A 115,358-nucleotide genomic window follows, 5' to 3' on the forward strand; every position below is an offset into this window, starting at 1 on the left:
CCAACTTTTCTGTAAATTAACATTATTCCCAAAGAAAAGGGCGTTAAGAATTTACATATATATGTATGAAAGTGACAGTCACTCAGTCATGTCCGACTCTCGTGAGTCACATGGACTATACAGTCCATGGAATTCTCCAGGCCAGAATACTGGAGTGGGTAGCCTTTCCCTTCTCCAGAGGATCTTTCTGGTCCGGTAATAAAAGATCGTAGGGACAGTTTAAAAATTTTTCACAAGTTCATTGAGCTATGATCAGAAATTATCTATAGGTTAACATAAGTGATCTCGACATGACATAAGATAAAATTTAACTATGTAATTTGTTATATCTCTGTTTAGTCTGTATTTTGCAAAAATGAGTTTGATTTTCTAATTTTTCTTTAAAAACAGGTAATACAGAAAAGAAAATGCAGAAAAGCACAAAGAAGAAACTAGAAAACATTTGTAATCCTACCATCTAGAGGCAACTTTAGTACGAGAAACAGAGGGAAAGAGATTCATACTATAATACTGATTTATGTTTGCTTTACTCATTTAATATTTTGTAAACATCTTCCCATATTATTCTTTTTCTACAACACTATTTTTAATGGCAGGATATATATCATGTTTTATCTAGTAAATCCCTAGTGTTAGACAATGAAGTTATTTATTGGTATTACAAATAACATTTTCAGAACATCCAGGTCTGTGAGTCTTTGTACAGGTTTCAGTGAATTCCTAGAGCCTGAATTGTTTTGATAGATATCTCTCCTCTGTTCATGGGATTCTCCAGGCAAGAATACTGGAGTGGGTTGCCAAGCCTTCCTCCAGGGATCTTCCTGACCCAGGGATTGAACCTTTCTCCAGGGGATCTTCCTGACCCAGGGATTGAACCTGTGTCTCCTATGTCTCCTGCATTGGTAGCTGAGTTCTTTACCACTAGCGCCACCTGGGAGGCCCCGAGATATCACTAGATTTTCCCAAACAAAACACATGCCTCGGGAGCCAGGTGTGACAGTGGCAAGCACACACCCTCACCAATGCTGGATTTTAAAAAGTCATCGCCAAGTTGAACCTCACATTTGTAAAAGCCACGAATGCTGTGTGGAACACCTGAGGTTGAGTGCCTGCCCAGGGTGATGGGGACTGGAGTGTGGCTTCCCTGTGCCAGCACGGGGCACCCGGTTGTCCTCTCTACGCGAGGCAGCCTGCTGCAAGTCACAGCCAGACACCGCAGGAACAGTGTCAGCAAGAGGGGCCTTTGATTACTGCCTGCTCTGGCCAAACCCTTTAGACAGCTTCTACTTGCGGTGGAACCCTTGCAAGGTGGATATTGGAGTCCCATCCTACAGATAAAGAAACTGAGTTCTCAGAGAAGCCAGGGAGCAGGATGGAGAGTCAAACTCTGGACTGTCTGATTCCACTGGACCAGGCTGCTTGTCGGCTCCGGGCAGAGCAAGAAGGAAGGTTTGCTTTCAGGGACGCGTGCTCACTGTTACAGGAAAGACTTCCCCTCATTCACACAGCGAGGGGTGTGAATGGAGGAAAACTTTGGGAATGAAGTAGGGGGAGGGGCACCCAGGTTTCTGGCACCATCCATTCCCAAGGATGGCTCCCAGGGGCTGTGAGCGCCTTAAAGAGAGGAGTGATGTCTTACTAGTTATTTTTGGGCCTGGCCGAGTTGCTCGAGGGATCTTAGTTCCTCTACCGGCGATCAAACCCATGCTCCCTGCAGTGGAAGCACGGAGTTCTAAGCACTGGACTACCAGGGTAGTCCCAGGATGTCTTATTGATGACTCTCGCCCCTGCCCACAGCACAGTATGGGCACAGAACCAGCACTCAAATAATCTGGGAAGGATGAAGGAAGGGGTGAGTAATATTCTTTGAGCACCTACTGTGTGCCAGGCACTGTTCTGGGTGCTAGAATATAACAATGAGCAGAAGAGGTAAACCCCTGCTCTCATGGAACTTGCGTTTGGGGTCTGGGGAGTTGACAAAAGCAAACACAATATGGGAATAGAATCTAAAAAAGAGTGGGCATATGTATATGTATAACTGATACACTTTGCTGTACAGCAGGTCATTACAGAGTATTGAGTAGAGTTCCCTGCGCAAGGTAATTCCACTAAAGTATGATGTCAGCAGGCAATTTCTGACCTGTTTAGATTATTTAACTTATCTGCTGTTCCTGTTTAGTCACTAAGTCATCTCCAGCTCTTTTGCGACTGTAGCCTGCCAGGCTCCTCTGTCCATGCAATTTCCCAGGCAAGAACACTGGAGTGGTTTGCCATCTCCTTCTGCAGGGGATCTTCCCAACCCAGGGATCAAATCCATGTCTCCTTGTCTGAAAGATATCAATTAAAGATCTAGGGAAGGGCTGAAAGTTTTGATCCTGTATAGTTTCATAATATTTAACAAATCCCTAAAGCTTTATGTATTAGATACATTGAATGCTGAGCTCCTTCCTACGACCCTTGCTATGACCATTGTCACATCATGGTAAACTGGCCCCTCGTTACTGAGTAACAAAAATTTAATTTTAAAAAAGCAAGAACACAATAGATAAGTAAACTATATGGTGTGTTAGAAGGTAATAAGTGCCACAGAGAAAAATAAAATGGGAAGTGGAAGAGAGAAGGCTGGGAGTGTAATATGCACACAGTGGCCAGGGAAGGGCACACTGAGGGCGGGAGGGAGAAGGAAGGGAGGGACAAAAGGAAGGAAGAAGATGCTTCTGCTGCCTCCAGTCCCAGCTCAGCCCTGGCCTTGGGGAACCCGGCCTCCTCAGTAGCATTTTGCTGCTGCTGCGCTTTTCTGAATGTCCCAGGGCAGCTGTCCCCTTCCCTGGCTGCCCTTGGTCTTAGTGGTGGACTGAGTTCTGGTTTTCCTTTGAGAGGCCAGCAGTTTCATTTCTGGTGCCTCTGGGCGGGGGTGGAGGTGGGTGATGGCCAGTGCTCTAAAACCCTAGAGTAAATATCTCCTCCTGGAATATCTTCTCTCGGGCTGACATAAGGCCAAGTCAACAGGCTGCCCCAGCTCCGGCGAGAGCAGACTCTGCATAGCGCCCGTCCTCCTGGGTGACGGCAGGAGGATGGGAATTCCCTCCCTGAGCCTTTCATCCACTTTCTCCTCTCCTCCATCGACAACTCATTCACTCACTCACTCATTCTTTCTTCCTAGAGCTGGCCTCACGTTATCTGCTGATTTATCTGTCTGTGATCCGTCTCTCTGCACTAAAATGTCAGTCCCCGAGGGCGAGGGCCCCTAGAAGAGATTCTAGCTCAGAGGAGTTGCTTGTTTAATGATGTTAATGATTTTTTTTGAGTGAATGAATGGATGAATAGTCTTTCATTTTATTTAGCTAATAAAATGTGCTGAGTAATGGAAGCTGGAGTCTTGCCTACAAAAACAGGGGGACAAAAAGGCCTCCATATCCAGCAGCCCCACAGGGTCGTGCCCAGCATTAATCACCCCTTTTCTTTTCTTTCTTTGTTGAACTATCACGTTTGTTTCTTTTTAAAAAAGATTGATATACGCATTTCTTTTTGGCTGCTCTGGGTCTTTGTTGCGGCGAGCGGGGGCTGCCCTCTAGTTGCGGTGTGCAGACTTCTCACTGCAGTGGCTGCTCTTGTTGCGGAGCTCGGGCTCTGGGGTGCGTGGGCTCAGCAGTGGTGGCTCATGGGCTTACTTGCCCTGCAGCCTCTGGGATCTTTCCAGACCAGGGATCCACTGCATTGGCAGAAAGATTCTTAACCACTAGACAACCAGGGAACTTTCTCCCCGCCCCCCCCCCCACTTTTCTTTGATACCCCTCAGTCTTAAGGAGCATAGGATTCTTTCCCTTTTTCTTCAAGGTGCTGCTCAGGGCATCTCTCTTTTTCACACTTTCAGCAGCACCTGGCCTCCTGCTTTGAAGGGAGGAAAGAGAGCTTCCAGGTGAGAGGGAGACCTGGTGGAACACAACCTGTTGAACATACTGTTAAATTTTACCTCCTGTGTTAGACATTTTCTCTTTATACTTTTAGGAGCTAAGTGTGCGTGCGTGGTCAGTCACTTTAGTCGTGTCCGACTTTGTGACCCCATGGACTGTAGCCTGCCAGGCTCCTCTGTCCATGGGGATTCTCCAGGCAAGAATACTGGAGTGGGTTGCCATTTCCTCCTCCAGGGGAACTTCCCCACCCAGGGATCGAACAGGGGATCCCCACCCATATCTCCTGCAGCTCCTGCATTGCAGGCAGATTCTTTACCGCTAAGCCATTGCGGAAGCTCAGGAGCTAAGCATGGTCTCCTATATATCCTTTCATAATGGCTCATTCCTAGTCCACTTCTGGGGCCACTGGTATATGCAGAGCAATTTGTAAGACTTTTTTCCATTTTAGGCTTCCCTGATAGTAATTTTAGGTGAGTTTTCCAGCATAGCTTGGTGAGAGTTTTCTTAACACTGTCCTTAAGAAGGGCTTCTGTCACTTGGGATGCTTTTTCCATTTTGGCTGAAAAGTCTTCTATTCAACCTTGATCTTTTCAAATCTTTAGCCAAAATCTTGTTGAAGAGGGTGAGGGAATTTTTAAATCTTTGTGGAGTCTGACGTATCTCAGAAAATTCAAGTTTGCAACAATACAGGAATGAATGCATCTGAAACGGCATCTACAATGGTCACCTAGTTTTACAAAACACAAAACAAAAACCCATGCACTGAAAACCTATTGCATACATGACTCAGGATTAGGCCCAAATAGCTGCACAAAGCTGCCCCCCTGCCCCGCGCCCGCCGCCAGTTAGTACTATATAAGAGAAAAGTGAAAGTGAAATTCGCCCAGTTGTGTCCAACTTTTTGCAACTCCATGGACTGTCTGGAATAGGTAGCCTTTCGCTTCTCCAGGGGATCTTCTCAACCCAGGGATTGAACCCAGGTCTCCCGCATAATGGAAGCCAAAGAATACTGGAGTGTAGCCTATCCCCTCTCCAGGGGATCTTCTCAACTCAGGAATCGAACTGGGGTCTCCTGCATTGCAGGTGGACTCTTTACCAACTGAGCTATCAGGGAAGCCCAGAAGTGAAAGTCGCTCAGTCATGTATGACTCTGGGAGTTCATGGACTATACAGTCCATGGAATTCTCCAGGCCAGAATACTGGAGTGGGTAGCCTTTCCCTTCTGAGACAGCTGAGACAAGGGAAGCCCAAGAATACTGGGGCATGTAGAGGAGACACAGGTACTTTGCCTGATTTGGTTAAAGCAGAATTAAGTACTCTCCCATATAGTTGACGGGGCTTCCCTCGTGGCTCAGATGGTAAAGAATCCATCTGCAATGCAGGAGTCCTGGGTTCAACCCCTGGGTTGGGAAGATCCTCTGGAGGATGGCATGGCAACCCACTCCAGTATTCTTGCTTGGAGAATCCCATGGACAGAGGAGCCTGGCAGGCTACAGTTCATGGGGTCTCAAAGAGTTGGACATAACTGTTTGGCTAAGCACATATAGTTGAGCAGAGCTTGCTGAGCACCAAGATGATCAAAGAGGGCTTCACGGAAGAGGTGACCCAATCTAGGATTTGTAAAGCAGTTAAGAGGTAGACCTTTTCCCTTCACCCTCTGGCTTCCCTTGTCTTACCCATGTCCCACCAGGTGATTCCAGGCCACCTCCGCATCTTGGCCCAGTATTTCCTCTTGCCTCCAGCAGGTGGGGATTCTGGGCTTCTCCTCTGAGACCAGGGTTCAAAAACCAGCTGCTCAAGTCTATCAGGCTAGGCAGGGGTTTGCCACAGGAACCAGCCATTTCTTCCTAAAACAAGGGTGCCTTGACAAGTGGATGGCTGGCATGGGATGGTTTCCTCCCAGCCAAGGAGAGGCAGGAAGAGACAGGCACATAGGCAGGCAGGAGGGGGATTGTGGCTTGGGGGCAAAAGCAGGGAAGATCCCTGCTTCACTCACGGTGGCATGCTGAGGAGGCTGCAGAGGGACACTCACTGCCATTGCCCTGCCCTCCTGCCATCCCTCTTGGCATATCACCATCAGGACCCTTAGCATCTTTGCTTTTTTGTTGTTGTTTTTAAAAAATATTTATTTGACTGGGCCGGGTCTGGGTTGCAGCAGGCAGGATCTTTCGGTTGTGGCATGCCGAGATCTATTATTATTATTATTATTTTAGTTGCAGTGTGAGAGATCTAGTTCCTCCCTGACCAGGGATGGAACCCGGGCCCCCTGCACTGGGAGCTCAGAGTAGCCACTGGACCACGAGGGAAGGCCCTCCTTGGTATCTTTGGCCTCAGTCCCAAGAGCAGCCTGAGGCTATGGCAAGGGCACCAGGCCAGGATTCCGAAGTTCTGGGGCCTACTCCCAGTTCCACAAATTTGGCCAGAACATACAACTTTTCTGCTTTTATTTCCTCCATCTGCAAACGGGTACCTGCACGTCTTCCCTGCCTGCCACTGGATCTCCTGTGAAGCTCAAAAGAGAACTCACAGCATGCTGCTTAGAACCTTGGCTAGGGGTTCAAAGGAGCCAGGGTTCGAGTCCCAGCACTGCTACTTCCTAGCTGGGTGATCTTGGGCAAGCTGCTTAACCTCTCTGTGACTCCATTCTCCCATCTATCCATCGGGGTGACGGTTATACCCACCTCTCAGGATGAGTGTGAGGAGTAGAGCACTCTGAGGCATATGAAACTTTAACACAGAACACGGTTGGTGATTGAGGAGACTGGCTCTTATTTGCACCTGGAAATGAAGCGGGAAAGTCCTTTGTAAATTGAAAAGTATCATAAACACTGGGGTTGCCTCTGTGATGATGCATAATGACTTTCTCCTCTGGTGCTCCCTGAAAAATCTATTAAGGGGCAGCAGCCAAGAGAGTGAGCCCCTGTGCTCTCCCCGAGAACCCCGGGGCTGAAGGTGGGGTTTGGGAAGGTGCGGTTTGCTTCCACTGGGAAGCAGTTCTGGCCACACTCCATTCCCTTCAGTCCCTCAAAGTCACAGAAGGTGCCACCTCCCCATGCCCATGGGGAGGTCTCCAGTGTGGGTGGCCTGAGGGGCAAGAGCAGAGGTTGCAGGTTCCCGCAAAATTCTCTCCTCTATGACAAACTGTAAGGTCAAAAATAAGGTCACAGATAGAGGGACATAAAACATCTTGTGCTGCCTGGTGGGATGTTCTAAGCGCGTCAAACTTTTCTTCTGTGCTATTAATGTGCTGTGCTTAGTTGCTCAGTCATGTCCAACTCTTTGCGACCCCATGGACTGTAGCCTGCCAATCAAGAATACTGGAGTGGGGTGCTAGGCCCTCCTCCAGGGGATCTTCCCAACTTAGGGATTGAACCCAGGTCTCCCATTGCAGGCGGATTTTTTAATGTCTGCACCACCAGGGAAGCCCCCTGTGCTGTTAATATTCCTATCCAAACCTCACACCCTGAATTTAATCATAAATAACTAGCGTGCACACGTGCTCAGTTGCTAAGCTGTGTCCAACTCTTTTTGACACCATGGACAGTAGCCAGACTATCTTGAATTGAGGGACATTTATGCAAAGCAACTAGTCTGGATTCTTTTTTTTTTAAATATAAGTATCAGGCATCCCTGGTGGCTCAGTGGTAAAGAATCATACTGCCGGTACAGGAGACATGGGTTTGATCCCTGATCCAGGAAGATCCTGAGGAGCAACTAAGCCTAAGTGTGTGCATGCTAAGTTGCTTCAGCGGTATCCAACTCTTTGCGACCCTATGAACTGTGGCCCACCAGGTTCCTCTGTCCATGGGATTCTCCAGGCAAGACTACTGACGTGGGTTGCCATGCCTCCTCCAGGAGATCTTCCCAACCCAGGGACTGAACCAGAGTCTCATGTCTCCTGCATTGGCAGGCAGATTCATTTACCCCTAGTGCCATCTGGGAAGCCCAAGTAAGCCCATGCGCCACAACAATTGAGCCAGCTCTCTAGAGCCCAGAAGCCACAAATACTGAGCCCTCGAGCCCTAGAGCCTGTGCTCCACAACAAGAGCAGCCCTCACACCACAACTAGAGAGCAGCCCCTGCTCACTCCAACTAGAGAAAAGCCCGAGCAGCGGTGAAGACCCAGCACAGCCAAAAATAAATAAATTTTAATAATCCTTTTTTTTTTAAACGTAAGTGTCCCAGATGACAAAAAAAAAAAACAAAAAAACCAAAAAAAAACGGAGAACTAGGTTAAAAAGACAGGTTGTGCAACCCCATAGACGGCAGCCCACCAGCCTCCGTTGTCCCTGGGATTTTCCAGACAAGAATTCTGGAGTGGGTTGCCATTTCCTTCTCCAATGCATGCATGCATGCTAAGTCACGTCAGTCGTGTCCGACTCTATGGCCCTATGGACAGCAGCCCACTAGGCTCCTCTGTCCACAGGATTCTCTAGGCAAGAATACTGGAGTGGGTTGACAATTACATACAGTGCTTAGAGAGGTCCTTGATCAGCTCCTGGATCAAAACAAAACAAAACAATTAAAAAAAATCACAGTTGGGACAACCGGGGAAATCTAAACAAGAACCACAGTTAGATAAGGGATTCATCAGCATCATGTGTTTTGAATATGATCACCGTGTTGCGGTTTTAAAGGAGAATGTCCTTGTTCTGAGAGGATGCCTGGGGAAACATTTTGAGATCAAGTGTCATGATGTCAGCTTTCAAATGGTTCTGAAAAAAGTGTGTGCATGTACACAGACAGGGGCTTCTCTGGAGGCCCAGTGGTAAAGAATCTGCCTGCCAACGCAGAAGACATGGGTTCAGTCCTTAGGTCCAGAAGATCCCCTGGAGGAGGAAATGGCAACCTACTCCAGTACTCTTGCCTGGAAAATCCCATGGACAGAGGAGCCTGGAGGGCTACAGTCCAAGGGGTCGCAGAGCCTGACATGACTGAGCGACCTAGTACGCACGCCTGTGTACAGACAGAGATGAACCGAAAGAGGTGGATCCAGGTGAAGGGTATATGTATGCTCATTGCACCAGACGTGCAACTTTATTGTAGGCTTGAAATTTGCAAACCAAAAGTTTGGGGAAAGTCCCTCGGGGAGCCCTGTCACTGGGAGCCTTTGACATCTGAGCGGAACAGTCAGCCTCCACAAGGCCTCGGGCAGAAGGCCCAGAATCAAAGGCTCAAGGAGAGTCCCACCCACACACTCTGCCCGATTACAGTTCAAACTCTGCAGGACCCCCGGGGCTCCCTGCGTTCCTCACAGCACAGGGAACAGCAAGCACCAGGGACTCAGCGCTTGGCACCCACCCCACGCCAGGCTCCGCTCAGCCCCTGCCCGCTTAGTGTGCACACACCCACCCCCCCGCCAGGCCCCACTCAGCCCCTGCCCGCTTAGTGTGCACACACCCACCCCCCCGCCAGGCCCCGCTCAGCCCCTGCCCGCTCAGTGTGCACACAGCCACCCCCCGCCAGGCCCCGCTCAGCCCCTGCCCGCTCAGTGTGCACACAGCCACCCCCCGCCAGGCCCCTGCTCAGCCCCTGCCCGCTCAGTGTGCACACACCCACCCCCCGCCAGGCCCCACTCAGCCCCTGCCCGCTCAGTGTGCACACACCCACCCCCCGCCAGGCCCCTGCTCAGCCCCTGCCCGCTCAGTGTGCACACACCCACCCCCCGCCAGGCCCCACTCAGCCCCTGCCCGCTCAGTGTGCACACACCCACCCCCCGCCAGGCCCCTGCTCAGCCCCTGCCCGCTCAGTGTGCACACACCCACCCCCCGCCAGGCCCCTGCTCAGCCCCTGCCCGCTCAGTGTGCACAGTTCTCATTTCTCTCTGCAGCTCGCGCCGTGGCAGAGTGTGTTCTGCCTGCTGTCCTCAGTCGTGTCCGACTCTTTGCGACCCTGTGGACTGTAGCCCACCAGGCTCCTCTGTCTCTGGGATTCTCCAGGCAAGAATCCTGGAGTGGGTTGCCATTTCCTTCTCCAGGGGATTTTCCCAACCCAGGGATTGAACCTGGGTCTCAATCTGACACATCTCCTGCATCACCTGGAGGCGAATTCCTTACCACTGAGCCATGTTCTGGGTATAGGAGTCCCCAGACCCACAGACAGCAGAGGTCTCGGGAAGAGGGAAGCAGAGATTAGCAACAACAAGCTCTGTGAACTGGGCTCTTCTGGGAGCCAAGTACAGAGCTGGGCCTTCTCTGGGCATCGTTGTGTCTCCTTCTCACAGTGGCTGGCCAGGAAGAGGGAGTTTGTTTTTTTAATTTTTTTTCTAACAAGGTGGAAACTCTGGCTCAGAGAGGTCAAATCACTTGCCTAAAGTCACACAAGGGCTTCCCTGGTAGTTCAGCTCTTAAAGAATCCATCTGCAATGCAGGAGACCCTGGTTTAATTCCTGGGTCGGGAAGACCCCCTGGAGAAGGGATAGGCTTCCTACTCCAGAATTCTTGTGCTTCCCTGGTGGTTCAGATGGTAAAGAATCTGCCTGCACTGTGGGAGACCTGGGTTCAATCCCTGGGTTGGGAAGATCTGCTGGAGGAGGGCATGGCAACCCACTCCAGTATTATTGCCTGGAGAATCCCCACAGACAGAGGAGCCTGGTGGGCTACAGTCCACGGGGTCACAAAGAGTCTGACACAACTGAGTGACTAAGCACACAGCAAAGTCACATAGCTAAAGGATGGCAGATCCGGAAAAGCAGGTGACACGATCTCAGCCTTGAAGACGTTTGACAGGCACACTTAATTTTTTGCTTGTCAGGCATGAGGTGGAGGGAGGAAGGTGTGGGCAGGGATCCTCAGCCTTGGCCCTGGTGGAATTAGGAGCCAAAGAATCCCTGTTGTGCAGCTTCCTGTTCATTGCAGGATATGGGGCAGCAGTCCTGGCCGACATAAATATTTAAAAAGCCAAACCAAAACAATGGTCGTTGTAGAGGGAGAGGCCTGTGCAGAGTCCCCTGGGGGCATTTTGGAGGTAGGGAAGGTCCACATGCGGGGGAGTCTCAGAGGACTGGGTCTTGAGGAATAAGTGGAAGATTGTAGGGAAAGACAAAGGGGGAAGGGAATTCCCAGAAGAGCGACCAGTATGTGCAAAAGAACAGAGGTCATCCATAGGATGTGGAGAGAAAACGTTAGAACTTGTATTTATGTTCATTTTTTAAAAGGTTTTTATTTATTCCTATTTCTTTATGGCTGCATCGGGGTCTTAGTTGAAGCACACAGGCTTCACTGCCTTGAGGCATGTCAGGATCTTAGTTCCCCAACCAGGGATAGGACCTCATCCCCTGCATTGGAAGGCGGATTCTTAACCACTGGACCCCCAGGGAAGTCTCTTATAATCATTGTTAGTCTCATTTTTTTCATTTCCTATTTTATAGACATGCTAACATAGTAATACATATAATTTGGAGGGATTTTTTTTTGCTGAGCTGCTCAACTTGCAGGCTAAGTCCCCCAACTGGGGACTGAACTTGGGCCACAGCAGTGAAAGCCCAGAATCTTAACTACTAAGCCACCAGGAAACTCCCCTGGTTTATTTTTTAATATATGTATTTTGAGGCACACACCCACACATTTTCTACCGACGAATGATCATAACTGTTGCCAAGAGGCTTCCCGGGTGGCACAGGGGATAAGAATCCACCTGCCACTGAGGAAGATCCCACATGCCCCAGAGCAACTAAGCCCATGCGCCTGCGCTCTAGAGCCCGGGAGCTGCAACTACTGAGCCCACATCCTGCAGTTACCAAAGTCCCTGCGCCTAGAACCGGGGCTCCCCAGCAGGAGAAGCCACTGCAGTGAGAAGCCTGTGTGCCGCAACGAAAAGCAGCTCCAGGTCCCGCAAGTAGAGAAAACCTGCACGGAAGCAGTTGAAGACCCAGTACAGTCAAAAACTAATAAACAAACTGTTGCCAAGGTTGGCTTGAGACATGTTGTGTTTGAAGGGCCTGTGAATGTCCAAGAGATGATGTCTGGGCTTGGAGCTAGATATGGGTGTGAGTCAGGGAGACAGCCTGGGGTGCCAGGAGTGAGGGAGGGAGAGGGGTTTAGGTTGTGCGAGTCCAGAGAGACAAGGCAGAAAGGAGCAAGTGGTTTTTAGCCTGGCTGTACCTAGGAAGTTTTTAAAAAGTACTCGCTCCCAGTGTCTTTGCCATAATCGGCTTGGAGTGAAGCCCAGGCATCGCCGTCTTTTAATCTCCCCAAGTGATTCCAATTGCAGCTAGACTCGAGAACCACTGCTCTAGATAAGTGTTCTTCAAATTTTCATGCTGTGTATCCCCTCAAGAATTTTGGGAAACTACATACTCTCATATTTTGAAGTTGACATCTAAATTTTTTATCATAATTTTAATAGCAGCAAAAAATATAATTTCCTGCATGTTGTGTATATTTTCTCAAGAACCTCAGAGTTGCAGATTTGGTTTATTTAATTTATGGGAAATGTCTGCCATATAAGCTAATTGGCAAAGCCAGAATTCATTGTCAAAGAGTCAGCCCAATTAGACTTACTCTCTGTCAAAAGAAAAATCTGGATTCATTTTTCAGTTCAGATAAATGTATTAATACATAGCCTCATGACAACCATCTCACTTTCATATTCTAAGCTAAATAGACAATGCACAGAGCCTTGTCACCTAGAATTTGTCCCTTAGATGGAATAAGATGCTGTCCCTTCAATATTTATAGCTGATGCTGTCTGTGCTTTGTGGAGGGGGTCTCTCCTTCAGAAGTGTGCACTCTCTAATTGCTCCTTTGTTTGGGTCTATAGTGCTTTGCACTTGTCTAGATGACAAACCATGTTCCCAGGGGAATTGAGTGAAAGGTGAGCCTTTCTTGGAAAGTTAAGTGAAGTGGGAAAGAACAATTGGCTTGACGTTTCATTGCATAGGCAAACAGATCCATTTTAGAAAAAAAAAAGACATACAGAAGTTGAGGATCTGGAAACTGATGCCTTTAAAGTTGTTCGTGGGGCTTCCCTGGTGGTCCAGTAGTTAAGAATCCACCTTGCTATTCAGGGTACCCTGGTTCAGTCCCTGGTTGGGGAAGACCCCACATGCTGCAGATCAACTAAGCCTGTTGCTCCGCAACTACCGAGGGCTGCAAGCCCTAGAGCCTGTGCTCTGCAATAAGAGAAGCCACCAAAAGGAGAAACTCATGCACCACAACTAGAGAGTAATCCACACACGACAAAGACCCAGCGCAGCCAAAAATAAATAAATAAATAAATAAATAAATAATCAATAATAAAGTTGATTGTGATAGATCCATACATATATGGTAACTTAATTTACTATAAAGACATTTATGCAATTCTGGGGGAAAACCAATTTTTTTCTATGCATACTCATAAGGGGAAAAAATATGAACTCTAACCCCTTCCTCACACCGTATAAATTAATTCAAGATGGATCATCAAAGTGACAACTAAACTACTAAAGCCCTGGGAAGAAAACACGGGAGGTCTTCATGACCAGGCAAAGATCTTTTAGTGAGTGTTAGTCTCTGAGTCAAGTCCAACTCTTTGCGATCCCATGGACTATAGCCTGCCAAGAATTTGTCCATGGAATTCTCCAGGCAAGAATACTGGAGTGGGTTGCCATTTCCTTCTCCATTAGATCTCCCTGACCCAGGGCTGGAACCCAGGTCTCCTGCCTTGCAGGCAGACTCTTTACCATCTGAGCCACCAGGGAAGCAGCATATACTAAGTACCCACAGGTGCTACGACTGTTCCATGACCAACCATCAAAGACCAAAAAGTGGGTAGTGGCTCAATTCCTGGAAATCTCCATCCCTTCCCCCAAATAGTTAGAATAAGCCTCCCACTCATTACCTTATGAAATTATCCAGCCGATAAAAGCTAACCCTACCACATTTCAAGTCTGTATTCGCCCTCTGCGATGGCCCATACTCTGTGGAATGTACATCTCTCTAAATAAATCCACTTTTGACTTATCGCTTTGTCTCTCATTGAATCCTTTCTGTAGGGTGACATCAAGAACCTGAGCTTCATTAAGTCCTGAGATTGGGTGTGTAATCTCAGTTGGAAGATCATGGGATGTGGCCAGGTTCAAGGCCTGGACATATGAGTTCAAGTCCCAGTCTGAAGCGAACGGATTCAGTATGACTCTTTTTCCTGAATATAAAGGAAAGAAAGCTCACTATTACCAATACAAATAAAGGAAATAATATAAAAATGGGCTGAAATCCCAGAGATAACTATTGTCAACATATTGCTGCATATCATTCTAGAATTTACATAAATATATTTAAATATTTGTCTATTAAAATATGTAATATATTTTTAAAGCAAACAAAAATGGAATAATACTGCACACAGCGGTTTGTAACCTCCTTTTTTCCTTAGGTAATGCCTTAAGGACACTTTTCCTGTATTGAAAGTGAAAATGAGACTTGATGAAAGGGAAAGTTGCTCAGTTGTGGCCGTCTCTTTGCAACCCCATAGACTGTACAGTCCATGGAATTCTCCAGGCCAGAATACTGGAGTGGATAGCTGTTCCCTTCTCCAGGGGATCTTCCCAGATTTTCGACCTGGGATCAAACCCAGGTCTTCTGCATTGCAGGTGGATTCTCTACCAGCTGAGCCACCAGGGAAGCCCTTTCCTGTATTAGTAAATGACTTTTCACATCACCATAGCTTTTTTTATTTAACCTTTTTGAACATTTAGAGATTTCCCCCTCTTTTTTTTTTTTTTTTTCACTGTTAAAAATAAGTTTTGGGAAAACTTAGCCCTTGCAACATCATTTGAAAAATACACATACACATAGACTATAAAAGACAGTTGATTTTGAACCACAGGTTTTAGAAATAACTTTGTAAATTCACAGCAATATCATTCATTAAGTGCAATGTTGTGGGGAAAACAAAGAATTGGGCAATATCTGAGACTGAGATGATTGATAGTAAGCCATGGAAAGGGAGAGGTTTTGTCCTGAAAGGAGCACTGAAGATTTTTTTTTCCCCAAAACTAGACCTCTCCAAATATAGTTGTCTTGAACAAGCTGTTGCAGCAGCTGGAATCAAGGAGTTCCTAGGCTCTGACTCCCTGCTACCCACTCCTTGGGAATGAGATGCTTCTCACAAACAGACCAGGATGCTGGCATCCCCTGCCTCCTCTTACAGCTCCTCCATGATAACCTGCCCCTCCCTGAACACCACAGCACAGTACACACACCTTCAGGTGCAAGGTGTCAGGGCTGTTCTTGAATCAGGCAAGTTTTAGATTTGTTTCCATTAGGCTTGAATACAGCTTAAAGGTCACCTTGGGAGGGATTGGGGGCAGGAGGAGAAGGGGCCGACAGAGGATGAGATGGCTGGATGGCATCACTGACTCAATGGACGTGAGTCTGAGTGAACTCCGGGAGTTGGTGATGGACAGGGAGGCCTGGCGTGCTGCGATTCATGGGGTCGCAAAGAGTCGGACACGACTGAGCGACTGAACTGAACTGAACTGAACTGTCTGACTGACCCGGCCCACTGAAGACTGATTCTGCTCTCTGATCCCTCTCCACCCTTTCAGAGGACACTTAAGGTGGCAAGAAGCACTTTACCTCTCAGTTCATCACCAACTCCCGGAGTCCACCCAAACTCATGTCCATTGAGTTGGTGATGCCATCCAATCATCTCATCCTCTGTCATCCCCTTCTCCTCCTGTCCCCAATCTTTCCCAGCATCAGGGTGTTTTCAAATGAGGCAGCTCTTCACATCAGGTGGCCAAAGTATTGGAGTTTCAGCTTCAGCATCAGTCCTTCCAATGAACACCCAGGACTGATCTCCTTTAGGATGGACTGGTTGAACCTCCTTGCAGTCCAAGGGACTCTCAAGAGTCTTCTCCAACACCACACTTCAGAAGTATCAATTCTTCGGAGCTCAGCTTTCTTTATAGTCCAACTCTCATATCCATACGTGACTACGGGAAAAACCATAGCCTTGACTAGATGGACCTTTGTTGGCAAAGTAATATCTCTGCTTTTCAATATGCTGTCTAGGTTGGTCATAACTTTCCTTCCAAGCAGTAGGCGTCTTTTAATTTCATGGCTGCAGTCACCATCTGCAGTGATTTTGGAGCCTCCAAAATTAAAGTCAGCCACTGTTTCCACTGTTTCCCCCTCTGTTTGCCATGAAGTGATGGGACTGGATGCCATGATCTGAGTTTTCTGAATGTTGAGCTTCAAGCCAACTTTTTCACTCTCCTCTTTCACTTTCATCAAGAGGCTCTTTAGTTCTTCTTCACTTTCTGCCATAAAGGTGGTGTCATCTGCATATCTGAGGTTATTGATATTTGTCCCGGCAATCTTGATTCCAGTTTGTGCTTCTTCCAGCCCAGTGTTTCTCATGATGTACTCTGCATAGAAGTTAAATAAGCAGGGTGACAATATACAGCCTTGATGGACTCCTTTTCCTATTTGGAACCAGTCTGTTGTTCCATGTCCAGTTCTAACTGCTGCTTCCTGACATGCATACAGATTTCTCAAGAGGCAGGTTAGGTGGTCTGGTATTCCCATCTCTTTCAGAATTTTCCACAGTTTATTGTGATCCCCACAGTCAAAGGCTTTGGCATAGTCAATAAAACAGAAATAGATGTTTTTCTGGAACTCTCTTGCTTTTTCCATGATCCAGCAGATGTTGGCAATTTGACCTCTGGTTCCTTTGCCTTTTCTAAAACAAGCTTGAACATCTGGAAGTTCATGGTTCACGTATTGCTGAGGCCTGGCTTGGAGAATTTTTGGCATTACTTTACTAGCGTGTGAGATGAGTGCAATTGTGCGGTAGTTTGATCATTCTTTGGCATTGCCTTTCTTTGGGATTGGAATGAAAACTGACCTTTTCCAGTCCTGTGGCCATTGCTGAGTTTTCCCAGTTTGCTGGCATATTGAGTGTAGCACTTTCATAGCATCATCTTTTAGGATTTGAAATAGCTCAACTGGAATTTCATCACCTCCACTAGCTTTGTTTGTGATGATGCTTCCTAAGGCCCACTTAACTTGACATTCCAGGATGTCAGGCTTGAGGTGAGTGATCACACCATTGTGATTATTTGGGTTATGAAGATCTTTTTTGTATAGTTCTGTGTATTCTTGCCACCTCTTCTTAATATCTTCTGCTTCTGTTAGATCCATACCATTTCTGTACTTTATTGAGCCCATCTTTGCATGAAATGTTCCCTTGGTATCTCTAATTTTCTTGAAGAGATCTCTAGTCTTTCCCATTCTATTGTTTTCCTCTATTTCTTTGCATTGATCACTGAGGAAGGCTTTACCAGTCGCTCATTAGATACTGCTGTTCAGTTATCTATTCGATCAAATGGTCTGTATTGAGTGCTGTGTGCTGAGCACTTACTATGCTCTAAGAAATAAATCAGTGAGTAAAACAGACAAAAGTCTCTGCTCCTATGAAGCTGTCATTCTAATGGCATGGAATGGGGAGGACAGACACTACAGAATTATCGCATGCTAGAAGGTAATAAATGCTACAGCAAAAAAAAGTAGGGGGAAGAGTGCTGAAATGGATCAGGATGACAAGGATCAGATTACAATTTTAAATAATATTAAAATGTTAATGTATGGGGAATTGCTGATCAAGAGGCATAAAGTCTCAGTTACTCAAGACAAATAAGATCTAGTAATCTGGATATCTGCTGTACAACATTGCTCTTCTAACAATAGAGTATTTTACACTTTAGATCCAAAAACACAAATAGCTTGAAAGTGAAAGGATGTAAAAAGATATTCTGCGCAAATAGTAACCAAATAAATGGGCAGGAGTGGTTATAGTAATATCAGACAAAACGGGCTTTAAATTAAAACCTGTTCTAAAAGGCAAAGAAGGAGTTATCTATCAAGAAAAGGCTTAATATAGCAAGAAGATATAATAATTATAAACACATATGTATCTAATAACAGATCATCAAAGTATGTAAAGCAATGGAATATTATTCAAGCTTACAAAGGAAGGAAATTCTACATAACATGGATGAATCTTGAAGATTCACTGAGTGAAATAAACCAGACACAGAAGAACAAACACTGTATGATTTCGCTTGTATGAGGTACCTGAAATAGGCAAATTCACAGAGACAGAAAATAGAATCTTGGTTGCCAAAGGCTTGGAGAAAGGAGGACTGAGAAGTTATTGTTTTAATGGGCACAGATTATTAGTTTGGGAAGATGAAAACCATTCTGGAGATGGATGGTGGCGATGGTTGCACAAGAATATGAATGTGCTTAACGCCGCTGAACTGCACACTTAAAACTGGTTCCAACGGTCAATTTCACGTTATGTGTATTCTACCACAGTTAAGAAAGTAAATTTTAAAAACCTAAAAGGAAATGAAAAACCTATGGCACCGTATACAAGGCGCTATTAAGATGAGTTGGAGAAGGAAATGGCAACCTGCTCCAGTATTTTTGCCTGGAAAATCATATGGACAGAGGAGTCTGGCAGGTTACAGCCCATGGTGTCACAAAGAGTCGGACATGAGCACCTAAACCTCTACTATCATTAAGATGACTGGAGTGGAGGTGGGGAATGAGCTGGAAAGTAGGCGGATAGGTAACAGGGGTGGGAGCAAGACTTTCACTATGTTCCTTTTAATAGTTTTTCAATTAATGTATTGCCTATTGAAAATATTAAAAATAGAAAAAAAATTTTTTTAAGTTCTTTTTGATATTGGGCCAAAATATATCCCCCAGCTGTGTTGAACAAATCAAATTCTCCTCTAAGCGACAGCCCCTCAAGTCCTTAAGACAATATCCTGCTCCCTCTGAGAGTCTTCTTCAGCTTTCTGTTCTTCCTTTTCAGTACTAGGGGCACCAATAACTGCAGAGGGGTGTCTGAGTCTGTGGGCTCTCTGCTGGACACTCTGGAGATCGCCAGCACCTACTTCCCCCTGTCCTATAGCACCCTACGTCTGTTTGAGAGAATCTCCCCGCTGCGTTGGAGGCTGGAGCCCCACTGTGTAGTCTTTGTGGAGAACAGCCCAACTTGTCACTAGGAAAGCAAAAGGTACCAATGAATCCTCTCTGTCTACACTGGCCCCACTCAGGAGGAAAGCATGTGACTCAGCCTGTCAACTTGACTTTCCTGGGCTTTGCCCTTTAGAGTGCTGCAAGGAAGCTGAGTGCCAAGGGACTGTATTTATCTGAGCAGTGGTGGGCCAGACTCCTTAGATAGTACAGTTCTTATGTTCCTCCTTTATGTGAGTACCTGCTGCCCAGGCCTCCAGACCTCCTTGGTTCTGGCTTATTTGACAATCCCGGCCTTCTAGCCTCCATCAATTCTATAAATCCTAAAGGAGTCCAATTTTTTGCTTAAGCTAACCAGAGCCAGCTCCTGTACTTTGTGACTTGGAACAGCCCTGATTTCCATATGAATTGGGGAGAATGTGGCAGACTGTATTTTCCCAAGATGGCCTCATCAATTTCTCCCAACCCACACACTGATCAATAATGTGTGCGTGTGTGTGTATGTCAGTTGCTCAGTCATGTCCGACCCTTTGCCACCACACAGACTGTGGCCTGCCAGGCTCCTGTGTCCATGGGATTTCCCAGGAAAGAATACTGGAGTGGGTGATGATCCCTTTTCTGGAGGATCATCCCAACCCAGGGACTGAACCCAGGTCTTCTGCCTTGCAGGCAGCTTCTCTACTGTCTGAGTCACTACAGTACTGACATCTTATACCCTGTGACAGGCGGAGACTCAGTTGCAGGTGATTTAATAGTTTGTCTAAAACATCATATGATAAGGACATGCAGGCTGAAGAAGTGTCCCCCTGGGGTAGAAAGTGGCTGACAGGCAGCAAGACCCTGCTGGCATAGAGCCCTGAGCAGAGACACAAGCCTAGTGCCCTGGGAGCAGGACCTAGAGAAAGAGTTGGCAGAATATGGGGTTCCCAGAGGCCATGGACGTGGCCATACCCTCATCAACCTATTGATGGGGCAGAACCCCCAGGGACCCATGTCTCATGTTCATTGACTCCCCAGGCTAGAAGAGGCCTGTCTCATTTAACTCCTCCAATTCAGAGGTGAGGCAGTGGCAGCCAGAGAGGACTTGCCCAAGGCCCCCCTGCGTGTCAGCAATAGGGCAGGACAAGAGCCCATATTTCTCACTCCTGGACCAGTGCTCTTTCAGGGTCACCTTCCCTTAGTTCTGGGGATCAAGCCTGGGCTCTAAGGTGACCCTAGTTATCATCCAAACCAGAGTGAGAGGGGGCATTATTAATCATTACACCAGGACGGCAGGTGTAAACAGGACTGCCCGGGGCAAGTGGGACATATGATCACCCTAGCATGACAGCTGAATGCCACCCACTTGCCCTCCAGGAAAGCGTCTTTGTAGGCTTATGGCTGAAGGAACCTGAAAACTCGTCATCACCCTCAACACCCGGGGAGGGGCCAGAAGACAAACCAGGCTTGAGGGTCTGGCCTTCCCACAGATTATCAGGGTGCCCTAGAACTGGCTGCTCCATAACAGGCCTCCTTGCCACCTGGAGCTGTGTGTGCATAAACAGGCCCCATTTGTAGTGTTCCCACCTACCAGAGATCAAGTGCCCTGCCGAGGCCAGCAGAGTTCTGGTTTCGGGTGCTTCCCTCTGGGTGATGCCCACTGGACCAAAGCCCTTCTCACGGCAGAGTCGTGATCATGGGGCCCTTCAGTGGGGCCCAGGGCAGTGGAGGAAAGGTCTCTTCTGGGCTAGTAGCTAGGTCGCAGTAGAAATTTTAGAACTGAGGAGCACATCTGAATGTCTTGGGCTAGCTGTGCTATTTCCTTCCCTCTTTCTTACACTTCTACCTTCTCTCTGATAGTCACAGCTTCTCAAAGATTATAGTGCACACGAATGCCTTGCTGAAATGCAGCTTCAGCAGGCCTAGAACACAGCCCGGGTTGCTGCTTTTCTAACAAATCCAAGGGGATGCTGATGTTGCTAGTCCAGGAACCACTTTGAGCAGCAAGACCCTAGATGTCCTCCTTTCAGTCCTTTCCCTGCATTCATGTGGCTACTCCTTTAGCGCATGCATGCTAAGTCACTTCCGTTGTGTCCAATTCTCTGTGACCCCATGGGCTTTAGCCCACCAGGCTCCTCTGTCCATGGGATTCTCCAGGCAAGAATATTGGAGTGGGTTGCCATACCCTCCTCCAGGGACTCCTTCCTTATGCATCAGTGCAAACGACCCTCCTCAGAAAGGCCTGCCCTGACTGTCACCTAAACGTGGTCCTTCCCATGATCCTCTCACAGCATCCTGATCACTTCCTTTAGAGCCGTAATCCAAACCTGTCATTGGTTTATGCATTTGCTACTGATTGTGGGAGATTATTACTGTCTGTCCCCAACTGATCATGTCTCTCCATACCCACAGTCTTGGGAAGGCTCTCATTGTAATGATTCTGGGCCTGGCCATGTGATCTGTTTGGGCCAATGGCACATTAGCATGATGACACAGTCACAGGCTTGAAAACCACATGCGCTGGACTTCCCTGGTGGCTCAGTGGTTTAAGAATCTGCCTGCCAATGCAGGGGATACAAGTTCAAACCCTCGTCCAGGAAGATTCCACTTGTCAAGGTGCAACTAAGTTGGTGTCCCACAACTACTGGGTCCGTACTCTAGCACATGTCACAACTTCTGAAGCTCATAGTCCGCAACAAAAGAAGCTATTGTAAGAAGCCTGTGCACCAAGGCTAGAGAGTAGCCCCTGCTCATGCCGCAACTAGAGAAAGCCCGCGGGCAACAGTGAAATCCCATTGCAGCCAAAACTAAATAAATACTAACTTAAAAAAAAAAAAGACAAGCACATGTGCATTAGGCTTGCCTTCTTCAAACGCTGCTGTCAAGTAAAGAAGCCCAGTCTAGCCTGCTGAAGTGCCTGGCCCAGTGAATGACAACGGCCAGACCCAGTAGGAAGGTCACCCTAGATCATCTAGCTCTAGGTGCCCCACAAGCTGGCTGAAGACATGGGGGGTGAATCCAGAAGAATCTGTCAACTGAGCCCAGCCCAAACTGCTGACCCACACAATGCTGAGCAACTAAAATGGTTGTAGTTTTCAAGTCACTGAGTTTGGGGGTGGTTTGTTACACAGCATTAAATACACTCATTTAATTTCTCCATTAGGGATGGGACTAGGTCTGTTTTGTTTGGTATTTTCTATCCATTGCTTTGATCCATGAATGAATGAACTAACCAGGATCTGATTCTAAAGCCCATGAGTTTCTTCTCCATCACTTTGTTCCTAGACAAGGCGCTCATCCAGGGACTGGTGGAGTCAAGGATAGAACGTGCAATCTAGCTTAGGTCAGTCAGTGCTTTCTAGCTCACAGTGATTGGTTAAGGGGAGTGTATATGGCCTGCTGCTGCTGCTCCTGCTAAGTCACTTCAGTTGTGTCTGACTCTGTGTGACCCCATAGATGGCAGCCCACCAGGCTCCCCCATCCCTGGGATTCTCCAGGCAAGAACATTGGAGTGGATTGCCATTTTCTTCTCCAATGCATGAAAGTGAAAAGTGAAAGTGAAGTCACTCAGTCCTACTCTTAGTCACCGCATGGACTGCAGCCTACCAGGCTCCTCCATCCATGGCATTTTCCAGGCAAGAGTACTGGAGTGGGTGTATATGGCCTAAGCGAGTGTAATCAGATTGAGACTCAGGACATTTGCTGAGGATGCTGGGGAAAACACCTTCTCTTTCCCCAGACAATACAGAGAAAGTATAGTTAGGGAGAATTTTCAAAATCTGACTAGTCAGAGCAAGCCAGTGCAGGAAGCAAGGGTTTCAAGGCTCTTGGCTACACTGGGCATTAACACTTCAGTTGCATTTTAGGGAGGCTCAGGGTGGCTACATGTATTACTCAGGGCTTTCCAGAGGAAAACAGAACCAATATGATTCATAGATATAAGAAGAGATTTATTATGAGGAATTGTCTCACATAATTAGGGAGGCTGAGATATACCATCTGCAAGCTGGAGACCAGGAAAACCAGAGGAGCCAATAGGACAAATTCCAGTCTAAGAGAGGGAAAAGACTGATGTCCCAGCTCAGACTGGCAAGCGAGAGGCAACAGGGGTGAATTCCTCCTTCTGCCATCATTTTGCTCTACTTAGTCCTTCAATGGATTGGATGATACCTACCTACATGGGGGAGTGGGGCAGGAGGAAACTGGACTTTACTGAGTCCATAATTTAAACGCTAATCTCATCCACAAACACCCTTACAGACTCACCCATAAATAATGTTTAATCTGGGCACCCCATGGTCCAGTTAAGTTGAATATAAAATTAACCACCACACAAGGGGGTGGGCTTCCTTGGTGGCTCAGCAGTAAAGAATCTGTCAATGTGGGAGGCACAAGAGACATGGGTTTGATTCCTGGGTCGGGAAGATCCCCTGGAGGAGGAAATGGCAACTCACTCCAATATTCTTGCCTGGAAATTTCCACTAACAGAGGAGCCTGGCAGGCTATGGTCCATGAGGTTGCAAAGAGTCAGACACACTGAGTGCGTGCACACACACACACACACACACACATACACACACACACACGGTGCTACTCAGATGGCTTGAGATGGTGCCTATTTGTCACTGAGTAGAGAAATGTTCTAAAATTCTGTTTGTATCAATGTAAGCGTGTGTAGTGCTGTCAGTTCTGAGAACTGTTGAATCTGTCTGAGTATGAAGCCAACACCCAGGAACTGGTCCTCAAAATGTAGAAAGAAACCAGGCCCTTTTCAGAGCTCTTAAGTCCTAGGTAAAGCCTTGTGTGTGTAGTCGCTCAATCATGTCTGGGTTGCCATTTCCTCCTCCATAGGAGCTTCCCAACCCAGGGATCAAACTGAATCTCCTGTGTGTCCTGGGTTGGCAGGTGAATTCTTCACCACTGAGCCTTCCCGGAAGCCCCAGGTAAAGCCTTGTCTGATCCTAAAACTACCACTGATCTTTTTTGGTCACAGGAACCCAGAAATGTCATTTTGTTTTAGCCAGTAGGATTAAAGTTTCGGTTGCTTGCAAGTGTTAGGATCCTAACTGACAGGTCCTTTTTCTGGTAATACAGCTCTCTTTGAAGGTCAAGCAGATAATCCAATCCAGATACTTTAAAACTAAGCCCAGCTTAAACCAGATCAAACAGGGGATGAACTCCAGGGCATATACTCCACTCCCTGCAGACTCGCCTTTATTCTGCTTCGCCAAACAGAAATGCTGTATGACACTTGGCCCTGAGTCCATTGCAAAGCTGTTATTGAAGGGGTGGTTCCTTACTTTACACAAGGTCATTCTGGTCTTTTAACTCTGCTTCTGCTAAGTAGTGGATTCATTTTTTTCCCACACGAACCCTGTGAAGTATGTAAATAACTAGATATCCTTTTTTCTCTTGCCTGTCAGGAAACCCAATACTTGCAGCAAAAATATAGAACTCCATCGTTTGTTTTTTTTTTTTTAAATGGTAGCCTTGTTCCTGGTTTAATTTTATGTTCTTATCCTTGTTTTCCCTGTCACATTCTCACTTACTTTTTATTTATACAATCCTGCTGCATTTCATGTACCCCTATATGGAAATAGGAATTATAAATCTAAAAAAACATTGCTTTGATTTAGGTTTGGTTAAAATGAAAAGAGACTCCAGGGAAGAGTACTGTTGTATCAATTACTCTGAATTTTAGTAAAGGAAAGGGAAGGGGGATGGAAGAATATTTAAATTCCAGGGATCTCAATAACATAAGGAATCAAGACGCCAGATAGGTGGGAGAAAGATCCTATTTACATTTTAACCTCTGTCTCATTTACATTCTGCCAAGAAGCAAGAAGTCTCCTGAGCAGACTAATACAGAGTTCCTCCTGAGATGGTTATTTACTGTTAAGTATAGAGTCTCCACTTGGAGTATAGACTTCCACCAGGAAGTATAGACTTCCCTGGTGGCTCAGACGGTAAAGCGTCTGTCTACAATGCAGGAGACCCAGGTTTGAGCCCTGGGTTGGGAAGATCCCCTGGAGAAGGAAATGGCAACCCACTCCAGTACTATTGCCTGGAAAATGCCTGGAAAATCCCATGGACAGAGGAGCCTGGTAGGCTACAGTCTATGGGGTCGCAAAGAGTTGGACACGACTGAGCGACTTCACTTCACTTCACTTCATAGAGTCTCCACAGAGGTTCTCCAGTGGCTCAGCAAAGAATCCACCTGTTAAGACAGGAGACGTGAGAGATGTGAGTTCTACCCCTGGGTCAGGAAGATCCCCTGGAGGAGGGCATGGCAACCCACTCCAGTATTCTTACCTGGGAAATCCCATAGACAGAGGAGCCTGGCGGGCCACAGTCCATGGGATCCCAAAGAGTTGGACATGACTGAGAGCGCTCGCACACTTTAGAGTTTATGGAAAATGAGATCCAAAGGAGTCGAAGTTGCCTTGAGAAGTGGATGTCTAGGTGCAAAAATGGGTATTGGCTGACACTGGCAACACTGGTTGCCTTGTCCTCCTCCAGGGAATCTTCCCAACCCGGGGACAGAACCTGTATCTTTTATGCCTCCTGCATCAGCAGGCAGATTCTTTGCCAGCTGAGCCACAGGGAAGCCCCTAAAATCTATTCTCAAAACACCAGCGGCACCTGGAAGCCTGTTAGAAATGTTCTATCTTAGGCCCTGTGCTATTCAGGATAATGGCCCCTCAGAGATGTCCTCATACAATCCCCAGAACCTGTGAAGAAGTTGCTTTACATGACAAAGGAGATTTTGCTGATTGACACAGGGGGATGATCCTGGATTAGCTGGATGGGCCCAATATAATCACATCATCACACAGATTCCTTCTGTTTTTAAAAAATGTTTTGTTTTGTTTTGTTTTTTTCAGGCAAGAAAAGGAAATTTATTAGAGGGAAACAGGAAGGTGATTGGCCCTTAAGGAGAACCAGTGTCTTCCCTTTCTGACAGGGTCTTTTGTATACCCCACCAATGAAAAATTCTCTGAAGGGATGGTTAACTTTTAGCCTGCAGTTGAGTCTTGGGGTCACTTGAGAACGTAGGAGCCCTCAGGAAAACAGAATGTCATTTGGGCAATTTGGTCAGTCTCAAGGGTCACTGTGATTTTATTCTTTGTTTGTGAGGTCAACATAACGAGCCATTTCTACCATGAGGCCCCATGTGGGCCTGATCAGCTCCCAGGGGCACAGTTTCCTTGTTTAGTGTTTAGATATGACTGACAGTCCATCATATATACGTGCTGAAGCTTTAATCCATCGGTGAGGATTTTGCTGTTTATGGGTGTTGCCTCTTGTAGGTTGTGCTGCAGTGCTTGTTGGGGTGCTTTTAAAAAATGTTTTGACGTGGGCCATTTTTAAAGTATTTATTGAATTTATTACAATATTGCTTCTGTTTTATGTTTTAGCTTTTTGGCCCTGAGGCATGCGTGTGGGTCTCAGCTCTTTGACCAGGTACTGAACCCCCACTCTCTGCATTGGAAGGTGAAGTATTAGCCACTGGACCACCAGGGAAGTCCTTACACATAGTTTCTTTATAAGTGAAAGAGAGAGGCAGGCAAGTCGGGGTCAGAGAAGGAGATATGATGGCGGAAGGTTAGTGTGATGCAGTTCCTGGCTTTGAAGATGGAAGAAGGAGCCTGTCTCCTCCTTTGAAGAAGGAGCCTGAAGCCAAGGAATGTAGATGGACTCTAGAAGCTGGGACAGGCAAGGGAGCAGCATTTCCCCTAAAGCCTTCACAGGGAACTCAGCCCTGTCAACACCGTGATTTCAGCCCCATGAGATTCACTTCTAACTTCTGACCTCAAGGGTCTAAGATATTAGATTTGTCTTGTTTAAATCATTGTTTGTGGTGATTTGCTAAAGCAGAAGTAGGGATCGACCACAGGCCACATCCCAGACCTACTGAGTCCAAAACTCTGAGGGTGGGGCCTGCACCTCTGTTATCCACTTCTCCTCCCACCTTCAATCTTTCCCAGCATCAGGGTCTTTTCCAAGTCGGTTCTTCGTAGCAGGTGGCCAGAGGATTGGAGCTTCAGCTTTAGCATCAGTCCTTCCAGAGAATATTCAGGGCTGATTTCATTTAGGAATGACTGGTTTGACCTCCTTGCCCTCCAAGGGACTCTCAAGAGTCTTCTCCAACACCACAGTACAAAAGCATCAATTCTTCAGCGCTCAGCCTTCCTTATGGTCCAACTCTCACATCCGTACATGACTACTGGAAAAACCATAGTTTTGACTATATGGACCACCGTCGGCAGAGTGATGTCTCTGCTTTTTAATAAGTTGTTTAGGTTTGTCATAGCTTTCTTTCCAAGTATCGGGTGTCTTTTAATTTCATGGCCGCATCACCATCTGCAGTGATTCTGGAGCCCAAGAACATAAAGACACTGTTTTCACTTTTCCCCCATCTATTTGCCACGAAGTGATAGGACCAGATGCCATGATCTTAGCTTTTCAAATGTTGAGTTTCAAGGCAGCTTTTTCACTCTCTTCTTTCATCCTCATCAAGAGGCTCTGAGTGCCCTGAGGGCTCAAGAATTCCCATTTGGAGGGCTGGAATCACTGATTATTGTGACATCCGTGTTTACAGATATGGCAGGAAATGCTCCATTTCTCACAACAAATAAGGCACAGAGCCTGAGCCTTCTGGTTGGAAGCCACTGTCCTTCACTCCCCCCTACCCCACCCCCTCCACAACCTCTTTCACTCTGACTCTGTTCCTTGGGGTGGAAAGTATCCACAGAAGATTCCAGGAGAGAATCTGGCTCTTTAAAACCATCCCCCACTTCCAGGCAGAAGGGGGCCTGTTCAGTGAGCTAGCACCAAATCCCATGTAGGTGACCTTGGGGGAGGGGAGGGTGCTGAACAGAGAGATTCTGATGGCCAGAGATAAGGGAAACCTGGGGGGGAAGGGGAGGCAGCCAGCTGAGACTCATCTGGAAAGCAGAAAGCCCAGAGCCCTGCTCCCCACCACCTACCTACCACCCTAGGTGGGTGGGGAGGGGAAGCTGGTGGGGAGGGGAGGAAGAGACACAGTTCAGGGACTAAGGTAAATAGCTCCATCCCCACTGCAGCCCCATGCCCACCCCAGAGCTGCTGGGGAGGGGAGGAAGAGACACAGTTCAAGGACATGAGATAAATAGCCCCAACCCCTCTGCAGGCTCATTAGGAAAGACTCTGCTGCTGAAAAGATTGAAGGCAGGAGGAAAAGGGGACAACAGAGGATGAGATGGTTGGATGGCATCATCGACTCAGTGGATATGAGTTTGAGCAAACTCCAGGAGATGGTGAAGGACAGGAAAGCCTGGCATGCTGCTGTCCATGGGGTCACAGAGAGTACGACACAACTTAGCGAAGGAACAAGAACCACTGGGCTGACAGAGGCCTCGTCTGTGCCTCTCTTCTGCTGCTGCTGTCACTTCAGTCATGTCCAACTCTGTGCAACCCCATAGACGGCAGCCCACCACGCTCCCCCGTCCCTGGGATTCTCCAGGCAAGAACACTGGAGTGGGTTGCCATTTCCTTCTCCAATGCATGAAAGTGAAAAGTGAAAGTGAAGTCACTGAGTCGTGTCCAACTCTCAGCAACCCCATGGACTGCAGCCTACCAGGCTCCTCCGTCCATGGGATTTTCCAGGCAAGAGTACTGGAGTGGGGTGCCATTGCCTTCTCCGGTGCCTCTCTTCACCCACCCGCTAATACCTGCAGACCCATCCCTCCCCTAAAGGATGAGTTGAGGGAGGAGGCCTGGGTGGGGAAGGGACTAGGCCTGGCTGCCAAGTGTGCAAGGTTGGGAGGAGGGCAGCAGTTTGGTGTCCTGAAAAGCACAGGCAGCATTTGGAGTCACCTAGTGAAAGTAAAAGGAAGAAAATGTTAGTTGCTTAGACGTGTCCTACTCTTTGAGACCCTGTGGACTGCAGCCCACCAGGCTCCTCTGTCCGTGGGATTCTCCAGGCAAGAATAATGGAGTGGGTTGCCGTGCCCTTCTCCAGGGAATCTTCCCGACTGAACCCAGGGATCGAACCCAGGTCTCCTGCATTGCAGGCAGATTCTTTACCATCTGAGCTACCAGGGAAGCCCTGGGAATCATGCAGACGCAGATTCAAATCCTAAATCTGCCACCTCTTTCAGCTTGGAGTGTGACCTGGGGCAAGTCTGTGAGCCAGGTTCCCTGGTAAAATAGCAGTAACAATGACTAGTCCTTGAGTGGATTCTGAGAAAATACACATGCTGTCAGGTGATTCTGCTGCTGCAAAGACCACACTTTGAGTGGCATCATCTGGGAAACTTCACACCGAGCCCCTGAGCTATGCCAGGCATTGCGCTTGCTATTCTCTATACATTTACTAATGGAATAATTTCAACAATCCTCTGAAATGGAACTTACTGCTTTTACTTTCCAGAATAGGGGGCTGAGGGTCAGAAAGATGAAAGAAAAAAAAATGGGGGCGCTACCTTGCAGCTTGCAGAATCTTTAGCTCCCTGATCAGGCCACCACAGTGGGAGTACCGTGTCTTAACCACGGGACCACCAGCAAATCCTCAGAAAGATGAAGTATTTTACAAAGTTAGTACGTAGTAGCACTGGGCTTTGAACTTGGGTCTGTCTGACTTTATAGCTCATACTGGGCCTCCCAGTCAGCAGGACTGCTGTGGACTGGACTGTGTCCCCCGCCAAATTCATATGCGGAAGCCCCAACTCCCCGTGTGGCTATATGTGGAGTAAGGAAGTAATTAAATAAAGTCATAAGGGTAGTACCCTGATCCAGAAGGATTAGTGTCCCCATGAAAGGAAACATCAGAGAGCTCATTCTCTTTCACTGCCATGTAAGGGCACAGTGAGAAAGGGCCATTTGCAAACCAGGAAGAAAGTCCACTCTAGGAACTGAATCAGCTGGCGCCTTGATCTTGGACTTCCCAGCCTCCAGAACCATGAGAAATAAATGTCTGCTGTTTAAGCCACCCAGTCTGTGGTATTTTGTTATGGCAGCCCAATTAGACTAAGACAGGAGCTCAGCTGCTGCAGAGCAGCCAAGGATGCTGATTAAAATGAACAGCTCTCCTTCTGTGGAACATTGCTCTGCTCAAAAAGAGCAGGACTGAGGGAGAATCAAAATGATGCTCATAATGATGATAATTCACACCCAAGCCGAAGCCACCTGTACCATTCACAAGTGAACACACACACGCACACACACATACACACAACAAACTCAGAACAATAAAACCACCCCAAACCTCACAAACTAAATCCAAACATTTTCCTTGAGAAGACAGGAAGTGGCATAGCAATCAGGTATTTATTACACACTAATTTGCCGCACATATTGAGATGGCTGAGTCTCAGTCTTATAGAGTGGACAGGTGAAATGAATAAACTAATCCCTGGCTCTTAAACTTTAGCAGAGCCCCCTGTGCCTGCAGGTTACTGGACAATGTGAGTGTAGCAGATTAGATATCTGAATGATTCTCCCAGTGAGAAAGTGAAAAAACTGAATGCTGAATAAAATATTAAACAAAATATCTTCTTTTTTTTTTTTTTTGGCGGTGCCGCATGGAATGCAGGATCTTAGTTCCCTGTCCAGGGGTTGAACCTGTGCCTCCTACGGTGAAAGGACAGAGTCTTAATTTACCACTGGACCACCAGGGAAGTCCTCTAAATATCTTTTAAAATGAACCACTGAACTGACACAAAAATGAGTAATCTATAGATATCAAAACTGGGGGTAAAGGAGTCCCAAGGCCAGCTGGTACTCTGAGGCTTTCTGCTGGACACTGGAGGCTTTGAGCTTGCACTTTGACAGTTGCTTCAGGTGAGAGATCAGAAGACAAATCTTAGGGTCCACCCAGTGATGTGGGAAAAAAAATGCATGCATATATATGTATGTAAATTTTACTGACATAAATTGATATATGGCTCCAATTTACAAATAATAATAAAACACAACACACCTTATTATAAATTCTATGTAGAAAATTGATTCCTACAAAACACTTGCTGATTTTTGCCAAAATGTTTCATCCATAGCCAACCTATGGTTGTAATTCACTGTAGCTCTAACATGAATGTTGGCTAACACTTCTTTATGTTAAGGAGGAAGATAAAATGAAACAGGACATATGTTGGCACTTCTTCATTAGCCAATAATGTAACCAACCTCTTTACTCCATCAGATAATAATTTTAAATACTGGAAAAGTACTTCTTCACTTTTTCTGTGCTAATCTCAATGTAATGGCTACAGACACAACATACTTCTAAGTTTAACTTAAATTATTAATATTTTATCACTTTCTTAAGGATAGACAATTAATAAAACATTAAAGCAAGTCTTCCTTCATAGGATTTGCTGATTTTCAGGTATAAATACTTTCACCATGGCTGATTTCAAGCTACCAATGTGATTTCACTGAACATGAACTTGGGAAGAGATACACAATAATATTATTAATATATAGGCTTTTCAATAGCGAATGGTTTAAATCAGAGGTTAGCAAACTTTTTCTTCAAAGTGCAAGATAACAAATATTTTAGGCTTTGTGGGCTACATAGGTCTGTCAAACAACATTATTTGGTTTTCTCCACAACACACTAAAATATTTCAAAAAAACATTCTTAACTTGAGGACTATATAAAAACAGGCTATGCACCAGATTTGGCATACACGCTATAGTTTGCCAACTTCAATTTCAAATAAAAGATTAGATATAGCATAAGAGAGAATTAGTGAACTAGAGAACTAGTGAATTAGCAACAATTGAAACCCGAAGTTGGAGAAGGCAATGGCACCTCACTCCAGTACTCTTGCCTGGCAAATCCCATGGACAGAGGAGCCTGGTGGGCTGCAATCCATGGGGTCGCTAGGAGTTGGACATGACTGAGCGACTTCACTTTCACTTTTCACTTTCATGCACTGGAGAAGGAAATGGCAACCCACTCCAGTGTTCTTGCCTGGAGAATCCCAGGGACGGGGGAGCCTGGTGGGCTGCCGTCTATGGGGTCACACAGAGTTGGACACAACTGAAGTGACTTAGCAGAAACCCAAAGAGGGTGAAATGATATCTTTAATTTGCTAACAGAAAATAACTGTTGACCTATAATAATTCTATACCTAGTGAAACTAGCTTTCAAGAAGAAAGATGAAATAAAACCATTTCAAACAAAAGCAGAGTGTGCTGCCAAAATTTTTTCAGTAAAGAAAATCTAAAGAATGTGCTTCTGATATCCTGGATAGAAGAACTAAGTTTAAAAAAAGAAGAAGAAATGGTGAGCAAAGATGTTAGCCAACATGTGTATAAAACTAAACACAAATTGTCTGTATAAAAATATTAAATACTGTGAAATTTGTGTGTGTGTGAAAAGGGAAACAGGCTAAAATACTGGGTGAGAATATCAAATAAATTAGGAGACTGTGATTGGGATGAAAAAATTCTAAGACCCTTACATATTTGGGAAGAATGCACAGATTCTGATTGGACTTTAGATTTCACTATGTTAGGTATGCTACTGGAGATCAGTGGAGAAATAACTCCAGAAAGAATGAAGGGATGGAGCCAAAGCAAAAACAATACCCAGTTGTGGATGTGACTGGTTGACAGAAGCAAGGTCCGATGCTGTAAAGAGCAATATTGCATAGGAACCTGGAATGTCAGGTCCATGAATCAAGGCAAATTGGAAGTGGTCAAACAGGAGATGGCAAGAGTGAACGTCGACAATTTAGGAATCCACGAACTAAGATGGACTGGATTGGGTGAATTTAACTCAAATGACCATTATATCTAGTACTGTGGGCAGGAATCCCTTGGAAGAAATGGAGTAGCCATCATGGTCAACAAAAGAGTCTGAAATGCAGTACTTGGATGCAATCTCAAAAATGACAGAATGATCTCTGTTTGTTTCCAAGGCAAACCATTCAATATCACAGTAATCCAAGCCTATGCCCCAACCACTAATGCTGAAGAAGCTGAAGTTGAACGGTTCTATGAAGACTTACAAGACCTTTTAGAACTAACACCCAAAACAGATGTCCTTTTCATTATAGGGGACTGGAATGCAAAAGTAGGAAGTCAAGAAACACCTGGGTTAACAGGCAAATTTGGCCTTGGAATACGGAATGAAGCAGGGCAAAGGCTAATAGAGTTTTGCCAAGAGAATGCACTGGTCATAGCAAACACCCTCTTCCAACAACATAAGAGAAGACTCTACACATGGACATCACCAGATGGTCAACACCGAAATCAGATTGATTATATTCTTTGCAGCCAAAGATGGAGAAGCTCTAAACAGTCAGCAAAAACAAGACCAGGAGCTGACTGTGGCTCAGATCATGAACTCCTTATTGCCAAATTCAGACTTAAATTGAAGAAAGTAGGGAAAACTGCTAGACCATTCAGGTATGATCTAAATCAAATCCCTTATGGTTATACACTGGAAGTGAGAAATAGATTTAAGGGACTAGATCTGATAGAGTGCCTGATGAACTATGGATGGAGGTTCGTGACATTGTACAGGAGACAGGGATCAAGACCATCCCCATGGAAAAGAAATGCAAAAAAGCAAAATGGATGTCTGAGGAGGCCTTACAGATAGCTGTGAAAAGAAGAGAAGTGAAAAGCAAAGGAGAAAAGGAAAGATATAAGCATCTGAATGCAGAGTTCCAAAGAATAGCAAGGAGAGATAAGAAAGCCTTCCTCAGTGATCAATGCAAGAAATAGAGGAAAACAACAGAATGGGAAAGACTAGAGATCTCTTCAAGAAAATTAGAGTTACCAAGGGAACATTTCATGCAAAGATGGGCTTGATAAAGGACCTAACAGATGCAGAAGATATTAAGAGGTGGCAAGAATACACAGAAGAACTGTACAAAAAAGATCTTCATGACCCAGATAATTACAATGGTGTGATCACTCACCTAGAGCCAGACATCCTGGAATGTGAAGTCAAGTGGGCCTTAGAAAGCATCACTACGAACAAAGCTAGTGGAAGTGATGGAATTCCAGTTGAGCTATTTCAAATCCTAAAAGATGATGCTATGAAAGTGCTGCATTCAATATACCAGCAAATTTGGAAAACTCACCAGTGGCCACAGGACTGGAAAATGTCAGTTTTCATTCCAATCCCAAAGAAAGGCAATGCCAAAGACTGTTCAAACTACCACACAATTGCACTCATCTCACACGCTAGTAAAGTAATGCTAAAAATTCTCCAAGCCAGGCTTCAGCAATATGTGAACCGTGAACTTCCAGATGTTCAAGTTTGTTTTAGAAAACGGAGAGGAACCAGAGATCAAATTGCCAACATCCACTGGATCATGGAAAAAGCAAGAGAGTTCCAGAAAAACATCTATTTCTGCTTTATTGACTATGCCAAAGCCTTTGACTGTGGGGATCACAATAAACTGTGGAAAATTCTGAAAGAGATGGGAATACCAGACCACCAGACTTGCCTCTTGAGAAACCTATATGCATGTCAGGAAGCAACAGTTAGAACTGGACATGGAACAACAGACTGGTTCCAAATAGGAAAAGGAGTCCATCAAGGCTGTATATTGTCACCCTGCTTATTTAACTTATATGCAGAGTACATCATGAGAAACGCTGGGCAGGAAGAAGCACAAGCTGAAATCAAGATTGCCGGGAGAAATATCAATAACCTCAGATATGCAGATGACACCACCCTTATGGCAGAAAGTGAAGAGGAACTAAAAGGCCTCTTGATGACAGTGAAAGAGGAGAGTGAAAAAGTTGGCTTAAAGCTCAACATTCAGAAAATGAAGATCATGGCATCTGGTCCCATCACTTCATGGCAAATAGATGGGGAAACAGTGGAAACAGTGTCAGACTTTATTTTGGGGGGCTCGAAAATCACTGCAGATGCCTTTTGCAGCCATGAAGTTAAAAGACGCCTACTGCTTGGAAGGAAAGTTATGACCAACCTAGATAGCATATTAAAAAGCAGAGACATTACTTTGCAAACAAAGGTCTGTCTAGGCAAGGCTATCATTTTTCCAGCGGTAATGTATGGATGTGAGTTGGACTGTGAAGAAAGCTGAGCGCCAAAGAATTGATGCTTTTGAACTGTGGTGTTGGAGAAGACTCTTGAGAGTCCCTTGAACTGCAAGGAGATCCAACCAGTCCATCCTAAAGGAGATCAGTCCTGGGTGTTCTTTGGAAGGAATGATGCTAAAGCTGAAACTCCAATACTTTGGCCACCTCATGTGAAGAGTTGACTCACTGGAAAAGACTCTGATGCTGGCAGGGATTGGGCGCAGGAGGAGAAGGGGACGACAGGGGATGAGATGACTGGATGGCATCACCGACTCGATGGACATGAGTTTGAGTGAACTCTAGGAGTTGGTGATGGACAGGGAGGCCTGGTGTGCTGCCATTCATGGGGTCGCAAAGAGTAGGACACCACTGAGCGACTGAACTGAACTGATGCTAGGTATGCATTGTTTTTCAGATGGGTGGTGAGTATATAGATATTCATTCTATTATTTTTCTTTAAAATAGTTCAATTTTTAAATAAACTTCGTACATATTAAATATTTTATAATTATAATTACAATGATAATTTTTTTTCAAGAAAGAAGGAAAAGGTAGTTGTAAAGTCAGTTTAAAAATAGACTCTGCAAAGGACCCCCAGCATGCAGGTGAGCCATGCTGAGTGCCCTGCTTCAGCATCTAGGTCTGAAACTGGAGGAGAATTTAAATGCAGCCTCGTTTGCTGTCCTGTCCACTTTGGTCTCCATAGATGGAGACAGTGTCTTCTCTACTCTCTGACCCCATAGTTCCTTATCCCATGGTCCAGGTGGGGCCATTGCATACCCACTCCCGTTTCTTACTGGCTTCTCCTTCTCTCATACTTTTCATTTGTCTTTTATGATTCCCAACAGCAGGCCAACATTCTGCAAGTGTTTGTTCAAGTTCAGTTCTGTCTGGTGACCTCTGTCTCCCTTAGTCTTTTTTTTTTTCTCCTTTAAATATTTATTTATTTGGCGGCTCCAGGTCTTAGTTGCAGCATGGTGGATCCTCACTGAGGCATGCGGGATCTAGTTCCCTGACCAGGAATTAAACGTGGGCCCCCTGCGTTGGTAGCTCAGCATCTTAGCCACTGGAACACCAAGGAAGTCCCTGCCTTCTCTCAGTTTTTGGTGGTTTCCCAGTCTTTTGTGGGAATAGGAAGAGTTAGGCAGCTCAGAGTCTCTCCACCTGTCCTGTACTCATCACACTGAATGTAACTCTGGGGTGTGGATATGGAGAATAAGGAAGACAATACATCTAATAACTACCGTGAACATTTATTTAATCTGTAAAAGCACTCTGCATGCATTATCTCATTTAATCCTCACAACAACTCCATGAGCTGAGTAGTAGTAGTAGTCGTAATTTACAGATAAGGACATGAAGGCTCAAAGAGGTTAAATGAGGCTGCACCGTTGGTCAGAAGAGAGCCACACAGTCCTACTGAGACGCCACGCTCCTTTGGCTCCTTAGGTGTTCTTGTCTGGGGAACTGACCACCCAGGGGAGCCACTGAAAACCCCTGAGGATCATGAGAAGTGATCCCTCGTATGTTCACAGAAAGCCTAGAGAGATGGCCTCATCCTCCAGACATTCTCAGCCTCTCAGCCTCAGCCTCAGAAATTAGGGCACACTTCTAGAAACTCACTTCTCACTCTGCTTCTTTCGCTTGCGAGTAAACAGTAGAGTCTGTGACAGAGATGACGCGCCTTCGGGCAAGTCACTTAACCTCTCTGTGTCCCATTTAAATGGAGAGTATAATGACACTTACCTCATGGAGTTGCGAAAATGAAATGTTAATATGTATGTGGTTCTCAGGACGGTGCTTGGCACTTAGTAAGCACTCACTGTTGGCTGTTATTACATTACTAATATCTGCAGTCCAATCATCCAGTCACTCCACCTGAGTTTCGGTGTGGCTGGCCGCCTCATTGTCTCCTCATGTGCCTGCCGAGTTAAGTTCCTGTCTCAAAGGCCAGAGGGAGGCAGGAAGGTGGGCAGACCCAGGAGGTTACCGAAGAGATTGGGTTGGGCAAACTGAAAAGGCAGGAAGTCATCAGGTGGTGGAAATCTTCCCCTTTAGCTCACTGTATGCAGTGAGGGCAGCCCTGGGTGATGGCTGGGGCCCAGGATGTGCATGGGTCCCGTTCCCACAATGGTACCAGGAGGGCTGAATCAGAGAGCATTGTTTAAATATGGCTGCTCCCAATCATTTGGTGAACTGGTCTGGATAATTCTATGTACTGTCTCTCAATATTCTGAATTTATGACTGTGGTTTTCTTTTACTATTCACTGAGCTCTGGGAGCATCTGAAAGAAGTATTCATGATAGGAGATCCTTCCATGTAAAACAGGGCCAAGAGAAAATCTACTAGGCTGGCTTGAAGAAGTTTAGCCTCATCTGATTAGTGACACTAACTCTTCCAAGCCAAGAAACAGGAAATTAGTTGCCAAGGTAGGACAACGCTCTTTTTGGAGACTTCAGCAATGGACAGCGACCCCCCCGCACTCCCAATGCCCCACCACTGCAGCGCCTCTCTTGCTAATTCTTCCACAGCACCCTGGGACTTCACATCTCATCGGGGGTGAGCGTGGGGGTTGAGGGTCAGGGATGTCTCCCAAAATGACTCAGGGTTTGGGGAACTGGAAGATTTGGATGAAAAGGCTCTGACTACATCCCGTGCATGCATGCTAAGTTACTTCAGTCGTGTCCAACTCTGTGACCCCATGAACTGTAGTCTGCCAGGCTCCTCTGTCCATGGGATTCTCCACGCAAGGATATTGGAGTGGGTTGCCATGCCCTCTTCCAGGGGATCTTCCTGACCCAGGGATCAAACCCAAATCTCTTATGTCTCCTGTATTGGCAGGCAGGTTCTTTACCAAGAAAGCCACCAGGGAAGTCCCTGACTGCATACCAGGCAATATTATCTCCTTCCCTCTGCAGTCGCAGGGGGAAGAATCCACAGAATCCACTCTGGCCAGCTTAAGCAGAAAAGGCTTAAGATACCTCTAAGAATCTCTTCTCTGATAGCTAAGCTTGTAAAGAATCTGACTGCAATGCAGGAGGCTCCAGTTCAATTCCTGGGTCAGGAAGATCCACTGGAGAAGGGATAGGCTACAGTATTCTTGGGCTTCCCTGGTGGCTCAGCTGGTAAAGAATCTGCCTGCAATGCAGGAGACCTGGGTTCGACCCCTGGGTTAGGGATACGGCTACCCACTCCAGTATTCTGGCCTGGAGAATTCCATGGACTGTATAGTCCATGGGGTCACAGAGTCAGACATGACTGAGTGCCTTTCACTTTCAACAATCTCTGTGAAGGCATGAGGCTATGTTTGGCAGCTGTGAGAAGGCAGAGCTGCTGTAAGGAGATACCATTGCTACCTTGACTGAGTGTGGGCCAGGTGCAATCCCTGGCAGGAGTGATGCTGGGCTCACACTCTGCTGCTGCCGCCTCTGGAAGCAGGACACTTTCGGACCACCCATGCCAAACTGGGTGGGGCTCAATTCCCAAACAGGTAGGCTCTGAGGTTGCATCTGATTGGTGGACACCACGTCACATGTGTGGGCCCTAACTGCAAAGGAAGCTGGGAAAGTGCGACAGGGGTTTCTACTTCAGTGGAGGCGAAGAGTGAAAGGGGGGCAGACTTTCTACAAAAGAAGAGTGTTTGGGGATGCAGGAAGAATGACGAACATTCACATATAATCAGGAACTTTAAAATTCACAAGACTAAGAATCCTTCAGAGGTAACCATACTGCTTTGAGAGAGATCTTTGAGCTCTGATCTGCTACGTGGGTGTGAACCCATCCTACACTCCCTCAAATTCTTGCCCTACTCCAGGAGTCCACAACATATGGGTGGATGCCCCTCCTCACCTGGGGCCTTCTTCCCTGTGTATCTCAGGAGCAATGGTTTAATCCTTGCTGTTTTTATGGTTGGTTGGGCCTCTTTAGGCAAACTCAAATGCCTTCAAGGGCCAGGCAGGTAAATAAATGGGTGAAGTGAGCAGTGGGAAGGGCAGGGAGCCGGCAGGAGTGGAACTGAAAGAATTGCCACTTCCTTGTTCACTCGAATTTCTTTCACTCCCCAAGATGACTTTAGATGGATTGTTCAAGCCAGAATCCAATAGAAGACTAAGAATTGAATTTGGTTGTTCTGGGTCTCAAGTATCTTTAATCTAGAAGAAACCCTGGGCTGTTTGTTTTGCTGTCTTTGTGCATTTCTGCTGACAATGATTTGAAGAAGCCACGCCAGTGTCTTGTTACCTGTCTAGATACACGTGTGTTTCCTTGTGATGTCTGTCACTTTGCTTCCTTAATCCTTGCATTTTCTGAAAACTGAAAGTTAGAGCTAAAGGCTTGATTAAATTTGGCAAGAATATATCCAGGTGATGCTGACTCTGCCTACTTCATCACCTCAGAAAGCAGGGAACAATTTCCTCCTAGTAGTGATGAAATGGAATAAGACCTTCTGGTCCTTGCCACCACCCCACCCCGCCGCCCCCCGCCCCAACCATGACCTCTGTCTGCCTTTTGTCTGTGAAAAACTTCAGTCAAAGAATAAGTTTAATCAGAGAAATGAGACATGTGGAAACAAAGGAAAACAGGCAAAAGAGACTAAATAATAGTAATGTAGTCATTAAGCATAGTCAAGCCCTTTTGTTCTTTCTCAAGGGCTATAGATAATATTCTGAGCCATATCCTGTGAGCTGTCTTATAAATACTAAAACACCAGGTGGAAAAAGTTAACTACGTGATGGCCAGACTGTACCCACGACTTGAGCCGCCACGATTCTGAAAAGTGGCTTCAAAAAAATGGAAACAAACTGACCCTAGAACTGAAGATTAACTGTACCTAAAACAATCAAGATGGTGTTGGTCAGATCACTGATGACCAGTCTGAAGATGACTGTCAGGGCTATGTTGTTTTTATATGCAGCCCCCTCCTTCTGTCTATAAAAGCTCTTGCCCCCCTGGTTGCCACTGTGTGTGGGGGAATTGGCCTTTGGACAGATATCTGCCCTCCCGTTGGTGGCATCTGAGATAAAGCAAACTTTCTTTTCCACCAAGCTGGCCTGTTCATTGGCTTTCAAGTGGCAAGCAGCCAGCCCCCCACACTCTTTCGGTAACAGTGATGCTAGATGAAGGACTAGGTTTAGAAGACCCCTGCAGTTGTAACTCTATTTTCTTCCTTAGAAAAATCAGTTCCCCAAGAAAGCTTTTACCTAATGATTTTAGCATTCACTGACTCTCCTTTCCTGAATTAATTATTTCAGTAGGGATTGCAAGAGGGTGTTTTTCTAATGCTATAATTTCTTCGACATTTATTAGCTGGGATTCCTGGTAGCTCAGCTGGTAAAGAATCTGCCTGCAACGCAGGAGATCCTGGTTCAATTCCTGGGTTGGGATTGATCCCCTGGAGAATGGATAGGCTACCCACTCCAGTATTCTTGGGCTTTCCCAGTGGCTCAGTGAGTAAGGAATCCACCTGAAATGTGGCAGACCTGTGTTCGATCCCTGGGTTGGGAAGATCCCCTGAAGGAGGGCATGGCAACCTACTCCAGTATTCTTGCCTGGAGAATCCCCATGGACAGAGGAGCCTGGCGGGTTGCAGTTCATGGGGTCACAAAGAGTCCGACACGATTGAGTGACTAAGTACACAGCATGTTCTTCTGTAAATGAGAATTTTCTTCATCAGCTTGAACTATTTGGTGATCCTGAAACAGGAACTACTGGTTCCTAATGGACTGCATTGTCAGGAACCAAATCACAGGCTTCCAAGAGGTTATCTTTGAGTGATTATTTCAATTTATTCAATTTGTTTATCTAAATCTTCTATGATAAGCAAATATCACTTTTTAATAAGAAATAATATTTAAGGAAAGAAATCAGGATAAATTCACAAGGACACTCAAAGAGTAGCCCTACTAGTAAAGAAAGCAAGAACTGGACTGACCCAGGACCATGCCTTTAAAGTCAGAACTACTTAGACAGGAGGATACCAGGCCTGTAGGTACTTGCAAAGATGTTACACACCTATTCATCAGCCCTGATGCTTGCAGTATTCACTGTCATCCTCATCACTCACAGCTACCACACTAATCACAGGGTGGGGATGGGCAGGATGGGGTGACCAGGAAGGATGCCATAGGCACTTAGCTGGAAGAGTCAAGTCATCTTTGTCTTTGAGAGCCTTTAGATCATCTGGCCCTTCCCCAAAAGAGGGCCTTTCCCAGCTATTCCTACCCGACTCTAACCCCTGCCAGTTCTGGCAAGAACTACCCAGGCTGGTGCCATTGTTCCTAGGTCAACTGAGCAGTCACCCAATCTAGTAGCAAAGCCAGCAGGCCAGGGAGCAGGATGGTGCTGCAGTGACCTGTGATTTTCAGTCTAACGATGTGCAAAACTTACATTTGTTAAATTTAGCCTTAAGTATTTTCTCTTTTGTTGTTGCTGTAAATTGGATCGCTTTTTCAATTATCTACTGCTAAAAAATATGGAGGGGCTTCCCTGCTGGCTCAGCAGTAAAGAATCTGCCTGCCAATGCAGGAGAAGCAGGTTTGATCCCTGGGTCAGGAAGATCCCCTGGTGTAGGAAATGGCAACTCACTCCATTATTCTTGCCTGAAAAGTCTTATGGACAGAGGAGCCTGATGGGTTACAGCCCATGGGGTTGCAAAGAGTTGGATGCAACTGAGTGATGAAAACAACAAAAAATATGGACTGCTTCACAAATTTGCACATCATCCTTCTACAAGGACTAGGTTAATCTTCTGTTATAGTTTTGGTATTGAGTGAGTGAGTGAGTGAAGTTGCTTAGTCATGTCCGACTATTTGCAACCCCATGGAATGTAACCTACCAGGCTCCTTCACCCATGAAAATTTTCAGGCAAGAGTACTGGAGTGCATTGCCATTTCCTTCTCCAGGGTATCTTCCCCACCCAGGGACTGAACCTGGGTCTCCCACATTGCAGGCAGACGCTTTACCATCTGAGCCACCAGGGAAGCCCATGTTTTGGTATTAGGCTCGCCAGAAAGTCATTTCTGTAACATCTTATGGAAAAACCTGAATGACCATTTGGCCAACCAGCATATGGGCTGTCAAAGTGATGTTATATGTGTTTTAAGTAAAAACATAATAAGATCCACTCTTGTGAATTTTTTAAGTAAAACTCCAGGCAGGTAAGTCCCTTCTTCCCCGAGGCCTCCTGTGCTCCTGCTGCTGCTGCTGCTCAGTTGCTTCAGTCGTGTCCCCCTCTGTGCAACCCCACAGACGGCAGCCCACCAGGCTCCCCCGTCCCTGGAATTCTCTAGGCGAGAGTACTGGAGTGAGGTGCCATTGCCTTCTCCGCCTGTGCTCCTAGGACATTGCAATAGATGGCTACCTGGGGCGCACGGGATCTCAGCTGAGATAGTGTACCTTCTGCTGTATCATTATCTGGCTCTTTCAGCTTAAACACAGCCTGTGTTCCCCACTGCAAACTTCACACTCTCACACCAGCTGAGATTCTGTAAAATGGTTCAGCAGTCCTCAAGCAGGCTATAGAAATGCCAGGGCCTGGCTCATTGGCTCAGCTCTCACATTCACCCCCACATATTACTGGAAAGGAGACAATCCCATCTCAAGGATCTAAGGACAGCCAGAACGAGTGAGAAGGGAAGCACCTCTGTCAGGTTTTTAAGAATCCATTTCTAGGGACTTCCCTGGCAGTCCACTGGTTAAGAATCTGCCTGCCAATGTAGGGTACATGGGTTCGATAACTGACCTGGGAAGATCACACATGCCATAGGGCAACTAAGCCCATGCATCACAACTACTGAGCTCACGTGCCCTAGAACCCGTGCTCCCCAACAAGAGAAGCCACTGCAAGAAGACGCCTGCGCACAACTGGAGAGTAGCCTCTGATCTTGGCAAATAGAGGAAGCCTGTGCACAGCAACAAAGACCCAGCACAGTCAAAACTAACTAAATAAATAAATAAAGATTAAGAAAAAAAGGAATCCCTTTCTAAACTCATGGGCAGGTCATTTCCAGCCTTGTGGGAAAGACAATGCCTTCCCTGGAACCTGCAGGTGCTTCTGGAAACCTCTCTTCAACCTCAGATGAGACTGGTGCTTTCTGATCTGATGTGCTTTCTAAACTAAACACAGTTTCACCTCCTGTTGTTGTTGCTTAACTGTAATAAGGGCTTCCCTGGTGGCTCAGATGGTAAAGAATCTGCCTGCAATGCAGGAGACCTGGGTTGGATCCCTGGAGAAAGGAATGGCTACCCACTCCAGTATTCTTGCCTGGAGTAAAATACATACAACATAAAATCTACTATTTTAGCCAGTTAAAAGGATAGTTCAGTAGTATTAAGATCATTCACTTGGTTGTACAACCATCACCACCATCCATCCCCAGAATGAGTTCATCATCCCAAATCAGTTTCCTCTTATTAAAATATTTTTATCTGATCTTAGGCTTTACCTATTTGAATATTTATTTATTTAAGAATGAATTAGGGACTTCCCTGCAGTCTTCCAGTGGTTAAGACTCCACACTTCCAATGCAGGGGGAACAGGTTCGATCCCTGGTTGGGGAACTAAGATCCCATATTTTTTTTAAAAAAAAGAATGAATTAAAAGCAGGCTCCCCAGCCCTTCACTCGCAAACGACCTGGCAGCCCTGAGATGAAGGTGTGATAGAAATCTCTCCCCTTGTCACTGCTATTAGCTGGTTCAGGACTCTCTGGCTTAGCCCAGCTTGGGGCTGTGAAAATGCAGCCCCACCCTTCTAAGCAGAAGAGTGGGTGGATGGATCCCTAAGGGGACGGGCCCCTTGATTAGCTCCAGCCCTCCCCTCTGCTCTGGTCATGGCTCCATTAGAGAGGCTGCAGTCCTGTCCACCCTGTAAATTGTCTGGGGTTTGCATTACTTCTAGCTGCCCATCCCAGACCTCACAGCTTCCCTGAGCCTCTACAAGTCTCTCCAAGAGTTGTTTAGTCACTAAGTCATGTCTGACTCTTTTGAGACCCCCCCAGTCTGTAGCCCGCCAGGCTCCCCGATCCATGGGATTTCCCAGGCAAGAATACTGGAATGAGTTGCAATTTCCTGCTCCAGGGTATCTTCCCGACCCAGGGATTGAACCCACGTCTCCTGCAGTGGCAGGTGGATTCTTTACCACTGAGCCACTTGGGAAGCCCGCCTCCAAGAGCAGGGAGGGGAATGTGTGCTCCTTCCTTAGAAGCCAGGCTATCCGGCCTTGGGCAACACTGAGGCTGACAGCTGGTCGTCAGGGTAAGGCCTGCCAGGGTCTGTGAGCAGCGGAACTGGCTTCCAAGGAGTTTGATCTTAGGAGTTTCCACTTTGCTCAGTGGCTCCAGAGGCCCCTCATTTGCTTCAGTCCCATCTCTTGACAGGTTTCCCTGAGGTGCCTGGGCTGGCTCCCCTGGGGACCTTCCTTTTGTCCTTGGGTTCTCACGAAAGTGAATGACCCAGTGTTCCAGGCCATTTCCATAGGACTTGAGGGAAGGGTTTGTGGGCTCTGTGTGGTCCTGATAAGGCAGGCCTGGACAGGCTTCGCTGGCTTTAGTCACAGCTTGGCTCACTTTGCCAGAAAAGGGAGGGCCGGTCCCACAGGGCGCTGGGATTATACCGACCCTCAGACAGGGTTTGCCCAGGGACCATGGATGGGTAGGAGTGGGGGTGGCGGTAGAGCAAAGTGGTAGGGGTCCCAGGCCTCAGGTTGGCTGGGTTCAGAGAGCATGGGACAGAGGTGGGGGCAAGCCCCACCCAGCCTTGTTGTTCAGTCTGTAAGTTGTGACTTATAGACGCTGCGACTCCATGGACTGCAGCACACCAGGCTCCTCTGTCCTTCACCATCTCCCAGTTTGCTCAAACTCACATTCATTGAGTCGATGACGCCATCGAGCCATCTCATCTTCTGTCGCCCCCTTCTCCTCTGGCCCTCCATCTTTCCCAGCATCAGGGCCTTTCTTTCCCACCCAGTCTTACCCCTCCATTTCTGCACTCCACACCCTCCTCCTCCATGTCCCTGAACCGCCATCACTGCCCCTCCAGTAAGTGGAGGGACCAGTCAATCAGCTGTGTGCTGTCCAGCAACTTATTTAAGCTTTCTAAGCTGTATTGAGAAAAAAGGCGGCGGGGGTGGGGTGGGGGGGTGGGGGCGGATTCTAAAAACACTTACCCAGAGGATTTTTGGAAGGTTAAATAGGAATGCTCCTCGCATAACACCAGACACTCAGAGAGTGTGCAATACACATCGCTTTCCTCTCTGCTTTCTTCTCTCTAACAGTTTTGTGCCCATTGCTTTGCTCTATCAGGGAAGCTAGGCAAGCTGGCAGTTCCCCACTGTTTTCTCTTTGTGCCCAGAAATACTGCTACCAATGGATGGCTTCCCCCCGCACAGGTAACACTGGAGTATTGTGACCCCGGGCAGAATGGATGGATGGACAAATGCTGTGGAGGAGAAACAATGTCCCCAAAGACCTGCCCTTTACCCAGACCCACCAAGGACACCTATTCTTCATGTCACTGCCAGTAAAAATTTCCAACCTGCAACCTCAATCCAGTTCAGTTAGAATCTGTGGGGGTATGGCCAGCTTTGGGTATTGTTTAAAAGTCCCCAGGTGCTTCTAATGTGTAACCAGGGTTAAGAACTACCGGTCTAGTCCAACCTCCCCATTGCAGAGATAAAAACACACAGCGGGGAGAAAAAAGTAATCTCAGAAGAGTTAAAAGTAATAAAATATTTAAAGGGACAGGCAGAATTTAGTATAAAGTAGGACCCCAAAAATCCAGCACATTCGTACTTAGTCATGTCTGACTCTTTGCGACCCCATGAACTGTATGTAGCCCATCAGGCTCCTCTGTCCACAGAATCTTCCAGGCAAGAATACTGAAGTGGGTTGCCATTTCCTCCTCCAGGGAATCTTCCTTACCCAGGGACTGAACCCTCGTCTCTTGCAGCGGGGTTTTGTTTTTTTTTTTCACCACTAGTACCACTTGGGAAGCCCACCCCAAAGAGGGAACCAATTATTATTTCATTATTTCTATTATTGCTCTAGAGCTGGCATCAGGGACAAATGACTTGCAAAATCACACAGGCCCTCATGCTTAGAAGGGTCCTGTGTTGGTTTAATGCTCTGTTGTTGCTGTTTTGAATTAAAAAAAATTTTTTAAAGGGGTCCCACATTTTTGCACTTTGCACTGACCTGGCCTAAGATCATACGGCTCTTAAAAGCAGAGTGGATTATCACCCCATTAAATAAAGAGGAGGAACACACTTGAAGCAAAGAGGCTTGTTGGTGTGGGGCTGGTCTGGGTGCACTGCCCAGGGAGGTTCCTTCTCTTGTTCTTTCCATCACAGGGAGGAGGCTGGCCTTGACCCTCTTGGAGGAAGTAGGGTAAAAGCTTCAGAACTTCCTCTTACTAGCTGTGAGAGGCCTTCTGAGCCTCAGTTTCTTCATCTATAAAAGGGAGGGAATAATGCCTGTGCAATATTGCGAGGCGTGTCCCTCTAGATGCATGACCGTCCCTCTCAGTTCAGTTGCTCAGTCGTGTTCGACTCTTTGGGACCCCATGGACTACAGCACACCAGGCTTCCCTGTCCATCACCAATTCCTGGAACTTACTCAAACTCACGGGCTTTTCCAATGAGTCAGTTCTTCGAATCAGGTGGCCAAAGTATTGGAGTTTCAGTTTCAACATCAGTCTTTCCAATGAATATTCAGGACTGATTTCCTTTAGGATGGACTGGTTGGATCTCCTTGCAGTCCAAGGGACTCTCAAGACTATTCTCCAACACCACAGTTTAAAAGCATCAATTCTTCAGTGCTCAGCTTTCTTTATAGTCCAACTCTTACATCCATACATGACTACTGGAAAAACTATAGCTTTGACTAGTTGGACTTTTGTTGGCAAGGTAAGGTCTCAGCTTTTTAATATGTTGTCTAGGTTGGGCATAGCTTTCCTTCGAAGAGCAAGTGTCTTTTAATTTCATGGCTGCAGTCACCATCTGCAGTGATTTTGGAGCCCAAGAAAATAAAGTCTGTCTCTGTTTCCATTGTTTCCCCATCTATTTGCCATGAAATGATGGGACCAGGTGCCATGATCTTAGCTTTTTGAATGTTGAGTTTTAAGCCAGCTTTTCCACTCTCCTTTTTCATTTTCATCATGAGGCTCTTTAGTTCCTCTTCACTTTCTGTCAACTCTAGATGCTGGAAATATATAACTCCTCTCCATGTGCTCCAAGTGCAGCTTTGTCAGGTCCTTTTCTTTCCCCCTGCGAGGCCCAAGCACATTAAGGTCCCAGACTTCAGCTTTTCTCACACAAACTAAGACAGAAGCAATTGTGGGGAAAGTTTTCATTCTGGAGCAGGGTGTGTAGGCTTCAGAGCCCTTAATGAAGTGTTGCTGCTACTGCCCTCTGGTGGTAATATATCTGTATCTGCACAAATTTGTAACATCCTTTGGGGAAGTACAAAGATGCTTGATAACATACTGCTGCTGCTGCTGCTAAGTTGCTTCAGTCGTGTCCGACTCTGTGCGACCCCATAGATGGCAGCCCACCAGGCTCCTCCGTCCCTGGGATTCTCCTAGCAAGAATACTGGAGTGGATTGCCACTTCCTTCTCCAATGCATGAAAGTGAGAAGTGAAAGTGAAGTCGCTCAGTCGTGCCCGGCTCTTAGCGACCCCATGGACTGTAGCCCACCAGGCTGCAAACTCTGTTTCCATCCACAATTCCATTAAAAAGAAAATTGATGTTGATGTTTGGTAGAAACCAACACAGTGCTATAAAGCAATAATCCATTAAAAATAAATAAATTTGAAAAATAAAAGGGAATAGCACAGTAAAAAAAATAACTGATTGCTACTCTTCTAGACACTAGGGATACAAAGACAAATAAAACACAGTTCTTGCCCTCACCGTGGATGTGAAACAAACTCTGAAAGAGATAGCTTAAATACAGTACAACAGGGCTTCCCTGGTGGCTCAGTGGTAAAGAATCTGCCTGCGATGTGGGAGGCCTGGAGTCAATCCCTGGGTCGGGATGATCCCCTGAAGAAGGGAACGGCAAGCCACTCCAGTTTTCTTGTCTGGAGAATTCCATGGATAGAGGAGCCCAGCTGGCTGCAGTCCATGGGGTCCAAAGGGGTCAGACACAACTGACAGACTAACACTTTCGCTTTTCAAATACAGTGCAATGTGATGTTTTAATAAAAACAATGACTCCTGACTTCTGGTTCCAGACAAAATGGAGTAGACATATTTATTCCTAGTCTCTGACTAGCAAAAGCTCAAGTTCCCCTGGACATTCTATATAAACAAACATAAGAATATCCTGAGAGTTTGCAAGAAGAGGCAGACTGGCCAGACCTCTTGAGACCCAAAAAATGACACAGCAGTGTGTACTCTGGGTTTCCTTTATGCCTTTCATATCTAACTGGGTACTGGAGAAGTGGCAATCTAATAGACCAAAGGATGTAGGCCAAAAAACCCCAACAGCAACAAAACCAGCTCTCTCTAGTCAAAAGACCAGGAAAGGGGCAGGCAAGTAAGAGAAAAAACTTTTAGGCAATAATAAATCACTTCTGTCTGGCCAGAATTAAAAAAAAAAACAACCACAAAGCGATGGCTTAGTCCCGTAAGAAAAGGCTGAGTGGGAGTCTACAATTCCAGACTTGGACATGATGAGGGGGCCCCCTCCTTGGTCAGAATGGCATCAGAGAAGGCCAAGTGGGGAGTGGATTTTTTTTTAAGGGTATGAGAGGATGTTTCTTTATTTACTTAGGGCTGCGCTGGGTCTTTGTCGCTGCATGCAGGCTTTCTCTATGTGCAGCGAGTGGGGACTACTCTGTGCGTGTGGTGCTCAGGCTTCCCATTGTGGTGCACTCTCTAAATATGCCGGCTTCTCTTGCTGCCATATTGTCTTACTATAGAGAGAGGTTGTCTCCCTCCACTCTAGGTCGATATTCAATGCATGTATTACATTCTTCCTGCTTTAAATACCTAGCATGTTCCTGCACTGAACCCTCAGCCCTTCTTTTTCCAGGCTTCCCAGGTTAACCTTCATCACCTGGGTTTTAACCCCTTACAGCTCCGTATTTCCCCTAAGACCCCATCTTCCACCCTTCCTTGACCCCCTATAGTGTTTGCTGGAATGGCAGTGTACTGTGAACAAACTTATCTATGTCCTCAGATCTTCACCTTCCTGCTGTTTTGGAAACCTGGCTAATGCCTGCTGACACTATTTCCAATGTAGTTTCCCCAGGTACGGGCCGTTTTCCCTCTCACATCACTCATTCACCTGGCCTGCAGGTGGGGGGAAGCTGTCCTACTTTCCCCTTCTCCATAAAACCCCAGGCTTTCTGACGTTAAACCATACCCTACCTCCTTGTCACAGTCATCTGTAGATCCTTATCTCGTTCACTGAGCATTTGGGCCACAGGCTCTACCACTGCCCCTGCCATCATTCTTGGTAACTTCACCATCTGTGAAAATGATCCATCCAACACAGACCTCTCAGTTGGTCTTCCCAAGTTCCCCAGGCTCCCTCGCAGCTAGAAGTAGTGCTGTGTGACCCACTGAGACTGAAGTCAAAATCTGATGGTGGGATGGATTCTGTGAAAGTTCTGCTTTCTTGCCTTGGGATCTGCTCTCTTCTTCCGACCCTGAATACAAATGGGGTATATTGGCCAACCCAATAAAAGAGTAGAAGACAGGGAGAGAAAGAGAAACAAATATTAAATAAAGAAACTTTAAGGGAGATTGTTGAATGCAGCGGGGAGAAGAAATGCAGAATAGCCAGATCCCTGTCATTGTTTTAAATGAAGCCCTAACCAATCAACTTTACTCTTAAAAGTATTCTGTAATAAGCCCCTCCTTATGAAGCTGATATTTCAATCTAGGTTGCAAGTATTGTACCCTGGGAACCTGCTTTTTGGAATCTGAATTTGATCCCATTTGTGATTCTGCTGTGTATAAAATCATGGAGACTCTTCAATTGCTCTGAGCTTCAGTTTCCTATTTGTCAAAGCAAGAGTCTAATAATAACTCTTTAGAAATTAGCTTGGTGAATAGGGAGCAAAATTCTGTCCCAGGACCTTTACACCTGCTCTTCCCTCTTCCTGAAACACTCTGTTCCCCCCCGGTGTTCACAGGGCCTCTCTCCCTTTGTGTCCAAGTGGCTTCCCTGACTGCCCCATTTGAAACTGCATACTGTTACCTACTCTATGTTACTTTTTCCTCCTAATTCTACTAGTTTTTATCACCACCTAACATATATGTTACTTCCTTCTTTGGCTCTCCCTACTGGAATGTAAACTTCCCAGGGCAAGGACAGTTAGCTCTTTGTTCCCTGTAATGATTATTTACTGAATGAATGATGAACAGGTGTGCGTACTTTTAGTAAGCAAGATCCTCTACAGAAGCGTTTGGCTACCCACTCCAGTATTCTTGCCTGGAGAATTCCATGGACAGAGGAGCCTGATAGTCTACAGTCCATGGGGCCCCAAAGAGTCAGACAGGATTGACTGACTTTCACTTGACACATTAACAGTAAAAAAATGTTTGTTGCTCTGACAGTTGATGGATCGGGAAATGTCCAGGAATGTATCTACAAAGCATCATTGGTGGTCTTTCTTGAGACAATTGGCTCAGAGACTCTCAGGATTGGAAGACTATTTAAGGTAGCCCAGTTCTAGCTAGAAAGTTTAGATTCTCCTCCGCTGTTAGAACTAGTAATAGGAATCTCTAGGATCTAGAGCCACAACTTTTTCTACAATTGAGGATTCTGCTATTTGGAACAGAAGAATCCTTTTAAGAATATTCTCCCTGAGAAGGGACATATGTATACCTATGGCCGACTCATGTTGATGTATGGCAGAAACCAACACAGTATTGTAAAGCAATTATCCTTCAATTTAAAACAAATATATTTTAAAAAAGAATATTCTAGAATGTAAAGGCAAAATAAAAAATACAGAATTGTAGAAAACTTGGAAAATGCAACAAAAAAAAGCCAAAACAAACCATTAAAACCATCACCATCTTATTACCAGATACACTTAAATTCTCCCTACACAGTATTAACAGTTTAAAAATATATATGCAGGTAGACAGAAAATTTTGGGATCTCATTGCATGTGTGGTTTTGCGGTCTTTTTCTCCATTTAACATTACGTATAAAAACATTAAAATTTGCATGATGTTCCCCTTGGAAGTGTACCATAACTTAATTAATCATTCTCAAGCTGTTTCCTTTTTTTCCCTCAAGTTAAACTTTTATTCCAATCTTCAATTACCTTCTTCAACAGAAACGCCTAGAAACTAGGGCAAAGAGACTGAACTTTTAATTTATAATATTTTTTTCTGAAATTAGAGAAAGCTTGTTTTCGTCTTCAGATCCCACTCCATAGAAAGTCTAGGTGGCTTACAAATCAGTTCAAACTACCCCAAATTATCTTCCCCTACTATTTTCAAGGTGTTAGTAAATACCTCCCGCACAAGCACTGCTGCTGCTGCTGCTGCTGCTAAGTCGCTTCAGTCGTGTCCGACTCTGTGCGACCCCAGAGACGGCAGCCCACCAGGCTCCCCCGTTCCTGAGATTATGCAGGTAAGAATACTGGAGTGGGTTGCCATTTCCTTCTCCAATGTATGAAAGTGAAAAGTGAAAGTGAAGTCGCTCAGTCGTGTCCAACTCTTAGCTACCCCATGGACTGCAGCCTACCAGGCTCCTCCATCCATGGGATTTTCCAGGCAAGAGTACTGGAGTAGGGTGCCATCGCCTTCTCCGCCCGTACAAGCACAGTGCTGCAGAAAATGGAAACGTAAAGACACAGGCCGCAGGAACCACCTCTTTAAATTTTAAAACGGAGGCTCAGGCCAATGAACGTTAAGATTTTCCCGGAACAAAGCGTCCCGCCCATAGTCCCGCCCTCCACCAATCAAGCCGAGTTCTTCTCCATCGCCCTTCCAATCAACGCCAAGGATGAAAGTTACTCACGTAACTTACGTAAGGCAAGCGACCAATTGGAGCTGAGTTTGGGAGTTAGCTCCACCAATGCCAGCGGCCCTTGGAGAGCGCGGGAGCTTTTCGACCAGAGTGCCTGAGAGAAGCGGAGGATGGCGCTGGTTCCCTGAAGCAAGGGTCTAGGAGAGAGCGGCGCAGGTCCGGTCTCGAACCCTGAGGCAGTGGGGCGGGAGACATGGCCTGCTGCCACAACGTAATGCTGCTGCTGGACACCGCGGAAGGCGTCGCTGGTGAGAGCCTGGTCCGGCGAGCCGCCCTGCGCCTTCTCACTTACCTGAGTTGCCGGTTCGGCCTGGCCAGGGTCCGCTGGGCCTTCAGATTCTTTGACTCTCACGGGGCGCGGAGCCGGCCTTCCCGCGTCTCTGACTTCCGAGAGCTGGGGGTCCGCTCCTGGGAGGACTTTGAGGAGGAGCTGGAGGCCCGGCTCGGGGATGGCGCCCAGGGCGCCCACCTGCCCGGCCCGGCGCCCAGGGCCAGCCACACTCACAGCACGCTCATGGAGACGCTGCTAGACTATCAGTGGGATCGGCCCGAGATCACGTCGCCCACCAAGCCGATTCTGCGTAACAGCGGGAGGAGACTGCTGGACGTGGAGGGCGAGGCCAGGGAGGCCGAGTCTGCGCTCGGGGGCTTTGTGAACGCCGTCTTCCTCCTGGCCCCCTGTCCTCACTCTCAGAGAGAGCTGCTGCAGTTCGTGTCCGGTTCCGAGGCCCATGCCCAGCGCCTGCCGCCTACTCCTAAGCAGGTGATGGAGAAGTTGCTGCCCAGGAAAGTCCAGGAAGTCATGAGAACCCGAAAAGTCACCCTCTACTGGGTGGATACCACCGACTGGCCAAAGGTAAGATTAACCGGTGAACTGGTTCTAATGAACCAGAACTTGGCAGTGTCTGCCTAGCAGCCCCTGAACCCAGAAGGAGACTAACATGACCAACAGGTATGCCTTCCGAAGGAAAGTCCTGGAGTCACAACACATCCCTACAGTCATCACACCGGAATAGGTAGGCCCTGAATACCTACCGAGTCAACTCATTTGAGGACCTGCACTATTTAGGTCCTGTCTGTCTTTCTAGACTTCATTTTTTTCTACACAGGACTCATGTTCCAGCCTGTCTGAAACATAATCTAGTTGCCCAACAGATCTTCACAGCTTGTTCTGTCTTAGTCACTTGAAATGCCACTGCTCTTTTGTGCCAGTTTAAAGACCCAGGTTCCATCCCTGGCTCAGGAGATTCCCTGGAGAAGGAAATAGTAATCCACTTCAGTATTTTTGCCGGGAGAATCTGATGGACAGAGGAACCTGGTGGGTTACTGTCTTCTGCTGCTGCTGCTAAGTCGCTTCTGTTGTGTCCGACTCTGTGCGACCCCATAGACGGCAGCCCACCAGGCTCCCCGTCCCTGGGATTCTCCAGGCAAGAACTCTGGAGTGGGCTGCCATTTCCTTCTCCAGTGCATGAAAGTGAGAAGTGAAAGTGAAGTCGCTTAGTTGTGTCCGACTCTTAGCGACCCCATGGACAGCAGCCCTGGACGAGGCTCCTCCATCCATGGGATTTTCCAGGCAAGAGTACTGGAGTGGGGTGCCATTGCCTTCTGTCTATGGGGTATCAATAAGTTGGACACGACTGAGCGACTAACATTTTCAGTCTTTCATCCTTTAGGGCCTTTGCCACATGGCAGCTTACTCAATCTCAACTTCTGAATTTCCAAACACTTTTGTGGCACTTACCCTTTCTCTATTATATGTTCCAGGTGTGCAGTCACCCACCTTCCATCGAGTTTAAAAATAACCTCAGAGGCAGGCACACATCTCTTTCTTGTCTCCTGTGTTAGAGGTGTTCAGGAAATATTTGTTGGCCAAATGAACAAATTCTTACCTACTTACAGTCCTAAATGGCTAATTTGAATTTTCGGTGAGGCAGTGGATCCCCTGCTGTAGTTAAGTGCTGTGATAAGTATATATTTATATGTCCATCATTTTCTTCCGATCACTTCACGTTGTCAATTAATAATTTAATTTGGGGAGTCCCTACATTGTGTACCCACTACATTGTTTTAGCTGTTGGGCAGGTGGTGTCAGCCAAGTGGAGTTTACCTTCTAGGGGAAGAAATATTACACAGGGAAGGTTAACAGATGAGCAAGTAAGTGATAGGGTTTCAAATTATGCTCTCAAGAGAATAAAGCTGAGTAAGAGGCTGAGGTAGAAGCTGGAGGCAGTGGTACATAGGTTAGTAGTCAGGGAAGACTTTTTTGAACAGAGAATGGAATGGTGAAGGAGGAGGAATGTGATGTTGGGAAAAAACATTCCTGGCAAAGAGAACATTCCAGTGAAAAGATCTGAGTGGAAAACGAGCCTCTTTTGTTTTAGAAACAGGGAATGCTGAAACCTGGTAGGCAAGGGGCAAGCACCAGAGTAGAGGAAGTTAGAAGGTAGCAGAGGCCTATCTGTAGGGCCAAGGTAATAAATTCAGATTTTGTTCTGATTGGGAAAGTGGCTTAACCAGATGAAAGATGTGATTGCATCTATTGGAAACATGTCACTGAGGTAGAAGTGCAAGGCTGCAAATGGGAAATGAGGAGATACTTAACACAAATAACAATATAGTGGGTTAAAATTTCTGAATTACTTTCACATACAAAGCCCGAGAAAGATGTAGCAAATGCCAAATAAGCCAGCAGTGGCTTGTCAAAGAAAAGAAAAAGGCAAAAGTGTTTAAGGGGATGGTAAACATTGATAGAGAAGATGGAATCCTAAAAGTGTTTGTGAAGACAGCAAATTAAGTGTTGGACACAGTACACAACACAGTAGTGCTTGATTTGGGATAATTAATACTAAATCACATCGGAGATGAAATTGTATTATATCAGATGTTGGCTAGAAAGAAGTCTTAGCAGAAAGGGCTTGAAGATTCTTTTTCTTTTTTCAGAAATATATTAAAATAAGTAGGTTGACAGTGTCTAAATATTTTTCCAGGTTTTACATCCCATCACCTGCAGAGGTGGATCTTCTCTGAGCCTTCTTGCATTTGTTGTTTCCTGTGAGAAAAAGTCCATCAAACAATCTTAAGCTTTTCTGGAATTTTTTTTCTAGTGTAGATTTAGTTTTTCTTATTCAGAAGCCTCTGCTTCCCATACTGCAGAGGTGAAAGGGAGACTTGCGTTCTGTCCTTGGGGAGCTCGCACAATGAGAGTAGAAAGAAGAGAAATTCCAGGGCCTGCCTTGTGGAGTTTACAGTCTGGGAAGTGAAACTGGGAGAAACAGACTCAGGGAGAAGGGAATCCAAGCACACAGAATCTTGCAAAGACATCAGTTATAAGGGAGCATGAGAGGCCCTTATCACATTTTCAACGTTATGCTTCTGATTTACTTAATGCATACCATGCTGGACACAGGAGCCTGGAGGGCTACAGTCCACAGGGTCAGAAGAGTCGGATACAACTCAGTGGCTAAACCATACCACCACCGTATGCTGATATGCTGAATACTGAGTGTACCATTTGTGAACCAGACAGATGTAGTCCCTGCTGTCTTGGAGCTTATAGTCTTGTGCACATTTATAAATTTCTAAGTCTGAAACTGCCACTAGGACTTGTCTATTACTTAGTCCATAATATGCATAAAAATAAAAACATTGCCATATTCTATATGTATACTGGTTGTGTTTTTTCTTTAGTCACGTACATCAGTTCAGTTCAGTTGCTCAGTCATGTCCGACTCTTTGCGACCCCATGAATTGCAGCATGCCAGGCCTCCCTGTCCATCACCAACTCCTGGAGTCTATTCAAACTCACGTCCATTGAGTCGGTGATGCCATCCAGACATCTCATCCTCTGTCATTCCCTTCTCCTCCTGCCCCCAATCCCTGCCAGCATCAGAGTCTTTTCCAGTGAGTCAGCTCTTCACATGAGGTGGCCAAAGTATTGGAATTTCAGCTTTAGCATCAGTCCTTCCAAGGAACGCCAGGACTGATCTCCTTTAGGATGGACTGGTTGAACCTCCTTGCAGTCCAAGGGACTCTTGAGTCTTCTCTAACACCACAGTTCAAAAGCATCAATTCTTTGGCGCTCAGCTTTCTTCACAGTCCAACTCTCACATCCATACATGACCACTGGAAAAACCATAGCCTTGACTAGACGGTCCTTTGTTGGCAAAGTAATGTCTCCGCTTTTGAATATGCTATCTAGGTTGGTCATAACTTTCCCTCCAAGGAGTGTCTTTTAATTTCATGGTTGCGGTCACTATCTGCAGTGATTTTGGAGCCCAAAAAAATAAAGTCAGCCACTGTTTCCCCTGTTTCCCCATCTATTTGCCATGAAGTGATGGGACCAGATGCCATGATCTTTGTTTTCTGAATGTTGAGCTTTAAGCCAACTTTTTCACTCTCCTCTTTCACTTTCATCATTCAGGTATGATCTAAATCAAATCCCTTATGATTATACGGTGGAAGTAAGAAATAGATTTAAGGGACTAGATCTGATAGAGTGCCTGATGAACTATGGACGGAGGTTCATGACATTGTACAGGAGACAAGGATCAAGACTATCCCCATGGAAAAGAAATGCAAAAAAGCAAAATGGCTGTCTGAGGAGGCCTTACAAATAGCTGTGAAAAGAAGAGATTCCCATTTGAATGCAGAGTTCCAAAGAGTTAGCAAGGAGAGATAAGAAAACCTTTCTCAGCGATCAATGAAAAGAAATAGAGGAAAACAACAGAATGGGAAAGACGAGAGATCTCAAGAAAATTAGAGATACCAAGGGAACATTTCATGCAAAGATGGGCTCGATAAAGGACAGAAATGGTATGGACCTAACAGAAGCAGAAGATATTAAGAAGCGGTGGCAAGAATACACAGAAGAACTGTAGAAAAAAGATCTTCACAACCCAGATAATCACGATGGTGTGATCACTCACCTAGAGCCAGACATCCTGGAATGTGAAGTCAAATGGGCCTTAGAAAGCATCACTACGAACAAAGCTAGTGGAAGTGATGGAATTCCAGTTGAGCTATTTCAAATCCTGAAAGATGATGCTGTGAAAGTGCTGCACTTAATATGCCAGCAAATGTGGAAAACTCAGCAGTGGCCATTCCAATCCCAAAGAAAGAATGCCAAAGAATGCTCAAACTACGCACAATTACACTCATCTCACATGCTAGTAAAGTAATGCTCTAAATTCTCCAAGCTAGGCTTCAGGAATACGTAAACCGTGAACTTCCAGATGTTCAAGCTGGTTTTAGAAAAGGTAGAGGAACCAGAGATCAAATTGCCAACATCCGCTGGATCATCAAAAAAGCAAGAGAGTTCCAGAAAAACATCTAGTTCTGCTTTATGAACTATGCCAAAGCCTTTAACTGTGTGGATCACAGTAAATTGTGGAAAATTCTGAAAGAGATGGGAATACCAGATCACCTGACCTGCCTCTTGAGAAACCTATATGCATGTCAGGAAGCAACAGTTAGATCTGGACATGGAACAACAGACTGGTTCCAAATAGGAAAAGAAGTAGGTCAAGGCTGTATATTGTCACCCTGCTTATTTAACTTATATGCAGAGGACATCATGAGAAACACTGGGCTGGAAGAAGCAGAGCTGGAATCAAGATTGCTGGGAGAAATATCAGTAATCTCAAATATGCAGATGACACCACCTTTATGGCAGAAAGTGAAGAGGAACTAAAAAGCCTCTTGAAAGTCATGTACATATATGTGTATATTTTTAGTATTTCTCTATTTATTTTACTGCACATGGTCTTGGTTGTGACATGCAAACTCTTAGCTGTGGCCTGTGGGATCTAGTTCCCTGTCCAAAGATCAAACCTGGGCTCCCTGCTCTGGAAGTGTGGAGTCTTACCCACTGTACCATTGGGGAAGGCCCCATGTAGATATATTTTTAACCAAAGCTAATGTCCTTCTGAGCTCCTTTTTAAAGTTTTACTTACTAAGAAAGTTTTCATTTGCTAAGAAAAAAATTTTTTTTCCTGGCTGGTCTTTTGGCTGAAACAGTTTCAACACATTTTTTGTTTCCCTTTGGCAGAAAATCCTAATCAGAATCTATGATACCTGAACTAGCTAGCACTCTCCCCCTTAGCCAGTGAGCAAGGGTGTGGCTGCCTTGGTGGTAACATTAAATAACAATTGATTAGTCTATCGCAGCATTTTCCAAAGTGACAGGCACAACCAGAGCAAAACATTTGCAGTACATTGCTTAGCTTCACTATATGTGATGTGTTCTGTTGTGCTCTGATTATTTTCTTTCATGGTTTTTTCCCTTTAAGTACTGATCCTAAACCGTTCAATCGATTCGTCCAAGTCCATCAGGGCCATGACCCCTACGTTAAGAGCTCTGTCAGGAGAGTCCTGGGTTCTTGGACTGGAGTGTCGTTGCCTTGCTGTGAACCTGGGCGCCCTTGTGCCCCTCTTTGAACTTTGATATAATGGAAAGTGTGTAGATGACCTGGAAGGCCCTTCTGGTTTTAATTTTTCACATTCACATAGCAATTTGTGGTTTACAGTTGTTAGCTCATCTGTGGAGTAGGCAAACCAGCATGATCAGTGTATTCTAGGGGAGGTGCTCTTTCATGTAACAATGTGTGTGCTAAGTCGTGTCTGACTCTTTGTGACCCCATGAACTGTAGCCTGCCAGCCTCCTCTGTCCGTGGGATTCTCCAGGCAAGAATACTGGAGTGGGTTGCCATTTCCTCCTCCCGGGGATCTTCCTGACCGAGGGATTGAACTTGCATCTCCTGCATTGCCAGACAGCGGATTCTTGCCACCTGGAAAACCTCATAGTGCCTGAATATTGTACCGTATATTGTAGTTCTGAGTTAAATTTTACATGTTATTGCTGTTTTACTCACCCCATGCTTGGCTTTAAGATCAACAAAGATAGGATGTTTTGCTAATTCATGGAGTTATCGACCTGGGTCCTTGGACTCTGTAATCACCAGAAATTGGTGAGAGGCCAGATGAGAAATTCAGTCTAGGTTTTGTTGGGACTCGTACTGCTCGAGGGAGCAAGAACAAGAAACAGGTGCCCTTAGGAGACAGGCAGGGATCTGGTTTCTTACATGGGGTGCCGTGGGAGCAGGTGGGTGGGTTGGGTGGAGGTATAGCTTGGGTGGACTGTCCACCCCCCCAGGTGGCGCTGTGTACGGGATCATGGTCAGTACCCTGCTTTTGCTCTCAACACCTCAGAAATGGCAGTTGATTTGTGGCCTTTTTGTATCGTGTTGTTCATAGTTGCCCTGGCTGCATACAGCTCCTTTTAGTCCCTCATAATTTCTCTGAATTCGTCTGTCCAGGTGCACTCACTCTAATAAAGGGTCCCAAGTCCTAGCTGGTCTCAGTGGCACATATGGTGGCTCAATAGAAGTTTGTTAAAGTTGGATGAAGAGTCAGCTATGTGTGATGGAGTAAGGAATGCTTTTACAGCGACAGTGGGGTTTGAGCTAGATAATGAAGTATAATGAGCATCCAGTTGGTGAAAATGGAAGGGGACAGCAAACAAAACATGGAAGCGTTATAAAATATGGCATGTTCAAGAAACAGCAAATGGTTCAGTGTGCCTGGGATGTAGGGACGAGTGAGGGAAGGATAGTGTCTTTGCAAAGGTTGTTTAGAGCTGGGTTTAAACGGCTCTATCACCATTACCGTAGGGCAGTGGGAAGTCTTGACAGAAGTAGCATGATCGAGTATGTAGTGTTTAGAATACTTCTTAAAGGAGGAAAGATTGGAGGCAGAGTACAGACTCTAGGCTACAGTAAGAGTCCCAGACTTAAGTGAAAACACTGAAGATAGGACTGAGAAGACCTGTTTGTTCTCCACGCAGACCTGTGGGTGGTAACCCTCTAAGGGAGCTGCTCCTGCCTCACTCTGGTGACACTTGGCTGTGGTTGTGTGGTGGAGGTTATGATTGTTCTCTTTTATTAATGTGTAATGGTTTTGTATTCCTTCTAACATTTTATGATTTGTCCCTAGTGATTTGCATCACTTCTATTCCTTGATAGAAGATAGAACTTGAAGTGCTGTTTTCACTGAATAGGTGCTTTCTTAAAGGCCTATTATACTGCAGTTATTCCTGGGCTGTGTACTAATGGGATGTGTGTGTGTTAGTCGCTCAGACGTGTCCAGCTCTTTGCGACTCCCATGGACTATAGCCTGCCAGGCTCCTATGTCCATGGGATTCTCCAGCCAAGAATACTGGAGTGGGTTGCCATTTCTTTCTCCAGGGATCTTCCCAACCCAGGGAGCAAACTTGCGTCTCCTGCATTGCAGGCAGATTCTTTACCAGCTGAGCCACAAAGGAAGCCATGGTAATGGGATGCTGGCCATTATTTATGTTTGGTTCAACCAATACATGAATCATATAATTTGATCCTTTAATGTATCTACTTTCTCCCAATTTCCCTTACTTTCATGAATGCCTTTTGTTGTTCAGTCACTCAGTCGTGTCTGACTCTTTGTGACCCCATAGACTGCAGCACGCCAGGCTTCCCTGTCCTCCACCATCTCCCAGAGTTTGCTCAAACTCACATCCATTGAGTTGGTGATGCCATCCAACCATCTTATACTCTGTCATCCCCTTCTCCTGCCTCCAATCTTTCCCAGCATCAGGGTTTTTTTCCAGTGAGTCGGCTCTTTCCATCCGATGACCAAAGTATTGGAGTGTCTGCTGTAGCATCTGTCCTTCCAATGAATATTCAGGGCTGATTTCCTTTAGGAAATTGGTTTGATCTCCTTGCTGTCCAAGGGACTCTCAAGAGTCTTCTCCAATACTACAATGAATACCTAATTTACAATAACCCAACATTCTTTGTAATTTTCATTTTAGCTCTGGGAATCCCCAGACCACCTTGGCTACTGGACATTGTGTGAACTGTTCTACCATGTGGGAGGCACCATCTTGCCATTTGAAAGTTTCAGCCAGGATTTTACCAAAGCTGGGGAAACACTGCTCAGTGGTGAAAGAAAGCTGTCAAGGAAACCTCACCTCTCTTCATGGATTTCAACTCTGCCAACTGATTCCACTTTAAACTGTTTGCTCTATAATTCTCCTGAGTATGAAGCCTCATTTCCACGGATGGAAGGAACATTATTTTTCCCTGTTGAAGGTAAGCAAATACTGTTTGGGGCAGGGGTAGCGTGGGGATGGAGTGGTTGGTCTGGGTGTCATTCATTTCTTCAAGGCAGGCTGATGAATTCTTTAGAATTTAGAATTTCTAGCAGCCTAGGCCCTCTGTTAATGCTTGTAATTAAAAGATGTCTAAGCCAAATCAGAGATACCACAGGAAAGGACTGAAGTCTGGTATACTGTAAGCCCATGCAAAAAGGACAACTGAGTGATTTTAAAGAGTTCCAACTTTTTGCAGAGTTGTCAGGTGCCCAAGCAAATAAGTGGTAAGGTTTCACTGTCTCATAGATGAGATTGATAAATTGAAGACCCTAGAAAATCAATAATTGACTAAGAAGACATAACAAATTAGTTGAAGTAGGAAATGGTGTTTATTACCATAAAGAGCCAGCATACAGGAATCTTCATAAATTTGCTTTATTATATGATTTGCTATATAGTGAATTGTAATTTCTGAATCATTATATATTCAAGCAATATTATATAGAGATATACATAAACTGTATTTTACATGATGGGCAATTTAAGGAAATTTCAAGAGTATTATTTAAGCGGGTTTGTCTGACATGGTCTTTAGAATTTAACCTCATAAGATAGGATGTGCTGTGTTTTATGGATTTAAAAAGCAGCAGATTTCGTGTGTGTGTATTGCTTGAATACTTATTTCTAAGTCATAATTATTGAGTTCTGACATTAATCACAGCCTTATAATTCCTGTCACATACAGCTTTTCCTTACAGAATTTACTATGATAGCCTGTTGACGGTAGAGTGGGGGTTGAAGTGTGAACTAAGTGATAATACTGGTACCTCAGCTGGCAGTGTAATTTTTTTCTTCTTAACCTTGAATCTCTTTTTAGGAACTACTTCTTTTATTAGAATTTCAATATCCTTTATTCTTCACAGGCAAAGAGCTTCAGGAAACATGGACAGTCATGCTAGAGCCCTTGGCCATGCATCAGAGACATTTTCAGAAGCCAGTCAGAATTTTTCTAAAGGGCACAGTGACCCAGTGGGCCCTCCCAACAAGTGAAACTTTGGGCACTGATAGCTGGATGCTGCAAAGTCCCGATGGAGACAGATCAACTCAGAGGATGTTATTTCAGCAGCTGGTAAATAGGCTGACTGCTGAAGAGTTACATCTGGTAGGTATCTTCCAGGTGGTAAGTTATTCTGGTCTAATAACACGGGTAAAGTGAAATGAGTGCATTTTTAAAATGCCAGGGAGCCCCCTACGTAATACAGTATCAATGAAACAGATGCTGTTTTTGCAAGTAATATAGAATCATGACAGTGCTTATTATTAAAGAAACAGCATATAGAACTGCATATAACCTTGAATCCAATTAAACTAAATTATATTCACATAGGGAAAAGGTGGTGGGCCAGATGGAATAATTACATTAGGGTAGTGAAATGATAGGTGGTTTCTCATTGTTTTTAATACAGTGTATTATGTATTTATTACTTTTACATAAATTCATTTTTTAAAAAAACTCTACATTGTAAAATTAGATATAATAGTGTCCAGTAGTTATGCAGACTTATTAATGTCTTCTGAAGCGTAATTCATGTATACCCAGATTTGATAGAAAGGTGATGGAATTTTTCAACTCTAGCAAATTCCTTACTTTACTTCATGTTTTGCCTTTGTAAGCTCAGAAGGTTTCTATCTTCTGGATTCCATTGTGAAACATTCCAGAGGAAAACTGGGTAGTCGTTTGGATGGGTGGTGTTCTAAGAGTTGTGTGCTCTGACAGAGCACTGGGGTCAGAGTCAGGTGACCTGGATTAGATCTCAGCTCGGCTGCCCACCATATGATCTGAATAAATCCCCTCAAGTGATAGGACTGATTTCTGGTTAAGAGCATGAATTTTGAATTCAAACACGCTTGACTTCTGCCTTCTATTAACTGGGTGACCTTAAGCAGGTTGCTTATTCTTCAACCGCAATTCCTCCTCTATAAAATAGGGATTAGTTTGTGTTTTTTTTTGACCACACTGTGCAGCATGTGGGATCTTAATTCCCAATTCCCGGCCCAGGGATGGAACCCAGGCCGCCTGCAGTAGAGGTTTGGAGGCTTAACCACTAGACAACCAGGGAAGTCCCAATAATCATTTTTACTTCAGTGGTTATGAGGATTCTGTGAGTTGCAGTAAGTACATAGTAAGTGCTTAGTAAATACTCCTGGTAACCTAGGTTTTTGTCTGTAAATTGAGGGATTGGGATTATAGGATCAGTAAGTTCAGCTCCAGCACCAGTATCCCCCAAGTCCCTTTCAGTTTTCTCCTTTATGTTACTCATTGGATGACACGGTCATCCTTTTACTAAACCACATGCTTCTATAGACACTTGTTAACAGTATTCTCAACTAATTAGAACTTCTCACGTAGGTTGCCAGTGTGGACCCTGGTGAAGGCTGGCCCCCCATCACTGGAGTTATTTCTCCCTTCTCCGTCAGTGCTACAGTTCTCACCTTGTTCCGCACCAGGGAGACTGAATGTCAAAGACATCTTCTCCAGACGATTGTGGCAGAGAGCCCCCAGGATTCAGCTTCCCTTTTTTCTGAGGTTGTGGATGGTGTACTGAAACAGATTGACAGTTCTCTTGAAGTTCCTGCTACCTCAGGTAAGCTTCTGAACCAGTAACTACCCTACTCCAGGTCAGTGGTTCACCATCGTTTCTAGCATCATAACCTTTTTTTCAGTATGCTCTTAGTAGAACTTAGCATCCGTTATAGAACAGGTGAAAGTCAGCTACAGTATTTCTGGCAATTTTAAATCATCATTTATAAAAATCCTGAAGCACTTCTGAGGAGGCCAACGGCTCTATAAAACCGTTTTGAAATTGAAAGTATAAGAGGAAACCTAGTTTTTAATATGTTTAATAAAGTGCATGTAAATCTTAGGGTTCTGTCTGCCTTCTACTTTATTGCATTGTTACTAATAGGGCATAAATCTTTTTTATGCCAAATAGATATAAATAGAATCAGTTTGGTATTTCTTCCATTCATATTTACTCAGTAGATATTTATTGAGTGCCTGCATGTCAGGCTCTGTTCCAGGTGCTAGGAGAACATCAGAGAACAAAGTAAAGCTCTCTGTTCTCATGAAGCTTACCTAGTCAGGGGAGACAAGGCAGTAAATGCCGTAAGGAAATTATGTAGTGTGTTTGAAAGAGTTAAGTGCTGTAGTAATAAAGCAGAGAAAAAGGAATGGGGAGTCTTAAGGGATGGGAAGAGTTACAGTTTTAAACAGGCCTTGTTGAAAAAATGATATCTGAGCAAAGGCGTTGAAGGAGGTAATAGCAGCAAAAGTCAGTCCTGAGGCTTGTGTGTCCAGTGTGTTTGAGGAACAGTGAGGAAGCCTGTATTTGCACATTGATCACAGACAACAAAGGCCTGTTGGGATTGGTTGTGCAGTTGAAGGAATGTCATTAATGCTGCTGCTTTGGAATTCCTCTGGAAGAACGCAGTTAGTTGAGAGGAGGAGCAAGCGCTTGGGAGTCTCTGCTTTCTTCTAATGCCTCTTCTGTTCCATCTGCTCGTTTCTATAGACCTGCCTGTCCCAGAATGGGCCCAGCAGGAGCTTGGCCGCAGTGCTCCCTGGACTTCGGCTGTTGTGGAGAAGTGGTTTCCTTGCTCTAACCTCAGTGGAGCCAGTTCAAGTTTGATGGAGTCATTCTGGTAAAACTTATTTATTTCTCTGGGTTTTGATAATCGAAATCAGCTCTCAGTTGTCTGCATGTGAGTTTGTTGTTGTTTATAACAAGCCACATTGCCTGATTATAGCCCAGTAATTTTAAAAACTAGTTACAGATGGAGAATGTTGTTTACCAGGTACAGAGTTTCAGTTTTACAAGGTGAATTCTGGAGCTGGATGGAGTTGATGGTAGCACATTAGGAATATCCTTAATACCATTGATCTAGGTGGTGATTAAAAGTGATGAAGATGATAAGTTTATGTCGTGTATTTCACCAGAATTAAAAATTTAGAGAAGGTTAATTACAAAAATAAAATACTCCCATAGATGTCAGAAAATATTTAGTATTAAATCTCAACAAAAAAGAAAAACAGCAAACTGGTGTGATGCAGCTAAATTTATACGTAAAAATTTACAGACTTAAAGCATCTTCTGAAGAAGTAAAAACTAGTTAGATGAGACACAAAGTCGAGAGCACACCAAAAATTTAAAAAGCAATACTGAAAATAAATAAAACCCTAGCCATAGACTTGGGTGCCTCTGGGAGAAAGGAATGGGGAGAAGTTGGGTTAGGCTTTCTCTGTGTCTGTCATGATTGATCTTCATTTAAAAAGTAATCTGAAGCTCTGGTAAATTAACAGGGAGAAAAAAAGCAAACCTTTCTCACTATTAGGGAAATACCAACACACTTAGGGAGAATTAGGCTTTTTCGGGCCTGCTGCTTGTATGAACTAATTCAACTAATGACCATAACTTTCTCCTACTTTTAAATCAGATGATATTAGATAATAGAAGATAATGAAATAGAAATTATACATTTCAAAAGTTGTGCTATTTTCATTATTTCCTTAGTGACTGTAATTTAGCTCTTGGTGGTAAAGCAGTTAATGGCTAATCTCCGTGCTCTACTTCCTTCCATGCTCATCAGTCCCAAATTAGTTTACTAGAGTGTGAAAGACTTATTCAAAAGTTACTCTGATACTTACTACACGGTATTATATCATCGTGTACTTTAATGTATGGACACTGGGTAAGGACTATGGAAGCCCAGAAGTGAGTGAATTAGTTGCCATAATTAGACATGAACTCTAGGATATGAAGAATCTTATTAATGAAAGTCAATATTGGGGCTTCCCAGGTGGCTCAGTGGTAAAGAATCCACCTGCCAATGCAGGAAACATGGGTTTGATCCCTGGTTGGGGAAGATCCCTTATGCCATGGAGCGGCTAAGCCTGTGTGCCCGCAACTACTGAGCCTGTGCTCTAGAGCCTGGGAGCTGCAACTGCTGAGCCTGTGTGCTGGAACCACTGCAAGCCCAAGTGCCTAGAGCTTGTGCTTCACAGGAAGAGAAGCCACCGCAATGAGAAGCCTGCGTACACAAGTAGAAAAGAACCCACGCAACAACGACGACCCAGCACAGCCAAAAATAAATAAATAGTGTGTGTGTGTGTGTGTGTGTGTGTGTGTGTGTGTGTGTGAGTGAGTGAGTGAGTGAGTGAGTGAAGTCAATACTGGATGCCCTAATACATTAATGGTTTTGTGAACAGGTAACTTCTGTCCTTGAATTTACTCAAATCATAAATGATAAGAGGTCCCTTGTGGGAACCTCTTTTGAGTAGCTTTTAAAAGGATAATGAATATTGTCGCTTTGTTTTTAAAGCATTTTGGAAAATCAGAATGTTGCCTTTATGCTTGACATCTTAACTTATTCACAGGTTACTACAGGCTGCCTCATCTACTAAGGAAGAGCCTTCCAAAACTGAGAGTGACTTGACACGGGGTCTCTCTGAGCTGTACCAAAGAAAGTCTCGTGAAGAATACAGTGTATCCAATCAGGAAGACAGCAGAAAGAAACGTAAGCATGTAGATAGGCTGTTTCTTACAGTCTTTTTTGGCACTGTATATTGTAAATATTATTTATTTGTCCGAGCCGGCTCTTAGTTGTGGCATGTGGGATCTAGTTCCCTGATCAGGGATGGAACCCGGGCCCCCTGCATTGGGAGTGCCAAGTCTTAGCCACTGGATCACCAGGCAGGTCCCAACACTATATGTTTTAAAAGATTGATATTCCCTAAAATGAAGTTGAAATGGTAACTGAATAAAGGTCAAGTTCTTCTATTTAACATCTGAAAATAATTACATTAGTACAACAGTGATTTTAAAAGTCACCCACAGTCCTGCCTTCTTAAGGAGTAAACCATTTTTGGTTTTAGTTGTAACAGAAATTTAAATGCAACTTTGTGTGCTGTGTATACATACTTGCTCCTCTGTTCCTTTGTTATTTTTTAGTTACTGTTCTATCTCATTGCTTTAAAAAGTGGCAAATTCCTTATGTTGCTGAACATGTAGATTGTTTTCAGGTTTTACCATTGTAAATACTATAGTGTATATCATGCATGTGATTTATCCTCTGAGTGATTTCCTTGGCATACATTTCCATGAACAAGTTACTGTATCAAAAAGTGTGGAAAAGGGAGCTCTGGGTGTAGACTGCTGGATTGCCTTTCAAAAGAGTTTCATTGCAACTCTGTGACTATTGGGTAACACCAAAATGAGTCTGTTTGGCATTAGAGGTAAAAATCATCCAATTATGTTGAGATATTTAGCTCCTAAACTTCAAAGAGCGCTTTCCACCCTATGTTGTAGCAAGAATTACCCAATTCAGATCATTCTGAAGGGATATACTTCATCTCAGTATTCTTTTGCAGAATATTTAATCTGAATTAAAGTAGTTCTTGATCCCACGGAAGTAAAAGTTATTTTACTTTTCTTCCCATGATTATGTTTTGGTAGGAGGTGTCCCTCGCACTCCAGTGAGGAAGAAGATGAATACCATGTGCCGTTCCTTAAAGATGCTGAATGTTGCAAGACTGAATGTAAAGGCTCAGAAATTACATCCGGATGGCAGTCCAGACACAGCTGGGGAGAAAGGGATCCAAAAGACAGCCAATGGGAGAACAGCGGATAGACTGGAAAACAGAGGAAGAACACTGAGAAGTTCTAAACCTAAAGGTATTCCTTAATTCCATTGGATTTTGATGCCTAAACTCATGTTTACTCTTCCATACGCTCATATTTTTAAGCTGTAATCATATCCTTCACTTAATGAACATTTATTAGATTTCTGCTACATGTCCACAAGTGTGTGATGGGGAGTAGAGTAAATTCTTCTCCTTAGATTTATGATCCTGTTACAAAGAATAATAATGAATTTATGTATGTGTGTGTGTGTGTATACATACACACATCTCTCTACACAATGAATTGGTAAAATGAATATAAGAACTAAGAGTCTGCAACTGAAAATACTTGTTCATTTTAGAAGTAAAGGCATACTAGGAGTTGAGAAAGGGAAGGTCATTGTAGGGAAGAACAGGTTGAGAAGGCTTTTAAAAACCCAGTGGAGCCCAGGTTAGACTTTGAAGAATAAGCAGAGATTAGAAGGCAGAAAGATAAAAAAGAAGTGTGTGCCCGATGAAGGATTAGTATAAGCAAAGTCACAAAGGAGGTCTGTGGCCTGGCCATAGGACAAGTGGTTAAATAAGTTTTATATATTTGTGAATAAAGAGAAAGGGAAAAGTTTTGTGAATAATCTAGGGTTGGACTATTGGGGTCTTTTAAAGTTGAGCAGAAGAACTTTGGGCAATAATTGCATGATGTCACCTCTGAGTTCTTTTGAAAATTCTGGGATAAAAGTTATCTGCTTCTTTAAGCAATTTTTCCCCTATGAAATACTAGATCATAGATGATGGTCAGTTTGAGTGAAACAGAACATCCTTTGTGAGCTATTATGGTATACTGGAATGCAGATGGGAAAGCAAATTAATTGTAATGTAAGGCAATGTGGCATTAGCATAATTTCTGAACTAGATCTTTTTTCCGTAAATAGACTAGCACAGCAGTGCCCCAACAATTCAACGGGACAAGGATAATCTTCAGTGGGTTTGGAGGTAGTATAGTTTATTTCTTCTCTGTTACTGGTTACCCTTGAATTTATAACATGTACACTTGATGTGCAAACCCTTAAAATTAATCACTATCTCGGTACTACTTCAGCCTTTGCATTTTTGGCAATTTGGACTGGATAATCCTCTGTGAACCATAAGATGTTTAACAGCATCCCTGGCCTCCGCCCATGAGATGCCAGTGGTATCCTTACTCTCCCCACTAGTCACGGCAGCCCAGACAGAACCAGATGTTCCCTGAGCAGCAAAACCTCCTGGTTGACCACCACTGGCTTAAATAAAAGACAACGCCTTCCACTGGGTCTGGTGATCAGTTTCACCTTTTCCCCCCCACAGATTTTAAAACTGAGGAAGAGCTACTATCTCACATACACGAAAATTACCAAAAGACTGTGGCCGCAGGAGACACCATGCTGTATTCATGTGCTCGGAACACCGTCTCAAACATTAAAGCGTTCCTGAAGTCCAAGGGGACCAAGGAAGTAGAAGAAGCCAGTCTGGAGGTTGTCGTTTGTCATAACTATGTTGGTTGCTTGTTGTTGGGTCTGGCTCACGTGTCTTGGAAAATGTCTCTTATGCAGTGTACATTTTAGAAATGATGAGGGAGAAGGGTGAGTCCAGGCAGTTCTAGGTCTTGGAAGGTGGATATGGTCCACTGGGAAGGCGAAAATCAAGGAAAGGGGCCAATTAGGAATAATTACATGTACTTCTCTTCAAATGGAAGCTTTGTCCTCATCCGAGCTGCATGTTAGCTGCATGAATTAAACCAGTAGCTGTTAACCCTGACTGCACTTTAGAGTCGCCTGGAACATTTCTTTAAAATGTTGATGTATTTTGCTTAGACTTCTCAGTCACTACTTAATGAAATCTTCCTTTTATGGAAGTTCAAACATGCAGACTTGCTGTATCCATGCCCACTTGCTCTCAAATGCTTTCAACATTTAAAAAAAAATGTTCTTTTAAAATATATAAAAGAAGAATAGTATACTATTTTTCACTCAAATGAAAGAAAGAACATGTACTTCCCTTCTTAGGGCATTAGAAAATTGTGTGAAAATTAGAAATAATGATAAGCATTAATACTAATATTCTCCTATGTAATAATTTTATATTTTCAGATGAACTGCCTCTATCAAGTAAGAAACAACTTCTTGAAAACTAGCAAAAGTCTTCGACAGAACATAGGAAAACTGGATAAAGAAGTCAAAGTCAGAGAGTAATTAACTACCTTTTCTTTTAAACAATTACTCCAAAAACAGAGCTCTCAAGATTTGCTTGTATTGATTTTAATATTTTTAAAATTTTTTAAAAATTCTTTTTATTATAGGATATTGAATATAATTCCCTGTGCTACACACTAGGACATAATCGTTTATCTATACATAATAGTTTGTATCTGCTAATCCCAAACTCTCAAATTATCCCTTCCCCACCTCCTCCTCTGGCAGCCATGAGTTTTTTATATTTGTGAGTCTTCTCATAGGTAAGTTCATTTTGTGTCATATTTCAGTTTCTACATATATGAGTGATTATGGGATATTTGTTTCTATGGCTGAAAAAGTATCAGTTTAAAATAGATTGCCTATTGCTTGAAGAGGCTTTTGTGGCTGATTCTTTGTAATGTTCTCATGTGCAGTCTTGGAGAAGGAAATGGCAACCCACTCTAGTGTTCTTGCCTGGAGAATCTCATGAACAGAGGAGCCTGGAGGGCTACGATCCATTGGGTCGCAAAGAGTCAGACACGACTGAGCGACTAAACCACCACCACGTGCAGTCTGCACCACCTATTTACCTGATAACCCTATCACTATTTGGAAAGCCATGGCTCTTCTATTTTTTGGTTGTTTCTTCTATAAACAGATCTCTACATAATGAAGGAATTTTCATTTTAGTTAGGTGACACTCGAAGTAGATATGACCGAGTGTTTTTTTTCTCTCAAGGTGCCAACTTCAGGTGCTTCTTCGTTTGGAGCTGTGTCTGCAGTGCCCTTCAGTGCGTGAACGTGGAGAGGATCTGGAGCAAGTAGTGGATGAGGCAAGTGTGCTGCTTAGTGCCGCTGGGACATGCCTGCCGTATACAGATCGTTTCAGCTTCCCTGAGGAGGCCATGTGGTAATTTTCTAAAATTTTCAGGTGACAGATTTGCTGCGCATGGTGTGTTTAACTGAAGATTCAGCATACCTAGCAAAGTTTCTGGAAGAAATTTTGGAATTGTAAGTTTGATGACTAATTTAAAATTTACATTACTTTACCAAGTACTATATAGGTATTATCTCAGAGCTGTAGGATTGTAAGGGCTGTTTCTCATCCTAGGTGAGGGAGGTATTAGAGACGGTGGAATGGTGACTGACTGTTCCACATTTAACCAACCTCTTCCACAGGTATATTGACTCAATCCCAAAGATACTGGGAAGTCTTTACGACAGCCTAGGATTTGTGATTCCTCAGAAGCTGGCTGGTGTCCTTCCTGCAGATTTTTTCAGCGATGACTCCATGACCCAGGAGAGCAAATCACCCCTTTCTGTGCCTCTTCCATCAAACGCTCATAGGTCATTGTCTGGCGGCACTGAATCTGACCAACTGGAGGAGCTTCGTACCAGATCAGCTAAGAAGAGAAGGTAGGAGTGCAAGGATTTAAAGGTATTTTCTTGCACTGTTACCGTCCTGGCCTAGGGCATGTTTAAGCCCACAGACCAGTTGTCTTTGTCTATAATTTATTGAATTAATAGTTGCCTTTGTGTCTGAATCACAGAAGCCAATTATTAAGAGTTCTTAGCAAGGAGCATCTGATGTGCTTTATATTATCTTGGGAACATACAGTGCAATATGTATTGTGTAGCCATAGTCTTCTCTTGACTGTCCATATGAGGTCTTCAAGAACTAGGAGCCTTCCATGAGATAAGCTTAGGGTTTTAGCTTTTTATTTTCCATGATGCTATTCACTGTTCTTTACTTAAATTTGTAGTTGTTACTTTTAGAAATCGGGGGTTGACTTGTTTTGCTGTTAAGTTCAGGCCACCCTTAAGATAATTGACTTTTATTTAGATGTTTTATTTTAAACTCTAGTTCCATTCTAATCTAACTAGTTGTCACCTGTATTGAGTGTATATTGACTGTTTCTTTCTATTTTTAAAAGGAAAAATGCAATCAGACATAAAAGCATCACAGAGGTTTCACAAAATCTGCGACAAATTGAAATTCCCAAAGTTGCCAAGAGAGCTACCAAAAATGTAAGTCATTTCCAGGAGATAGAAAGTGGTGCTATGCCAGAGTTGTTCCTTTGGGCATGAATTGATGCAATAAATAAGAATGAAAGGCAGTATCTTCACTTTTAAGAAATGAATGTTAGTGGATACAGAACTAAAATTAGGTATTTTTATGAATGTGTGGTCCACAACCGTGGTCTAAGGAGTAAAGACATATAAATTTGTTAAAGATTAATCATTTTTCCCAAAAGTGAGGTAATATTAAAAGAAAAAAAAAAACACTAGTAAAGTTAGGGATAAGTTAATTAAAAATCTTTAACATAGTTAAGAAAACTCATGAAATGATAACTAACATAAGCAAAGAGGCCATTGAAAAAGTAATATGCAATCATATTAGGACTCTGTGTACAAGAAAGTACTTTTCAGTGAATATGTGTTACTTCAATAACAAGTTAAAAAAACAAAACATGTGAAGCCAGGTGGTAATTATTTTTCTGTGTCAGTAGATTTAGGACTTGTTGGTTACCAAAAAAAAAAAATCCAGCTGGAGTCTATTTACTAAATAGAATTAATGTCTAAGAAGAGAGAGACAAAGAATGCATTGAAACTTTTGAACTGCATGAATTATGAGGAGAGTTAGAATTCTAGGAGAACTAGCTTTGAAGCATTAGTTATTACAATAGTGGTTTGTTTGAGATTTATAGCTGTGCTTTAGAATAGGAGGTGGGGTTTCTTTTGAAGAGTTAATGGTGTTCACTTTGTTGTTGTTTAGGTGCTAAAAATTCATGTCTGACTTTATTGTGATGCCATGGACTATAGCCCTCCATGCTTCTCTGACAGTGGGATTTTCCCGGCAAGAATCCTGGAGTGGGTTGCCATTTTTTCCTCCAAGGGATCTTCCTGACCCAGGGATTAAACTGGCGTCTCCTACATTTGGCAGGCAGGTTTTTTACCACCAAGGAAGTCTGTTCACTTTCTTAGTATACCTGAATACATATAAGTGAGTAAGATTCAAATCTTAGATTTTGTTTGGAGAGTGTGAAGTCCAAAGTGTCAGAACATCTCTGTCAGAAGATTCTATATGATAGGTCTCCTTTCTGAAAACTTTTGTTTCAGATTGGCCTAGGAAGTGTATTTCTTTAAGACCAGGTTTATGTGATCAGGATTTGATTTTGGTTAAAGAGTATCATTTGTTAAGTTTTTGCTCTACTATGACTTTCCTTCTTCAGTGATTACAGTGGCATACTTGAAAAAAAGCAAGAAAATCTTTAAAAACAATTCTCTGATTTAGATGCCATTTGATCTTGGGTACTTGAATCCTCTACTGCAAATAAATAGCAAGAGTTTTTTTTGTTTTTTGGCAACACCACATGGCATGTGGGATCTTGGTTAATTCCCCGACCAGGGATGGAGCCCAAGCCCCCTGCAGTGGAGGTGAGGAGTTGTCTTAACCACTGGACCGCCAGAGAAGTCCTCAAATAGCAGTTTTATATGGAGACGTTCCTCAGAGTATAGCCATCCTCTAATGAGGTTTCCCTTATATTTTAGTTATAAGAGGTATACAGAAACATTGTTTAAAAATTGAAATTAGGGACTTCCCTGGTGGTCCAGTTATTCAGACCCCAAACTCCCACCACAGGGACTGCAAGTTCAACCCCTGGTCAGACAGGTAAGATCCCATCTGCCGTGCGGCCAAAATACAAAATAAATGCATTTTTTAAAAAAATAGAAATTATATGAAGTTAAATGTTAGTACTTCACCATCCATTCTTCGGAAGTAGTCACCGATGGCAGTTCGTTGTGTATATTCCCAGACTCTGTTTTTGTCCATTTTACAACTGTTTCTGTTACAGATTCCTACAAGTGAAATTGCAAGGATCAATGGGCTTTTTTTGTGGAATTCCTGTTCTTTTAAATGAGTACCTATTGAAGTTTTCTTATTGGATTTTCTCATCTTTCAGGAGAATTCTCACCCTACCCTTCAGCAGCAGCCTCCTCTCCCAGTGAAAGACACAGTACAAGGTATGCTTTGGTTTCCTTGTCATAGCCAATGACAAGTTTATTTTGATTATATATATTTAAGCAGCTGCATGTAGTATATATAGTTTTGTAGTGTATATAGTATATAGTTTTGCAGTTGCATGTAGTATGTATAGTTGTATAGTCTGTATAAGTATACAGCTTTGTAGGTGCATGTTGCAACTACATGTTGCAGTATATGTAATACATAGTTTGGTATAATTATCAGCTAATGAAACATGTCTGTGTGCTAGGAGACTAATGTTCACATGGTCTCAAAATACTGCATTTTGTAAAATAACTGGCTGAAATATACATATATTTTAAAATGCCATTCACATGAAAGCCCAAAAAGAAAAGAGGCATCAGAACTGGTTTAGATAAAAGGAGTTCAGATGTGGGATTCGTGTACCACGTGACCCCTGCTTGGATCTTAAATTTAGGGCAGAAAAGCTGTGAAGGATGTTGCTGCATGATGAGAGAGGGTGGGTTAGATAGTGTGCCCTTGTTCTTCGGAGATACCTGCTGGAGCACAGGAAGCTTCAGAGTTGTGATGTCTGCAGGTCACCCCACAGCGTTTTGGGATGGGCAGTTGGATAAACGTAGAGAGAGGACGAGGGAGAAAACGAATGTCCACAGCTGATAAATTTTAGTGATGGTTCTGTTTGTTGTATTCCTTTTTGAAATTTTCTATCGATACTAAATTTTTCCAAAACTTGGGAAAAACAGAAAGTAATAGATCAAATTTGGCAGTCAGATCATAGATTAGTTTCATAGAACAGCCTAAGGCAGATAACAGAGGCTTTCATAATGGAGATAGAGAAACACTTTTTGGAAACTTTGTGTATTATTGATATTCTTAATGTTTATGTTGTTGATGGGTAAACAAAGAGGCTTCTTCCAGTTTGTAAATCCTCATTTATTTGTTTTTTATTTAAATGACTTGCTCTTAGAAATTTTTTTTAAGATAATTTTATTTATTTTTATTTTTGGCTGTGCTGCGTCTTTGTTGCTGTGCACGGGCTTCCTCTAGTTGTGGCAAGCAGCGTCTACTGTCTAGCTGCCGTGTGCAGGCTTCTCATTGCAGTGGCTTCTCTTGTGGAGCACGGGCTCTAGAGGGCACTTGGGCTTCAGTAGTTGCAGCTGGCAGGCTCTAGAGCAGACTCAATAGTTGTGGCACAATGTTTTATTTGCTCTACCTCACATGGGATCTTTGCAGATCAGGTATCAAACCTGTGTCTCCTACATTGGCAGGTGGATTTTTTACTGCTGAGCCACCAGGGAAACCTGGTCTTAGAATTTTTTCTACCCTGAGTGAATTTTTGAGTATAATCCACTAGGCCATCTTGCTTAAGTTTAAGATGCCATACCGCTCGCCTTGTCAAGTATTTCTTGACTCTTAAGCTTTTTTTTTTTTTTTCAACTAACTTTGAGTTTAGGTGGTTGCAACTCTTATGCTCTGGAGTTAGGAAGAGGATTTCAAATACAGTAGTTCCCCCTTGTCCACCCTGATGGCTCAGACAGTAAAGAATCTGCCTGCAATGCAGGAGACCCAGGTTCGATGCCTGGGTCAGGGAGATCCCCTGGAGAAGGGCATGGCAACCCACTCTAGTATTCTTGCCTGGAGAATCCCTACAGTCCATGGGGTCATAAAGAATTGGACATAACTGAAGCAACTTAGCATGCACATAATACATGCCTAGGATAAAATTTAACTTATAAATTAGCCATGGTAGGAATTAATATCAACTAGAACAGTCATAACAAAAGTTAACATGCATTTGGTCTCTTGCTCTCAGAATATCTTGTACAGGTTTAATGCCTCTTCGATCCTAACTAAACACTTTCATGCATCATTTTTGCAGTTTGAGATGTGACAGCAAAACCAGCATGAATTTTTCCTTCACCATTTTGCAGATGATTCATTCTTAATCATAAATCGTAGCAACCTCAGCGTATAATTTTTTTTTCTTTCCTTAAGTAGAGAAACTTTTCATTTAAAGAAAGCACTTTGCAACTTCTTTTCGGCATATCCCAACTGCCAGCATCACTACTTTGTGCTTTGGGGCTCAAGAGATATTTGGGTAAAATAAGGGTTACTTGAATACAGCACTCCTATATATTGCGATAGTTGATCTGATAACCCAGATGGCTGCTAAGTGACTATCGGAATGATTTATGTTTTGTGTGGGACAGAGCAGAATGGCATGAGATTTTATCATGCTGTTCAGAAAGGCACACAACTTTAATGCTTATGAATTGTTTATTTCTAGGATTTTTCATTTGATATTTTCAGACCATAATTGGCTGTGGATAACTGGAAACTTGGAAAGTGAAACCGTGAATAGGGTGGGGCTACTGTTACCCAGCAAACTAGTAGAATACTCAAAAGAAGAAAAGTGAAATCTTTTCTAATTTAAGTGATGTGGGCCTTCCGTGTATTCCCAGAAGATTGGGTTTAAATTAAATTTATAAGAGTAAATAGTTTTGATATACCATGTGAGTGTACTATTTAAGGAAATCCTATTACTAAATGTAAATATATAATAGCAGTCAGTCTGTAAAATAGTTTCCTCAAGCAGATTCTCTGTTTTGGATATCTTTCTTTTCTCATGTGTGGCATTTATTAATGATAATGTTTGACTTTTTCTTTTTTTAATGCTTTCAGAAGTAACCAAAGTTCGAAGAAATCTCTTCAACCAGGAAATGATTTCTCCTTCAAAGAGATCTGTAAAGAAGGGGTTGCCCAGAAGCCATTCGGTGTCAGCTGTGGAAGGTCTGGAGTATAAATATGACAACTTGAAGAGGACCAAAGGTACCGCGCTGCAGGGCAACCGAAAGAAGGGGTTCTCGATCTCAAGCCAGTCTCCAGGCTCTGCGTGGCAGGAGCTCATTAATCTCGCTTTCCTCTCTTCGGTGGTTACCGTCAGTTAATTTTCCACTTGGGATCTCTCTCCCTCCAAGCTTAGATGAAGAATTAATCCTGGTATTTTTCTCATTCCTCCCTTCAGAAAGACAACAGACAAATACCTATTTTATAAAACCAGTTAAACAGAAATGAAAGATGGTGTCTAGCTGTTTTCTAATCTTGTGGTGTGTTTATTTTTGTTGTTGCTTGTTTGTTGTAATTGAGGTAATTCATTTATCATAAAATCAACATTTAGTGGTTTTCAGTATGTTCACAGAGTTGTGCACATCATAACACAGTCCAGAACATTTTCAACTTTCCTGAAAGAAACCCTGAACCCGTTACTAACTAGTCACTCTCCATTTCTCCCAGTCCTTCCAGCTGTAGGCAACCACCAGTCTGCTTTGTATTTTTATAGATTTCTTATGGGTATTATAAGAGGAATCATATGGTCTTTGTAACTGGCTTCTTTTACTTTTGCATAATGTTTCCAAGGTTTATACATGGTGTAGTGTGTCTCAGTATTTCATTTCTGTCTGTTGGCAATAATATACCATTGTATGGATAAGCTCCATTTTACTCATCCATTCATCAGTTGGTGGTCATTTAAGTTGTTTCTACCTTTAGCTATTGTGAGTGATGCTACTCTAAACATTCATGGACAAGATTTTGTGTAGACATGTTGTTTCTACCTTTAGCTATTGTGAGTGATGCTACTCTAAACATTCATGGACAAGATTTTGTGTAGACATGTTGTTAATTCTCAGGCATATGCCTAGAAATGAAATTTGCTGGGCCACATAATAGCTCTGTTTAACTTCTGATCAGTTAACAGACTGTTTTCCAAAGTGGCTATGTTCCCAGTAACAATGTGTGAGGGTTTTGATTTCTCTACATCCTTACCATTGCCACCCATTGTCCGTTTTTGATTCTACTCATCCAGTGGGTGTAAAGTGGTGTGTAACTGTGATTATGAATTGCATTCCCTTGATGACTAATGTTATTAACCTTCTTTTCTTGTGCTCGCTGGCTACTTATATAGCCCCTTTTTTTTTTTTGGTCTCACCACGGCACGGCATGCAGGATCTTCGTTTCCTGACCAGGGATCAAACCTGCACCTAGTGCAGTGACAACACAGATTCTTAACCAATGGGCAGCCAGGGAAGTCCCCGTATAGCTTCTTTGGAGAATCTTTGCCCATTTTTAAATTGGGTTGCTTTCCAGTCCTCTATAATGAAAAGGACATCTTTTTTGAGTGTTAGTTCAGGAGGTCTTGAAGGTCTTCATAGAACTGTTCAACTTCAGCTTCTTCAGCATTACTGGTTGGGGCATGCTGCTGCTGCTGCTAAGTCGCTTCAGTCGTGTCCTACTCTGTGTGACCCCGTAGATGGCAGCCCACCAGGCTCCCCCGTCCCTGGGATTCTCCAGGCAAGAACACTGGAGTGGATTGCTATTTCCTTCTCCAATGCATGAAAGGGAAAGTGAAAGTGAAGTCACTCAGTCATGTCTGACTCTTAGCGATCCCATGGACTGCAGCCTACCAGGCTCCTCTGTCCATGGGATTTTCCAGGTGAGAGTACTGGAGTGGGTTGCCATTGCCTTCTCCAGGTTGGGGCATAGACTTGGATTATTGTGATATTGAATTGTTTGCCTTGGAAACGAACAGAGATCATTCTGTCATTTTTGAGATTGCATCCAAGTACAACATTTCAGACTCTTTTGTTGTCTATGATGGCTCCTCCATTTCTTCTAAGGGATTCTTGCCCACAGTAGTACATAAAATGGTCATCTGAGTTAAATTCACCCATTCTAGTCCATTTTAATTCACTGATCCCTAAAATGTCGATGTTCACTCTTGCTGTCTCCTGTTTGACCACTTCCACTTTGCTTTGATTCATGGACCTAATATTCCAGGTTCCTATGCAGTATTGCTCTTTACAGCATCACACTTTACTTCCATCACCAGTCACATCCACAACTGGATGTTGTTCTTGCTTTGGCTCCGTCTCTTCATTCTTTCTGGAGTTATTTCTCCACTGATCTCCAGTAGCATACTGGGCACCTACCAACCTGGGAGTTAAAACTCAACATTCAGAAAACTAAGATCATGGCATCCAGTCTCATCACTTGATGGCAAATAGATGGGGAAACAATGGAAACAGTGAGTCTATCTTTTGGCCTCCAAAATCACTGCAGATGGTGACTGCCGCCCTGAAATTAAAAGACGCACTTGCTCCTTGGAAGAAAAGCTATGACCAACCTAGACAGCATATTAAAAAGCAGAGACATTACTTTGCCAACAAAAGTCCGTCTGGTCAAAGCTGTGTTTTTTCCAGTAGTCATATATGGGATGTGAGAGTTGGAGTATAAAGAAAGCTGAGCACTGAAGAATTGATACTTTTGAACTGTGGTGTTGGAGAAGACTCTTCAGAGTCCCTTGGACTGCAAGGAGATCCAACCAGTCTACCCTAAAGGAAATCAGTCCTGAATATTCATTGGAAGAACTGATGCTGATGCTGAAACTCCAATACTTTGGCCACCTTGATGCGAAGAACTGACTCATTGAAAAAGCCCCTGATGCTGGGAAAGATTGAAGGTGGGAGGAGAAGGGGACGACCACAGAAGATGAAATGGTTGGATGGCATCACTGACTCAATGGACATGAGTTTGAGCAAACTCTCGGAGTTGGTGATGGGTAGGGAAGCCTGGCGTGCTGAGTTCACAAAGAGTCAGATGAGACTGAGCGACTGAACAGAACTGAAATTGGATTGTGTGTCTTTTTACTATGAGTTGTAAGAGTTCTTTATATAATAGTGTAGATACTAATCTCTTATCAGATGTGATTTGCAAATATTTTTACCCCAATTTGTTGGGTTTGCTTTTTGTATTCTTGATAGTGTCCTTGATATATAAAGTATTTTTAATCTTGCTGCTATCCAGTTTAACATATTTTTGTTGTTATTTGTGCTTTCGGTGGCATGTCTAAAAATCCATTATTCAACCCAAGTTTTATGGCTTAAAATCTTAAATTAGGTCTTTGACTCATTTTCAGTTAGTTTTTATGTATTGTGTGAGGTGAGCACAGTGTCATTCTTCTGCCTGTGGTTATCCAGCTGTACCAGCCTCATGCGTTGAAAAGACTGTTCTTTCCTCCTTGAGTTGTCTTAGGTGCTTTCTGAATTGCTTAGGTGTTGTTGCTGCTGCTGCTGCTTCTAAGTCTCTTCAGTCGTGTCCGACTCTGTGCGACCCCATAGACCGCAGCCCCCCAGGCTCCCCGTCCCTGGGATTCTCCAGGCAAAAACACTGGAGTGGGTTGCCATTTCCTTCTCCAATGCAGGAAAGTGAAAAGTGAAAGTGAAGTCACTGAGTTGTGTCCAACTCTCAGGACCCCATGGACTGCAACCTACCAGGCTCCTCCGTCCATGGGACTTTCCAGGCAAGAGTACTGGAGTGGGGTGCCGTTGCCTTCTCTGGCTTAGGTGTTAGGGTGTTAATTCTTGTTTTAATGTTAGGTAGAATTCATCAATGAAGCCATCTAGTCCTTTTTTTCATTCTGCTCAGATTGGAGGATTTTGGTTGTCTTTAGCTTCAAGTTTATTGATTCTTCTGCCTGCTCAAATCTGAGGGTGAACCCCTCTAGTGAACTTTTCCAGTTATTATACTTTTCAGCTCTGAAGTTTCTGTTTGGTTCCTTTTTATAATTTCTGTTATGTTATTGATATTCTCACTGTTTATCCATTGTTTTCCTTATTTCTTTCAGTTCTGTGTTCATTTTTTTTCCTTGAGCTCATGTAACATTTTTAACCAGTGATTTCCAATGTCTGGGATTTCTCAAGGGTACTTTCTGTCAAATTCTCTTCTTCCTTGATACACTTTCCTGTTTCTTCGTATGCTTTGTAATTCTTTGTTGAGAGTTAGGTATTCTGAATATTATAGTCTATTGACTCTGGAGATAAGATTCTCCCACTCCTGTGAAATCACTGATCTTTGCTTATTGAGACCCTGTCCATTTGTGCCTTTTCCCAGCTCTTTTTACAAAGCATGCATTCCCTCTTGTGTGGTCCCTGAAGTTTCTGTTGTGTTGTTTCTGTGATTAGCTGGTAACCTGAGAAAGATTTCCTTAAATGTCTGGCTCCAAAAAGGGACAAACAAAAAGGTCTTCCTGTCCCTTTAAGTCACCTGTTGGATGCAGTGGAGGAAAGCTGCTGGCGCCCCAGGGCAGAAATCAGGGCAGATGTCTGCTCCGGCCCCACAGAGCTCCACTCTCCAAGCACGCTAACTGAACCTTATAACCCAGAGTTAGAAGACAGGGTCCCCACTGTCTGCTCTGCCACCTGCCAGCTGCTCCTAGGACGTGGGCCACTCCCCCAACAGCTGCAGCAGGGCTGAGGAAAGAGGGCTGGTGGCTGTTCCAGGCACATCATCCCCTTACTAAATATCAGGGTCTCCCTTCATTAGGCTCTTTCCTGGTTGCCATTAGTGCCAGTTAGGTTCTAGAAATTCCAAAATAGTTTACTCTGATCATTTTTTTCCTAGTTTACTGGTGGTTTTAGGGGAGGGACCAAACCCTAGAGCTTCCTACTTCACTGTTTTGTATGGTATTTCTTTCCATGGGGGTTGCAATTAATTTCTTATTTTATCCAGTCGAAGTTAATATCAACTTAATTTCAGGAGTGCTACGAAAACTTTGCTCCTCTGTATAACTATTTTCTACCCCCTCTGTGTGCTGTCTTGTCACACCAGTTACATCTTGATACATTGTATGCCCATCAGCACATTTATAATCCTTGCTTTATCTTTAAACTCAAAGGAGAAAGATACAGAAATAACAATACTTTTATTCTGTTGTTGGCATTTACTTGTATGATTGCCTTTACCAGTGCCTTTAATTCTTCGTGTGGACTCATGTTACTCTCGCCCCTCCCTTTCCACCTAAAGGACTCCCTGTAGTACGGGTATTACTTTCAGGGCTGGTCTGCCAGTGTCAGATTCTCTCGGTGTTGCTTTTTGGGTGTATCTTTGAGGGTGGGGAGGATGTGCTCATTTCTCCTTCATGTTTGAGTAATAGTTTACAGGATTTATTGGTGGTGGTGGTTTAGTCCCTAAGTCGTGTCTGACTCTTGCAACCCATGGACAGTAGCTTTCCAGGCTCCTCTGTCCATGGGATTCTCCATGCAAGAATACTTAAGTGGGTTGCCATTTCCTTCTCCAGGGGATCTTCCTGATCCAGATATCAAATCCCCATTTCCTGCTTTGCAGGCAGATTCTTTACTGCTGAGCCATCAGGGATTCCCTTACAGGGTATGTTGGGTGGGCCAAAAAGTTCAGTCGGTTTTTTCTATAAGATGTTATAATAGAATTCTTGATTAAATCTTTTTCTTTCATCCCTGTGCCTTTTATCACCCCGCATTTTTGTCATCCTGTGTTTCTGAGGAGAAATGGGCTGTTAATCTTATCGAGGACTGCTTGTACATGACGGATCGCTGCTTTCTTGATTCTTTCAAGAGTCTCTCTTCCCCTTTGACTTCTGACGATTTGATTGTGATTTGTCTGGTGCGGATCTCTGTCTTTATCCTACTTAGGTTTATTCAGCTACTTGACTGTGGAATGTCTTTCATCAGACATCAGAAGTTTTCAACTAGTATTTCTTCAAAGTTTTCCACCTCTTTCTCCCCTCTTTCTCTGGAACTCCCACTATGTCTTATGTTATTATGCTTGATTGTGTCCCATGGGTGTCTAAGACTGTTTGTTTTTCTTTCTGTCCCTCAGATTGGATCTCAATTACCTGTCTTCAACTTTGATTCTTTCTTTTGCCACCTCATATCAACTTCTAGGCCCCTCTAATGAGTTTTTTATTTTAGGTAGTGTACTTTTCGATTTTAGAATTTCTACTTGGTTCTTTTTAACGACATCTCTCTTTATTGATATTCTGTACTTGGCAAGTCATCAGGCTCGTACATTCCTTTAGTTCTTTAGACATTATTTTTTCTTTTTTAGTTCTTTGAACATTGCAGATAGCTGATTTAAAGTCTTGTGCTAATGAATCCATGTCTGAACTTCTTCAGGAATGCTTTCTGTTGAATGGGTTCCCCCACCCCGCCCGTGTTTATGGGCCATACTTTCTTATTTCTTGTCTCATATATTTTGTTGACAACTGGACATGTTAAATATTGAGTCAGCTCTGACAATCAGAGTGCCACGGCTCCAGGGCAGAGTTTGTTTTTACTCTTAACTGCTTTTGTTTGTTTACTGAACTAGTTCTTTCAAGTCTGTATTCTGTCATGTGTAGCCACTAAAATCTCTGCTTGGTTAGCTTAGTGGTCAGCTAAGGGTTGGACAGAGATTTCCTGCCATGCCTGGAACTAGTAAGTTTCCCAGCTTTTGCTGAGGGGCCCTATGTGTGCATTGGCTCACGTCTTCAATACTCAGCCAGACATTTTACAACTCTTTCTGTTTTCTAGAGCCTTGGGGTCAGCCAAAGGTGACAGCCAAGAGGAAATGTAACCTACTCCAGTATTCTTGCCTGGTGAATTCCATGGACAGGGGAGCCTGAGGGCTGCAGTCCATGGGGTCACAGGGAGTTGGGCACGACTGAGCACACTTGCAAGGGCTTTCTTGGGTCCATCCTGGGCGTGCACACAGCCCTCCCACACGTGGACTTGCAGGTTCCTGGGGCGTGCACACAGCCCTCCCACACGTGGACTTGCAGGTTCTCAGGGCGTGTACACAGCCCTACCACACATGGACTTGCAGGTTCCCAGGAGTGTGTCAGAAGTTAGCAGAGGCCCTTGTGGAGGTCTCATGCCCCAGTTTTCACATCCAGACTTTTGGTTATCTTGTCTGCCCCAAGAGTTATCACCACCTCAGGCAGCTGATGTTTACAGTTGCTGCTGATTGTTTGTAGTAAATGGCTCCCCGGGAAAAAGTTGTTTGCATTGGACGAATAGAGACAGGCCAAGTGAGTGGGATTTTCCAGGGAACCGCCAAATAGGCCAAATAGACTGTTATCTGGGAATAGGGCTGTAGAGGAGCTTAGACACCATTTGTTCATCCAGGGGCCACTGGGCTGTTGGTTCTCAAGGCTGCTGTGAGGCCAGGGAGAGGAGGTCGGGGCCAGAGAAGTTAAAGTTGTGCAGGGCTTGCTCTTCTTAATGAGATACAGCTGTTTTTGTTGAATAACTACTCCTTGGATTACTCCAAACTGGTTAATTTCCAGAGTTCTGGAGAAATTGATGTTCACTTTTGGTCAGTGTTCTCATTTCTTTTATGGGGGAGTTTTCTCAGAGGTCCTTACCGCACATTCTTGCTGACATTAGTCCTCTTCCTAGTCATTTTTGTCTCACTTAAAACCATTCCTCCCATGAGTAACTTGTCTGCCCTACGCTATTAAGAAAATTTATGCCAGAGCATAAATTAGATTTATCTTTGTATTAAATATCTTAACATTGTATGACAGATCAGCATTTTCACATGCCTTATTTAATCATAAATGCAATAATTTAATCATAAATAAAAGAACCACCAACTAGGTGGACAGAAGTATTAGCCCTAATAAGAAAGAACTTTTTTTTCAGGATCATTATTTTAAATTTTCATTATATTTTATATTGGATTATTTATTGTTAAACTCTAATAGTGCTGATAAACTGTAATGTCATGTTAAGTCAAATCTTATGATTAGACCTTGGTCCACGAGACCATTAAGAGTCACTCTGGCTAAATGTTAAACCGTATTTAAGTTCAAATTGCTTCCATTGCCTTGCTGTTCCTGCTTGATAAGATTATGTAAAATTTATCCTGTTTACATTTTAGGTTATCGCAAGCTGCTGACCAAGAGTGTGGCTGAGACGCCAGTACACAAGCAAATCTCCGGAAGGCTGCTTCATAGGCAGATCAAGGGCAGGTGAGCAACATCCTTGTCTAGCTTCTTCATACTCCCACACAGCCCTCCTGATCTTATGGGCCATGCATACCTTCTCATGACATTTGTGACCCGGTCTCAACCGTGTTGCCTGTCACCAAAGAGCATTCTGAAAATTCTGTGAGGGCTGGAGAACCATACAGAATGCACTCTGGTGTCCAGCCTCTTTCATTTGGCACAGTTATTTTGAGATTTATCTGTGTTGTTGTATATATCAATAGTTCGTTCCATTTTATTGCTGAGTAGTATTCTATTGAGTGGATATTGCCTCATTCTATAATCTGTTCATGTGTTGACCTGGGGAAGGAGGGAGTCTCGCTGCCAGGCCTGGGATGATCCCAGCTGGGCCTGTTCAGGCGTGTGGTGAGGCCACAGGTTTCCATGGCAATTGGTTGGAGTAGGGCAGTTCTTGCTGAATGTTTCTGTCTTACTTGGCTACCCCTTTCCTGGTTCTTTGTCTAAAGAGAACTAACTATGCTCAGGGCAGTTTTGTCTGCACCTCTTGGTGTTCTGGGGTTGTCAGCTTGTTGAGCACCTGATCCAGGATCTATGAAGCACAACAGGGAGTTCCCAGAGCTCACTGCCCTGTGTCTCTTCAGGTCCTGAGGTCCTAAGTCTTCTCTCCACCTTTGAGAGCCTTCTGCTTGCTCTGTATGTAACACATCCAGGGTTCTTAACTGTACATGAGAGGACGAATGGCGAGAAGTACATCTACTCCTCCTTGTCAAGGCTACATCTGGACGTTATTTGTGCGTGGATTTTACATACTTGTTCTCATTTATCTACAGGATAAATTGTAAGAAGTGAAATTTGTGGATCAAATGGTATACAAATTTAACTTTATCAAACTGCTTTCAAAAAAAAAAGTTCTTACCCTTTCACTCTTGACAGTAATGTCTGAGAGTGCCTGCCCACAGTGATGTCATCAAGACCGTTTGTGGTCTTTGTTACCTTGTGAGGTGAGAACCTGTAGGTCTGTGATGTGCATTATTTATGAGTGATGCTGAATAGTCCTTGTACCCGCTGTTCCTCAAGGTCCTCTGATCCTGGTCCTGATATTGATGTCGTTGAAGAGTCCCCAGAGAAAGGAGAAGATGGTATTACCTACTTTTGTTTGTTTTGGGGTTCTGGGCTTTTGTGTTTTCTCTACTTTCTATGAAAACTTTTCTGGACTTGTATTCTTGCTCAGCATATCCATTATGACAGCTCTGGGCCCACAGTGTGTATCAGTACATGTTAACTGGTGAATGATCTGTTACACAGAGTGTACTGAGAGTTTCTGGAGAAGAAATATTTTTACATAATAGAAATGGGATTCAGAGTGAACACTAAACAACTACGTTAATATAAGGTACTGTGGGGCTTCCCTGGTGGCTCAGAGGTAAAGAATGTTTACCGCAGGAGACATGGGTTCTATGCCTGATGGGGAAGATCCCACATGCTGCGGAGCAGCTAAGCCACATGTCACAACTACGACCCTGTGCTCCAGAGCCCGGGAACCACAAGAGAAGCCTGTGCAGCGCAACTAGAGAGTGGCCCCCGCGTGCTGCAACTGGAGAAAAGCTCGTGAAGCAGCAAAGACCCAGCTCAGCCAAACATTTAGAAACAAACCAACCTGTGGCTTATTTTTAAAGTACACAGGAAGGAGGGCTTTCCAAAAACATATTTTTTTAAAATCAAGTAGTTTATTCTAGAAAAATTAGAAAACAGAGAAGCCAAAAAATTAACCCTTGGTAATCCCACAAATCAGAAATACGTTTAGCTTTAATAATACTCTTACAGGTGTTGTTTCTGTACAAATATATGTAACATAAGTATGAAAACCGTGATTTAAAACTTTTTAATGAAAGTCATACTCTACAAACCTTTTTTATCACTCTACATAATGCTTCAAGGTGGCAGTTCATAATACTTATGCAGATTACAGTCTGGAGGGGTCCGGTTTGTTTGTTTTTTGTGGGGGAACTTTGCTGGGGCCACATATGATAGCCCTCTTAGCTTTGTCACACTTAAAGATCTCCAAACCAAGAGCTTGTTGGAAACCAAGTTTCCATCTTGTACGTGAAAGTGTTAGTTGCTCAGTCATGTCCGACTCTGCAACCCCACAGACTGTGGCCCACCAGGCTTCTCTGTCCATGGAATTCTTCAGGCAAGAATACTGGAGTGGGTAGCTATTCCTTTCTCCAGGAGGATCTTCCCGACCCAGGGATGGAACCCAGGTCTCCTGCATTGCAGGCGGATTCTTTACCAACTGAGGCACCAGGGAAGCCGCTCTTGTACATGGTGTCCCATAGATCTTACCCATTTCATACGGGAAACACCGAGCTTGCATTTCTTCTTGGTTACTAACTGTGATTCTGGTCTTACAGTGGTGAGTTTGAGACGAAGTCCTCGAATCAAGCAGTTGGCGTTCAGCAGGACAAACTCTGGTTCCTTCTACTCTGTGTCTCAGCCAAAGTCTCGAAGCATACAAAGGGTCCACTCATTCCAGCAAGTGAAGTCAGGTAACACATTTTGCCTGCCTGTCTTCAGAGGTTCACACAAACTTGGTGGGAAAAGAATGAAGTTTCTTGGGAAAAGAATGAAAGTTGATATTGGAGAAACAGGCCAGGTATAGTAAGTTGCCTATGTGTGAACCTTCAGACTGTGAGCTTTCAAAGATGCTAACATGCGTTAGAATGTCCAGTCATGTAAGTCCACGTGTCTGGTATACGTTGTCATGTGCGTGCATCTTCTACAAGTGGTTGTATTATATGTACTTGACAGTACTGTATAGGATATAATAGTACAGTATCTTTATTTCAAGCCCAGGGTGTCTGGAAGCAAGCATAAAAACAGTGGTGATGTAGCTGGTAGTTGTTGCTTGCTGCCAGCTGTTGTACTGTACTTTGCAAGGTACTGTACTCCAAGGCTAAATATTTTAATTTTTGTGTGAAAAATATTACAAACCGATTATAATACAGTACCACATAGCCAATTGTGTTAGCTGGGTACCTCGGCTGACTTTGGACTTACAAATAAGTTGGACTTAACGAATGCACTCTCAGAATGGAACTCGTTTGTATGAGGGGCACTTAGAGCATAAGTAGTTGAGGTTCCGAGTGATGCCCAGATGAACAGGTGACTGCGGCCACCATATCAGAATCACCCCTTTGGCTTCCTCTGGCTGGCTGTCCACACTGTCCTTGTAGGTACTTCCATTCATTCAAGAGGAAATGACCTGTAATTTCCTCCATGCATTCAGATACTATGGGAAGGTATCCCCAGGTTGAAGGTACTATATGACCTTCATTCTTCTATCCATTGTGAACTTGGCTCAGATGTATCTTTTTATACTTGTCTTTTCAAATTAGTTGCCCACAGCTCCTCACATAGGGTCTGGGCTTGATGATGCAGTCTCACAATGCAACAAAGCAGCACTTGTTACCACTGCTGGCATAACTAGGTAGCATTTCCCCCCATTTGCTCCCAAATTGTCATCTTTCTTATGGAGACTGGCTGTTTTATGAGTATTGGGTGGGGGGTGAGAGGGCAGGAATTGAGAAAGAATTAAATATTGTCACTGTTTTTGACTTGCAGACCAAAGAGAAAATTCTCCAGTCCAAAGTATTCGGTCTCCCAAGAGACTTCTATTCGGAGCAATGTCTGAGATGATCAGTCCCTCAGAGAAGGGCTCAGCACGGATTAAAAGGCCTTCAGGAAACACTCTGGGTTCTGCAATACCTACAGCCTATCAGGTATAAAATTACTATGATGTTTAAAATAGTATAGTTTGGGGAACATGTAGACATGGGCAAGGAAAGCCACTGAGGCCAGTAAGGAAGAGAAGATAATAATAGAGATTTGAGGTGGTTGAGGCTGACTTGATGAATGATTATTTGGTATATGGGGACTTAAGGTAGCAGCTGGACTGAGCAGGTAGCAGCTGGACTGAGCAGATAGCTCTCACCTACCTCTTGGGTTATCTCCATTTACACTGGACACTAGGTCTGTCTCTGTCTGAAATGTGCAGCAGCATTCTCACCTGTTCCGTTGATTGCCCACTCGATCCAGTCACCCATGTTAGAAACCTGGAAGTCATCCTGGACTCCCTCTCCTCAGGCCTGGCTAAGCCATCGGTCCTGCCCATTTTATTGGGAGCCTATCTGATACCCATTCCCTCCTCTCCACCCCTTCAGTTCCTACCCCAGTTCACTTCTGCCTGCAACACTTCCGTAGCCTCTTCCCTCTCAAATCCGTCCCACCCCCAGAGGTTGGGGGGACCTCTTTGACCCCATCGGGTGCTCCTCTGACTACCTCACTGTGCTGGAAGATCTACAGACTTTGCCCCAAAACCACTTAGGGGATTGGGGAGACACAGGAAGCTGTGGGGAAGGGTCCATAGGACCATGTTCTGTCTCCTCCCTGGACAGGCAAGGACCTCCGTGATCTGATCCCTGCTCGCCCATCTCTGCTTCACACTCCACCTTCCCGGCCACCTTAGGAGGCACATAGCTGCTGTTTTTCACTTTCGTGCCTTTGCTTATGCTGCTGTCTGTGCCTCAAGTTCCCTCTCCCGCACTGTCTGCCTTGTCTTCACCTGCCGACACCCATTCTTTGAAGACCCGACTCACTGTCTGTCTAACCCCCAGCTGCGGTTAGACAGCCAACCCTTCTGTGCTCCCAAGTGTCCCATGCACGCCCCATCATTACATCAGCCCGAGTGTATTATCATCCGTCTATGTGCTAAGTTGCTTCAGTCATGTCTCTTTGCGACCCTACTGACTGTAGCCCACCAGGCTCCTCTGTCCATGAAATTCTCCAGAGAATACTGGAGTGGGTTGCCGTTTCCTCCTCCAGAGAATCTTCCCCTCATCTGTCTATACGCCACATGAAATGCCAGCTGGACCAGGACTCTTGAGATAATAAGATTAACTGCAGTTTTTGCAAGCAGGGAAGTGTTTTTGTTGGGAAGCTTCCTCTCTGAGATGTTAACTTTGTTGCTGTGTATCCATAGGGTCCATGTTTCTCCTCCTCCTCCTCCCCCACCCCGGCCTTCTGCACACGTTTTACCTGACGCACATCAGGTACTTAAAAGCACATATTGAAGGCAGGTGAATAGCAGGTGACGTGGCTCGTAAAGGTTACTTCAGGCAAAGATCAGAATAGTTTTCTCTTTAGAGGAAAAGACAGCTGTGAGTAGTGAGTGCAGTGATACAGAGGCAAAGCATATTTTCACTGTAGTGTGCAAATTATTAAAACAATTTGTCTTAGAAGAAATGAAGCTTGGATACAGTGCTTAGTGCTAGAAAAAGTTGACAAGTAAAATCTGGGTCATGTTTTGGAACTGGAAACATGTCACTGTATGAAATCCAACTTATCATTCCTTTGGCTGATAAGAAACCTCCCACTGGAGTTTTTAATCTTCTTAGAGATCATGAAAACATTTCCGAGACTATGGGTTATGATGTTCAAAGCACTGAAATAAGCATCTTTCTTTACAGACGCCTGAGAAGAGTTACTGGAAGTCTCCAGGTTCTTATAAAGCCACACCAAGAAAGGTCCCTCGGACACCACAGACTCCACTGCGCACCCCGGAAAGGCTGCAGAAATCCCCTGCGGAAATGACCCCTGCCAAACAGGTCATTTTTAAGGAATTCTCGAAAGACTTCTCTCCACATGGCTGGGATTCACCATCGCAACCAAAAGTCACCCCTCGGAAAGGACACTCCCTGGCAGAAGGCGCCTCTCCTCTTGAAAAGGTACCGAGAACTCCCCAGAGACAAGGTGGTCAGCCCCCCAGATTTTTGCAGAATTCTTGGCCACGCTTGGCGGACCCCAGTCTGGAAAGCACCTCCTGTCCAGCAGCCCTGGTTTCATCAACTGCCCAGACCAGGAGTGTCTGTCTGACCCCTAGCAGATCCTCTGCTCAAGCACCTCCCAGGACAGCAGCCTCGGGGCTCCAGAGACAAGCCGCTTCCGAGGGCACATCTCCAAGTCAGAAACACCAGCTCCCCCGAGGCTCTGGAGCACCCCAGGCAGAGAAGCTGCCGCAGCCTTGGAGTAACAAAGTTGTCAAAACCCCAGAGAGACCAGAGAACGCAGCTCTGACTTTTCCAAAAAAAGCTATTACCTCTCCTTCACGTGGTATTTCCAAGAAGAGTTCACTTGGGGAATTTCCCATGGCCTCTCCTTCGTCTGGACAAGTGGGCTGGCAAGAGGTCCAGAAGTCACCCAGCATCACCACACCTCCCTCCTGTTCTGCTCCCTTGACACCCCCCAGTGCCTCACAGGTAGCTCCGTCTGACCTCTGGCCCCCTCCGCCCCCTTCTAAACATGGGAAACGGCATAAAAAGACCTCGGGAACAGAACGAGACTTCCTGGAGGGCCAGCCTGACAGCTTGGCTGCTCTGAGGGTTGCCATAACTGACAACCCAGCTGCCATCACAGATGCTGGAAAGAACCAGAAGGCAGCGACCCTCTCTTCTCCAGCTTCGCCTGAACTTCCACCTTACCCTGGAACTGGCTTTGGGAGTGACTGGCATACATCCTCTCCTTTGCTTATTGCAACAGACTCGGACTGTCTCACTCTCCTGGATGAAGCTGAGCACCATGGCCATGATAACTTAAAAAGCAGCATTTCACCCCTGGACGAAGGTGAGGGGTTAAGGACGGGTACGTGTGAGAAGCAGTCTCCGTGTGACCCCGGGATTCCTCCCACCTCTCCTTCCTCTGAGTCCCGCTCTCCCCTGATGCCCCCCTACGACCCGCACTGCATGGCAGACACAAAGCAGCGCCAGGCAGCCACGCAGCTAGAGAACCAGCAGGCGTCAACCTGGCCCTGTAGAGCCCCTGCCAGCTCGCAAGCCTATGAGGTTGAGCTGGAGATGCAAGCTTCTGGCCTCCCCAAGCTCCGAATTAAAAAGATAGACTCCAGCTCTTTGTCAGAAGCCGAGCCCCCGCCAAGGGAGGAGAGCTCCCTCCTGGGTCCCAGTGTGCCCAAGGCCAGCAAGTCCTCAGGCAAACCCGAAGCCACCTGCCTGTCGGCCCCCTGCCTTCGTCCCTCGCACAGCACCCCAGGCAAGAGTGGGGGACAGACCTATATCTGCCAGTCATGCACCCCCACCCGCTGCCCCTGCGGTACCCCCTCTCCGTTCCAGACAGAGGTTGGGGTTCCTTGGACCCCATCCCCCAAGCACAGTGGGAAGACGACTCCTGACACAATTAAAGACTGGCCCCGCAGAAAGAGGGCGGTGGACTGCAGCCTCGGCCCCTCTGCTGGGAGGAGCGAGGTCAGTGCCGACCTTCCCGGGCGACTGTCACCACTGGAGTCAGAGGGCAAGGAGCGAGGCCTGGAACTTGGCATCGGCAGGCCCCCCATCCTGGGGGATTTTGAGCTAGAGGGCGTGTGTCAGCTGCCAGACCAGTCGCCTCCCAGGGACAGCACGCCCAAGGCTGAGGAGGCCTCCTGGGGACAGTTTGGGTTGGGGTCTAGGAAGAGATGCCTCTCTGCTAAGGAGGGGGCTGAACGACAAGTGAAGAGGGCCTGCGACCCGCAGGGAGACTCGGAAGAGCAGTCTCCAGGCACAAGCATTCGCCAGTTGCCCTCTGCGGCAGACGACGAGGCATCCGTCCCAGGTGAGTTTGCTGTGTCGAGCTGTGTGGGCATGGCGGCACCAAGGGGACGCGGCGGGAAGGCTCGGGCTTCCTTGTCGGGGCCGTGGGCTGCACTGACCGTGCCATCGCTCCAGGTGCCACCCCGCCTCCCGGCTGTGCCGTGCGGAGCTGCCTCTCTGCCAGCGGGCTGCAGGCGCTGACCCACTCTCCACTGCTGTTCCAGGGGAAGACACCCTCCTCTCAGCGTAAAGACGCCAGAGGTAATTTGTTGGAGATCTTTCCTTTGGTTAGCTCGATCTCAAGTTACCTCCGGGGTTTTCAGGCAGTTGAATCTTGGAGGGGTCGTAGGGTTAGGGTGGTTTTATCCCCCGCGTTGTCATGGGCTCCCAGAGAAGTACCACTTTAGAACTTACGTGCTTTGAAACCACCACCACCAAAAAAAACCGTCAAAATCCTACCAGATTACTTTAGCTTCTTGAAGACAGCGACAGAAGTGGGCACACAACCACTTTCTGCTCGTCTGGGTCCCTGGGGTCGGAGGGGCGAGCAGCCCAAGTGGCTGTGTGTTGAGCCAGCCAGCCGTTTCTCCTCAGGTTACACCCCTGGGTTTCTGTCCATTTGGTCTGAAAAAGGACTGGCTATTATAATCCCCCTTCAGACTTGAGGATTCCCCTCGACCCCACCTGGGAAGAATGGGATTGAACCTGCTAAGTGCACCGCGCAGCTAGAATTGTTGAGGGGGGTGCAGGAGGTGGGGGTCCTCAGTGGTTCTCCTCTCAAGACCATGATACAGATCATGCGAAATAGCAAAACCTCCACAACCTGAGACAAAAAGAAGGTGCGGACAACTGGAGCGCCACAGGTTTTCTGCATTTTCAGTTACTTGTTGTCATTGGCTCAGTGCTTACATTAAGAGTAGAGGGCCTGATGAAACAGTGTGGGTAATGAATGCTTCCACGGGTGAGAGCGCCTACAAGCAATGTTGGTTTTCTTAAGTCCATCTTCATGCGTAACCCTCTGCAGGTCAAGCCCACTTTCCTCTGTTGTGTTCTCGGTTACGTCCTGCCTGCTAAGTCTTTCCACCTTTTTCTAGATGAGGATGTGGATGTATTTTCCCCCACGGCAGAAGACTCTCCTTTCAGCCGAGCATTCTCCAGGAGACGCCCTATCGGCAGAACTTACTCACGGAAGAAGCTGCTTAGCTAGTTAGGATGGAACCGTCTGGGGGACATATAACTACAAACACTACCGACTTTGCCCAGAGCCACTGCACTTCCTCACGAAAGTGCTCTGAGAGCAGTTTTCTCTGGACAAGCACGGAATTCCAGACGTGTAGAATAAACGCATTCTTAGTCATGTACCCAGAAACTTGGTCCATCTGAGCCAGGGCCCTGTGGTCCACTCCTCATATGCAACCCTCAGCTTGCTGCACAAAAACAGGAATAACCAGGGCTTAATGGAACAGTGGAAACTTAAAACATGAAGGTGAGGCCAGCCAGGTCCCCACAGGCAGAAAGAAACTGGTTGTGGCCTGGTCCCAAGCCTCTTTTACCAGGATCAGCTTTCAGAGTCCTAGTAGAATGCCTTCAAGTTTTCAAATCCCCTCTTTGGAATCCATCCACCCCCAAGCCCAGCCCTAGTCCACCACACCTGCCTGGCCTTAGTGAGGTGGTATGCTGCTGCTAAGTCGCTTCAGTCATGTTCAACTGTGTGACCCCCATAGACGGCAGCCCACCAGGCTCCCCCATCCCTGGGATTCTCCAGGCAAGAACACTGGAGTGGGTTGCCATTTCCTTCTCTAATGCATGAAAGTGAAAAGTGAAATTGAGGTCGCTCAGTCATGTCCGACTCTTAGCGACCTCATGGACTGCAGCCTACCAGGCTCCTCTGTCCATGGGATTTTCCAGGCAAGAGTACTGGAGCGGGGTGCCATTGCCTTCTCCATATGAGGTGGTATAGCTGGTAGTATAACTCAGTGGCAGCCTGAGTGTCCAGAATCAGACAAGGAACTGTAAGGCAGGATCCCATTCCAGCCCCATGTCAACAGTGACCATGGCGAATTCAGAACACTCTGTCACTTGCGAAATGGGAGAAGGACCCGTACGTCGGTCCCTCCAGTTGCTATAAGGCCAGGACCCCAAGACAGAGGCAGCACTTGGAAGCAGCATGGACAAAACAGAAGGCTGAGTTACAGGGGTAGATAGGTTTGCATTCCCTGTGTAACAATAAAATCATCTCTAGCTATTTAGCATTTGGTGCATTTCTGTGTAACATTCCAGCCTGAGGTTAAATTTGACCACGGTCCAGCTCTAGTGGTTTCCAGAGCAGCCATATCTCAAGGTCTGCCCTGGGAGCCGGCCAGTCCCCAGCACGGTTCCTGTCCTTCACAGGGAAACTCACCTTAGTCATGGAGCAGGGTCATGGTCCAGGGCACCCCGCTGCCCAGCTGGCTATCAAGTCCAGGCCAGGGCCTTGGCTAACAGAGCTGATTCAGAACCATTTCACGGTCTCTGAAAAGCTTTCAAGCCTGTTGTATTTCCAAATCTGAGTCCTACTATGATCTTATAAATAAAACCCATTGTTTATTCCCTCCAGAGATTATTTTCATTTATTATAAAATAGTTTTCTGAAACTCAAGCCAAAAGGTGGCAGAGAGAGAGAGACAGGACGGTGGAGTAGAAGGACTTGAGCTCGTCTCCTCCCGAAAACACCAAAATCACAACTGCTGAACAGCCATCAACAAAAAAGGCTTGAACCGACCAAAAAAGATACTCTACACCCAAAGACCAAGAACCACAAGACAGGAGGGCCACTTTCACGATGTAATCAAATCCCACACCTGCTCAAGTTCTCCCACAGGACTGAGTTCTGAGCCCACGTTAGGCTCTCAGCCTGGGGGTCTGGCATCGGAGGGAGGAGCATTTGGCTTGAGTGCAGGAGCTCCTCAGGGCTGGGGGAGACAGACTCCACTCTTGAGGGCACACACGAGGTTTCATGAGCACTGGTGCCCAGGGCAGAGCCGTGACTCCATTAGAGCCTGAACCAGACCTACCTGCAGGTCTTGGAGGGTCTCCTGGGGAGGCAGGAATTGGCTGTGGCTCACCATGGGGACAAGGACACAGGTGGCAGACACCTCAGAAAATACTCACTGGTGTGGGTTCTGGAGGTCACCGCTTTTGCACCAAGACCTGGCCCCCCCGACAGCCTGCTGGCTCCAGTGCTGGCACGCCTCAGCCCAAACCAACGGAGTAGAAACAGTGCCTCCCCTCAGCACACAGGCTGCCTAAAACAGGAGCCAGCAGCCGCCTACAAACACCCCTCTACAGGCAGGGGGACAACCCCACTCCACCCACCAGTGGGCAGGCACCAGTCCCCCATGGGAAGCCTGCACAAGCCTCTTAGACCGGCCTCATCCACCAGGGGGCAGACACCAATTGCAATCCTGCAGCCTGAAGAACGGAGACCACAAACACAAAATTAGACAAAAGGATATGGCACAGAAATAGTTCCAGATGAAGGAGCAAGATAATAAAACCGCAGAAGAACAGCTAAGTGAAGTGGAGATGGGCAGAACAGTCGAGGTGATGGCCTGCGTTCTATAAAACTCTTAGAGGAAAGCACAGGCAGAACATTCTTCGACATGGATCACAGCAGTATCTTTTTAGATCCACCTCCCAGGATGATAAAAATAAATGGTACCTAATTAAAAACTTTTGCACAGCAAAGGAGACCACAAACAAAACAAAGACAACCCACAGAATGGGAGAAAATATTTGTAAATGAAGCAACTGACAAGGGCTTAATCTTCAAAATACACAAATAGCTCATGCAGCTCTGCATTAAAAAAAAAAAAAAGACAACCCAATCAAAAAATTGGGTTGGCAGAAAAACTAAATAGACATTTCTCCAAAGAAGACATACAGGTGGCCAGAAAACACGAAAAGATGTTCAACATCGCTAGGTATTACAGAAATGCAAATCAAAACTATAAGGCATCACCTCACACCAGTCAGAATGGCCATCATCAGAAAGTCTGCAAACAGTAAATGCTGGCGAGGGTGTGGAGAGAAGAGAACCCTCTTGCACTGTCAGTGGGAATGTAAGCTGGTACAACCATGATGGAGAACAGTATGGAGGTTCCTTAAACTAAAAACAGAACTACCATATGATCCAGCAATCCTACCCCTAGGCATGTATCTGGGGAAAACTATAATTTGAAAAGAGAAATACACGCATTCCAGTGTTCACTGCAGCACTGTTCACACTAGCTAAGGCATGGAGGCCTCCTAAGTTCCCATCAGCAGAGAAACAGGTACAAACATGGACCATACACACACTGGAATATTACTCAGCTGTAAAACATGAATGCCACCTGCAGCAGCACGGACCTAGAGCCTACCACACTGCGTGAAGTGAGTCAGACAAATATGCGATGCCACTATATGTGGGCTCTCAAAAAATACAGACGAACTTATTCGCAGAAACAAACTCATAGACTCTGAAAACAAACATGGTTACCAAAGGGGAAAGGGAAGGGGAGGGATAAATCAGGAGTTTGGGATTAACATGTACACACTTGGGCTTCCCTTGTAGCTCAGTCGACGTACACACTATTATATATAAAATAGATAACCAACAAGGACCTACTGTATAGCAAAAGAGCTCTACTCAAAAACCTGTAGTAAGCTGCATGAGAAAAGAATCGGAAAAAGAGTGCACATATGCACGTGTATAAACATTCTGCTTCCCATCTGAAACTAACAATGCTATAAATCACTATAAAATTTTAAAAACTGTATTAAAAAAAAGCCAAAACATGGCAACTGGGTGCTGCATCCTAAAGGAAGCGACTGGTAGAAATGTTCACCTTTTTTAAACAAGTGATTCAAGTCCAGTTCTGGGCAGTGGCCCGAATTTGTTGACTAACAAGAAAGATCAGGACCTGATTTAGAGCTTGAGGTAAGGACTCCTTCACAGAAGGGAGCGTCAACACCACACCTTTGGGCAGGCCCCGAATCTCCCAGGTGTGCCTACAGGGGGTTTTTCCTGACGTCGATCATCCCTGGGCTGACCCTCCGCAGTTCCCGCCGGGGCTTGGCCAAGGGCCCGAGGTTCCAGGGCAGACCCGCCTCGCCCACAGGCAGCACCCGTCCCACTGGGGGCTCAGCGGCCTCCCGCTGCCGCAGCTCCTCAGGGGAGCCCTGCTCCTCACTGCACAGGCTCGAGCGTTTCCACGTCAACGGTAACGGGGCGTGGACCAAGTCCCGCATCTCCTCCCGTGGGCGGGGGGCCCCCTCCGTGCCGGTGGGCTGCCAGAGAGGCTCAGGCGCTGGGTAGAGCTCATCCTCGCTTCCAGGGGCTTGTCTGTTCTCCAGGCACGGGGTCCTCTTCTCCCCACCCATCACTGGCAATAACAACATTCTTGTCAGAAATGGAGGTAGCCAGCCACCCCTTCCTGAAGCCCTAGCCTTCTTCCAACACCCCCGTGCAATCAACAACATGTGAAATGACCCAAGAGCTGAAGGCAGAGTGGTTTCTAAGCTTTGCCCAGAACAAAGAAGACCTGGCATCAGGGCTGAGCCCCGGCCGGCCTGGTGACGGCACGCAGCAATTACCCCTGCTCTGGCCGGCGGCACTCAGGCTACTGAGCTTCTGCTTCAGCTCCTGGTTCAGCCGCACGTGGCGGCCCAGCTCCTTCTCCAGAGCTTGGATTCTGGCCTCGTACTGCCTCCTGCTGTCCGCCAGCCCTTCGCCAAGATGGTCTGGAGGGAAAAAGGCAGGAGGAGGTGGTGAGGCGCTGCGGGGCAGGCGGCGGCCCCCGCGGCGGGCCCGGGCCCCACCTCGGCTCTGCTGCAGCAGCAGCTGCACGTGCTGCTCATGTCCCCTCTGCTGCAGGGTCAGCTGGCGGTCCATCTCCAGGCGCTGCCGCTCCAGGGCCGCCTCCAGCCAGTACACCAGCCTCTGCTGCTCCTCCAGCTGCAACTCGAGCTCCGAGAAGGCCACCTGCTGCTGGTGCTGCTCCTCGCGGAGCGTCACCACCTGTCCCCAACAGCCAGGCTCAGCCCCCAGTGCCAGCTCCCTTCACCCGGGACTGTTCACACAGGGGCAGCAGGCGTGTGGCCGGCCCACCGCCCGCACCGTCCACCTCCCCCCACCCCGGTGGAGGCGGCGGTCTGCAAGCTCTGTGACCCACCTTGTCGAAGTACTTGCAGAGCAGGGCTCGCGTCTCTGAGGACGAGAGGTAGCTGAGCTTGGCCATGAGGTTCATCTCGCACTGGGACAGCAAGGAGGCCGAGGCCCGCAGCACCCGCTGGCGGCACGTGATGGCCTCGTTCTTGTACTCGATGGCGGCGTCCAGGGCCTCAATGGCCTCATCCAGCTGGAACAGCGTCCGCTCCTCCTGCGGGGACACGGGGACGGGTGGAGGGGGACAGCTGCCCCCTGAACACTGAGGTCCTGAGCAGAGTCATGATGGCCACATGCAGCCACAACCCAGCCCTTATGCGCCTGCTGTCCTCAGAGCCAGAGGCGCCCCGCCCACTGCAGCAGGAGCAGGGGCATATCCATCTCAGCCTCAGCTCAGGGGTGGGGGAGGCCGGGGCTCCGCTAGGAGGCTGCTCTCTGAAGCTCACAGCCTCTGGAGTGACCTGTGCTTGGGAGACCCTGCTCTAAAGGGAAGGTGTGGTGGGGCTGTAGAGGCACCCAGGGTCTGCTGGGGTCCATTTCCCCTTCTTTTAAATTTTAACTTTTTGGTTACACCATGCAACATGTGGGATCTTAGTTCCCCAACCAGGGATCAAAACTATGCCCCCTGCAATGGAAGCACAGTCTTAACCACTAGACTGCCAGGTAAGTCCCCGGGGCTCCGTTTCTCTAACACAAGCTCTCTCTGCTGGCAGGAGGGCAAACCTGGCTGTGAGGTGTGCTGACATGGTCCCGACTCGCGTCCCATGTTGGGAGTTGAGAGGTGTGAACATGTGCTATACGCCTGAGGTCAACGTGATGCAGGACACAGGACGAGTCCCGAGTCCAGCTGGGGCAACCGAGGGCAGTGAGGCCCAGCTGTGTGTCCCAGGCCCGGGGGCTGGACCAGCGGCGGGAGGGCTAGTCCTGCACCTTCTGTGGGGACTGACACCCGGGAGGGATGTGTGTCCCGAAGCAGGGAGGCCCGCACCCAGCGGAGAGCCGGGGCCAGGGGTGGAGGGGAGCAGGTGGCCAGGCTGGCCCGCAGGGCGCACCTCAGGCGAGAGCAGGCTGCCCTGCCTCAGCTTGCTGTCGATCTCCAGCCGCTGTTTCAGCAGCGAGTCCTTCTCCTGGCGCAGCGCGTCAATCTCCCCACGGATCTGCTGCTGGCTCTGGGCGCTGCCCTGCCGCAGCTGCCCGCTCTTCTCGGACAGCTCCTTCTCCAGGTGCTCCAGCCGGCTGGACACTCGCACAATGTCCTCGTTGAGGGCCTGGGGGCGGCACCGCCGGCGATGAGGGAAGGGGCAGGCCCCACCCTCCCAGGGGCCACAGGACAGGCCAGCCCTGCCATGGAGGCTAAGGAGGTGTGCTGTCCAGCAGGAGGCCTGACTCGGTTCTGTACAAGCTGGGGAGTGGGGGCCTAGGGGACCCGAGCCTCTGAAGAGGGGCCCCCAGAGACGGCCCGGAAGGAGGACACAGAAAAGCTAAGGACAAGAGGAGCAACATGGGCAAAGGCAGAGCAGGGTGGTGGTGGCCTGTCACTGAGATGACCTGACTCCAGCTGGTGATGGGAAGGATGGGGGGGTTAGTGGCCAAACCCCAAAGGCCCTTGGGGAACCTAATGTGGAAGGAAGTGAGGGTTCTAATGGCCAAGGGACATTCCAGAAAATCCAGCTGAAACGCTCTAGGACTCCATGACAGCAGAAGAGGGTCTGGAACCCTGTGGGCGTCTAGCCTAAGCACTGGCTCCTGGGACAGCTCTGGGCTCTGTGTGAAGTGACGGACTCCTCTAATCCTCAGGGCAACACTGGTTCCATCTGAGACGAGGAAATTTGGCTCCGAAACTTGCTACTCAAGAGGGAGGGAGCAACGAAGCCAAGTGGAGCTGGGTGGGTGGGGGCAGGCGCAACTGCCTCCAACCCCAGTGAAATCTCTTTCTCTCTGGCCAAACGACCTCTCTATACCTGTGGTTCCTCGTTCTGCCTGCACAGAGCAGGTGGTTAATGAGGTACAATGCATTGGGGGTAGATACCTGGAGAGGCTCTTCTACCCACACATCAGAGCCCGCATCACAGACACTCTGAAGATGCACAGGGTAGAGCCCAGGAGGACAGAGGCCTGGCTGGAACTCACCTGGCAGGGGCACCACCTAGAAGAGCCTCATCCGTCTAGAGCTCACCCGGCAGCATTGCCAGCTGGAGACATCTCACTTGAAAGGACCTTATCTGATGGCATCTCACCCGGCCAGGCCTCACCCGGCCAGGCCTCACCCGGCTGGATCTCACCTGGCTGGATCTCACCCGGCAGGGCCTCACTCGGCTGGATCTCACTCGGCTGGATCTCACCCGGCAGGGCCTCACCCGGCTGGATCTCACCTGGCTGGATCTCACCCGGCAGGGCCTCACCCGGCTGGCCCTCACCCGGCAGGGCCTCACCCGGCTGGATCTCACCCGGCAGGGCCTCACCCGGCAGGATCTCACCTGGCTGGCCCTCACCTGGCCGGGCCTCACCTGGCAGGATATCACCTGGCCGGGCCTCACCTGGCAGGGCCTCATCTGGCAGGATCTCACCTGGCCGGCCCTCACCTGGCTGGACCGCAGCCGCTTGCTCTCTAGCCCTGTCTTCTCCTGCATCAGGGCCTCCTTCTTGGCCAGGATGGCCTCCCGCTTGTGGAGCTCCTCCCCCAGCTCCTCCAGCGCCCGCCGCTGCTGCAGGACCTTCTCCATTTCCTGGTCCAGCCACTTCTTCTGCTCCTCAATCTTCTGAGGGACAGCAGGGGAGGCGAGAAGGAATTCAGCTCTCCCCTCTGGCCACATGGGTGGTATGGATGGCCACCCGGCTCAGAGGGGTAGAATGGTGTGCCCACCGGCTGACCCCGCAGGGCACTCTAGCAATTGGCCAGGCTGCCTGGGCAGGCTACGGGTGAGCCAGGGGTGCAGTTCAGCCCGGACCCCACCTGCTGCTGTTCCAGGCTGACCACGCAGCCGTTGCTGCCGCTGCGCCGCTTCCTCTGAAATGCCGCGATCTCTTCTGTCTTGATCTTTAGGATTTTCTGCTGCTGCTCGTGCTTCAGCTCCAGCTCCTGGGCATGAAATTCAGGGTGAGTCCGGTGGGCAGGGCCCTGTGGGGTACCAGTGTCCTCCCAGAGCCGGTGATCCCCAAAGCCCACAGGAGTGCCTGTCCTGCTCCCAAGACAACCCTGCCCAGCACCCCCCAGCCTCGCAAACACAAGATTGCTGGACCCCTTATCTGGTTCATCTCACTGAATTCTCACCCTAGCCCTGAGTTTCCTCTAATTCTCACTTTCAAGTGAAGAAACAAACTCAGGGAGGCCACGTGACCAGCCTTTCACAGTCGCGTGGCGGTACGCGCTCCCCTCGGCCTCCTGGCTGGGACGCAGGCACCCCGCCAGCCAAGCACCCGACCTTGACACGGTGCTGCCGCTTGTTCATCTCCGTCTCCAGGCGTCGCTTCTGCTCTGTCTCCTCACGAAGCCGCCTCTGCAGCTGCCCCTGCTGCTGCCGCATGAGCTGCACGTTCCTCTCCAGCTCCTGCAGCCGCTTCTCGCTCTGGGCCGACAGGGATGCCAGCCGCTCCGTCGCCTGCTTCTTCTCCTTCAGTACCTGGACCAACACAGCTTCCACTGGGCTGCTCATGACAGCTGCCAAGAGCCGGGCATGGCGCCTGGCACTCAACAAGGACAGGCAGGACAGAAGGACGATGAAGAGGGACAGACAAAAGGGAAGACAGGCCAATGGACAATAGACTAATAAAAATAGCAAATTGTAAAAATGTCAAAATACTGTGACATTTACTACATACCACACAGTACACCAAGTGCTCTCAGTATATTAAGTGATCCTTAGAACCCTACGAAACAACTTTAAAGCTTTCCTACTTAACAGATTAGGGAACTGAGATGCAGAGAGGTTAGGAAACTTGACCCAGGACCCACAGCTAGTACATGGCAGAGCTGGGATTCAAACGCAAGCAGTCAAGGCTCCTGAACCTTCGCTCTTAATCACTCTACTCTAGTGGATGGACAGGTGCAAAGATGAAAGGATGGAAGGGTTGGTGGACAGACAGATGATGCGATCATATAAAGGCAAAAAACAGGGGACTTCCCTGCTGGTCCATGGCTAAGACTCTGAGCTCCCAAAGCAGGGGGCCTGGGTTTGATCCCTGCTCAAGGGAACTAGCGGAGAAGGCAATGGCACCCCACTCCAGCACTCTTGCCTGGAAAATCCCATGGACGGAGGAGCCTGGTGGGCTGCAGTCCGTGGGGTCGCGAAGAGTTGGACACGACTGAGCGACTTCACCTTCACTTTTCACTTTCATGCATTGGAGAAGGAAATAGCAACCCACTCCAGTGTTCTTGCCTGGAGAATCCCAGGGACGGCGGAGCCTGGTGGGCTGCCGTCTATGGGGTCGCACAGAGTCGGACACGACTGAAGCGACTTAGCAGGAGCAGCAGCAAGGGAACAAGATCCCACATGCCTACAACTAAAAGGATCCTGTGTGACACCTAAAGATCCCGCATGCTGCAACTAAGACCCAGTGCAGCCAAATAAAAAACATTTTTTTTTTTAAAGTAAAAAACAGGATGAACAGACAATGAAAGGATCGATAAACAGAAATAGAAAGACAAACGAACAGGCACATAAATAGTCACTCAACTGATAAAGGGATAACTGGACGGCTGGATTAGACAGGCACCTGGACTGGTGGGTGGATGGACAGAGGGATGATGGGCTGGAGGGATGGATGAACAGACCGCTGGAAGGGTAGACGGAGGGAGGGGAGGGCTACAGGAGGGAGGGTCGGTTCCTTCCCATACCCTTGCCTCATCCTCGCTGGCCTCCTGAGGTGACCTTCAGGCAGGGCCCACCTCCCTGCCTCTGCCTCTGCTGTGTTCAAAGACCCCCAGCACTGCCAGCTCCTACCTAATACCAGCCTCACTGTGGAAGGCCAGGAGGGCATTCGCACCACCAGCCAGGGCTGGGGCAACCCCTGGTTCCACAGTGGGCGTGCGCTCTGGGGCTCACACATGTCTTGATCCCAGGACCCCAGCCTGCGAGGCTGCAGCCACCACACCCGGGGTCCTGACACTGACCTGCACTTGGTTCTGAGCGGCGGCAACCCTCTTGCGGAACTCCTGGAGCTGCGAGCGCTCACCGGCGTCCTGGGGCTCCCTGCCCTCAAGCTCCCGCAGCTGCCTCTGGCCCTCGCTCAGCTCGGCCCGCACCCGCTCCGCCTCCCGCTCCAGCTCCTGGATGCGCTGGCTGTGCTGACGGTTCAGGGCCTGGGCGGCCTTCCCTGGAAGAACCGGGGTGCAGTCAGCACTGGGGACCCCTCCTTAAAGCATCGCAGCTCCTCCCTAGTAGCTTTCCCAGACCTGTCAGTCCCCGGCACCTACAAGGATTTCATGATGACTGCACCCTCCAGTACTGTGACCATTTACTACTTTTCTTTAATTTGACTTATTTTTTAAAATAGCCTTTTCCATAGCAGTGACCCAGAGAAAATACAGGTTAACTAGTTTTCCTGTTACCTAACACATGCTAAAATAACTATGTAACTTAAAGCGGCATACAACTAAGCCTCTAGAACTAACTTCCATTTGTAGGAGACAGGACAAAGGAACAAGCTAAATGACACCATAAGGAAGCTAAGAGGCAAACCCAGAATATCTGGGATCTGGAACATTCTACAGGATGACTGTGAAAAGGTGAGAGAAGGGAGATTTCAGAGACCTAATGAGCAAATGTGTAGACAAGCCCAGAGCTGCACACAGACACTGTTGAAGAACTGCTTCTGTTCAGAGCACTGTGAGGGCATCAGTTTAGTTAGATATGCTAATGGCATTTTGGTTAAAATATCCAAAAAGAGGCATACTGAAAGGTGCAGGAATGAAACGACATGAAGTCTCGGATTTGCTTCAGAACATTTCAGCAAAAAAGGACTTCCCTGGTGGTCCGATGGCTAAGACTCCGTGCTCCCAATTCAGGGGGCCCAGGTTCGGTCCCTGTTCAGGGGGCTAGATCCAGCATGCCACAGCTATTAATGAGTTTGCAAGTTGCAAGCAAAGATCCGGCACAGCCAATAAGTTAGAAACAAAAAATTTCAGCAAAGAAAAAAGGGAGAGATGCAAACGTGGGCCAAGCTTGGAAATGCTAAATCTGAATGATGGGTATGTAGGGACTCTCATGTCTGTCTGCAGCTGTTCCCAATACATTTCATAGTAAACTCATAGCTATTAAAATTAAAGAGCTTGACCAGTCACCACCTGAAACCATCCCCTGCTCACTCGCCTGTGTCACCAGTAGCAGACGTGCTACTATGACTGGGGGATGCTGTTTGCTCCCCAGGACCGCTGTTTGTGCCCCGTGCAGTGTCTGACACACAGCAGGCAACTGATTAATAACAATAAGAAAAAACGCTTCCTGAAAACCAGTCTAAGCATTTTACCTGAATTAACTCATTCCAACAACCTATGAAACAGGTGCAGTTACTATCTCCACTTCAGAGCACACAACGGTTATCCTACCTGCTCAAGACCACCCATCTGGAAGAAGCTGAGTGGGCAAACATCTGGACCCCGCTCCTAACCACCCACCCTCAGGCAGGAGGCCCGGCCCAAATCCCCTCCCTCACCTGTGCGCACCAGCTCGCCAATGAGCTCCTCCTTCATGCGGATGTTGATGGCCAGCTCACGGATCTTCTGCTGGGCTTGGGCCAGTCGCCACTCAGAGGCCATGGCCGCAGGGGCCTGGCGGGGCTGAGCCAGGGCCTTGCTCCCACTAACCACTGTAACAGGCTGATGGTCAGGGCGGCTGCCACGACAGATAGTGGGGGAAGCGGGGGTGGGCGGAAGGGAGGGAAGGGGAGGAATGCCCTGGCCAGGGGCAGCCAGGGATGGTATGTGGACTCTCTAGGGTGGCCAGTCCAGGACCATGAGTGGGTAAAGGGGTCAGGACCCTCTCTGCGCCCCACCCAGCTCACCTCTGGGTCCCGGGATAGCTGCACCCATCTCCTCCAGGCAAAGCTCTAGGCCCTTCCTGTTGAGTGGACTCCCTGGGCAGGGCCCCATCCTCTGGTTCCACTTGCTAATCCCATTCCTGGAGGGCAGAAGGGGAGTCTGTACCCCTCCCCAGCCCTGCCCCAGCCCAGCCACCTCCCAGGCCTGGAGGGGAAGAGAGAACCCCAGGCCTTCCATCATCCCAGCGTCACCTTGACCCCAGGATGTCTGTCTGGTAGAACTCAGAGGCCAGCGGCTGAGCTGAGAGGGTGCAAGGCACTGAGGGCCACCTTGGAGTCTGAGAACCAGGAGGCCGGGTCCATCCCTCAGCACACCCGCCCCAGCGAGAACGCTTGATTTGAAGCCCACAGCCCCGGCCTGCTCTCCCCAAGGGCTGGCCAGGCCGATGGAGGCAAGGGCACCCTGAGACTACAATGGGATCCCCCTCTTGCCCAGCTGAGGCCCTGAGCCGGTCCTTGTCAGGTGGACCACGGGTCCCACTCACCTTCGTCGGTGCAGGCTCTGTCGTGGCGGCCCCTCCTTCTCCCCCTCCTCTTCCTCTTCTCCTTCCTCTTCCTCTGATGCATCTGAAGAGCCACTTCCCAGCCTGTCTCCCTCTGTCAGAAACTTGGCTCCAGCCTCCCTGCCATTCTTCATCTGCTGGGGAATGCCAGGGTTTCAGGACAGGCTCCCGGGGCCTTCTCCATCAGCCATCTCCCCCAAGCCAGTCTTCGGCCCACCTTGCGTGCTCTTCAAGCCCGACCTTAACCTTCAGGATCTAGCTCCAGTGATATCTGAGAGGCCTTTCCAGTCTCAAGTTGAAGCAGAAACTTCTCCCCTCCTTGTTCCTTCCTCTACTCCTCCTGTTCTCTTGCCCCCCACCACCCCCACCCTGCTCCAGCTCCCACAGCTGAACTAGCACTCCTCAGGGGACAACCTCCCCTTTCCACCGTGTATATAAGTCATCTGCAGCAAGTCTTATCTCGCCAACAATGTCCCACAAGAGTCGGGGGTGGGGAGTCCGTAACAGGCTTCTTCCAAACCCACGTCCTCCCACCCCTCAGTGCCTCTGGCCTTTAGAACTCAGATGACCCAGAGCTTTCAGGCAGATGCAGGAGCAGCCTTTGTCCAAAAGGCCGCAAGTGACAGAACTAGAAACAAGAGACCAAGCGCAAGGAGATCAGAGCTCATGGAAAACTGAACTTGCAGAGGAAGGCATCCAAAGATGGTGTGTGTGTGTGCAGACTTCAGAGGTGATGAGCTCCCCACCCCTGGAGGCAGGCAAGCATTCCATTCCATACTGGAAGCCAGAATCCCCTCTGTAATCCTCACTCCAAGCAATCTCCAGCTACTCCAAGGATGCTCCATGGCACCAGATCCTTCTGAGGGGCCCTACCCAAATTTGGGCCATTCCTCCAGGAACACCAGAAAGGGGCATTTCATAGCTGGTCCCGTGAAACCACGAGGTGAGTGACACATTCCCCAGGATTGCCCCTCCCCTGCCTAAGCCTGCCCAGGTCAACCAGCAGACACCCAGCCTTGCCATCATCTCACCTCTCCCCAGTTCTCAGGGCCAACTTCATCTCCAGGAATGCAGACGGGAGGAACCATGCCCAGCACATGGGTGTGGGCACCTCCCAGGGGGGCTGTGTGAGGCCGGGGCACAAAAGACCCCGGAGGTAAGCCCTGCAAGATCCCTGGGGCCCCCCAGCCTGGCCGCACCAGCTCCAGCCGCAGTCGCAGCTCCGCCATCTCCTCCTGCTGCTCACGAAGACGGTCACTCTGCAAGACACGGTCCAGGTGCTGATGGGAGACGTGCATGAGAGAGAGGTGGGGAGCCGGGGTGCTGACAGGCAGAAGTGCAGGAAAATGAAGAACACATCTGAGACCACCCTGCCCTCTCTGTGCTAAAATGGAGGGCCAAATGCCTCTGACCACCTCTTGGGGTTCCTCTGAAATACACCTAACATTAGCTCAGGTTTAAACTCTCCCACCGGCCACATCACTGACTTGATGGACGTGAGTTTGAGCAGGCTCTGAGAGTTGGTGATGGACAGGGAGGCCTGGTGTGCTGCAGTCCATGGGGTCACAAAGAGTCGGACAGACTGAGGGACGGAACCGACTCTGCCCCATCTATCACCCCCTCCATATTCATGCCACTTACTGCCACCAGGGGGCGCCAGGAGCATCGCTGACCTGGTTATCTTTGCACAAAAGGAAAAGCAGGGCTCAGGAGTCTCATGGGACTGCCTCTCTAGTCCCAATTCCAACTCGCCCCACACACCCACTTGCACCAATCTGTTCCTTTCCTCTGCAATTCTGCTCCCACCTCTACCCAACCTGCCAGAACCCACTCCTCTCACTCCGACACAGCTGTTTCACCTCCCGGCAGAAGTCTCCCCTCCCCACCATCACTGTGGCAGGGGGCACCCACCTGAAGTTTGTACTGCTCCATGGCGTCCTCCAGAGCGGCCAGAAAGTCTCGGTTCTCCTCTTGCAGCCGGGCCACTTGGCTCTGCAGGGCCAGCAGCTGCAGCGGCCCCTCATCCTCCTAGTGGGGCAGGGAGCGCAGCTTCAGGGGGACAGTCAGGACGAGCCTACCTGTCCCTGAGTCACCCCGCCGGCCCTGCTTGCTACTCTGCTCCAAAGCCTGCCTGCAACTGGGAAGGGGTCCAGACCCGACATGGCCTGCAGTTCCCTCCACAAGCCATTGGGCTATCTCGTCATTATTAATCATATTTTCATTAACAGTAATATCACTACCACAATTATTAAGAACTAGCCTTCACCAGCACTTATGACACCCTCAGTCCTTACATCCCAAGGAGGTAGATACTCCTGTTATCTTTAACAGATGGAAACCCTGAGGATACATCAAAGGTCATCAGCAGAAATGCCTCTGAATCCCAGCATGGAAAACCTTCTTCCTCACCTCCCCGGCCCCCGGCCCCCCGCCCACCCCCAGGCCACCCCCGGCCCCTGGTCACCTTTCGCACGCTGGGTCCATGGGTGGCCTGCTCCTCGGCAGAGGCGCTCTCGATGCCGCTGTCGGGCCCGGAGGCGGAGCTCAGGGCGCTGCGCTCGCCCTCGACGGCGCACAGCCAGTCGCGCACCTTGCGGGCGGCAGCGCCAGGCAGCCCAGGCTCGGCCTGCAGCTCGCGCAGGAGGCTGTAGGCAGCGTCGGTGCGGGCTCGGTAACGCGCGCACTCGGCGCCCAGGCGGGCAGCGGCCGTGGCAGAGGCGGCGGCAGGGCCCAGGGCGCGCCGGCCCCGGTGGATGATGCGTGTCTCCGACCGATGCCTCGGTGGCCCCCGGGCGCTGGCCACAGCCTCCTCGGGCCCCCGCTCAGCCTCAGGCCGCCAGTTGACAGTGGCGCGGTTGCGAATGTTCTGGGCGCGGCTGGCATAGTTGAGGGTGTTGAGGGTCTCGTCAAAGTCGGAGGAGGAAGGGCTGATGCAGGCAATCATCATCGTCTTGGCGTTCCCGCCCAGGGAGTCTTTGAGTATCCTGAGGGCACCAGGGACATGTGTCAGGGGCCCCACAGTGCCAGAGCCAGAAGTTCAGACCCCAAAGAGGGTTTGAATCTCTGTGTGGCTCCCTGTGGGCCCAAGGCTTCAACCAGGTGTAGACTGTGGCCCAGAAATCAGAGGGGGACCCATCTCTTGTCACCTCACCCCAGCCAGAGAGGCCAGATAGGAGCCAGGACAGACTAAGGGGCTCACGGGGCCTCTTTCCACTGGGCCAGCAGCAGCGGCAGCTCACCTGGTGATCTTGGAGTCCCGGTAAGGGATGTGGCTCCCCCGGCGCTGGGGATCACCCAGGGCACTGATGACGTTGCCTAGCGCCAAGAGGCTGCTGTTGATCTGGATGCTCTCCTTGAGTCGCTCTCCTGTGCTGCCTGTCTTGAGCACCCTCTCTGAGCCCGCCAAGTCCACAAAGTGGAACTTGGAGACAAGCAGCTGGCCGGCCGCAGGTCGGGGCAGGCGGCTGGGGGCGCGACCCCGCTGCTCCAGGGTCACGGTGAAGATGGTGTGGGAGCGGCTGGAGAGGCGGTTGAAGTGTGTGGCTCCCGTGTGCCGTGCTGCGTTCCCCATCTCCAGGAGGCTCAGCACCTCGTCCAGGCCCTCCACGTCCACTTCCTTTACCCCACACAGCACTGTGGGCACAGAAGGCTGTGAGCCCAAGGCAGGGCAGCCTGAGGCTAATCAGCTAGGAGGGCAGGCTGAGCAGGACTGGTCCTCTAGAGCTCTTCCTGACTCAGGGGCCCCTTCTGCACGCCCAGGGGGTCCTGCCCAGCAGCAGCAGCTTCCCTGGTGGCTCAGGTGGTAAAGAATCTGCCTCCAACGCAGGAGACCAGGGTTCGATCCCTGGGTTGGGAAGATCCCCTGGAGGAGGGCACAGCAACCTACTCCAGTATTCCTGCCTGGAGAATCCCATGGACAGAGGAGCCTGGCGGGCTACAGTCCATGGGGTTGCAAAGAGTCAGACATGACTTAGCAACTAACACTTTCACTTTTTTCAGCTTCTCCTGTGCCCACCTCAGTGACTCTCACTCCGGGTACACCAGTGCGTACTGAACTCACTCTGGGTACACCAGTGTATACTGAACTCAGCAGAGACTGGGAAATGAAAGCAAAACTTCCCAGAGCTTGAGTTTCCTAGTTAGGAGGTAACCCCCTCCAGACAGGGTATCCACCCTAAGCAGGTGAAGCCTCCCCAAGCCAGGTTCCCCACTCCCAACCAGAGGAGGACCCAGGAGTTTCTTACCAACATTCCCACGATCGTCTTCCCGGAGCTGGATGTCCCGGCTGGCAGTGCCCACCTCCAGCAGGTCTCGGAACTCCTCCTTGTACACTTCCAGGTAGGACACGTGCACCAGACAGTCCAACAGGTCATTCTCATCAATCAGCTTGAAGGCCTCGGCCATGGCCCGAGGGATGATGCCCTGCTCGTCCTCGTGAAGGGAGGCTGAGGAGACACCGCAGGGCCACCACCATGGTGCTTTCAGCTGGGCATGGCGCCCACGGGGCCCAGAGGCTCCTGCCAGAAGCTGGCGGGTGGGGCTCCAGTGTGGAGAAGGTAGAGGCAGAGGCCAGCATGGGCTGGGCAGCCAGGCCAGGCTCCAGGGTGCTCAGGCAGAATTTCAGAGTTGGAAGCAATCCCTCAAGGTTCAACCAACCACTTTCATGATGTAAGCATCTCCACTACACCCCTGCCAGACAGTCAGATACCCTTTGTTTGATGACTCCTGGGGACTCATTATCATAGTCTACACTCAGTTATCTAAAGAAGCCCCTAACTTTATGCCAAGGAAGTAATAAAAGGATGTTCAGAACACACTCTTCCTCATAACTTAAAAAACACAAAACATAAACACCCTCAGTGTCCATTGCAACATCCAAGAGGGGGTCTGATTAAATAAATTACCTTATATCCACAATGGCATGCTAAGCAGCCATTAAAGTTTTGGCTTGAATAATAATTAATGATATAGAGAAATGTTCATGATATTAATATATTGTTAAGAAAATAAAACAGGATACAAAAGAATGGTACATTGGTACCATATTTTTTTAAGTATAAAAATTTTCACCAGGAAAAACTGCATGCTAACAGCGTGAGTGAAAGGCAATTATCAGAAAGTGTGAAAGTGTTAGTCCCTCAGTCGTGGCCAACTCTTTGCAACCCTACAGACTGCAGCCCACCAGGCTCCACTGTCCATGGAATTTTCCAGGCAAGAATACTGGAGTGGGTAGCTATCCCCTTCTCCAGGGGATCTTCTCAACCCAGGGATCAAACCTGGGTCTCCTGCATTACAGGCAGATTCTTTACCATCTAAGCTACCAGGGAAAGGCAGTTATCAAATAAGTCTTCTTTTGTGGATGTGCTTTTCTGTATTTCCCTAATTTTCTACAACAAACATGTACACTTTTCAAATCATGCTCCTTAGAAGCTGGCAATCCCTTCAATTGGCCCAAAACATCTCTTGCAAAACTCTGCTCCAGAGCCTCATGGAACCAGCCTGCTTCCCTGTTATGCAGCCCCCAGAGCATGTCTCTTCCAGGACAGTCTCCCTTCCTGCCATCCTGACCCTTGACAACGATCCTGACAACCTCCAGAGACAAGACAGCTTCCCATGCCCTTCCTCCCCGTGAGGTCCCCAGAACCAGACAGTATGATTCCATCTCTATGGACTAGAGGGCCACTAACCTCCGAGGACTCTTCTTCCTGCCCGACCCAGTCCAGTGACACAGCTGACCCTACCCTGGGCTGCAGATTGACTTAGGAAACCCGCCCTCCCTCCTCCAGCCTCCTCATCTTCAACAGGATATGGCAGAGGCAGAAATTCAGATGTTTGAGGCCCCTCAATGAACACAGGGGGTCTCAAGCCAGGTCACTCACCCACACTGGCCTCCCCCATGGTGTATGTCTTCCCAGAGCCCGTCTGACCGTAGGCAAAGACGGTGACGTTGAAGCCTTCAAAGAAAGCCTCAAGGAGGGGCTGCACACAGGCCTGGTACACAGCCTCCTGCCCGGCGTCCTCATCCAGCACCACGTGGAAGCCAAAGTGGCGGTCTCGGCCCAGGGTGACCCGGCTGCGCCCCGGCTCCACCGTCAGGCAGCTCTGGTGCCCGTGCAGCAGCTCCTTGCGCAGGAGTGGGCGCACTCGAAGGGCCACCCTCACGGGGGCCTCCTCGGCCCCTGGCAGCCTCTGGGCCTCCAGCCCCATGTTGAGAGACTGATGCTCCCAGCCCTGCGGAGAGAGGAAGAGGCCCCGGCTATCAGCACCTGGACTCACCTTGCAGGTGACCTGGAGCCAGTTCCTGCAGCTCCTGACCTTAGAGAGATTAAAAGGGAAGGTGGTCAAAATTCAAAACATCCTCTGTGCCCTAACCTGATGCCCAGATGCTGCAAGGGCCACACCAGAATCCTACATGGTAGCATTTCACGGCTCCCATCACTGACAAAATGAGGCCCTAACTCCTCCACTCAACACCCAAGGGCATCTGTGTTCTCGCTGGGACCCCCATCACCTCATGGCAGATAGATGGGCAAACAGTGGAAACAGTGACTTTATTTTCTTGGGATCCAAAATCACTGCAGATGGTGACTGTAGCCATGAAATTAAAAGATACTTGCTCCTTGGAAGAAAACCTATGACCAACCTAGACAGCGTATTAAAAAGCAGAGACATTACTTTGCCAACAAAGGTCTCCCTAGTAAAAGCTATGGTTTTTCCAGTAGTCATGTATGGACGTGAGAATTGGACTATAAAGAAAGCTGAGTGCCAAAGAATTGATGCTTTTGAACTGTAGTGTTGGAGAAGACTTGAGGGTCCCTTGGACTGCAGGGAGATCCAACCAGTCAATCCTAAATGAAATCAGTCCTGACTATTCATTGGAAGCACTGATGCTGAAGCTGAAACTCCAATACTTTGGCCATCTGATGCGAAGAACTGGAAAAGACTCACTGGAAAAGACCCTGATGCTGGGAAAGATTGACATGGTTGGATGGCATCACTGACTCAATGGATGTGAGTTTGAGTAAGTTCTGGGAGTTAGCGAAGGACAGGATAGCCTGGCGTGCTGCAGTCCACGGGGTTGCAAAGAGTCGGACACGAGTGAGTGACTGAACTGACTGCCTTTGTCATCTCACATTCCCAGGTCCACCTTCTTAAAAAGTCAGCACATCCTTTGAGGCCAAGCCCCTACCACCAGATACTGCCAATTCCATCTCCTAAATATCAAGTATACCCGCTTCTCTCCACCCTATTACCCAAGCCCGGATCCCGCTCACTGGACAGAATATTTACCAACCTCTTCACTGGCTTCAGCCTCCCTGCACCTTCCGATGTGACAACCAGGGGCATCTTTCAAAACTGCAAATGTGACCACACCACTCTCCTGCTTAAACTGCCCCCCAAACAGGCAAGAGGGGCTCCCTAATGCTCTAGATTCAAAACCTTACCAGGAAAAACAACTTTTAATGGACCCTGCCTACCTTGATGACTTACCCACTAATACCCCACATTTCCTCACCTTTCTCTGCCTGCAGCACACTCAGCTGTTATCAGGGCCACTTCAGGGAGTGCCCTCCCCTCCAAAGAGGGGCGTCTGCTCTGTGGCCCCCACCACTCACCCACCCACACCCACCGCTCTAGTTCTCCCATCAGCCACTGACCACTCCCTTGCCTTGCAAAAGCCAGATTATCCATTGGTCTCCCCTCACCTCCCAAACTGGGGGCTGGGAGGCAGGGACCCACCTGTCTCCTTCACAGTGTATCTCCAGTACCCAGCACAAGGTCCGACGCTGAGTAGCTGGTGAGTAGTAGATGGGGAAAGGGAACTTTCCCCATGCCCACTCCTCGCCCCCACCCCGAGGGTCACAGCTCTTTATTTTTCACTACTTCTCTCGGCACCTGTAATCGTTCGCTCGTTCGTTCAATCAACAGTCCCAGCTGGGTGTCCGGCCCTGCGGCAGCAGCGGTAACTGCCACGCAATACTACAGGCGCCTTCGGGCATCCCTGAGTCACAGCTTTTCCAGCCCCGCGGTCCCGGCTTCTCCACGCCCAGGCTCGGGGCCCAGGGCTCTGCGTACCGAAGGCGCCCGGACAACACCGAGGGTTCCGGAGTCGGAGGCGCCGGGCACAGGACAGGAGCTCCGGGAAAGTGGGAAAAGTGATTACAAAGGCGAACCCGACTCTCGCAGAGGGGGTGCTCGCTCCTCCTGGCCAGGCCCGGAATGCCAGCCTCAGGCCCCGACTTAAGGAAGGGGAGTCTCCAGTCCACTCGGAGAGGGGCCTGGAGGAGGTTAGCAAAAATGGGGAGGGAGGGAGTGGTCCTCGTGCTCGGTCAAGGGTCTCCGGGGTTCCGACGCCCACTGCCACCCAACCGAGGCCTGCACAGGCAAAGGACGAGCGCACGCCTCCTCCCTCCCACCCTCCTCCACCCCTCCCCGGCCCACATCAACCTGCTAGGGTGCGAGCGTCGTCTCCCCGCGGGACACTGAGGCTCTGAGCCCCAGCGCGGCGCGGTCGGATGCCGTCACCGGGACCCCCGCCCACCAAAACATCCCGCCCCTCATCCGCAACTCCTCCCGCCTGGGCGCTCCGGGGCGGAGGCGCGGGCTGCGCGGCGCCGCGGAGTCTGTCCGCAGACGGGGCGGGGCGGGGCCGGAGGGGCGGGGAATCGGGCGTGGCCTGGGCTGAAGGGCTGGACCACAGGCCCCGCGACCCCCAGCACCGCCCAGAGTCGCGAGCGCTGCGCGCTGATATTAGCATCACTCGCTTAAAGCTGGAACACAGCAAGCAACAAGGCCGCCTGGATTTTCCGAGCTGGAAAAGCCCACCAGCTGGTGGAGCGGAGCATCTAGGTTTATGATGCAAGTTGTAACAAGTGGTAAATGAATACTAACTAGGAGACTGTTTCGTTCCACAAGCATTTTCTAACCCTGAGACTCCGGTTAACAGTACCCTAAAAATCAATTCCTGCAGAAGGAAATGGCAACCCACTCCAGTATTCTTGCCTAGGAAATCCCATGGACAGAGGAGCCTGGCGGGTTACAGATTAATGGGGTCGCGAAGAATCGGACACGACTAAGAGACTAACACTAACTAAAAATCAACTACTGTAGTTCGATTGTTCGTTCATTCAGGCGCAGAGAACTTCCCCCTTCCTTTCTATTGCAGCCCTCCCCACGCCCCGTCAAAGCTCAGCAAAGCTCACCCTTCCTAGACCCCAGGAAGCCTCCAGCCTTGTTTTCATCTGACTTCGCTACCTCTTC

At 47.0% G+C, this 115,358-nt stretch overlaps 2 protein-coding genes across 6 annotated transcripts; one reads left to right on the forward strand and one right to left on the reverse strand.

Moving 5' to 3' along the window:
* On the forward strand, positions 52,019–94,105 carry TICRR (TOPBP1 interacting checkpoint and replication regulator). Its single transcript, XM_013972966.2, has 22 exons — positions 52,019–52,771; positions 60,758–61,037; positions 61,963–62,201; positions 63,450–63,684; positions 64,612–64,741; positions 66,474–66,613; positions 67,552–67,770; positions 69,060–69,226; positions 69,842–69,939; positions 70,665–70,758; positions 70,857–70,936; positions 71,105–71,341; positions 71,860–71,953; positions 73,891–73,951; positions 76,617–76,763; positions 84,669–84,759; positions 85,813–85,874; positions 87,147–87,281; positions 88,357–88,514; positions 90,261–92,394; positions 92,508–92,633; positions 93,467–94,105. Exons 1-22 carry the CDS (start codon positions 52,109–52,111, stop codon positions 93,577–93,579), a joined length of 5,703 nt encoding a protein of 1,900 aa, XP_013828420.2. The 5' UTR covers positions 52,019–52,108; the 3' UTR covers positions 93,580–94,105.
* Positions 96,471–114,690, reverse strand: KIF7 (kinesin family member 7). 5 transcript variants are annotated; one of them, XM_018066273.1, is made up of 19 exons: positions 114,546–114,690; positions 111,977–112,328; positions 110,342–110,542; positions 109,337–109,730; positions 108,562–109,081; positions 108,009–108,125; positions 107,129–107,356; positions 106,080–106,231; positions 105,559–105,674; positions 105,211–105,363; positions 103,670–103,872; positions 101,982–102,179; positions 101,513–101,638; positions 101,142–101,318; positions 99,612–99,827; positions 98,567–98,773; positions 98,214–98,412; positions 97,989–98,135; positions 96,471–97,777 (listed from the first exon to the last, which is right to left on the reverse strand). In XM_018066273.1, the coding sequence occupies exons 2-19, from the start codon at positions 112,302–112,304 to the stop codon at positions 97,404–97,406; spliced, it is 4,056 nt and encodes a 1,351-aa protein (XP_017921762.1). In that variant the 5' UTR covers positions 112,305–112,328; positions 114,546–114,690; the 3' UTR covers positions 96,471–97,403. The 5 variants fall into 5 exon arrangements, with proteins under 5 accessions (XP_017921762.1, XP_017921763.1, XP_017921760.1 ...); XM_018066274.1 differs by having other exon boundaries at positions 101,142–101,315; positions 106,080–106,234; XM_018066271.1 differs by having other exon boundaries at positions 106,080–106,234.

This window comes from Capra hircus, chromosome 21 (assembly GCF_001704415.2).
Source record: "Capra hircus breed San Clemente chromosome 21, ASM170441v1, whole genome shotgun sequence".
NCBI lineage: Eukaryota > Metazoa > Chordata > Mammalia > Artiodactyla > Bovidae > Capra > Capra hircus.

Coding starts and splice junctions, on each gene's coding strand:
- KIF7 (XM_018066271.1), bottom strand. CDS start 112,304: ATGGGGCTGGAGGCCCAGAGGCTGCCAGGGGCCGAGGAGGCCCCCGTG. Junction 109,082..109,336: donor CGGGACTCCAAGATCACCAG/GTGAGCTGCCGC, acceptor TGGTGCCCTCAG/GATACTCAAAGACTCCCTGG. Junction 102,180..103,669: donor CCGCTCAGAACCAAGTGCAG/GTCAGTGTCAGG, acceptor GTGTTGGTCCAG/GTACTGAAGGAGAAGAAGCA.
- TICRR (XM_013972966.2), top strand. CDS start 52,109: ATGGCCTGCTGCCACAACGTAATGCTGCTGCTGGACACCGCGGAAGGC. Junction 67,771..69,059: donor GAGAAGTTCTAAACCTAAAG/GTATTCCTTAAT, acceptor TCCCCCCCACAG/ATTTTAAAACTGAGGAAGAG. Junction 92,634..93,466: donor TCAGCGTAAAGACGCCAGAG/GTAATTTGTTGG, acceptor ACCTTTTTCTAG/ATGAGGATGTGGATGTATTT.